Source organism: Empidonax traillii, unplaced genomic scaffold (genome assembly GCF_003031625.1).
Source record: "Empidonax traillii isolate 1590-97213 ecotype Southwest subspecies unplaced genomic scaffold, ASM303162v1 scaffold20:size5563877, whole genome shotgun sequence".
Classification (NCBI taxonomy): Eukaryota; Metazoa; Chordata; class Aves; order Passeriformes; family Tyrannidae; genus Empidonax; species Empidonax traillii.
This window is the reverse complement of record NW_020955213.1, coordinates 4,880,571-5,022,491: the sequence shown is the minus strand read 5'-3', so window position 1 is coordinate 5,022,491 and position 141,921 is coordinate 4,880,571. Positions and strand designations below refer to the sequence as shown.

Sequence of the window (141,921 nt, the reverse complement as noted above, 5' to 3'; positions counted from 1 at the left end):
CCATCCAGCCAGAGCCCTCACCCTTTTAGCATCCTCCAGAAAGATAGAGATTTTATTTAGGCACCAGCTGCCCAAGCAAGGCATCACCAGCACGGAGCATCTTCACGGGGAATGCCGTGTTTCACCTATTATGCCAGAGGCTGATGGAAACCTCACCTGCAAGGAGCAGTGGAAGAGGACAACAGCATTCAACACAGAAGAAGTTCCCCACTTGTTTTCTAAGAAAAGCACTCTCATGATGAATTTAAACTCTGAGAACAAGGGGGAAAACACTTTCTCATGACAAACTCTTGCCCTATTCCTCTCCCCCAGCCCACGAGGAGAGTGTGGGTGGGTGTTGTGCCCATGGGACACAGGACCAGCCCACATCACAGTGCATGTACTCATCACACAGGGGTGCAAAGATAACCAGTGCCAGCTTCTATGCAGCATTAACCTCATTTCTTGTTTCACACTTGACCGTGCATTCTCTAACTACAGTTCCCAGTAGACATTACCCCTACACACCGACACATAGGCAAACATTTTCTCTTCCCACCTCCCACACATCCTTTCACCTGTGCTGTGGGACTGAGGCTGGGCACGCCCCAGGGTGTTACCTGCAGGTACCCACGCTGTGCTTTCCACCCGCTCTATTCAGGTTTGACACCTGCATCTGGGCAGTGATGAGGGCGATCTGGCTCCCTCGGCAAACTTGGCTGGGCCACAGATGTCTTTCTTCCCCCCCTTCCCTCCCCGCACCGCTGGGATGTCTGGGTGCCTCCTATGGAGAGTCTACATTTCACTATAATGCTCCTACCCTCCCTTTGTGGTGCACTAATCCTGAGATACCAGAGCCAGAAACTTGCCTTGCGTGGCCAGAGAAGTGATCTCCCCACCCCCTCAACCCCCCCACTTGCGCTTGAAGTTAATCCAGTTCTGGGCAGGGGCTCCCCGCAGCATCCCCGCTATCAGAGCTGTGAATTTCTGCACAGGCAGCGGGTTTTGATGAAGATTTGACACTAAGGCAGGGCCATCCTCAGGGTGCTGACACCCCAGGACAGCTCCCCTTGGCCATACAAGGAGCCAGGATCAGCCCAAGACCATCACCCACTGAGGAAATAGCTGCTGTGGGCGCATGCACTTCACCGCAGGGATCACAACTGGCTGCATTGCCCCAACTGCCCTGATCCTCTCTCCTGAGGCTCTCCAAAATGCTGTCCCTTGGAGGTCCCATAGACCCCGGCATCACCCTGCAGGCCTCACCTCAGCAGCATCCCAGCAAGATTCAAGGCTCCCACAAGGGTAGGAAAAGCCCAACATCACCCATAGTCCCTCAGATAAGCATCCCAACTCCTCCCTGAACACACTCCACTGTGTACGTCTGCTAAAGAAGTTCTGCAAAGGCAAACTTTGAATAAAAAGTGCTCCAACTCACAAGGAAATAGAGACTGCACATTAGCTCATTGACCCAGCATAGCTCAAAGCTGATATCTTACTCCTCTCCATACCAGTGAGTCATGATGTCCCAGGAGCAGCAGCTCCACCACCTTCCCAATACAAGCTTTCTGCAGAGATGCAAAGAGCTGCTTGCTGTAAAACACCCCTCTCCTTTGAAACTAATCCCAGGTGAAAAGTGAGATCCTGTGGCCACAAAGAGTATCCAAAAGCAACAGACACCTGATGTCCTTAATAAACCTGGGTCATAACTTCCTCCCCCTTAGAGCCTGCCCCTTACTTGGGCATCACTTCACAGACTGAGTGCAGAGGTCCAGTTTTCCAAATATCTCTTCTTTGTGCTCCAAAGAGTGCTAACAGGCACTTGGCAGACAGGCAAACACTCACACACAGGAGAAAAAGCAGCAGCACCATTCACTGTGCCATACACAAACTCACATTCCCTCCTGGAGGAGGTAGCTTTGGACCAGGCAGGCTTGCTCAGGTACTCGCTGTGCAAAAAGACTGTTGATGGAGAGCTCAGCAGTGTGTGCAGGCTGGAGGGAGAGCTACCTGGTCACAGCCCTCATGCTTCAGGCTGGACCGCAGCCTCCAAGGCCATCTCCATCTGGAGAAGTCTGGACCATCAGCAGCAATCTGGGGAAAAACCATCCTTGGAAAACAGTGCCTTTTCTTGTCCCCTGGTAGAAGGGATGAAATCCCTGTGGTCTCAGCATCAGCAAAATTGCCTTTGATGCTCAGACCCACTCTTCATTAGGACTGCAAGCAGAAATTAGAGAGACATGCTTATGGTTAAACACTATTTCCTCTGTTGGTTAAACACTGCCTACTTCTCTCTCCATTAGGAACAACATCTCCAAAGCCCCCGGGTCTAATAATAACCCTGAACGGAGACGTTTTCCTTTGTGCAGTGCTCAGCTATGGAGGGAAACAATTTGCAGTTTAAATTATTTCCTTTCAACAGATTTGAGAAAGCCACGCTGCAGTAATTACACACTCTGAACAGGTCCTGTACCCCCCGGTCACTCCCTGAGCAGCCAGATATTGTTCCAAGGCTTGGATCAGGCCCAGTGCACCAGGACCAATCATTTTGCACAGGGCAGAAAGTCCAAAACTGGGTCCATGGGCACGCATTGACAGCTCAATCGATCGCTGGGCTCCTGCCACCGACAGTCACGTGTGCAGGGGCGGACGGATTCAATGGTCCTTTTTAAACCTGCTCCCGGGGCCCTCGGGCCCTACATGTGTCACCGTGTTAGATGCCATTGATGCTGCAGCAGCCTCTTTGCAGCACATCAAAGCATATTGGAGCGAACCCCTCATGTGTGAAGGGAAAGCCAGCCTTTTGCACCAAGGAATCTCCTCTATTCAGCCCCGGAGAGGTTTGTGTTTGGAGTCAAACCACACAGACATCCATGTGGCCAAGCCCTACAGTGAGAGTGAAACAATGCTGACAGCATGTCACTGACACCTAACCCCATTCCTGTGGGACATGGGGAGCAGAGGATTTGGGGTTTGGCAGCAGGAGAGGCAGGTTTGTCTCCCTGCAAGCATCCCAAGGTGAAGAAGCTCACCAGACTCATGCCAGATGGTTGAAATCAGGCTGTGCCATCCCCCGTGCTGGGACAAGATGCTGGGAGAGCCCAACCTCATTTCTTCTCCAGCCAAAGCAGAGACAGGGAAAGCTTGAGGCAGCTCTGCCACTGCCCTGGCACAGCAGAGATATCTGAGAGCAAAAGTCATCCATCACTACACAATTTCTGATCCCCAAACCAACCCTGGACATTGCCTGATATTAGCAAGACACGGCCCAGGAGCATGTGGATCCATTGCTTTTTTTGGTTGTGTCAGTTTCCCTTAGGGCAGATCTTGTTAAGGAGATCCAAACTAGCCTATTTGCTATGGGTTGATACAATCTTCCCCATCTTGCAAGGTCCAGAAAGGCCTCACACAGTGCAGTTCATCCTTCCCACCGCAGGGCTTTGTGCCAGGAACACAGCTGTGTCCATCACAACTCTGCTGGCAGTGTCCCTTCCCCAGGAGAGTGGCACAGGAGCAATGCTTAGGATGGGGAATCCACTTCCCTGAGCCTTGGAGCCTGCACTGCTCTGAAGGAGGAAGATACACGGTTACTTGGCTGAGAGCATCAGCAAGGCTTGGATGATCTGACACTCAGCCCAGACGGATGGGTTTTCTGCTTGGGAGTGGGATATCTCCCCTGCACAGGAACACAGACACTGACCAGTGCCAGCTGCCATGGGCACAGGAAGGCACTGGACCTCACTGGGGGAAGGGTGCACACATCTCCCTGCCTCTCCAGGTATGCTGCACAGCTTGGGTTGGTGCTGGGAGACCCTTCACTGTCTCCAAGGAGACCTCTCTGCCAGATATGAAACACTGTGGGAAGTCTCACTGTGCTTCAGTTTCTCCTCCTCATTCAGCTGCAGACTCCTAAATGGGCACTAGTCTGATAATCCTTTTTTTCCAAGGCACATCATCTGCCTTTCGTGTTCTCTCTTCGATCTGCAGCTTAGCCTTCCCTCTGGAGGAATCCTCTAAAGGATCTCTCATACTTTTTGCTGCCCAATTTTTGCAGCAGTCAGGGCATAAACTGTTTGATAGACTCTGAAGGGTTGCCTTTGTTTCCCCAAAAAGGTGCTATTTTGTTCACAAACACTCCAAGGAGCTCAGCAGTCTCTTTTCCTTCCTCTCTTTTCATCATTTTAACACAAAAGCTGAAGCTTTTGAAATCCCGTTTTCATGTTGGTGCATTAGCTATCTGAATTCCTCCCACATTTGAAGCCTGAGTCTGAACTCACCCCAAAAATCTCAAGTTTGCAATTTAAGCATTTTCCTTTGATGCATTATTTAAATATAGATTTTAATTATTAATTGAGACAGCTTAGTGCTGTAATTTAATAGCCAAACCCTGCATTGGGCCAGATCCTCACCTGCTGCAAACCCAGGCTGCTCCCATCCCAGAGCCCCAGCCTTCCTCCCCCTGCATTCCTACCAAAGTACTTCATTAAATTATTTCAACAAGATCTTCTAATTCGAGTTCAAAGAACTCAGCTAATGAAGTATTTAAACATTTTTGTACCCAAAATTAATCAATTTACAAAACACCTGTAGAAAACAAACTGATAGTTTTATGGAAGATAATGCTTCACAATGCCTTTCTAGAGGGAATATTGTGCCCTTCCTGTTCAATTTAAGGAGGAAACCATCACTCGTTACTTTTCTTGCCTTCATGAGAAGTGGGAGACCTCTTCTACAGATGTTTTACCCTCTTTGTTCCCATATCTCCCAACCTATTTAGTTGCAGTCACCATTCCCCCGGGAGGGGACTGATGGTTTTCCTGTTCCTACCCCAGGTAAGTCCATCCTTCCTTGGTGCACTGCTGCAATCAAGAGCAGAGCAAAACCTTATCCATGGCTTTTCCAAGTGTGGAGGGAGTCCAAGGCAAGACTGACATTCTTGGTGCCCTCCTGTCTCACTGGGACTAGAGACTGCTTCTCCCCAAATGTCCTTTCATCAAAGTCTGCGATGAAACAACCTGCTCCATCCTGGCCCCAAAGCCAACCCTTGCTTATCTCAGCACAAGAGCAGGAGCCTGGATCAGCCATGCCCATCCCACAGGCACCAGATTAACATGTGTCCCTTTGCATTTCAGGCATCCGTCTGATGAAGATCTCTGCTGTCCACCTGCAAACTGGTAAAAAGGCTGAAGGTGCCCAGCAAGCAGCTCCCTGGCATCTCCCAGGGTATCCACGTTATCCCTCCCTGTGCACACTGATAGCCAGGAGGGGCTGCTGCCTTGCACTGCTGGAAATACAGAGGCTGTGGTAACAGTGGACTTTGCTGCTGCTGGATACGCCCAGAGGAGCCAGTGGCTTGATTTATTACTGCTGTGCTTTAGGTCGAAGTCGTATGCTCTCCAAACCATAATTAACTGCCATGCTAAATAAATAAATAAATAAATTATGCTAAACAAAAACCCACAGGCCACCCCAAAGTGATGCACTTACCCAGCGCAGCACGAGGGCTGGACCTTGTGGGCTGGAGTCACTCATCATGTTCACCAGCACCAGAATCATCCACCCCAAATCTCCTGCCTTCCATTTCAGCTCCCTGAGGTGCCAGTCAAAAAGAGATCCTGGGATGCAGAAGGGTGTGATTTCTCTGGGAGATGGAATAAAATCCCACCCTGGGGAACGCTTCCATTTTGGCTCAGTGGTGCTATAGAGGAGGGTTGCTATTATTGCTGCCTCTTCATCTGCCCTCGGCCCCTGTTGGCCGCCTGTGTCTGGCCCTGATCAGATATGATTTGTTCACCCTACACACACACACATGCCAAAAGTTAAAGCAATTGCAGCAAAGATTTCCTCTCCTTAAGTGGGATGCCAGGAAGCCCACAGCACCTAAGAAACTGGTAAATTAGCTGCATGCAGTAAAACTGAATTTGGTTTCCTTTCCACAAAACCATGAAGATATTTATATATAATTTATCTTTCTAAGTTGTCATGTGGCAAAAGACCTCTCGCTGTGAGGCAAGCTTCTCTTCCTACTTAGAGAGAATTACGTGATTAAATAGAGACCTGAAAAGTTGTGAACAAGCATTGAAGAAGAAAAGGTTTCCTCTTAAAGCCTTAATGAAGTGGGTTCATTCCTCCTCCAACATCAACTTAGCCTTGTGTAGTTTGTTTTCACTCTGGTTAATCACTGACCAAAGCTGTAGTGCGGACCACCAGTTCCCAATAACCCATAAAAGGCAGATCAGAAGCTATTGTTCTTTTCTGTAGGGCTTAGCAGACAACAGCTGAATAAACCTGTTCAAAGTCAGAACAGTCAAGGAGGAACAGAAGCCCAGCCATCGGCTGCAGGGAATCCTGAAAAGGAAATTCATTTATTATGACATAATTGATAGTGCGCACGCAAATACGCCACGCGGACCTGATGCAATCCCGGGTAATTAAATACGGAGCAATTACTGGGTTGCAGTTAGAGAAAGCAACATTGTTGCAAAGGAGGAATTCGTGCCTGCCTGCTGCCCATGGATGCTGACACGTGGTGGGTGCTCCTGGGATCCTGCAACTGGGATTTTGGGGCAAATCCTTTCATGGGGCAGAAGAGGTGAAAAGGGGAAACCTTTTCATGGGTGTTTGGAAAGGACACCATGTAAAACTCTTAGAGCTGGGTGAGAGGTGGGAAGGGCTGGAATGCGCTGGGAAGAGACTTAAATTGGCTGCTCATGGCGAAGGCTTCAGGGAAGTATGAATTCAACCTCCTATGAAAGACACATTTGTTTCATTTGGATTTGCAGCGCTTGTGAACGTGCACATCGGGTGCTTTGGGTGTAAGAGGGGTCTCTCATGCCATGGAAACCCAGCACCTACAACTGCCTACTAAAAAGGAAAGGTTTTGCAACAATATAACTATCTTCTGAAATAAAAGTAAAATATTGAGATAGCGCTATTACTCCAAATTTGCTTCTGCCCCTTCCCAAAACACTGGGGTGAGAGCCTCCCTGATGGCTGTGCCCCCCCAATTCTCAACACCGACTCCATTAGCCCTTTCTGGTCCAAGATACTTCTCATCCAGCCACTTACTGGGCCAGGTGAGTAAACAAGCCTACCACAACAAATTTAAAGCAAAGGCAAACAAACCTCACAACAAGCCTGAACAGCTGTGCTGGCGCTGACATGATGAGCATGGACACGTCCCCTCCAACTCACGGAGCAAGGTCTAGTTCAGCTGCTTCTTCCCCTCCCCAGAATCTCTGAAGCCCCTTACACCTCTGCCCTGGTGCCAGCTCCCAGGTTGAGCTGTCATGCTTTTGTGGCAGGTGGGGATGTTTCTCATTCTTGTGGCTCAGAGGGGACCATCTTCTCCATCCCCTCCCAATGCCAGCAACAGCACCAGGCTCCCTCCATCTGCTCCAGCAGCTCCTTTTTCTTGCTGGGTGTCATTTCTATTCTCCACACTGCTGAGAGAGCCCTATCTGATTGCTGTTCTCTGCTGCACCCGGTGCAGGACATGCCTTCACCACCATGTTCCCTGCAGCCAGGTACCCACCACATGCACACTCATCAACCTGTCTTTCAGCTCAGGTAAAAGGATTTCCAGTATCACAGAGAGCCATCCAAAAATAAATAGCAGGAGACATCCCAGCGAGGCCAGACACCAGGCTCTGCTCTTCCCAGTGGATGATACATGGAGGTTAATGGGAGATTTATGACACTAGTTCACAAAAAACTTGTGTTTGCAGGGAAACAGCAGCCCTGAGGGGAAAAGCAAGCACTGGCAGGGCAGGGTGAAACCCCTGAGGAGTCACTCAGGAATGGTGGAGGCACCACGTTTTGGAGGTGCCTTGGGAGAGACACAGCACCGGCTTTGATCTTGGTGGGGGGAAGGAATAAGTGGAAAGTTTCAGAGAAAACCAGGAGGAGTCAAAGCAGCTGTTCTTCCCTTTTCTTCCCTTAGTTAAAGCAAAATAAATAAGTGAAACGTGTCGGTAAAAATAAAGATTAAAGAATAATAAGTAGAGGCTGATGAAGAGCAACAAAGTCTTTGGTTGAAACAAGGATTTGTTGTTGGTGCTGGGAGCAGGGAGGGAGGGGTGGCAGGGGGAGAGCTGCGATTTGGTGTCAGCACCGCAAACTTTAAGTTTTAGACATCGTTTTCTATTTTTCAGCACTTTATTCCTCTCACCTGCGTGCTCCATGGGGAAATACTGGTTGCTTTAATTCTAGCATTTGGAGTGGAACCCATTCACGAAACTTTCTGGCTGTGTGATTCAAACGAGCCTTCTCTTTCCTCTTTTTGTTCTCACAAGAAAATCAATTCACTTGAAGAGCCTCTTAATCCCATTTTTGCAATCAACAATTGCCACTTGTATATCGCTCTAATAGATTAAGAAGTGGGATGATGCGGTTGTCTGGTCTAATTCAACCCTATTCAGGTAACTGCAGCCCGAGGCACTTTGTAGTGCCAAGTGTAGAGCTCTACAGGAAGACTTTTGCTATCATAATTTCCTGTGGAGCTATGCACTGCCCCCACTGAGTAGCCTGAATTACTTTGAATTAGGCCCGACAACCACAGAGAGCAGAAATCCAACAAGCAACAATAACCAAGTCTTTGAGCATGACTTGCATGGGTTATTTTTTTTTTTATCTTTTTTTTTTTTCCTTTGCATTCGAACAGAAAGAAGGAATTTCAAAACGCGCATCTATTTAAATGACAGTGACCTGCCATAAATCAAGTGGGAAACAAAAGGGGAAAACAGTTTAAGTGAGAGAGAAGTTGAAGTGGAAGAAAAATTAATCAAAACAGTTTTCAAAAAAAACTTCATCGTAAGAGCCTGTGAAAAAAAAAAAAAAATTCGGGCCTACAGCATCTCCATGGCAACAGAGAACAAGCACATGTTGGATACCAAAATCATAAAAGGTTTGTTTTGCAGGGATGAAACAGAAACAGATGGATCTGTGCTTAGTTTTAGTTTAATTTGTTAAAACATTTCAGGAAATTTATCAGCCAGCATGCCCAACTAGTAAAGAAATACCTAGAAAATCACAAAAAAGCTTTAGTGACAGTTCTACAACACGCTCGCCCCAAAAATTAGAAGCACCAGAGTGCATGTAAAGCCATAAATATAAGGCTTAAAACCCAGACCTGACTTGAAAATCAGGCTGACATTGCATCAGGTAAACCAGCCTAACGCTGCTTTTCAAATCATAAAGCCAGCTCTACAAAGGAGAAATTCTGTGTGCAGGGAAAAAAACCAATGCTGGCATATGTTAAATTGTTGTCTGGTTCCAGAGAGTGAATAAATTGGACAACATGGTTAAAAACGCAGCGTCTCAAGGGGTACAAGTAAAAAATGTTCTGGGGGTAGCAAAACTCTGATCTCAGAGGAGTGAAAAGAGGTTTCTTTCCTTTTCCTTTTTTTTTCCCCCTTCTTTTTTTTTTTGTCATCATCCCTTAATTATTACCAACATGGCAAAAAATGAATTAAATCTAAATAAATATCGAAGGTTTCTCTTCTTAAGAGTTTCAATCGCTATTCCTACTCTTTTACCTTTCTGTGTTCAGAAAATAAAGAGAACAAAGCGGGAGCCCTACTGGTTCAAAACTACCAGAACAGACAAACAACAGAGCACAACTGTTCCCTCATGCATGCCTGGGATTAGGATAAAAGCAGAAAAGACTTCTGAGAAAAAGAAAACAACAAAAGAAACAGGAGTGCTGACAAAACTTTTTTTCTTTCTATTGAGGCAAAAGAGAGAGAAAAAAGGAGCCCTGCTAATAAAAAAAAAAAAAAAAAAAAAAGGGGGGGGGGGAAGAAAAGAGAAAGAAAGATAGAAGAAGAAAGATTAACAAACAGAAGGGTTTCACCTCCTGTTTTACTTTTTACTTTTAGCCCAATGTGGTCAGAGAAACAAGGCACAGGAGGAGAGCCGGGTCCTACCCAGGGCACCCTGGAGCAAAGGACCGGGATCGCTGCTGGGTCATTGGCTCCATCCCAGCTCCATCCCAGCTCTCCAGCCCCATTGCCGTGTTGGTTGGGCTCTGCCTGGACTCTCCCCACCAGGAAACAGCTCAGCGTCGTGCTCGGGTGCTCTTACACTCCAAACTCTTGGACTTTCTTAAACCAATTATTAAATTTTAAAAATCCCAAACACACACAACAGAATTGTTTTTCAACTGGCCCCAGGGGTCAAAGCAGCTAACGAGGAAAGAATTTAAGATCTTACGACTGCAAACTTCAGCCAAACGAGTTAGTCTTGGTTAAGTTGGCCCACGCTGCAGTTTGACAGCGGCACCACATCACTGGTAGCTGCAACTCACCCAAGAAGCACCAGAGTGAGACACACAGGATATTTGCATTGGAACAAGAAAGATCAAAGAATTTTCCCCAGAGTTTTTTGGTTTCCACCAAAATTTGCCCACCGCCCTCCCAAAGCGGTTCCTGGTGTCTCAGGGGCATCACAGATGCCCATGGGGCAGCTTGGACCAGCACCAGCCACCACACAAGAGGGGTCAATACCCTTGGGCCACGTGTGCCAGCTCACAAGGGGCTTACCTTGGTCCTAAATTCTCAAAAAAATCAATCCAGGTCTTGCAAATGGCACCTTACTGGCAATCCTTGAGCTGTTCAAACCCATGATACGAAACTGCAGTTCCCTCTGTGCTATAACCACATATTCACATCGGTGTCATCCACTGATTTGAGAGCAGCGATGAGGAGCAGCAGCCTTTGAACTGCCAAATGCGCAGGGGAGAAGCAAAGGCTGCCCTCCCCCATGTGCCTGCCCTGTGGTGGCCCTGGGAAGGGATGCTGCCACCTCCCTGGGAAAGGGACCAAGGCCTGCCCAAAACAGATGGCAGATGTAGAGCAGGAGGACCTTAAGCCCTGCCAGCTCCCTCACGGCCCCAGGCTTCTCTTGGGAGGGGAAGGACTGCAGTGAGATGGTGTGATAGTCACAGCACTGAGTCCTTGGGATGCTGTGAGTGGGATACAGCAGTGCCCAGGTAGAGGGAGGTTGTGGGATTTCTGCTTTTCCCATAATAAAAGTGTTTGGCCAGTGATGGGGTCCTCTGCACACAAAGAGCAGCACAAGCACTTTGGGGTCTAAGTGATTTTTTTGAGGCTAAGAGGAGGGAAAAACAAAGTCTTACATCAGATGCTCAACCATGTACTCTTTGTGCTGCATCTGAGGTCACGTCCATTTGCAGCACACAAGGATGCAATATGGAAGCAAAGGTATTGAAGGAAAAACACAACTCCAAATGTAAAAGAGCACCATCAGAGGCTTAGCCCAAGCCCTTCTCCCACCCGTGCTCTGCCCTATCCAATCATTTACACCAAACATTGTCCTCAAATTGTGTTCCAGCAGCTGAGTACCCAGTACCAGAAATTCAGCCCCAAACTGCTGTGCTAAGGTTTCACCCATTAGCAATTTTGAATCACGACTCTGAAGGCAGAAACATCAAAGACTGCCACTCTCAGAAGCCTCTCTGGTGGGGTATCTCCCACCCCTTGAGCAGAGCTACAGTGTGAGTACAGCCCCTTTGGGAGCCAGAGCCCCAGAACACCCAGCTCTGGTTTGGAGGGATGGCACTTGTCCCAGATTAGCCCAGCTGGCCACTGGTTGTCACTGTTGCACCATTAAAATTGAGCTGTGGCCAGTTGATCCCAGCTGTATCTGGTAATCTTTAACTTGGCAGGAACTCCAAAACATTCCTAGGAACACAGTGGCATTTACACTCTCCAGCTGGGATGCTGGGTTAGGTTTCTGTGTCATGAACTGATCCTGACGTGCAGCACCAGAGACACCAACAAGCCCAGCCTCCATCACAGTGCCCATCTCTCACCATGGCTGTACCTGGTTCCCAAGGTTTCTCCTAACATAAGAGCACCTCATGCACATGCTGGCACCTAAATTTTGCAAGGTACCCCATCCACACAGGCTCCTCTCCTTGCCACCTTAATCTCCCACACCACGGAGAGCACTTTTCCCTCAGTGCCTGCTACTCTATCCTCTTCTCTCCTGTCACCTTGCCCTCACCTCAGTTTATATCTTAAATGCTAACAATCCCTCACCCAGAATAATTCCTCTGAAACCAGTAAGAATGAAATACCAATCACAAAACCATCCATAAGCACCAAATCCAACTCACTCAGCTGTGCATACTCCACTGCTACCTGCAGCATCACCTGTGCTTGTGGTTTCTCACTACTTTATGTCCTGAACTTTTTACATCCCCTCTCCTGCCTGCATCTTTCTGCTGGGGAAAACACACCTGCAGTGCCTGTCACCAAAGAAGGAGCTGTCAGAGGGCCAGCATCACTGTGGGCTGCACTGAGCTGGGCTTCAGCTTTAAGGAGTAGGGGAACAGTGGAATAACTCTCAAGGATTTAAATCAAAATGAAAAAAATTGCTTGCCATTGCCATATTAAGTATGATTCCGTGGAAAGCCTCAGGCTCAGCTCTTGGAAACGTTTCTGCATCACATCCCATATAGGGACATGGTTGTGTTCATACCATTCCACCCCAAAACTAACAGTTAGCAAGTGCCTAAAAAGCAAAATTCAAAGCTAGTGATTATGACCATAACTTGCTATTCCCTCTATATGATCCAAAGTCTCAGTCTCTTTAAAAACGATAGTAATTCCCATTCCAACAGCAGATTATTCTCTATCATACATCACTCCTACACACCGAACACAGGCATGTCTTTACTTTTCCAAAGACTCTCTAGGGGCTGTTTCTCTATCACACCAGATTCCTAACAGACTCTAGGGCACAAGGAGGAATGGAAACTATTCTGGTGTAATTAAAATAAATAAATCAGCACTCAAAATGAGGTTTCAGTGCTTTTTATAGAAAAAAATTATAATTTCTTGCATCACTCTGTTTTGCTGAACTAAACACCCTATGAGCAACCTCCAAAAAGCAGGTGGGAAAACTAGAGCAATCCTACTGACAAGGACCAAATACTGAGTTATCACACCTACCATTATAACTACTTCAAACAAAAATTAGGGAACAAAAAGTCTGATACAAAAAAAATAAATCAGATGTCAAGCACTCCAAATGTGAAATATTTTGTCTTTGAAGTGTTTGAGATCTAGTCTGCCAGATCCTTAATACAGACATATTTACAGACCATTCCATGGCTGGAGATGCTCCAGGTTCCAGTGCCAGGGGAGTCCTGGCTGAGCTGACTCCAGTGGGGGCACCTTCCCACAACACCAACCCCATGGGATGCATCACCCCGGGACTGAGACCACAGCCTGGAGCTCCCCTGGCTGAAAACAGCATGAGATGGGAAGGGGTGAGCAAAGATGTACAAACAACAGTGGTAAAGAGGATGAGGCAGAAGCGGGGCTGGAAGCAAGAGGAGATAAGACACCCCAGCGATGGCCGTGCACAAAAGGGAACATCCCATTAGGTGATGACATGTTTGAAGAACATGTACTGAGACCACAATGCTGGTAATCATTAATGTGTCATTAAAACCATTCCTGTTTATCAAAACTATGAGCATGTGCTGAGCTGCACCAGAGAGTTCTTCCCCAGGGACTGGGGTGCTCGAGCACGCGCTGAATTGCTTTGCTGCCTGTGGCCTCAGTGATGGGTAGCTCTGGTCCAGGATTCCTGCAGGGAAAGGCCTCCATCGGCATCCAAGCAGGACGAAATCCTCCAAACTTACACCAAAGCCCATGAAAATTTTGCTCAGTGGTAAATGCACCTTTCTGCCTGGATCTCCCAAGAAAGCAAATCATCTCAGTGGCTCATCTCCTGGCTTTTTAATCCAGTATTCAAATCACATGCACAAAAAATCATGTATAACTATCAAGATTAATAATGTAATCAAGTCTCATTTGGGCAAGATATCATCTTGCTTGTACTAATATTTGATTTCTATTACAAATTCCTCATGGTACTAAACCTTCCCCTCCAGACTAGTCTGTAACTCTTGCTGCTGAGGATGGATGTAGGGATGGAGAATGGAAAATGCCAAACCCCCACATCGAGGCAAATCTCAGATAATTATTTAGTGCATTTACATAGAGATAGCTCCAGTTTTACAGTAGGCTAAAACACTGGACTATGTGCAGAATTAATCTGACATAATGAAGATATTTTTCTGGGCTTATGTATCATAGATCTCTCATACAGGCAGATGCCAAGGACCAGAAAGGTTTTCAGATGGCAGCACTGCTGCTTGGCTGGCAGCTCATTAGCAACTGAGCACTTGTTTCAGCAATGCTGATGCAGCTACAAGTGTTGTATAAACTCCTGTTAGGTGATGTGGGCTTGATGCCACACGTTTCTTTAATAGCAGTTGTGTTTTTCAGGGCAAACAAATTTTATTCCTTTCATGTTCAAATATGAAACACTTTCATGCCACATAAAATTATGTTAAAACACCCAAACTTACACACTGAAGTTTATTTTCACCAGAGAGGCATCAGACATGTGTAGATAAAGTGGAAGGATATTTCTGAGTTGTATATTATAAATGTTCATTGAAGTCAAACAGAGTGGCTTTCACTGACTTCAGCAGACACTGGATGATATCTTTGAAGATCAAAGGGTACAATTATATCTTACTTGCTGCTGAGAATCTGAGTCTTAAGCAAATTATTCTGTTGGTCTCTTTTTTTTTTTTTTTTTCCCAGAGCATAGCTTGTTCTGAAATAGAAAGGACAGCTTTGGAAGCTTGCAAATATCCAAAAAAGAGAATTGCTATGTTGCCCAAAAGACACCTGAGATACCTGCCAAGCTCCTCTAGGGTGGGAAAACTTATCTGCAGAGCCACATTGCAGCTAAAAAGCCTGGGGGGAAATGAGTTGTGCATGTAAGCACACCCAGCCCCTCTTCATCAGCAAGGACTTGTGTGGCATCCCTGGCACCCACATAGTCTAGGGACACCACAGGTGCCAGCTGAGGGTGCCAACAAGGTACGAGCTGCTCACCAAGGGCAGCAGAGGTTGGAGGCGCAATGAGGCCCATCATCCTCATGTCTGACAGTGGGTGCTCTTGATTTTTAAAGTGAAGGGGTGACCAGCAGGATGGGGCACTTGCCATAGGATGGGACAGGCTACAGTTAAGAGTAGCTGATTTTCCAGAGGACTGGAAGCACCACGTGACATCAATGATCAGAATTACACCAGGGTCAGACTGTGTCCCAAGGAGGCCTCTGCTCTTGCAGCCCACCCGTGGGCAGGGTGGGCCCTCGGCTTCTGCTCATTACCTGAATTACACACTCATTACCCTCACATGAAGGAAAACTGGCAGTGTGCAATTATTTATTTCATCAACTAATCTCTTCCCATCCAAGTTTCCACTTGACTTCACTTATTGTGCAGTTTTCTGATGCACCTTACACAGAGCTGAGCATTTCTCCTTCCAGGGACACTGGGCACCACCGGAGTAAAAACCCAGCTTGTTTTTCCAGTGGTGGGCCGTCTCCTACAGTCTGCAGGCAGTTGGCAGATCTTTTGCAAGATGTAATTACACTGCCAAGGTACACAGGCACAGCAAGCCCTGGGAGAGGTGCAGCCCCTTTGCACCTTGTTCTGTACAGGGCTCTGTATCCACTGTGATCCAACAGAAAAAAAACCAACACACATTCCTATTGCCCAGAGTTTGGATGGTTCTAGATTTGCAGCTGCCTTGGCCAGTTGCCACCTCCAATTTCCACATGAGCATCTCAGGGTGGTTGGTTAGTGCAGCTTCACAAAAATTCCTGCACTCAGAAGTCTGAACCAGCCCAGCTCCCAAGGGACCTCGCTGGATACAGAAAAAGGACCTGAGGTCCCATCCTCCTATTCAAAAACAGGCATTTTTAAACTAGCCACAGTGGTGTCAGTTTGAGTTTCACCTAGCTGGAGCAATTCTAGCATCTGGATAGTTAGCTAAAACTTAGCTGAACCTCCTACACCTCATCCTTCCTCTTCAGCTGCTTCCTCCCATCCCAAATTCAACCTGCTCTCCTAACCCCACAGCCCAGGCACTCCCCTTGCCACTCCTCTGTCCACAGCCACGCATGCCCCAGGGACACAGCTGTCTCCCGACATCCCAGCAGGGCCGGGACGGAGGCACTCGGCGTTTCGCCACCCTCGAGAGCCGCGGTGGGTTTTTACTCAGTCGACACTGTCACCAGCAGAGCTCCGCAAGAACTGCAGCTCCGGCGGCAGCAGCGTCCGCCGTACACAGACACAAAGCCGGAGGCTTTAAGGAGCTTTCAGTGCTCAAACAGAAACTTTCACCCGCCCCAGAAAACAGGGAGCTGTGTGCAGGGACTGTCCCTTCCTTGCTCAAATCGGGAACGCAGTGTGACCTCCAAGCCGGGCACCCTGTAATGTGGTGCCTCTGCTCCACCGGCAGGGCAGGAGCAACCCAGGAATCCCACCTTGGGCAAATACTGGTGACAGAAACCCTATATTGCAATAAACCAGTGTTTTTCACCCAAATAAAGACTGCAATCAGACAATTCCCAGCAACCAGCCCTGACTGCTGCTGGCCCTCACTTTACATATGTGGAAGCAGTGAAGCACTTCTAAATTTGGCTAGTGATGATCAAGGGCAAGTCGGTGACAAACAGGTCAAATTAGGTGGGATTAATTAATTAACATCTGTAGAGAAGTCTGAAAGTGATGAGGACTTGTAGCTATTATGTGTTGGACTCCAGTGGGCCCTCAAGGTCAAAGCCACTGTGCCATCCCCTCTCCCTCCTGCAGGCAGTCCTGCAGATATGACCCACACCAGGGCTGGGAGGGCTCCAGGGGAACAGTGCCATACCTGGGCACATGCCTTTGTCTACCTGTGTCCCCAAGGCTATTTAAACAAGAACAGGGAGAGCAGAGCCCCAGAGGTGCTGATTTTATCCCCTGTGAGGCTCATTCATTCCAACACCCCCACACTGCTCCTGTGTCTGGGAACTGTGATTCACCTGCGCCCCAGCTGACAGCAGACAGTGAATGAAATTTGCATCTATGCATCTCTGCATCACAGCAGAGATTAAAAACCCCTGGTGAAAAGTTCTGTCACCCCTCACAGCCCCCCTCATTCCTCACAGAGCCCTTCCCTTTGGCTTTCCCACTGTCCCACACAGGCTCACCTGCCACCTGCAGCTGGAAACACGTTTAAAGTGCAGCCTTAAAAGTAAAAGTTTTCCTTGCACTTATGATCAAACTCTGTAACTATCAAGCCTTCTGGGAGTAACACGGGTAGCAAGCCTCGTCTAATCAAGGAAGTAAAGTAAATTATTGCCATAGCACACCACCAGTTGCAGTAGAAACCTCCCCAGTTCAGGGGGTTTTGGGTCCAGCCGCCCGTTTGACAGACAGATTTTAAACAGATAACGTGGTGAAGATTAGTATAATTAGCCCTAAAGTAAAGAGTCCCTGTTTAAGTGCATTTTACTGCCATGTGCCTGAACGCCTTTCTAGATGAGCTCGAACCTCTCCTTTCCCCCAGCGGGAACCCCCCAGTTTGTATGTATTCATTAAAATCCTGTCCTAATTGCTCCCTCATCAGCTATGAATCTTAAGAAGCTTAACTGTTAAGTGGTTAAATTGTGTTTACCGACAGAAAATAGAATATTCACTAATGGCGAGATGGTGATGACTCAGGATTATTGCGGGGCCTCACACCTAAGGCTTTGGAGATGAGGCAGTAACGCTTATGCTGGGATTTTTTGTCCTTTAAAGATGAAAGGCTTTGTCCAGACTGTACAATGCAAAACACAACCCTGCGATGCTGCTGGGGTCCCCTCCAGCCAGGGGAAGCTGGAGCTGCAGCCTGCAACCCTAAAACCCATCTTTCCAAGGCACCAACCTGCCCTGCAGGAGCAGGACCTCCAGCAGCCCAGCACAGGGTGCTCCCAGCTCGACACCACCTCTCCCATTTCTGGGTGACCCGTGCATCAGTGAGCTCAGGTTTTTAAGATTTAACCCAAAAGAAAGTCACTGCTGAACACAAATATTAGTTTAATTTTCAAAACTCCCATCCCCTGGCTTTGGCTCGGTGGTGGCTGCTGTGGGGCAGCCCTGAGTCGAGCACTTGATGTATTTATGAAGTCCTAACTTCCAAAAATATTGCCAGCAGCAGCTCATAATTCTCTGACGTGTGACCTATGGTTTTTAAATACTGACCTGAACAGACTGGCTACTGGGAATAGATGTGTTTCTTTCCTTCCCAAGTTCTCCTCTGAGACATATTTACTGAAATACTTTATTACCTCATCACTGAGCATAATTTAAAACTGCAGTTAAGCACTCAGCATTTAAGTAAGAGCATGCATCATTCTGACAGCGTTCGGCTGTGAGGGTATAAAAAATCTCACAAATGCTAGCCCCAAAATTTCTTAAAATCCTCAGCAATTTGCTCTACAAAAATGTTCTGACTTCGGCACGTTCACTGACGTGTCGAAGCTTTAGCTTTAGCCTTCTGTGTTTCAAGGTAACTGTTATGGATTGGCAAAATGTGTGAATTTAATTAGTGTAATCTAAACAAAAGAAGCATTTCAGAATTGCTTTAATCCATATGAGACCAATATGTTGATTTGTCAATGTGAATTTAATTAGTGTCTTCGAGTCTGAACTCCAACTCCCCCTTCTTTTATCTAATTATCACATTTATAAAAAACATTATCACATATTCCTTGGCCTAACTGTTTTGCCACGCAGTCAGACTGAAGTCCCAGAGTCAACATGCACTTCTAATAAGCTCAATATGTTTCAAGAGCACCGGGCTGAGCTCAATAGCATCCCATACATCCACTGCACACTCCCTCTTGAGAGGCCGAGGACAACTCCACCAGTATTGTATCTTTTCCCCGCCTTTGCCACGCAAAGAAAGTGAGATCCTTCTGGTGTAACCATCAGTGAAATGCATCAATTATGCACCATTCTGGGGACGGCCACCACGAGGCATTCACTTATATATGACTAATTGAGCAGAGAACAATTGCTATTCATTTCACAAGTGGTTCCCAAGGGCTGCGAGGGGACTGCAGCAATTCACTCTTCATCAAGTAAACATTCAAGTCATAAGCACGACCCAAATCTCTCCCGGGTGGTTAAAGACGGTTCTCATTTCTCCCTACAGCCCATATTTGTTAAATCCAGGGAGGCAGTTCCCAAGGCCAGTGCTTCAGCTGGAAGTGGGGTGCCAGGCCCTGGGGAGTGGGCAGCTGGAGCCAGGGCAGCAGCTGGACTCGGCTGTGACCCCAGCAAAGCTCCCAGTGCCCAGGGGTCTGCAGAGGAGCCCCAGGGCAAGGTGCTGCACCTCCACTCAGGCCACCTGGGCAGCAGCAGGGAAGCTTTTCCATGCAGAGGGGGGCAACGCAGGGAGTTCCCACCCGGCTGTCCTGACCCTCCAAAAGTGTGGCACCCACACTCAATTCCTCTGCATGTCAACAGCACCAGGCTCCAAAAACTCCATCTCTTGCCAGAAATCCCCAGCCTTTATCTTCAAAGATGAGCTGACAAACTCACATTACAGGGAGCAAAAAACATGTAGCTGGGCAAACTCAACCTGCTGGAGCCATGCAAGGAAAGGCTGGCAGCTACACACCTGCATTGGAGCAACGAATTCATGTACCCCCAGCTACAACAGCACTGCAATGTGCCTTTCCCTAAAGGAAAGAAATCCTTCTGCAGGTTACTTTTCAGGAAGTTCAACAATATTGTTCAAGGAGGCTGTAAGCTGAAAAGAAAAACAGTATATGGCCTTAAAGTTAGGCAGATTTCCCTAAATGCAACCTCTTGAAGTTCATTCAAATGATACATGGTCAGTAATCCCAGATCATTTTGTTCCCTTTCACATCAGAAATAAGTACAGATCCTGAACTTCCCTCTTTTCCCCAGGATAAGCTAAAACCCAGTGGGTCAAGGTCAAAAAGACTGCATTTCAAACGAGCCCTCCTCCCCAGTACAGCAGCACCCCATCCTCCAGGTCATTCTGCTGCCTGTCCTCCTTAAGCAAGGCAGCAAGATATAGCACAGCAACATGCTGAGTTATTTTTCCTCTGCATATAATTATTGTATTTGAAGATAAACTGTCCTCACTTTGTCCAGTTGTGATTATCAGGCAGTTTGGCTAAGAGATACTGTTAAGGAACTTAACCACTGAGCTACTGAAGAAAATCAGAGCTTCACAGGTGCACCGCTCAGAAACAGGCAGACAGCTCTGACAGAAGAGCAAAATTCTTGAAATGCTCTTTACCACACTTTAAAAACTAAAATAGTGCCTGGATTGGTGCCCATCTGAGGTCCTTGGTTACCTCTGCCTGCACTACCAGCAAAGATCCTCCAGTCTGTGCCAGGGATGGAGAGGAGCTGAGCTAGTAGAGGAGAACTGCACACCCACCTCAGAAACCAGGTGTTGGAAGTTAGAGAAGAAAACTTGAGAAAAGAGGCCTGGGAAAACTAATTAGGTCAAAATTCTCTTCAAGTCTTGAACCACAGAGGATTGAGGAGCTGTTGGCCTCTAAAGACCTTGCCTCATGCACACTGAATTTGGTCTCCTTGAAGCCAGCCTGGGTAAAGGGATAGGAGAGAGCAGGGGGTTTTTGGGAGCTCACACAAGTGGTACAAAGAGGAAAAGCCTAGTCTAACTTTATATGAAGAGAGTTAGGGAAGCATCCCAGCAAAGCCAAATTCAACTGATAACAGCCAAATCATTATGAAGCTTTCTGAACAGCAAGAAAACTCCAGGACAAGGCCAGTGGTGCAAGCAGCAGAGCTGTGCAGCTTTGTCCAGCAGCTGAGCCCAAGTAGCCCAATATTGAGCTTCTGGAGCAGGTGCCAGAAATCATAGGAAATGGAGCTAGAAGAGATGCCCCCACTTCAAGATAGACTGTATAAGCCTGCATGGCTGCAAACATAACTCACCATGCTGCTCTCAGATCCCAGAGAGCCCGAGATGCCCTGGGCAATCCCATCCCTGGTGACTCTTTGTATCTAGGAAGGCTTTCAGAGGATGAAGCCTACCCATTCCTGCTTCACCCCAAAGCCCTGACTTCTCCCCTCAGCCCTTACAGATACAGGGAATGAGTTACTTGTGCTTCCTGCAGCAGTTTTGGGTATTTGACTGCCACATGTTCCCCCCTGCATGTGTGTGAGATGGGGTGGCAGGAGATGGGGAATCTCCATCAGCAAGAGCCAATCTTTGTCATGCAAAAAGATGAAATTCTGCTTTTTGGCAAAAGCGAATTTTCATTAATTCCCCCAGCTGGAGGTTCACCATTTTCCAGAGGAATTTGGCCATTTTCCCAGTGTGCAAAGCCTCTGTGGGTTAGCACCAGCAGGGTTTCATTTTCACAAGATCAGACTCCAAGTATGCAATACAGCCTATTGTCTAAATACAGTATGAGCACAGCTCAAGCCACCTGATCAGGGCCTGGTTTCCTGGCATTTACTTTCCCCATCTGTTGGCTTTTAGCATAAATTGAAGCACGAGTGCCTACTAATGCTAGTCTCGCATATGAACGTGCTCACGGAGCCATAATCTAACATGCAGAGCATATTGGACCCAGTTCAGTTTGTGTGAAATGCAAGGCACATCCCCAAGGCAGAACTGGAATTGCTTTGAGGGTGCGTTCCTTGCCCAGACCTCTTTCTGCTGCACATGCTGGGGACCTCTTTTTGAAAAGAGAGAAATGCACGTAAATGGGAGCTTCCCTCAAGCTGACTCTGATCCCGCTTTGTTTCTCATCCGGCCCCCAATCACGTTCCAAATGAGAAATCAAGGCCGTTATGTGAGAGACGCGGAGCCGTGAATGATGATCTCCCAAATTTCCTCGCACGTTAACGGCTTGGATGTGCGAAGAAGTGACGCAGCCCCGCGCAGCAGGACGGCTCCCTGCAAAGCCACACGCCATCCCAAAGCCAGGCTGGCATTTCCAAGCTGCCCATGGCTTTTGCGGCCTCCAAGGATCCCCTCCGCTCAAGGGCTGCAATAAACCTGAGCTTCTGCACCAGGTTAAACAGCCACCCTCCTAAAAATGCAGTGGACGGGTACAGAAACCAAAGCTGATGTTTTCAAAGGACCCTCTCTAAGCATCACAGCTCAGCACTGTCTTGGGAAGTTGAGACTCTGGGGAGTTGGGGTTTGTTATCTGCCCTTGACCATTTCCTTCACTCTCCTGCAGGGCCCCTTGCATGCCACCACACAGCTTCAGGGATTGCCACGCTCATCCCTGACCTGAGTTTCTGAAGGTCAGTTTCCCCACAACCCGGGCAAGGAGGGATCATGCCAATTAAGAAGCTTACCAAAATCAGCACCTAGACCTAACCTACCAGGCTTTTCTGGATTTGTGTGCCTGTAATTTCAATAAAGGAGCTTCTTCCATATGTGCACCTCCTCAGCATCTTGGTTTACCTTTATCTCTTTGATTCATCCTTAAGAACAGCCATAAAGGTTGGCACCACATTTCATCTTCTCTTTCCAAGAATTGACTTCAAATGACGGGGATGTACCAGCTCCCTTCTCAGGGATGGGCAGGGAGTGATTGCGCTGATGGAACATATACATCCCTGTATCTGCACTTGGTGATATATCCCATATTGCTCCAAGGACAGCCTCTGGGCCCTGCCCTTTGAGCATCCAAGCAGCAGCACTGTATTCCTGATGGATCCTGTTCAGGATGTTTTGCTTTACTTTTTCCACTCCCTCAAAACCACACTATTTTCTACTTTATGTTCCTTGGGAATTTCAGACAAGGTTTTAACCGCATCCTTGCGTGTAGACAGCAGACAAAACTCCCCTCTGAGCCCAAATCTCCGTTCATCTCCTTCCTCCACTGCCACATGCACATTTTGTCCTCCCTCAGCGTTGCAAGTACATGAGAAGCCAAGCAGGCACAAAGCCAAACGGGCAACATGGGGCTCAGCAGGAGGGCTGTGAGCAGGTCTGACACAATCTGATGTGGCCCCAGGAGAGCTGCAGCACTCAACAGACAACAGTGACACATGGACACGGTGATGGTTGCATCCATAAGCCAGCTTTGTGGCACTCCCAGGGTTGGGACAGATGAAGGAGCTTGAAGGGAGTGAGAACATCCTCAGATGACAACAAATATCTATCTCAGACCCTTTTCCTCCCTTCCTTGCTCCTGCCCAGGTCTCTGCCCAAACTGCAAGTGTTCAGATGTATTTCTCCAGAAGAACTTTCACACCAAAGGTGGACCCAAAGGAAAAAGGCATAGGTGCCCCACATATCCTGAGTCTCTGGCACAGAGAGCTGCCTGCTCCTGGCATGGGGCCCTCAGGACAGGGTGTCATTCCCCCAGAAAATGGTACTTGCCAGGGAATGTCCTGTTCCTCCAGGATGTGGGTTTGAACAGCAGCACAGACATCTCCCTATATAGCCCTGTGCTGTTCCCATCCACACAGCCCCACCCGCCCTGTGCCCACATGCTGCACCAGGGGCACAGTCAGGGGCTCGCCAGGAGCACACCCAGGGCACCACAGCAAGCTGGGAGGAAGTTCCACAGCATCAGGACTGTCTCCCATGCCCACACAGGGTAATCCCAGCCCTGTTTCCACCGGGAGCTGTGCAAACGCTCACTAAGTGATGCCACACCCGCGTGGGCATTGCCCTGACAAAGGCTGTGCACGGCTCAGCCAAGCATCTCTCCAACACAAAGCAAAGGGCTTTGTGACCCACACGTGCCCAGGGCAGCCCAAGCTGCCCACAGACAGGGTTCTCAGTTCTCCTCGTGGGCACGGACCACACATGGAAACAGTCACTGCTTTGCAGTGCCAGGGGATCCACTCCACCCTGGAGAGGTTTGCAAACTGTGTAAGACCATCCCTGAGGGCACATGCCACTTCTGCCCTCCGCCAAACTCCTTTTCAGAAAAAATAATTTCACCTCTCAAAGCACCAGCAATTGCTTGGCAGTGCATCTAAAAACACCATTAACAGAGCCAAATGGCACAGTCTCCTAAGTGGAAAAGTGAACAGGATATGGCAGAGGGTAGGATTCATCAGCCAAGGTAGGAAGGTAGTGGCATCATGGCTTGGGAAGTACTTGCACTGCAGGGGATTTAGCTGAGTATGCTGCAGTGCTCAGTGTAAGTCATATAAGCCTAATATTTCTAAGTAAATACACTCTCTGCCAAAAGGAAAACATCACTGTAAAACTGGATTTGCCCCCAGCTCTGTCCTTTCCTACTCCAGCAGGCAGCTTTGGTTTTTAATGGGGATCAGGCAAAAACATGTTTCCTAAAGAGGAAACCTCCCTGGCACAAAGTCTAAGTGGAATCCAGTCCAAGCTGGCCACCAGCTCAGGGTGCTGCTCTCTGCCTCCTCTGTACTGCACCTGCAGCATGAGGTGCCTCTTCCTACTCCAAGGTGCCCCAGGCTGTGGCTGTTTCACACCTGGGAGTGACTGCACCACTCATCAGATACGATTCCCATCCCTGTCTACCTCTGAAAGTTCAGAAACAGAGCAAGGGCCATGCCCAGGTGGGGTTCTGGATGCCATGGCTGTCGCCCTGCAGCAGCCCCCTGCAAAACACACCACCAAGTTGTCACCTTTAGAGATCCCAAGCTCTGTCCCAGTCAGATGGGAAAGATGTTCTGAGCTTTGGCACCTGTGTAACCCCACTGTGAACAGTCTCTTCAGACTCCTACATAACATTTCTTTTCAGCAGAGCAGGGCTATGTCCTCCTCCAAGCACAGGTAAATATTACATGCTTTAAAAATACAAAGCACAGCATCCAGCCCTCAGAGTGAAGTTTTTAAAACAGTCAGTGTGATGTGAGCCAATATGTATTATAGATGTGCCCAATGTTCAAGGCTGAGCAATGATTTTTTGGGTTTCTACCCATCAAGGTACAAACCCCTCTCAAATAGCAGTTTTGTGGCAAGAGCATCTTTCCACTATGGCAGGGGAAGAGGCAGCTGGCAGGCACGGGACTGAATACCTGGTGTACTTGAGAAAAATGCCTTTGCACACATAGCGTGCGGAGAACCCGAGCTCCTGGAAAAGCCTGCCTCAGTCAGACAAATCAGGCTTATAAACTCACCCCTTTTGGGGAGGAGGGAGTGCAGGGAGGGGGCTAATGGCTGCTTTATTGCATTAGTCAGTATCTTCATTAAGGCAGAGAAGAGTAACCGAGGGGAATGTGCACGTAGCGTGACTTCTTTGCTAGAACCCCACAAACCACCAACTGGCAGCTCCCTGGCTCCCAGCCACCCAAATCCAAGAGACCATCTGGCAGCTGGTTCAGTTATCCCTCCCCAGTTAACAGATGTACACTAGATGGTGTGGGAACAGCATTTTGCAGAAGCAATTAGTTTAATCCTCAGCTAAAGAGTTTAAATTCCTAGTGATTTGGAGGGAAAAAAAAAAAAAAAGAAAGAAAAAAAAAGGGAAAAGAAAATCCAAAAAACAAACCAAGTTGCTTCCAATTTCAGCAAGAATAACTAATGAAAAGCCAATTTAGCTGGTTTCATCACTGATGTGTGCCCATGGGACTTGTTCTTATTCTCAGCTCCACGTGCTACACACCAGAAATCCACCAGATTTATTCAGAGGCTGCAACTGCATGGCCACCACTTGCATGGCTTTGCAATAGCTGCACCCACTGTCCCATAGACAAAATCCAACTGGGTAGAGGCTGATCTCTGAAACACAGATCTGTCCTGACTTCAGCTCCTTGTCTGGCCTTGGGCAAATCATTTAACCTGGTTAAATCAATTTGCCTGGCACACACACCTCCCTGTCTCCAGAAAATGAGGTAAATTATGTGGTCCTGCTACAGGGAGTAGTAAGGTGGAATCAATTAGGGTTTGTGAAGTACTTGGAGAGTCTTGAATGGGAGAAATCATAGAAATAGAGAACATCCTTTTTAATTACACTAACTGATTAATTATTATTAAATTAGGACAATTTTGTTCTCTTGAGAAGAGAAAGATATGTTTTCCAGCCATTTCTTTTGCTAACATCTTTAAAAGAGTGACTTTACAACTGCAGAAGACTGAATGAGGAGCTTAACCCAAATAAAATAAATTGCCAGTAATTTCTGGTATCCCCTATGCCATTATTGAACAATTTGCATTTGAATTGGGGCTTTTTCCATCACAATCCAGCTTCACCTGATCCTGCTCTATAATCACCATCCCCATTTATGAAATCCCAGCATGTTGCCACAGAAATTATGTCACAAATTCATCATTATGACTTCCCCAGCAGGAGCAATTGGAGCCGAAGATTGGCTGTAAAAGTTGCCTTTTTACCAGTCCTGCTTTAAAGATATTTTAGTGTTTTTTTTTTTTTTTAAGGTACAGAAGTGAGATTAGCAACCATGGGGAATTAGATGAGCATGTCATGAATATCCCAGGGATATAAGATTACACCCGTGAGTCAGAGGAACCATAAAATATGATCAAGGGACTTTATGGAGGATGATCTTTGAAATCAACTCCTAATCTCTGAGCGGTTTACATAAAACCAATGATTTTTTTTTAAATTATTTTTAAGAGTAATTCAAAATTCAAAAGTGAACCAGACTGGTAATAGCAAGTTACAGCTATTCCCGTCAGAAAGGCTTATCTATCAAGCCACTCCAACCACCAGGGCTTACAGGTTTGTACACTCCTTTGATAACATGGTAATTAGTCAGGTACCACAGCAAGAAACATTCAGAGAGTAAACTTTTGAGGTAAATAATTTATATTGAAATATTTTAGGCTCTTCCTGCTAGGCTACACTCCTCTCACTGATGCTTGTCAAAGGCTGGCATGTGTTGCATTTCCTAATGAGAGCCACTGAAGAACTCTGACATGGGAAAACCTCAAAACAAAGAATACTTATGCTGTAAGAAATGCACTTTCCCAGAAATTGTCTTATTATTCCTCCTTTATTATTGAGAACAAACAACACTGGAATAAAAACCTCTCTTTATCGGTGCTAAAACTGTGCAAATAATTCAATGAGAAAACAGTAACACCTTACACAGAGTGCAACACCCAATTTGGGGACCACACACTGATGCATTCGCATGAGCTTGAGTCTTGCCTGGATCCACTCACACTTTTCCCCCTTTCTCCCAGTCACCCACCCCTCCACATGGCTGGAGCCCTCCCACGCCTCTGGGTTTTGGCAGCCAAGCCTGGGTGGTTTGAGATGTGGCTGCTCCTGTGGAAGAGGAGATCAAAGCTACCATGTGCCAGGCCCTCACTGCATCGGCTATTAACTCAAACTGCCATCAATTCTCATTTGAGCTTACACAAACTATGGCAGCTGGAAAATTACCCAGCCATAAATCACCACCGCTTGCTTGTCAACCATCAGTCCTCCCGTTGGATGCACAGATTTCTCCTCTTCTCCCCACCAGCCTTCCACCTTTTCTAAATTAAAAACGAGCAAACTAGCCAGCAGATTTACAAGAAATCTCTTTGCAACGTTGTTGAGCAGTCTGGCAGGTTAGTTAGTTCTTTGAGGTATCCTACACAGCAAGGTATGATTAGTAAGGGAGACACCTTGCTCATTCAGGATGAGCAAGAAACCCCAAGATTTTGCAAAAAATCCCCAACCAATCAGAAAAAAAAAAAGAAAAAAAAAAAAGGAAGACTGTGACACAGGTTCAGGTCTCCCCAAGAAGAGCAGCACTACAAGCAGTGAGTAACCACCAGCCTTCAGGTAAATAACAGGGAGCTATTTAGCTCCAGTAAGCCTGTTACACTACAGTGGAGCCCTTCCACTTCCCAGCTGTGACAAGCAATAATTAATTAGTAGCAAACACTCTAATGGGTGTTTGATCCTTACTCCAGCAATTAGACTCTTTCAGCCAAGACGTCTGTCCCAGCGCAGCACAACTCATTAAGGGAAAGAGCAGGAGGAAACTTGGGAGCCATTCAGAGCAGGAATAAGAGGGCGGTAAAAAGGCAAAGAGGCCAGGTTCCACACACCCTGTGGCAAGATCTCGAGGAGCTGGCTAAGTGGACCAGCACTGACATGTGATTTTTGTACACAGGGAGCTTGTTTCTGAAGCCTGGACACCTCTAGTGAGGTTTGGGGTTGGGTCACAAATTTGGGAGGTAAAAGGCACCTTCCTCCCTACATCATCCCACACAACACCGTCCTACAGGGTCTGCAGGAGTACTCTGTGTCCACAGCCCTTTCACAAAGTCCAGTGTGACAGGAGAGAAGATAAACAGAACACATGCCCTGATAGCCCCTCCTGGGCAATCCCAGCCTGGCACCAAGTGCAACATCCAGCCACCTCTGAGGGGCAAACATTGCAACTGTGGGACAGGTGCCATCCTCCTGGTTTTATACTCAAGGCACCCAAGCAGAAAAACCCAGCTGATGAGGGAAGCTGCTTTAAATTTCCCAATTCGGACACTCTGCCATGACATCATTTGGTCTCTGCTAAGCACAGTACACATTGTTACCCCATTTCAGGGTCCTGCATCACCTTCTGCTGTTTTCCAAACAGCACATATTTGCCAGCTCCTTGGGAGGGACCCAGTCTGTCACAGCTTGCTGTGACAGTGACATCACAGCCTATGGAACACCTAGCTGGGACACAGCACAGCCACTGTCCTGCCCAGAGGCACTCCATGCTGCAAGGAAACCAGCTCCCACCTCCCAGATGACCACAGAGCCCACTTCTGCCCAGAAAACCTCTACCCCAAGGCAATGTCACCACAGTTGCTGCCACAAACACCCCTTTCCCTCCCCACCCCTCAGAGAGGGGAAGTTCAATAACTGTGGTTTGTTTAACTCACACTTTGTTCTTCTGCTTCTTGGGACCGAGGACCAGCAGACGCTCCAGCCAACAGCCCAGCACACACAGCCTTCCCCAACTCCCCTCCCCACCACACCTGAAAGCCCTTACAAATCTAGAAAGTTAACGGGTCTTTGCTGCTTAATTACCCTCATCTGCACAACCACCACCAGTTCCCCCAGTACTCTGCTGTCCCACTCGGAGGCTGGAGCAGCTCCCCCAGCCTGCCCTGCACAAGGCTGTCCACACAGCCCCCCGAGACACGTGCTAGACCATTTTACCTGCTTTTACTCTACCTGTGCTTCAGCCTCCCTATTTCCCACAAGACTTCCCACAGCACAAGCTCACCCTGCAGCACACAGAGGAGGAAGGGCAGCTGTTTCAGATAAAGCATCTACCTTCTTTTCCCCTCCTTCTTAACCAAAGCTTCCCCAGTGATGCAGCCTCCAAAGGAGGTATTTGGAGAGACGGGAGAAAGCTGGAAGCCAGCTGAGGCTGTGTGGAACCTGAGCAGCCACAGTCAGCTGTGTGACCCCACTTCCCATCCGCGCTGCGCCCAGAGGGATGCCTGGCCATTTTACCCTGCTTGAACATCCCAGGAGCCTTGCAATATTAACAGTAGTTCTCCTTCTGCTCACAGACCGCTGCCACTGAGCAACCCAGAGGGTCTCTCCTGCTGCTGCCTACAAGCATCAGAAAACATCTCCTTGCTGCATCTCATATGTTCACAGCAAATAGAAGACAGGCCAAGAAACAGCAGCTCTAGCAGGCAGGATGTAGATCATCCTGACACACCCAGTGCCAGCTGCAGTAAGAAATTTGCTTGAAAAAGAACCCCATGCTAACCTGCAGGGAAAACCACATATTGGCCCTTTCCAATCTGACGGGTTGGCTCTTAATCTGGATTAAGTTTAAGATCGAGTGCACGTCCAGGCTGTACAAAGTGAGCACCTGTGAATCTAAAGGCATGAGCAGCATCTGCTGGATGAGCCGAGCCAAGTGCAGCTGCAGCTTCTGCAGATTTTGGGAAAACTGTTCTCTCACAGCACCTCCAAGGTGACAATGTTTCCCTGCAAACTGTTCTAAAATGCCCAGATATCACTTACATCAGTATTGCAGAAAATCCACGAGGCAGGGCTGTGGCAGTCACAGGGATTTCAGGACAGTGGTGGGAAAAGCTTTCCAGGCAGGGAGAGTGTCTTAATGAGTAAATTTAAGACAGCCAGGACACCCAGGTCTGGGCTATCCTCCCCACCCCCCTTCTGCTGACCAGGCTGTGCCCATGGTGCCCCATCGCTCCCACCTCCTGGGGTCTTTGTGAGCCACCAAGCTCCAGCTTTCCCTGCACAGCCAGTCCTGCTCCCTTCCTAAAAAGTGAGGTTTCTTTACTGTATCTCTTTTTACCTGCAGTTTATCATCCTTTGGGATGAGTGTTTTTGAGGTGCTGACATCTCACTGAGAGCTCCAACGCAGTCCAGGAGCATCAGCTCTCAATCCACTCCCCAGCTGGGCTCCTGGGATTTCCTGTACTGCCCTTCTCTGGGAAAAGTTTCAGCCTCATGAAGAGCTCAGTTGCATATGTTTCTTCTCTATTAATAGAGGGAGATAAGCAACCTCTGAACATAAAAATGTAATTCTCATCCCATGGAGTCCAAAGGACTTTTGCCAGGGCTCCCAGGAGTTCTCATCTACTGCAGAGCTTGTCAAGGAGCAGCACAGGAGGGAAACAAAACCAGGAAATATGGGAGGCACATGTGCATGTCTGATTAACCCGACGTTTTATGATAAACAAAGCAGCTCAAGGGCCCTGTTCTCTCTGTCCCTGTAATAAATCTCCCCGTTTTACTGTTTTATGATGTCAAACATCTAAGAGCTTTCCTGGAGTTGCAAATACAACATAAATTACCTTGGGTAAACTCTGCAGACGCTAATGTTATCTATAAAAGCCCTGGCACTAATAACTTCACAGAAAGTCTGAGGGCTCCCAGTTTGTATGAGCAAAGTTAATTAGTGTGTGCAGCCTGTAACTCAGAGGCGCCGAGATTAGGAGGATGAAGTGCCAAAGGGTGAACTCCTGAACCGTAGCTACTTTGGATGCCAAAATAGATGGTGACCCTGACCCAAAGTTTTGGGTACGGGCTTGCAGCATCTCAACAGAACATGAAAGAAATCCATCCTGATTTATCCCAAAGTCAGACATCCCACCTGGGTGCAAAGACGCCATGCTAAGAAGGATGAACCAAGTCTCCAGGAGAGCTGCATTGCTGCTCATTATCTTAGGGAAAGCCTAGGCTGTTGTTAAGCCCTTTCCCACCCAGTCTTTGCCATAAAACAGTCTGTCCTCCACAACCAAATCACACCGTGGGCAAGTCGTGACTTTGGCCTTTATGAAGAGGCTAAACCAATTTGATTGCCTCTCATGTACACGGTCCCTCAGACACCTGCTGCAAGGGCTGGGTGGGCTCAGTTCCTGCAGCAGTGCACTGGAGAGCTCTGGGAAATGAGGTCAGACCCTCTTTTTCACATTTTGCTGGCAAAGCGGTCCCCCCAGGCATGAAAGAGAGAGGGAAAAGGGAGGCCACAGAACCCACACCACATTTTTTTTTAGAAAACATATTTTCTAAAAATAATGGTTAAGGGTCAGATCATATTTAGTTAAAAAATAGGAATACTGAAATAACTCAGCTCCGTGACATCAGTTTAGCAAACACTGTTTCTAAGATTTAAATCTTAGCTGAATTAAAATTACAGTTGCAGGTGAAGAGCACAGCAGCTTCATCTCTCTGTTCTTAAGCCTGGAAGCAGCGGCAGTTGTTCTGCAGAAGTGCAGTGATTTCAGTCCTGTTTGCAAGTGAAAATGCAAAGTGATATCACCGTCATCAGAGAAACAGCAACACCCCCGTTCTGAACTTTAATGCCATATTCATTGGTTTTGGTGATACAGCTTATGGGAATGGACAGCTGAACATCTGGTGTAAGACTATAGATGACACCACCTGTCCAAGAATCACCCTTTTCTTATGGTTTGTGACCAACATAACTTTTCCCATTCACTTCAGCAGTCATAGGCCTTGGTCCTGAATCTTACAATGCAGAACATTTAACTTTTTATTTTTTTTTAATTAATGTGTGATTTCACTGCTGGATCTTCAGGTGGTGATTGTTTATAAAGATCTCACAGGTCCCAGAAGCAATTCCAGGTCTACGCTACCATTTAACTGCAGGCAAATTTGGTTGAGATTTCCTCTCTCCCCATCCTTTGCAACAGATCTCTGTAAAGTCGAGCTATTGGCATAATTTAATTAGGAGACAGATTTTGAATGTGAACTGGGAATGTGTTACCAAACACAAAAGCACAACTAGTATAAGCAACATCAAGCAAGCCAGTGGAGTTTATTGCTGTTCATCAAACATCGCTCCATCACAACTCGTTGTGAATGTGGCCCATGTTCCCAGCTCCTGCAGAGCAGCACCATTCCCTCCTCACGGAGGTTCACACAGGTGTGGGTGTGGATCCCACACACTGCACCTGACTCCCCTCCTCGCTGTACATCTCCATGTTCTTGGCACTTCCACTCGGGAATGATGATGAGGCTCTATCTGTTCAACACTGATCAAGCAAGTGGAATGAAATGTAAAACATCAGCACAGAAATCCCTCCTGCCTTTGAGGTTCTGTTGTAACTTGTCAAGTTTCACTTAAAATGTGACAAACATGACATTCTACAAAGTCTGCTAGATTTGGGTGGTTATTACCAGAGAGTCTCACAGGGGAGATGTTTTACCTCATCTATTACTGGAAGCATCACAAAAATGCAATGTAGATGTCTGTACACACACTTCAGAAAAGCTGAAACTTAGCCCATTTTTTTCTTTTTTAGAGAGGGAAGGAAGGTTCAAGTATCTGCAACAGGATTGGGAATGCTTTACTAAGCCTGTTCTCACGAGAGTAGATGAATAATGGTTATTTCCATGTGACATCTATTATTCATAAATATAAAACAGATTAGATATCAAGGCACCAGTCACTGATAATCCAATTACTTAGAACATTCATGTCCCCATAATGACCATTTCATCTTCAAAACCCATCACTCTCAACAGAGTGGACAAGACTTTTAACCATAGTTAAAAACCTCCCAAAGGTGCTGAGAATGCTCATCCTGCGCTCAATAAAATTAAAATTAAGAAGTTTTTCTACTCCTTTCTGGCTAGGGCTTATACCACCTTTCAACTGATACATGCTCAGAACCATCTGTATTTAACTTACAGTCTAGGGCCTTTCTCTATTACTACAAAGCTAAAAGGCAGTTAGCAGGTTTTCCTTGGTCAAAAAGATACCAGAAAACAATATTAAACAATGAATTATGCCAGATTTACAGAAAGAGGGCCTATTACACACACACACACACAAAAGTTCTCTCATGGCTTTGGCTCTGGACTACTGGCAAGCTTCAGAAACCTCTTAAACCCACTTTCTACTTTTTAGCTCACTAGCAGTCACAGTAAAAGCACCATAAATACAATTTTACAACCCATTTTACTTTGCCTCTTGTGAAATGCATATTTATTAATCCGGCAAAATATCCTGCTGGGAGTTTATGGCAACTGTAGCTACAATTCTCTCATGAATTCATTTCCCTTTGAACATGAAAAATTAAAAAGCAGCTTCACGCAACAATTTATTTTTTTAAGTATTCAATAAAATCTCCCCAAACTTTAAATGTAAGATTTATAAGGAAGGACCTTTATAAACACAGCAGCACCAATTTCAAGAGCATGAAACCTCTAATAGAGTGAACGGTGCTCTTGAACCCGCTGATAACCAACCGCAAGCCGATTTCTCTACTGGCAACTCTGTTGTTTCCGCCCTCTGGGAGGGAAATGGAGGTTTTGGTGGTAGGAGGGGAAAATAGTTGTGAGGCTGAGTTGCCATCAAGAACATACCTAAACCTCACTGGAAACTACTGTACCAGCTCCTCCTGGCACACCAATGCTTGGTTCTCTTTATTTAATTGCCTAAAGCCTCACGTTTATGCCCCAGGCACTGCTCAAAAGATGTGGCTTGGATCCCAGCTTAGCCAGGTGATCTGTCCCAACGGTTCAGTAAACTGGAAAGAATAACTACACAGAGGTGAGACCTGAAATCCTCATACCAAAGACTACATTTTGGAAAGGATAATTAAACATTTAACTACAATTACCTGGTATTTATATCTCTATGAAGAGATACGGAGTCATTTTGGGTCTTGTTAAATTGTAGGCTTAGATGGTGCAAAGCAGCTTCCAGCGACGAACGTTTCCATATGCCAGTTAATAAGCTTCGAGTATCTCACCCATTAATCCGAGTGAACATCCCCCTACTCATCCCCAACGGCATCCGTGACACAGCCACTGGAATTATGTGTCTGCAGTGACTCTCTGCTCAGCTTCAAGTGCAATTCCAGATTTTGGGGAGCCTCTTTAAAACCCTGACATTCCTGAGAGAAGAATCCCTGCAATTCTAAAGCTGAAGAGGCTATTAAGATACTCCATCTCACGTAATCCAGCACTTAAGCACAAGCTCTGCAGAGCAGGAAAAAGGCTTCACCTTTTTGAAACACCTATTCCCCAAGCCCATTAGATTCACAGCTAAACTTCCCAACAAGCTGCATCAATCTTCTCAAGGAGATGGGTGTTTCAGAGGGCTAAAAGAAGGAAAAAGGGTTTGATGTTTGATAGAAAATAGTGTTTTGTCCAGCAAATAATACTTTGGGGAAAGTAAAGTAACCACAGAGCTGAGAAAGTTCAGAGGCCTCTGCCCATCCTACAGCCATGGATTCAAGTGACCCCCCAGTCCTGCTTGCACTGACCATCTGCAGCCAAAACCACGGTCAAACTGCTTATAAACAATACACAACTCAAAGAGTATCAAGTGTTCAAACTAATGGGATCTGTGTCCAAGCAGTGAAGGCCTGATTAACAAGAAAGGAAACAAGACAGCAAGAGTGGTGCAGTTTTATTTGAACAAAAACCAGTGTCGATATTTTTAATTAAGTCTACCTTACACTAAATGCATGTACATTTGTAAGAAGATACCTAGTTGTAAAGAAGGTGCAGGATAATATGTACAATCATAGTTAAGTTAAAAAAATTCACATTTTATATAGATTTACTTGACAGTCCTATGCTTTAATTGTATATAAATGGTAACCAAAAGAGGTAACAAAAAACCCTCGCCAAATCACAAGAAAATTCAGCTGGAGGACTGCACTCATTTCTCAAACAAACAAGTTCACAGAATTTTTATTTGTCCTAAATCAAGTTCTGGATATAATTTTTGAATTATTAGAATGAAGATGTTCAATGAGTATACTGACATTTTTGTTTTTATCAAAATGGCAATGGTGCCATTTCCTTCCATAAAAATCTGTATTTTATGCTGTAGTCTGGTCTTCAGTTTTTACAAATCAGAATAATTACACAGGATGTTTTTTAATACATGGTAAAAGTTATCAAACAGCAAAAGACATTTTGAAGCTTTTCAGTCCACTTTCACAACACTGTAAATCTTACTTACAAACCAGAAGCAGGCAAAAAATCCAATAGTCCCTAAAATGAGAAAGTGACAAAGGTTAGTTTCTTTTACAGTTTACTATGAGAAATCTAACAAGTACTTCCGAGCAGGACAGAATACAACACTGTAATCCAGCTAACTATCCAGAATAACAGCACTTCTTCAATTTAACGACACACATTTATCCCGCTATTTATTTAGAGCAGAGATGACTTTTAGGACCAGGCTGCTGACGTCCATTTAAACCACTGAACATGATGCCACCACCACCAGCAGACACACAGGCACTGGGTAACACACTGACTTTTACACACACACAAAGTCAGCCCCTACCTGGGTTTTTGAGTCTATGATACTTCCCTGCCACCCGTGAATTTTCACACGTAATAAAGCCTTGGAAAAATTCACCTGGCCCAGTTTTATATTCATCGTGCTCTATTTATACTTAAGAATGGGGAACTTCTTCCTCTGTGTATCCTGTTACCTCCTCTTGCTAAAACAATGCTCTGAGTGCCACAGCAGTTGGGAGCAAGCAGCAAGTGAAACTATCAGGGACAAACCAAAAAACTAATGAACAAGCCTGTGGCTTTCACCTACAGTGAAAACCTACATTATTATGGGATAAGTGCAAGGACATCATCTATCACATTTACTTTTAAATTATTTTAAGAACTTCATATGCAAAGAGACAGAGACCCAGTCAATTTATTTAGTCTTCAGCCCCTAAGGACAGTGATGCACTGTTCCTCCCACCTTCACCCAGGGATGAACTGCCACAGAGATGGAAAGCCTTAAAAGCTAAAAAAAAAAAAGAAGGTCTGACTTCCAGGTGAATTCCCTCCCAAGGACACAGCCTCATGCCAGCCCTGGGATAGCCCTTACCAGCTACACTGCAGGCAATTGCGAGATCATGCACTCAGCTCCTCCAGTTTTACATTCACCCTTTTCTGTCTGCACAGATCACGCTTAACGGCAGCTCCAGGTTTTTCTCGCCATTTAATTGTGACTGCTTCACTAACTAGATGGTTATTTTTTAAGCATCTGTGGTTTTTACATCAGTTACATTTCTTTCAGACCACATCCACACATTTCCCAAGTGAGAGATCCATCTTGAAAAGCTTATTATCTACATGCCAACTCTTACATTCTTCGTGCTACCATGTATATTTGCAGTTAAAGGCTTTCTGATAGCCTACTATTATATGGCACAGATTACCCTTTCCCCCCAAGTTTGCAGTTATCATCCTCTGAAACAGTAAGAGACAGCAGATTTATGGCTGTTGATAGGAGATCAGGCAGCAACCACAGAAGGAATACAATTCCTTTGTAGGCTTGACATCACTAAGGCTTCACAGTTCATGGTCAATTCTCACTCCTTCCTACTGTGTCAAATACTCCAATATCAGCATTGTTACCCTAAGCCTTACTCTCATGATTTTTTCCTAATAATGGTTCTCAGCATCTGCTTTCTAATTGTTTTTATAATATAGCCCACTCAAAGCTTTTTATGGTTTTGAAAGCCGTTTCTTCAAAATGTTGAACAGATAACTAGGATCTTGCTTTTATTGTCTCTTTCAAAACACATTCAAACTGAAACCCAAGTTTTGAAGCACTGTCAACAAGGAGTCACCTCTGCAGCTCACAGCTTCTCTGACAGACATCAATGAACCAACATGACAGAAGACAGATACCCAAAGGTGTTTTTGTTAAAGCTGTTAAAAAATTCAAACACTAAATACTTAAACCTCTCCCCCAACGACAACAAAGACAGCAACAAAAGCCCAAACAAACAAACAATCCCACAAAAAACCAAAAACCTCACAAGCAAATAAATACAAAGACCCCACTGGTTGAAAGAGTTGAGACCTCTAAAATTATTTTCTGCTTGGTCTAAACTCCTTTCCATTGCAAAGTTTTCAGCTTTCAGATGCACATTTCTGTGAAATGACCCAGCACCAAGCCTGACACCAATTCCTCTAATGAGCCTATAAAATCTGTTTGTTTGGTTTAATCCAATATAACAAATTAGTTTCTTGGCTAATGTTTATTTTAACCAATCCCAAGCACTCACCAGTTTAAATCGAATGAAAAAGCACTTGGTGGCCTGCAATGAAGAACTTACTGTTGAGGGGTAGACCTTTATTTTTCCCTAAGTGGGTGACCTGCACATTTTAAAATTCTGCCCTTCCAAATAATCCCTGCCACTCTAGGAAACTGATGCTATCTCAGTGCACAACAGCCTGCTGTACATCACTGATTGTTTTAGATAGGTACTGCTAAAAGATCTTTTGCAGGTGCTATTTAAAATTCAGGAACACAGTTGTGAAGATGTCTCAAGCAGTTGTTCTAGCCAGGACGCCAGATATGACCAAAAATCCATTTACACTTAGTATAAAACACCTCAGCTGTATTTTGTTCTTTTTGTCCTCAGGTTTATAGACTGCTGAATACTCTACAACACACACGATAAAACTTCCTGATACACAGAAAGATGACGTTACACACAGAAAGCCGCCATCTGACGAGGCAAGGGAGAGGCATTGGTAAACGTAGTTTAAATTCAAAATTAAAACCAAGGATTATTGCACAGAATAATGTCAAAATGCATTAAGCAGACTCTTCTGCTCTACTCGTCCCTTCCAGCTTTATTGTTTAATGAAGAAAAAAGAATTCAAAGCACGAGCAGATTGTAAGAAAGCAAACAGAAAAGCACTCTGCACTTCGCTGATACTTCTTATGTACCTTAAAAGCTCTCTGTATCATACTGGTTTCAATCACCACTCAGTGGTGGGTGCTTCAGAATCTCGGATTCTAAACACAATCTACCCAGAAGATCAAAACTCAATTTTGAAAATGGCATTAACTCACAAGTGAAAATGATGTTCAAAAATAGAGGTCACTGTAAAGCAACATGCTTTGACTATGTTCAGCATTTTTTTCGTCTCCTAGAATAAAATGCATGTAATCATGTAGCCATCCACATTCGCCCACACTTATTATTCCTTGAAAGATTAGCTGCACTTTGTACATTGAAACAAAACTGTGTGGTTTGGGTGTGCACACTAATTATCAGATTTCAGCGGTCAGATTGTACTATTGTCATTGTTGCCATACAAGCACTCAGTTCCTATTTACTTATTCACTATGATCTCTTCTGTAATGCCCAGGGTAACACAACACGCTGCCACCGAGCAGGCATTAACACTGCTCTGTATACTTCTGTCACAGTTGCTGAGATTTAACAGGCAAGAAGAGAGAAAATCAAAATACCTAGTGCTAACTTAAGTGGAACAGATGAAGGTCCCGTTTTGGGAACTCTATTAATGCAAACTGTGTGTAAAATTACATTAGCAAACTCCCTCACCTCCAGATACTCATGAGGGACTGAACCCTTATTTCCAAAGCAAGGGCTACTAAGGAATATTTTACAAAACAAAGCAAAATGAGGTGTCTTTTGCTTGCACCATCTGTCTAGAATAACTTGGATTTCAGGCCCAAAAATCTATCAAACTAAATATGGAAAAAAAAATGTATCACAACATTTTACATTATCAAGGGTTTATTACACATTCCATGTCTCTGTTATACCCATTACCTTCCTAGTGACTAGCTGTTCTATTAAATGTTAAAAAAAAAAAGGGGTCCATGTAGTAGCTTTCCTGATGAACTACAAATGCAGCATAGCCAGCACTATTGTGGGTTCACTTCAAAATAAAAGGAAAAGAAGACACTGCAGCACAGTTTATTATTGTACTTCTGGGGCCTCACTGGTCTCCACATCAAGAACTCCAGGATCAGCACATCTGAAGCTTTTAATGCCATTTCAGCTGCTGCCATGACAATTTCAATTATCATTTCATATATAAAAGGGATATTTTTAATTCTATCAATTTGCATCTTGTAAGTGAAATTGGAATTGGCAGGATAGCAACTAACCTATGCTAAAATCCAGACACACATTAACATATTGCTTTAGTTTAAAAGTAATTAAAACATTTTTGACTATAGTTAGAGGGTTGGGTTTTTTTTCTTTTAATATAGATAGATATATATTATAGAAGACATCTGGAGCTTGTCTGTTTCACCAGGATTTAAGCAGGGTTTAAACTGGCAATATGCCAACTTCTATGTTTGCCTTCTAATAATTAAAAAATAGAATAATTAAATCTTCCCCTTGTTTTCCCCCCCACTTCTTTTAAAAACTTTTTCTGGTTTTCTTTTGAAGAGACACATATCTAAATAACAAATAAAAACCTATCAGTAAGTGCCAGTTAATGTTATTAGATACAATTTCTACAGAGTAACTGCTTTGTTCAAACACACAGTAATTTTCTTCAGTGTTTATCATGAACAGGGCTTTTTCTTCCTCATGTCAACCAGTACTGGAAAATATAAAGATGAAAGAGATCCTTCTCACTGCTGCACTGACTTGGGCTGATGCTTAGACTTACCTTCATTACCTGTTTTAGCCACTCTTTTTAACTGCATTTAACTGAGTTAAGTGATGCATTTCATGAAGTGAACACAAAGTGATTACAACAGGTTTCAACAACCAGTCAGAAGAAGTAACAGTATAAACCATCATGACATCCACAGCAAAATCCTCCATCACAAATCTTTGGCTGTTCATAAAACCAGCCTTTGTAGTCACTCCAATCATATATGAACTAGCATTTTCTCTAGTTCTGACATTGCTGGACTTCATGCCAAGCAGTGATACCTGAAAGATCTGACTTCATGTGTTAAACCTACATAAACAACAGCAGCAGTACGATGAACACCAAGATAAAATGCTCCTGGCTATTTTTAAGGGCCAGTACCCTTCAAGAGCTTCTAATTTCCTCTAACACATGGTAAATCTGGCACAGATTTCTCATCAAATCAACCTCGAAATTACAGTTTCAGTCAAGTGATTATGAATGTTAGAGTGAGTAATTCTGTAGAAGACACTTAGTCTGCACGAGTAACAGCAGAGGAGTTGGACAATTAGAACTGGAGAGCCCTATTTCAAATATGTTCATCCAGTTAAGGTGCATTCCTGTCATTAAGAAGTGGTGCTTAGTGAGCAACTGAGGCCACCTCTAACAATACTAAAGCTCTCTCTTTGCAAACTCCACTTCTTCCCCAGCACCAGCCTCCTTCACTTGCTTAGAGTAAAAGCTGAAAACATTATTTATCCCCCATACGTAGAGCGCAATTATCTTTAACTATGCAACTTCTAGACCCAATTATGAAATCCAGAATCAAGTTAACACTCCGTATCAAAGTGAACAAGGATGGCCCTTTGAAAAATATAATGGTTTGAACTCATTGCTAATATAATATTCAATAAAGGAAAATTAATTATGCTATAAATAAATGTAATTTCAAGTTAGGAAAAAACCAAAGAGTACCTTCCTGTGATGTGTGGTGTCACAAACCATAAAAGTAACACCGCCTAAAGAGTCACAGATTGTATCTAATGGTTCAGAGAGTCTAAATTTCACCTAATGCTTCTTATTTCAAAAGCAGACCCGCCCTGCATTCGTTTTAGATTGAACACTGTACTTACCTGTGAAAAGGAAAAAAATCAAGACCATGATCATTGTGTACCCAAAGTATAAAATGGTGCTGGCAGTTCCTGTTATCTGGAGTTTGGAGAAGAAGTAATGAACTGCATAGATAAAGAGATAAACTGCTGTGAAGCTGCTGGTCAAGAACGACCTCCACCACCAGTGATAATCCTGAAAGAAACAATAAACCAGTCATCAAGAGTCACCAAGCAGAAAACAAAATATAAATAAGCTGGTTAAAAAATAACATCTTCTGAAACACATTTGATTCTGCAAAATTTAGCTCAAAAAAAGAAACATTCCAGCATAGCACCTAGGTACTTCTTTTTCCTCCAAGTCAGCTGATTGCTTCCACTGTGAACATGAAATTATTCTAAGGCCAAGCCTGCTTATTTTTGCTTATCTGCTGCCAGTGGTGGATTTTGAAGCAAAAGGCACATCTCAGAGGAGCAGCTAAGACAGGCACATCAAGGCTGATGGCGCAATCCATTCAGTGTCCATCACTTCACAGCATATGTGGATACCTCACCTCTATTTCTAACACCTCCCAGCTACAAGGGGCGTCTACACCAAACCAGTAAGTTTTACCTCTGCACACAGATGGAAGTAGCACAGCAAAACTGTAGCTTCTGAACACGTAATTAGAAGAATTATAAAAACTAGGAACAGGAATCCGAACATGTAATACATCTGATGAGACCTAAAATTAAAAACAAAGGAAAACAAGAGTCTCATTTTTTGGTTGAATTTCTGAGTTAACGGAGTGTCACATTGCCAGATGCTAAGTTTACGAAAACCCCCAAAAAATCCAAACAAGAAACCCAAAAAATCCACACCATTGGAGTAACTTTTTATGAATTTGTAATAAAGTTTTCTTAATCTGAATATACTCTGTAAATACACATTTATTTAAGGTAACACCATATAAAAACCTAGCACCTTCAGGACAATATTTTCCACTGAACAACAGTGTATTGACATTTCATGTTTCACACAGTGAAAGCTGTGAAAGACTGCACTGGTTTAATTTTTCATGCACCTGCTTGATTAGGTTTTGACAAGATTTAGAAGTAGCGTGGATAGTTCCTAGAGAGCAGAGTTTTTGTTTTGCAGAACAGGGAATCCCAAGATCTTGACCCAATTCTGATCTAATAACTGAACCTGCTAGATGGAATCAGTTTCATAAATCATAATGTAGTTATGAGTGGATTAGGCTCTACCTAACCACAACATTATGAAACCACACTTGTGCTGTTTGAACCAGGAAGATAAAACATGGCAACAGGATTCTAACGTCACACTTTGCAGTTGTCATTAAGAAGAATGAATTTCATAAGGTCTAAGCACAGAAGTAAATATATAAATTCCAGAAATTCCCCAAGAAATCTGCACGATGATCAAAAACTTCTCGAACTGGACTATTCCTTATACGAATTGGTTCAGGATGTCCAAACTCACTGTGTGTATTATCAAACCAGAGGAAAAAAAAAAAAACAGTGACACTCACCAAATGCTATTCAGAATGAAAAAAAGCTGAATAAAAATACAGCCAAAGGGCAAGATGCCGCCCATGATGATACCAGGCAGTGGCTTTGTGAAAAAGGACTGCTCCGGGATTTGGCGGGGAATCTGGTTTGTACGCACGGGATGTTCAATAGGCTGCAAAGAGAAACAACATAAATGAAAGATAAATTGTTACACCATAAATAACCTTACTTTCCCCAAATATTAGCATCTAAAGATTTGATAAACATAATTGGATTTTCATTCATAAGCCATCACAGGTTTTAAAATAAAAAAAACCCACAGATTTGATGCCCATCATTAGGAGAAAGCACATGTGCTTTAGACATTCCAACTATTGGCTAGTAAGCAAGTCAGAACATGAAGGAAATAAATCTGTTCAGTCCTTAATTAAAATTTAAAAAATCCAACACCACCACCTTTTTCTTAATTGTCTGGCATTACCTCAAACTACTGAAGTACAAACTGAAGCCCTTCTGAAGTAGTACTTCAGAAAGGAAACTACTGAGGTTATTGCTGAAGCAATAAAAGCAAGCAAGACCTCCAAGAGCACTACGAAATTCTGATTCTACTTAATGGACAGGAAAAAGAAGTTAGTGTGACATTACAAGCATATACTTGCTTTCAAAATCATGACCAAGTGAAACATCATTTTACAATCATAGGGCCATAGATGTCTCAATTTGACCAGTTCTTGTATATTTAGAGATTCAGTGGCTCAGCTACAGAGGACAGGTGTATTTCAGAGCCCTACCTTCTCTTTGAAGCCGAAATAGGCACCAACAAAGGTTAGCGGGACTGAAATTCCAAACCACATAGCCAGGATAGCAACCAAAGTGCCAAAAGGGATGGCAGCTGAGGATCCTTTCACCCACAGAATGAGATTCATAATGAAGAAATCAGCAAAAACAATCCTGAAAGATCAGAAAAGATATTAAAATATTCAGGAAAAGGATATAGGTATCAGTTAGTATTAAAAAACATTAATCAGCTAAAAGTCTGCATAAGAAAAACGTAGCTTCCAGCAATTTTCCAATTCCCAAACAGTCCTAATTCCTTTCACCAACAGTGCAGTTAAAAATGCCTGCACCAACCAATGCTTGTAATACAGGTATCTGTGGCAAAGCCAGTATTTAAATAGACTCTGCACACAAACCCAAAAAGTACTACAAACATTCCACTGCAAAAATCTATTGAAAAATGGAAAAATATAAAATAAATAAAACCCTCTGAACCACCTTTCCCATTATGACCAGACATATTTCCTCTATTTAGATCCTTTGTACTTAGTTAAATCCTTCTGAATAAATACAGTGATATCCAAATCTCTTATTTAGAAAGCCACATGTCACCCTCACAACAAGTGCATGCGCTGCTGCAGGTTGTGTCACAAGCGGAAAGGGGGGATTAAATTCGAAGATGCACCACAGAAAATTGAGCCTCAGGAAGGGCCCCTGCAAAGCACATCATTGTCTGGGTTTTGTAAAAAAAGGTGTTCCTGAGGCAGAATTTAAACTGCCCTGAAGTGAACATGCATCCTCCACTGTAATTTAAAAAGGAAGGAGGGAGGATTAAAGCAATAGACAGCCTCCTTTTTTCCTAGGAAAGGTCTGACACTTGCCAAAACAGTTTGGGGGAACAGACTTGTTCAATAAGCACACCCAAGCGACCCCTGCTGTAAGCATCTTGTTGAACAAAAAACAAAAATCAAATCCATTTTAGAAGTCTTGCTAATCTTTATCATCCAGCCAAGCTCATAGCACAGACCCCACTTACCCCCTCCAAAGTTAGAAAAAAATACTGTAAATAGGAACTTCCATCAGTCTACTGAGACTAAAAAGACCTTGGGCTGTTTATGATATTATGCAAATTCACTGAACTAGCATACTGTAATCAGGACATCTGTTCCTATTCTACCAGCCCCAGTCATTTCAATTCCTCTGTGAAACTCAATTTATTTGGGAGCTTAGATAATCAGCACAATATTTTTTCCATCGATACGTATTTTCTTCTCTCTCCTGATAATATCTAAAGGACAGCAGGAAGATTGAAGCACATGTTGTTTAGAAGTAAGATTTCTCAGAGAAATACTACACTAGGCAGTTACCAAATACATCACCTTTCATTTGATCAAATTCTACTTTACTTGGAACCAAGCCATGTTTTATTCATTCTGGGCTTTTTGGGGGCAAGAAATACCTTAGGAAATTTATAATCTTTGCCTCCACTTTTGCCAAGGACATTTGCCAAGGGATAACTTCACATACCCAAAGCTGAAACCAAGAAACTGGACATTACCTACATTTATGTATGAAGACGACAGCCAGAATTACCTGGAACATGCCAAGTGCTCTGGTACCAGACTGGAATTACCCCACCACTGTGCCTAATGTTCTGGTGCAGTGACTCTCAAAGGCTGTGACACTACCTTGCAAGAGTTGTATCATTCCTCCTACCCCCATAGCTGACTACAAAACAAGATGCTAAGAACCTGTGTTCTAGAGTACCAGGCTCCAGCTCCTCAGTTCTCCTTTCTTCACACTCACACACAGACAGTACACAAAGGGAACAGCAGTTTGGAGAACCATAAACCAAATCACATAAACAAGCTTCATAACAATTCATTTTTTTTTTTCCCCAACTCCTTCCCACCTCAGATTCATTTATACTTTAGAATAAAGGAAAGAATGAGGAGAAACAATACGAACCCAGGGCAAAGCAGAGCTGTAAGCAAGACGTTTGTCTTCCACTTCTCACCTCTGAACGCTGAGGGGAAAAAGTAAAACCAATTTCAAGTTCAAGACTTTTTCTGTTTTACAGAATGGCAGCAAGAAGCAGATTTGCTGTCTGAGAGACCAACTCCCATCTGAGATTTATACCCAGCAATTCTGAATTTAAATATATGTCACATTAAATAAATGCACATACTTACTCTTGTACATTCTGGCAGACACATAACCAGCTGGAGTTCCCAGCAAGACCCACAGTACAACTGCACAGGTCATCAAAGCACCACGGTTGGCAGGGGAAAGAAAACCAAGACAAGCCAGGACTGGAGAGACAAAAAGAATTAATTATTTGTGGACAGGTGTCAAAATACCCCTGTAACAAATCAGTGTGAAGGTTTATCCCTTTCACTAACAGACATTTAAGTGAAGACTTTGTGCATAAGCTCCCATCTCTCCCCATCACGTGACCAGAGCTCTAATGGCACTGTTCCATTCAAAAACATTCTTTCCACCTCATCTCTTAAGAAGAAAATTTCTCAAAGCCAGAAGGCTGAAAAGTGAAATGCCACCATCCACCATGATGGACATTTTACTCAAGAACAGGTGATCCTGAAAATTAGCCTCTTTAATTAAAGAAGGCTGCCTAAGTGTGAACTAACTGTAGAGACCAGCCTACAGATATTTGCAGAAAAGGAGTTTGTCAGTCATCTCCAGTGGAAAGTTGGTTTTAAAGAGAAAAAGGAACTTTCTATGCTACACTGGTTGCACTGGAAACTATCGTAGTTAAGTAAGATAGAGAGATGTGACCAACACTGAAAGACAAGCCTATCACGAAAATTCTACTAATCATACAGCAACACATAATAAATAGAAAAAACGCAGCTGCTCTATGAAAGATCAAAAAAATCTGAATCAAACTTGGAGAGCAAAATTTGAAAGATTCTTCTTGTGTAGTAAGTATCAGGGTAGCTTCTAAATCTATTATATAGTGAGAAAGGGAATGGTCATAAACTTTACAGATAACAGATAATGAAACACAATCTTGTGACAGATGACATCATCACATGCATTTATAGCTATTTGAGGTAGGCTCTCATTATCTCAATGTTGTGTCAGTTTCATTTCATTGGTGTGCACTCTGGCTCTTATTTCTGCATGGCTGCACATTGTCATATCAAACATATTGGACGGAAAGTGTTCCCAGAACATTAAAGCTTTGATTACACGTCTTTGAACTTGCATTACTGGACCCTTGGATAATTTACAACATGACAAATTGTTTCTGTTTTTTTTTAAAGAAACTTGTAAGAAGGAAGTTTGATTTCTGTACTCATGAAGAATCTGAATTAGCCCAGATAGCACAATGTTTTCAATGACAACAGCATTGCTGAAGCTATCCAGACTAGTGTTATAAAACTGCATTAATATTTTATTTTACTAAAGGAAGGACTTAAAGGCTTCTGTCATTTGTTTAATAATATTGCATCTTTCTTATCACTGTTACAGGACAAACACATCACCTCCATGAAGTTACTTACATAAAGTAATAAATGTCATAATGAAAATTTGCGTTCCCTGGCCCAGAAAGACTGAGAGTAACATTCCCTTCCTTGGAGGTCTAAACACATCTCCATGAACCAGCTTCCAGCCAAATTCCTCTTGGGCATCCTCCTGTATAAAATCAACAAAGTCTTTAGCAAAGATACATAATGCAGTAGTGAATTAACACAAACAAGATGCAAAATACATATTTAAAGTTTGATTAACTTCCAGTTAAGATCCAAAGCCAGACTAATTGCATCTGATTCATCATTCATTGATTTTATAACCCCCTAATGGTTCAGTGAAAAAGGCAGGATTTATCAAGAAAATCCTCATTTCTTATAGCAAGCAAAAACCAAATGTAATTAGCCAAGCCACAGAACGTCGTTCTAAATTTAAACTAAAACAAAGCATTCCATTTAATTCAACTTCAATCTAGTTCAAGCATTTATCTTTTTCTGCTTCCATTTCAAAGCACATCAGTCTCAATGACAACACTGGGAAAGAATGAAGCTGTCTCTGTACTACAGAAGAAAGTTTACTCCCTGGAATCTTGAGGGACAAATACCAACACTCTGCCCCACTGCCAGAGGGGAGAAGATGGATGGCACGGGTAGGGGGGATCCTAAGGAACCACTGCTGAAGAACAAGGCTTTTCAATAAAGTCACTCAAAACAGACACTGCCCCTCACACAATAAACCAACCAAAACCAACACACACGACCACAAGACCACCCTCCTCCTCATAAAATTAAAAGCTACAGGTTTCATTCAACCCAGGAACACCGAGTTCAGTTCTAGTGCCTACCACTGGAATTACAGCATGCAAAAATGCAGGGTAAGAAAGAATGCAGATGACATGGCAAATGACACAGACCGTCTTAAATTGCAACAGATTATGTAACATTTATTTTTGCTGGGAGATTGTCTTTGACTTCCCCACGATACCTCTGCTTGCTAGAATTTATCTTGGTTTAAGAAAAATAAAGAGAAACCAAGTTTGGCAGACTGAGACCCCTGTACTGGCCTATGGCCCACACCGTTCATCTCAAAGCCCAATTTTTAATAAAACTCTTTCACTACAGGCCAATTAGTTGTGAGTCAAAGTATTTTTCAGACTTCTGTTTAAAAAATTCAGCAGTTTTTTATACTGCTAACCTTTAATGTTCAAGATAAGGATAAGAATTGCACAGCTAAACCAAGTAGCATGCTACACTTTCAAGTTTCAAAAAATATTTGAGGAAAATTAATCTGAATTTTTTTAGAAGTGTAGTAATCCTCATCTTATCCATTAATTTAGTTTAGTTTTCAAAACATTCTAACAAAGATTTAAGTCCCCTACACTCAAGTATTCATTACCAAAGAAATTTGGAAAAAAACAACTCTCACTGTTGGAAACACATTGACAGGAGTTTTCTTCAGGAATCCTCCCTTAGTCATAAGACCCTCAGAGTAATCTAATGATTTCTAAACACTTCATTACTGTTTGTCTCACTAAATCCACATCACACTAAAAGCCAGCTGGCATCAGCTGAACATTAAATGCACATATTAGGACCACACCCACTGGCTCCTGCATCGATTTCTTTTCAAGTGCAATCATCACCATCCCCTAAGTGTGAGATACTGATTTGCTTCACTGCAGATTCCTCAGCCCAGCTCCTCTTTTGCACAGATATTTCACAACCTTTTAAATAAGTTCCTTGAATTGAAACAGATCCTTAAGTCTCTCACACCTGGCAAGAAAATAAAAAGTGTGGTTTTCTGAAAGTCACACCTATCCCTGTTGTTATCCATAAAAACCAATCAAGCTTCTACAAGCCCTGCTCTTTATTACATTAAAAATTATCAACTAATAAAGACAACACAGCATACGATATTGAATATAATTTAATTGAGAGTCTCCCAGAAACAATCAATTAAAGGATGTGGGAAGATTTTTCAACTTAAATTACTGTCTGGATCTGTATTAACATAAAATATCCGATATCAAGACCACAAAGAAGAAGTATTTTCAGATGTTTTAGTTGTAATATGAAACATTTTTGTGCATTTTGAAGTATTTCTTTAACCAGATAGACAGCAACAACAGTGAAAATTCAAACCTATGTAGCATCTGACATTACTTCTCATGTTTGGGTTGCAGATATCACTTTTACCAACAAAGGGATTTGCATTTCAAATACAAGTTTGTTTATTATCAAAAAGTTTCTGTGAATCCCTCTACGTACTTCCAAAACCTGAAGCCTGTCCTTGCATATTACAAGTTCATCAAGTGATGCTAGAAAAGTAGTATTTTCACATCTGCCCATGTATTCCAGCAGTTAGAAAAGATGAAGTAGCAATACAGCTACTTTTAACCCCCAGAAACATTAGCATGTTTTAAATTCATCATAGTTACACATCTCTCCAGATGTACTCAAAACTAATTGACAGACATCACTATCACCAGAACAACGTGCTCATGTAAAAGCTGTAAATTTTACTCACAGAAGAGTCAATCTGGTTGTATCTTGCAATATCTTTATGAAGAGTCCTCAGGATGATCATAGCCACCATGCCAGATAAGAAGAGAACAATTACGAGGGAATTCATTATACTGTAAATAAAGAAAAAGTCAAACTTTCAATACAGTTATTCAGGTTTCAGGACACACACTCAGTTCACACCAAATGTGCAGCTCAAGTCTCATGAAACATCTTAGATATTCAGTCCTTTTAATGTTTTCCCACCCAGAGAAGAGAAACTGTTCTCAGTTGTGTACCTTTATGATTTCTTAGGAGACAGAAGGGAGAAGAACAGTATTTCATGAAACATTGCTAATTCTCAAAAGAGTTACATATTGCTTTTCTCTACTTTCCTCCTTATAAACCTCAGAAGTAACTTCCCTGGTGAAACAGCTACAGCTCTTAAAACACACTGTCCACGTAGATTTTGTATTTATCAACCAGTAAGATTACAAAATATTAAATGGCATGATGTCAGAGACCAATTTAATCAGATTAGCCTTTTCAGACACTTACACTGCAAAACATTAACACTTCAACACAAATTATGTGCTTACTTTTGCATGGTAAGGAGGGAAATAAAAAGGGCTTTTCACATACATCTTTTACTCATAAAAAAAGACCTGCTTTTTTACTGTAAGCAGCAGCTGAGTACAGACTACACAGACTACACATATGTACCTCTCACTTGTCAGTCAAAGCCAGACAGTGACAATAAGAACACTGCAGAGCAACGACGTCTCCAAAGTTCTCCAGAATGGAGGTGGTAGAGTAAAACCTGGAAGCTGCTTTCCCTTTGGACTTCAATGATGCAATCCTTTCACAAAATGCAACATGACAGTTGCTCCCAAGAGATGGAAACTTACTTCACATATGAAAACAAAGAAGTTTTCTTGCCTAAAAACGTGCAGACTTTGTTCTACCACAGCAGACATTTTATATATATTTAAATCCCTAGAAGCACTACTAAGAAATCTCTGCGCTCCCCAGCAAGACTTCACTCCCAAAAAAACGCAGATCTTACCTGAACCACTGGATGTTTGTATGAGGCATGGACTCCAAAATGTAGTCCCACCTGGAAGCCCACTTAATATTATTCTTTTCCTATAAAGATAGGAAACAGCAATTAATAGGAACATGTACAAGTTCATTGCAGTTTCCAAGAAGGAATAAGCACACCAAATCTTTCCCATAAACCTTCCAGTCAGCATTCATATCTAAGCTTGGTATCAACCCTGGATGTTAGACCTCCCTCTTGCATTAATTCATCTCTTAAGCCTCTAAAAGAGTATCTTGGTTATTGAAATCTCCTATTCACGTCTTCTACCTTCAGCTGAAGCTTCACTCACCTTTCCATGATTCAGGATGTAGCTGCCTGCAGATTCCAAATACAGGCTGAAAAATTATCATGCCATTACTACAAGTTTCTCTCAGTATAGCACACTGATCTTGAAACTTCAACTTTATCAAACATACTCCATAAGCATATTTCTAGTTTTCCCTGAACTCTTCTTTCTCATCGCATTCAATGCATTTAGCACAGGCTTCTTCGCTCTCTGCCATAACGCTGGCTGATACAGATAATTGCACTCTGAGTCATGGGAGACAACTTCCATTTCCAGATAATGCTGTGATGGATTTAAAAAGAGTTTCACCTTCAAAAGATGCTTTCATACTCTTCTGTCCCCCTTCTCTAAAAGCTTCATGTGAAAGCTGCACAAGTGAGAACTCTTTCTGACCCACAAGCCTTGTCCTTCACAGCTGGCCTCATGGGATATAGAGACCTGCTGTCCTGCTGCCAAATTCCATCCCCTGACTGGCATAATATTCTGCTGATTTTTTTTTCATGTATTTAACAGGTAGTAAGTTGGTACAGTTCATACTCAAAATTTAGATTGTATCACCAGTTTAGAATTTTTAAGTTCTGGATCAAGAATGTGACAATGAAGAACTGCACCAACACAACAAGGCGGCCAAAATTGCCCTAAGTTGTTGTTTGTCAGCCCAATCAGCAGGCGATTAGTAGTTCACAGCTACTTGACCCAGGGTTTCAGAAGTGTGGTGCTAAAGTTTGTTACATGTTTACATTTTTGTGCACCTGTGTACTAAACATTAGAGCCACGATGACGTATACTTTACACCTGCACAGAGCTACGTACCTTGCCTATTTCAACTAATTAAAGCAGACACCACAACTGTCTCACCAGAAATCAGCTGCTGAATTGGAAAGGACCACAAAACAGTTACACATTTTACTGCTTTAATGTATTCAGGCTGACTGAAACTAACGTTCTCCTATTTAAAAATACTTCTTGCTGATAAACATGTCCTTTTAAGTTATTCTGATACTACTAATAAAAAGTAAAACATATGAGGTATTATTTCAAATCAAGGCTAAGGGATAACAGAGAGAAAAAGCAGTTTTGAAGAGCCATCTGCTGGAAGCATCTAAACTCACAGCATCTGAGCTCTACCTGCTCCATGCTGGAGAAAGAGGGAGTAGGTACCCAAACACTCAGCACATTGCGTGACTAACCAGACAGAGTTCACATTGAAATTCTAAACTGCAGTTTACCATCAAGATTTAAACACAAATGTTAATGACAGAGCGCTCATTCATGTAGGAAAATTAAGAGAGTCTAAGGAGGATTGGGTGTCTCGAGGGAAAAGTAACAGGATATGGAGTCTTGCACCTCAAGGTCATTGGTTCAAATCAAATTCAATTTGGTAGGATGAAAGCTGTTACCCCGTGATGGCTGCCTGACTGCCTGGACAAAACAAGCTGGTGGTCTCAAGCCAAATCCTCCAAGATTGGCATCTGACATCAGAGAAACAACCACGCTTTCGGGACAGACTGGAACCAAGGGACCAAAGTTTGGAGTACCTTGAATCAAATTACTGTCACCCCCACAGAAGGCTCACTTTCCATGCTGGGGGGTAAACACCCATTTGCCAGAAAGCCTAATTTCCTCCTGTCTAAGTCATTACATGCTGAATAAAGCATTAGACTGTTGGTAATCATCACAGTATTAATTCTAAAAGATAAATGGCTGCCTACTCCAGAAAAACCCTTGTGAACAAAATAAAAGCAACACAAGAAAAAAAAAAAGGCTTTACAATATGTCCCCAAACATATAATACAAACTGTTCTTCAACATGAGACTCTCAGCACCCTGACTAAACTCTGAAAGCAGAGTTCACCTCAAGGAAGATAACACTTGCACTTATTCAATCTACTACCTTTCTATTAGTAATAAAATGGGGGGGGAGTGTGTTTATTTATACATTTCAAGTATCACTTAAACTACAGTGATGGAAAACCTACTGAGAATTTCAGAAAAATACTTCACGAAACCACTCTTATAGAATTTACACTGTTCTAATCCAGTTACAGTTATTATCAAATTATTCAATTCCTTTGATTTCATTCTTTTGGGAAATTATATATTCATGTAACAGACTCGATACTTACTTCAAATGTCACAGAGTAAGTGTAGATCAAATTCAGTTTATTGGTGAATTCTCCAGGAATCTCCATAGGTGGACCTTCACAACTTAAATTGTTTTCATCTGTATGTTTGTAGCTAATGGAGAAAAAAAATAATTTGCATATACCATCCCATGCAATTTGAGGTTATAGGTAAAATTGTTTGCTAAACGTGGGGGATGAGAACCACTGACCTCTCAAGGTCACGAGATGTGGTTCCACCCTATCCCCTTTTCTGCCATGATCAGAATGAATCCCAGTCCTAAGATAAAATGCTGGGCTGCCAAGTCTGGAGATCTTTACCTGGAAAGATGGTTTCAACACAAAATATCCCTTCTCTGCCATCATACCCCCCTTGCACATTTTAACAAGACTGCATTATTGGCAACTCAACCTCAGTGTGTGCTTGTCAGCCAGGAAGGCTGAGAATCTCTCAATCTCCCACAGCTTCTCACCTCTCAAGTTTCACAGGGAGAAGGGGGTTTATTTTATTTTGGTGGATTTGGGTTTAAAGTTCAAAAATGAAACACCTTCTCTGCAGTACCTGAGAAACACTGCAGCTATAGAAGCACAAAGGCTAAGAAACCTTAAGGTTTCCTTGAATTCACTCCTGTAAACCCCCTCTCACTGGAAAACAGCTTCCCTCTCATACCCCCTTGGGCAAGTTGTATTTACCCAATTTAGATTAACAATTCTACCATACCTTGTTATATGTCAACAACTAAGCCAAGCCACAAGATAACTTTCATGCAAGGTTAGGGTCCTTCAACCACAAATATTCTCCCATCAAGAGAACTTCAAGGTTGAAGTAAAGCACCAGGACAGAGAATGACAAAATTAAGGTTTTGTGCAACCTAATTGTGCCCCCTCGTGGTCTGCATTGCCAGGGGAAAGGCAAATGCTCATTTTTTCAAACACTCACAGAATCATAGAATGGTTTGGGTTGGAAAGGACCTCAAAGATCAGCTAGTTTCACCTCCCCATTTAGGATGCAACTGATAAAGCTTAAATAAAAAATGGAGAAGGTTGGTAGACTCTTCTTGCCACCACCTCAGAGCAGATGTAAATGGTCAAGAATAAACTTGTATAGTAATTATAATTCACTAAAAACACACAATACCATCACAATAGAAAAGACAAGTGAATCTGAGTCACACTGTACCACATGTCTGTATGACTGAGAAACTCTGGTAGCATAAGAGTGTACTTAACCTCAGTGGAAAAGAGAGAAGAGCTTAGCTAAAAAAAACCCAACCTACTTTGAAATTTTATAACTGGACTGCAGTTTTCAAATATAGGGAAGTATGAACTGTGCATGAACAGACTGACTGGAAGCCAAAGTAACTGCTTCAGTCTGTTCCTGATCTCTATGTTGTTTCATCTCCTTTCTGGTCAATGCAGAAACCAAGAAACTTCTGTTTAAGAAAATCAGTTAGTCTTCGTAGGAAATTAGTTGTCATCATCTGCTGTTCTGAATACCAGTATAAATTTGGTATTTCACCCATACCTCAGTATCCAAACTTACACAGGAAAAGGTACAACTGTACTGTACATAAAGACTGTACATTCATACAGAGCACATTTGGGAGACACATCACAGACATAACATGGGAAACTCTTATTCAGAGGATGCTTCTCAGTGTATCTGAAAACATGCGCACTCTGATGCAAACCAATCAAAACACGAACAAGACAATTATTTGTGGCGGGTTCTAAAGTCTGTATAAGCAGCTTTTTCATTGGGAGGGTCTTTGGGGAACATTTTAAAAACAAAGTTAAATGGCAGGTACAGTTGTGTGTCCTTGTAACTGCTGTTCCAGATATGAACAAGCATATGGGAGGTTTTACCAGAAGTCAGAATAACGACTTCCTCAGAACTTATTAACACCGAGTATCATCCCTAAGTTTGTAAGTGCTGTCAGGACTCCTGAGTACCAGAACCTGCTGCTTTAATGCACAGTTACCTTTGCGGCCTCAGTCTCGCCATCACCAGTCTTGCACCAGGCCAGTTCTCGTCCTTCCCGCTGTGGTACATGATTGTTATGTCAACGTGGTTGAAGAGGTAGAAAGTGTTCTTCTTGTTAAACTCTGACTACAAAACATTGTCAAGAGATTGAGAAACTTCTCCAACAGGAGAGGGCGCAAGCAGTCAAGAACTTTGAAATGAGACTGATGTCGGATGAGGGAAACACTCCAACATTAATATACCTGTACAAAATATTTGTATTTTTTTCTATATGTGATACTGAGTTATATAAATAAAAGCCCACACAAGAAATTATCACATCTGTGTTATTACTAAAAAAGCTGTCAAAGGTATAAGTAATTCAGATTCACCAACTCTAGACTTTCATTCCAGCTACCAAAGCTTACAAACCATGTTCTGCTTCAAAAAACTACCCTTCACCTTTAGCAGCTTTTCTACTTTGTCATCCCTATGCTTTCAGAATTTGGAAATATGAGATGATACCAGAGTCAATTAAGTTGACTTGGATTTTCTTCTCTCAACTCTGACACTGTTTAAAAAAAAAATTTAATTTGAATTAGGTGATCAGGATGACAGACTGCTAGTTGAGTTTCCAAGTAAAAAAATTCCTATATTTATTGTCTATATCAGCCATTTTCCAATTGACATACAAATTCCATTCTTTGCCCACTACCAGCAAAATATGAAAGTGTCTTGCATTAAACTTATCTGGATTCTCCTTCTTTCACTATGATCAAGATTCTCACTGGGAGAAGACTGGAATGATCCCCATGTCATTCTATAACCCCTCTGTATCCTCCATTTCCAAAGCAGCAGTTGAAGTAATAATGTAGCTCAGCAGCTGCATCACTGCAAGGATGAACTGCAACTGTGCATATTAACAGCCCCTTTCCTGGCCCCATTTTAGAGAGATAATTATGTCTGTGGGAACAGCTATTTGGGTATGCTTGTAAAAGTATAAATCCCAGAGGTGACAGTCATATCCATGGTGCTACCTTCTTATTTGCCCATGGGCCAGCCATCCCTCTGGCACCATGCCATGCAACATTCCCACTGGAATTAGAGTTAACAGACCAAAACTGACACTGGGTACACTGGCAGAGCCCTCCCACACCACTGCCAGCACACACAGTTTGCACAGCACTTCATGGATACCCTTTACAAGCTCCCTAAGCTCTCCCTAGGAAATTCAGTCATTGGTACCAATGTACAAAGGTCTCCCAGTAAAAATTTTAAAAAAAAATAAAATAAAAAAAAAAATCAACTTTTCATCCACGTTGCTGACTTTGCTTTCTGTGTAACAGACAGCTCCCAACACAACATACACCAGTATCAATTTAACATACACCTCACACACAAAATAGTGAAGTTAAACACCAAATTGGAACAGGTTATTCAATCCACAGATCACTTTCAAGAGCCTGGGGAGCCTGAGGAGCAATTGAGTTGGAAGGTGACTGTAGACAGAGTAAACTGAGCATGCACGATAAATGCAACACTTCAAAGAAGCGTCAGACCTGCTGCACTGCACACAAATGAACTGACTGCACTGCACACAAATGAACTGACTGCACTGCACACAAATGAACTGACTGCACTGCACACAAATGAACTGACTGCACTGCACACAAATGAACTGACTGCACTGCACACAAGCAGCAAGACGTGGCAGAGCAGAGTCATAGAGAGCTCCCTCCTCTCTGAGGAGCGTGGTCCCTTACTCCAGGAGAGATAAAACTGTATCACTATCATCTGTAACTGTACTAGTTCACCACAGAACTCCCAGGATGACTGACACATTTCCAATTGTTGTCAATGTAATTTTCCCTGTGGCAGCTGTGTTTATTATCTTCCAGCCATCTGGGAAAACCCTGACACATTTCACTTGTAAACTGTGCTAGATGTAACTTTTGCAACTAGAACACGGTGCTCATTTCTAGGTCTTCACTAGAAAGCTCCTGTCTGAAATTGATTGAAAGAAGGCCTTGCACACTAATATGACATGGACAAAGAATGAATAGGCACAAGGATGGATACACGTGAAATTTCAGAGGAAAACTACAATTTTCTAAGGCTTTTAAACATCCATACCAGTCATAAAACATAAATAGGTCAAAAGACCTAGATAAACATTTTATTTGGACAGTTGTATCAGAGAGACAGCACACAGCAGCAGCACTCAGCACTGTCAATGACCACATTCTGAACATGAACCACGTTTACTAACATACCTGTCCTTTCTCAGGAAAAAAAAAGCTTAAAAATAAAACCACAAATTAAGCCACATCTGCAATACTAACAAGAAAAGTTCCATCACTTACATTTATAACACAAGCATCTTTAACTCTACCATCTGGAGTAACAAAACATCCTATTGGAAATCCTGGATTACAGTATTTTTGTCCATCTTCCACATCATAGCACCACGTTACAGGCATGTTATCGATAATCCTAGACAGAAATCATCAAAGAACACGTCCTGAGAAAGGGATGCACCTGCTCTCACATTGACATTTCACATTCATGTAAGGCACAGTTTTCAGTAGTGCCCACAAGATGCACAGCGGAGGACAAGTATCACACAGAAGGAAGAAAGCAAGCACTTAGAACACAGATAACAATGTCAAAAAGCAGGAAGAAAAAAAAAATAAAATAACCTCAAGGACACATCTCGGCTTACCAGTGATGCTGATAATTCAACTGCATTCCTTTCTTCAAAAAAGCCAGTTTGCTTTTATCAGCACTGTTTCCTGGATCATATGACCTTGTACAAACCTTCTTGCATGTTTCTTGCTTTTTAAAAGTGAACTGTTAAAAAAGCACACAAAAAGAGTCATTCCAGTTTTGCTTCAAAAGTGTTTTAGAGTATTTTTTCAGCTAAAGCTGATTTATTTTTTTTTAGTTACTTCACTTCCTGACTATGAAAGTCACACACAATGCCTTTAACTTCAATGTCAAGATTTACATATATTCAGCAACAGCAATCCCCTTTTACATTGCTAAAAACCTCTTCAATAGCCCAGATAAACTACGTCTGGATAAACCCTGAGGACTGAAAATACAAAAATTAGTAGAAAAAGTATTGCTTATTTTCTTTTACCAGCTTGTTTTATTTTAGTAATTTCATCATCTGCTAAACCAGACTTTCCCTACTTCCTTCTTGAACATTTCATGTTAATTTTAGCTGTTTTTCCCCATGACTAAGTTAGTAGACAAGGCTGCCAAACATGCAAAAAGTTGCACAACATCTAAGCTTCAAGCACAGACACCACCTAACACAAACACGCTCGCATTTGCATCTCAACTTCTAAACCAGTTAGGATTTACCTGCTACCAAGCTAACATACTTCAAACACAACTGGAAATCGTAACGTTATCAAGGCCTAAGTGCTAACAAGGAACAGCATTTCCTAACTGCTGTAGAGTGCAGCCATTTCAAACAAGTAATTGCTATAATACTAATCTATTCTATAGGTATCCAGTCCAAATGATCTATCGTGCTACATATTTAAGATTCTTGTGACCAGCAGCCATAAGACTTAAAATTATATTATCTCAGAGAATCAAAGGAGACTTCTAGGAGCAGTTTACACAAGGGAGGGAGCATCACCTGCTTAGCGGACTGATGAAAAGATGTGACCAGGTCCCTAATGACTGAGCAGCAGCAGACTCAGAAACTGCTGCCTCTTTTTCCTCACAGGGATTTGGAGTATCTAGCAACACAAACACAGCCCAGTTTTCAGCTTCGCTGGCAAATCCCAGTCCCAACTGCACTTGAACAGTACACAGCTTTCAAACATTAAGAGCTGCTCTTTGACCACAGCTCCTCTATCGCTGTCCCAAGTTGATGGGAGAGCTTTTAAGAGATGCTACATTTGATCATTGTTAATGCAGGGCATAAGACAGAAAAATACCACATACTTATTCTACAAAATATTTGCATACATTTATTTTAGAGAAGATTTCAAGTGATATGCATCAATAATGAAAAATTTGATTTTAAGCAACAGATGGTGTGTCCAAGCAGGGAAAAGCTGCAAGTGAGTCCCTTGGCAACTTGGCTTCCCCTTCCTACTCTGGAAGTTGCACAATAGTGCTATCAAGTATACAAAACAGTTCCTGAATCACCACTTTACAGTCTCCAATATTACCATTAATAAACTAATGATTTCAGATCACATAACACACCACAATCCAGCTATTAAATAACTGCCTAAAATACAGTTTCTGGACTTCTCTACCATAGAGCAATAGGAAAGGAGAATGATTACTGGCTCAGTTGCCCAACTTTAATTAACCACCCCAAGATGCCTTTGGGCTGGGAGGAGTTTTGTTTTTATTACATAAACACTACAGAGCTTACATTAAAAATATAAACAAAAATAATCACACAGTCATCAGTCTTGAGATGTGCCTATGGATTACAGCTATCAAATTTAGACAGGATCAACTGCAAGGGATAAAATAACCTTATATGGAGATGATGCTATTCTCTCCCCAAACAGCACTTGTCCAAGATTTTCTGAGGGTCTTTTCTCTTCCTTATCTTGACAGAAGTCAAAACTGGAAAAAAAGCAGCAAAAGTTACTTTTATTTCTAACTGACATATAACTGTAAATATCAGCCTAATGCAAATCTTGAAGTTATGTCCCTAAAATAGCAGTTTTCATGACTGTTTTGATAGTTCATCCACTGGTAGTAAAAATCTGAGTGGCTTTGCAAAGAAATCTAGTACCTGTTTTAAGATCAATTTCAACCAAGAAATTTCATAGCTGAAGTAGCTTTAACAAGATGCATGATGTTCAGTCCACACACCCTTTTCAAATGACAATTTAAACAAACAACAGAGTGTTTCATATTGGTGGAAAAAAAAGAGGCTGTGCTATGGACTATTCATTTCTCTTGCAAAAAAAAAAAAAAGTTTCTGAAAAATGACACCCCTTTCAGAAAGGAGTCTTTACAACTGGTATTTAAAGTGAAACATGTTTCAAAGAAGGGAGATGCCTTCAGTATTGTGTAATTCAGTAATGTCATTCACAAATTCTTTTCAATTACATACAGCCTAAAACTGGTGAATATGGGAGACATATTTTCAGCATTTAAATTATGCCAAACATCTGGATTTCCATTAAACACAGGTAGCAGTAGGTTATGGGGAAACAAGACCAACAAATAAACCCACACTTACCTTTGGTGCATAAATACTTTCTTCAATAAGTGGTGCTAAATTCATAGGCTTTCCCAAAGTTTAATGCAAATAGAGACACTGTGGGCTTTTAAGCTAATCTCTGGTCTTGCACTGCACAGGGTAAGATCTACAACAACCTGCAAGCTTCTCTTTTCTGAGTGCCCAACAGCAAGACTTCAAATCATGTCTATCACTGCTTTGTAGCCCTATAAATATCTGCAAAAGCAGACAACAGTTTTCACAGAAAAGAATCAAAAGAAAAAAACAAACTAAAACAAAAAAACAACAAACCAAGAATTAGCTACAGAGCTTTTGTGTAAAACTGAAAACTAACAGTGGCTAGTCTCTGGGCTTCAGTCACCAGAAACAAAAAGCTCCTTAGATTTGCATAACAGGAAGAACTTTCAAATATATTAAACTGCCAACACTGAATCTTGTACTCAGCTCAAAAAAATGCACCAGTAAGAAGCCCTACAGCCTTGTTTTAACAATACCAGAGGATGGTCAGGTGGCACAGGTGTGGCCTCCGTCCCTCCCAGTCTCTTGTACTTCATTCCTGCCGCTGAGACCTGGATTTACTCTTCCATCCCTACAGCCAAAATATGGACACCTGCACGGTATCAGCAGCCGAGAACAGAAAACAGCCTTTCCAAACGCTCCTGGAAGCCTGTTGTAGTGTACTTACGCATCATACTCGTATGGCAGAACTGATTCAACCGAGTCCAGCCTGTTCACGAAGAGCTCAATTAGCGACTGAAACAGGAAAGGAGGAGAAAAAAGTATGAAAATACAGACTTCCAGAAACAAACGCGTGGCTGATACGAAACGCTTGGCTTAGTGGCAAGTGCTGCTGCTGTCCCACAGCGGAGTTACCCCTGGCTCCTGACAGGCCCCGGCCACGCCAGGAACAAGGAACCAAGGATTCTCCCGGGAAGTTCAGCGGGAGAAAGGGAACCGAGGAAATACGAGCTGGGGATGCCTGGCTTCCCGGAGCAAAGGTTGTCCCTGCGGGAGGACACCCGGGGCCGCAAGCAGCGGGCTGGGGGAACACCAGGCGGTCCCCTCTGGCTGCGGAAACCCCGAGCGGGTGCTGAGGGGGGACCGCCCGCGCCGGGCCCGCCCGGGAGGGCTCTCACCTTGCAGCTCTCGCTCTCCTCGCCCTCCTCGCAGAAGCTGACGGGCGCCAGCCCGGGCAGGTAGAAGGCGGCGCAGAGTGGCGCCACCGTCAAGAGCGCGGCAGCTAAGAGCCTCATCGTGCAGCCTGGAGGGGCCGAGGCACCATGAGGCGGCTGCAGCCCCGGGAAGCGCCAGGCGGAGGCGGCCCCAGACCAGCTGAAGGCGGGAGCGGCCGCGTCACGGCCGGGTCGGGGCCGCGGCGCCTGCGCGGTGAGGGCGAGAAGCGCCGGGCGCCATCTTGGGCAAGGGCAACCCGAGGTTCGGGGAGTGACGGGGCTTCAAACTGAGAGAGCGCTCGGTGAGGGGGATATCGGGGAGAAATTCCTGACAGTGGGAGTGGTGAGGCCCTGGCACAGGTTGCTCAGAGAGGCTGTGGATGTCCTATTCCTGGGAGTGTTCAAGGCCAGGTTGGACGGCACTCTGAGCATCCTGGTCTAGTGGAAGGTGTCCCTGCCTATGGCAGCGGGGTTGGAACAAGATGATCTTTAAAGTCCCATCCAACTCAAACCGTTTTAAGATTCTATGATACCAGAACTTCTTTTTAGGTTTTAGCCCCCATTATGGTATCACAGAATCAATTAGTTTGGAAAAGACCTCTGAGATCAAGTAAAAGCTGTGACCTTGTTGACTAGACCATATTACTAAGTGCCCCGTCCAATCTTTCCTTAAACACCTCCAGGGACGGTGACTCCCCCCCTTCCTGGGCAGCCCATTTCAATGTCAAATCACCCTTTTCTGTGAAGAAATTCTTCCTAATGTCCAACCTGAACATCCTCTGTTGCAGCTTGGGACTGTGTCCTCTCATCCTGTCACTTGTTTCCTGGGGAGAAGAGCCCAACCCCTGGCTACAACCTCCTTTCACGGAATTGTAGAGAATGAGTTAGAAGGACTTAAATTTGATTTTACCAGCTCAGAAATTAGGGGTGGAAATCCAAGATTTTGCGTAGCAACCTTGAGGAACTATATTTGATGATTTTTTGCTGCAGCTTGTGATGTTTGCAGCCACAGTGGGACGGTGCCCCATGGCTCCTTCATGCAGCGCAGCTAGAGCAGTGCCACAAATGTGATGCGAAGCTCCAGGCTCACCTGTTCAGGTGGCATTGGCAGGAGCAGCACTCTGGGGCAGCTGCGAAACCTGTCTGAGAAGCAGAGTAAGTGCAAGCAGTGGCTGCAAGCCCAGCTCCATGCTACCATGGCAAGACAGATACTGCTGTCTGAGACATTGTGGTAAAGGCATTGCTGTCGATACTGGGTAGCAAACACCTCCATCTTCCTCTCTATACTTCCCATTTAGGTGAACTGTTGCCACTCTAGTTTTCAACCTGTGACATTATATTTGTATTAGCCTGCAAAACCTCCATGTCCAACAATTTTAACCCATGTATCAATCAATAGTGAGGTGCCCTTACTGTGGACAGTTCCAGTTTAGAAATGGCTGAGAAAGTCAGTGCCAGAAACAATTATTTTGTGCTGCTCTCATCCACTCTAGTCTGAGTTTTCTCAGTTCTCCAGTTTTGCTGAATTTCTATAAATATCAACTGACAGTGCCTGCAAAATTGCTCCTTGTCACGAAAGTATTAAACTGATCTTTTCAGTTATTAGTTTTTGACTATATATCTCAAGGGAATTACATTTCTTTTTTATTCATTCTGACTGAGTCTTGTGTGATCAGATAATTTTTGTATTCATTAGTCCCCATCCCCCAGCTCTCCTAAACCCTTTATCCATTTTAAACCACAAGTACGGTGAACTTGGTAAAAGGCCAATGTTGGATGAAAATACGCAGCATGGTACAAGGGAGATCCAAAATATTGTCCTCTGCACGAGAAAGTTTGTAGTTTAAAATCAAACACATTGTTAAACATCCTAGGATTCATTTGAGAGAGTGACAATTTAGTCAAAAGCTACCATGAAAATCCAGAAAATGCTACCCTCATGGCTTGTCACCCACCCCTCCCATCTAGAGGGCTCATTTTTAGGGTTACATAAGTAACATACTTAATTGCATTTCTTCTGCTTGGAAAAATATAAGGAAAACCTTCTGAGCTGTGATGATGCATGAGGAGGTATGTCTGTGCTAGTTAGAGAGCAGCTGTCCTCTGTGTCAAGGTTGGTGGAATTTTCCTGGTCTCTGTCTCCCCAGTTGCCCCATCCAAGTCCATTTCCCATTCCGTAGGGGCCAGTATTAGGACCTCATATTAATACCTTAATTTTGTATTAGTAAATTCAAAATTGAGAAATCACTTGGAAAAGAAACTGTCATGGCTCTTCAGCCTTGAACTTCTTATTGAAGAGGGATTAGTTTCCTTTCATACTACAGTTCTCTGATGATTTCTGTAGTTTTTCTACAAAAAAATCAAATTTATGGGAAAAAAAAGAGGAGGAAGGGGAAGAGTTGTAAGAATTAAACAGTTATATATCCTCTAATCCTCTAGGAAAAGATCTGTCTCACTGAATTTGGAGTGAGACTGCGAGACTACACATGCTCTATGCAAGGAGAGACAGTAACATTCAGTTTGTACTGAGGGTGCAACTAGGTTTTGATGAAAATCCTAATGCAGGTATCTCTTAGGACAAAGGACAGAAGAATTAGGCCCTGATACAATTACAGCAGTAATGTTCAAATTCTGTTTCAAACATAATCATGTTCACACTGATCCCACCAAGCTACATGTACAGTACATGTTAACAGAATGTCAATAAAATGAAGCCTGGAGTTACCAAATATTTTACTCTTTTAATCATAGAAAGAAAAAAAGACTTTAGTTTGCACATGCTTATCTTTCCAGTTACTTGTGAGGCAGTCAGCAGATACGCTGTGGGTCACAGAAGCACACAGAGACCATATATACATAGAGACCTTTTTTAGCATGCTTCTTACAGGACTAGCAATTCACTTTAGTTTTCACTATGCATCCCAGGGAGGCTCTGAAGTTTAAATTCTTTTGTATTGAAACTACAATTTGAAGGTTTTTTTCGTATGATAATTGGATGAGAATCTGGCAGTGCCATTCTTAGGCAACTGCATTGATATCACGGGCAGTGCCCGCCCCTTTCGTTCCGAAGGTTGTCTTTCCCTTTTGCCACGCACAGTAACAGCATCCAGAAATTCTGAACATCCACATTGGAAAGGTGATTCATCTTCAAGAATGTACTGGAGTCTAGAGCGGTGTTTGAGAGCTCCCTTCCTTTGTGTTCTCAACACATCTATAAGCGAGATGTTGCTTCCTGCTTTCCCTAACACAAAGAGCTGCTGAGTATCAGTAGCTGACAGGGGAGACTGAAAAACTGAAGATAAGAATATAGTCTGATGTTCTCTTATCAGAATGGAGCAATTATGCAGCTCTGTGACTGTAACAGCACTGGGCAGTGTCTGTGGGATCCACAGGCCCTGTGGCACATCCCAGAAATAAAGGTCTGGAGAACTCAGAAGACTGGAGGGTGATTAGACTGGGTGACCAAGAAAACAGGCCTTGATGACTATTAATATGTGTAGGTAATCTACAAGTTTGTATTATGAAAATTTAGCCAAGTTTTGCATGCAGACATTTCCCCCAAGTTTTCTGCTATCAGGTTTAGCCATCCAAAGAAATTCTCCTGAACTTCAGGTATAAATAATTTAAAACTGGATTTAGTTAAACCAGTGCAAAACTTTGTGCCATCAACAACACATTTTAAACCATGCTTGATTTGGTTTCCTGTAGGTTTCCAAGGAAGGGGTACTGGCATGGACACGTATTGATTGAACTAATTAAAAATGCTTTTCAGTCTGTTTCAGCCAAACTGGGTAAAGCTCCTGCACAGATACTTCTGACAGTACTGCGAGTGATTTTGCTTCCAAAGCAGTGACACATCTGCTCCTTCACAGAATCATTAGGGTTGGAAGGGACCTCTGGAGATCCTGTCAAGGCAGGGTCACCTGGAGCAGGTGACACAGGAACACATCCAGGTGGGTTTGGAGCATCTCCAGAGGGGGACACTCCATGCCCTCCCTGGGCAGCTCTGCCACCCTCAGTGGGAAGTTCTTCCTCATGTTGAGGTGAAACTTCTTGTGTTACAGTTTATGACTCCCCATCCTGCCCCTGGGCACCACTAAAAGGAGTCAGGACCCCCCTTTCGGAGATGTTCATACGCATCGATGAGGTGTCCCCCTCAGTGTCGCCTCTCCTGCCTTCCCGGCCCGCGCGCGCCCCCTGCCGGGCCCGGCGCCGCCGCATCCGGGGCTCGGGCGGGCGGGTGACGTCAGCGCTATAAAGGGCCGCAGCGCCTTTGTTCGTCCCCATTGCGCAGTTGCGGCTCGGCGCGGGCGGAGGTGGGTGCGGGCCGGGGGCCCTGCGGGCGGCACCGCGGAGGGGTGCGGGGACCCGCGGGGAAAGGCGTGATCCGCGCGAAGGGAGCCGTGTGGCACGCCCGTCGCTGCGGGGTGGAGGCGCGGGCGGGCCCGTTTTTCTGCTCCCGCGGCCCCGCGTGGGGCGGCAGGGTCCGCGCGGCTGCGGCGGGAGAGGGGGGTCCCGGCGGCGTGAGGCGCGGCGGCCGCCATTTTAGGTGTGGGGGGTCCCTCCGCATCCCCGGGGAGGGCGAGCGGGGGGCGGCGGGAGCGCGGGGCCGGTGGCTCGGGCCGAGGCCGAGCCGCGCCGGGGGTGAGCGCCGAGGCGGCCGCCGGGCGCGGGGAGGGAGAGGAGCCGCTGCCAGCGGTGGCCGCCATTTTGTGGCGGTGCCCGAGCCCGAGGAGGGTCCGGCGGACCCCGGGCCAGTGTCCCGGAGCGCGGCCCCACATGGACCCCGTGCGGCCCGGCCCCGCCGGCCGCCCGCGCCCGGCAGCGCTATGTCCCCGCTCCCCTTGTGCCTGTGGCGGGCGCTTCCCTCTATCAGCCTGGAGACAAGCGGGCAGCGCTGGTCCACAGGCGCCGGGCGCCCTGCCAGGCTCTGAGAGCTTGGGCTTTGTCTTCGGCTTTTTTTTTTTTTTTTTTTTTTAAGCCCTGCCGCCCCCGCGTTGGTTTAGCCGTGGCATTGCTGTCTAGAACTGCAGTGGTGGTCTGGTGTCTGTTCAGGCTCGCACGTTGTGTAGGCCAGGACTTTGGCTCGAAGTACATGAAATAATACAATGAATGGGCTTCATTTGGAAATACGGACCTAAGATGCCTTTAAAAATTACTAATTAAATATTACTTCGACAGATTAAGTAAATTTTTTGAAAAATCCACGGGGGGTTTTAAAGGGAAGGAGTGGTGGGATTGCCGTCAAGGGTAAAAAGAACAGCACATCTGAAAGAGTTTTCATGTTCACTAGTATTGCTTGATCTTAATAGTGCTTTGTTCCACTTTTCAAAGCTAAGTGAATATTTTTGAAATACACCATATAATGTGAAGAAGTAACTGTAGGCAATACTACTTTCAGTTGCTTCAATTACTAAAAAAAATAAATTTTTTTCATGTACTTTATATGCAGTATCTTAAATAACGTTTATTCAGGAAAATTTGCTTATACTTTTGAGGAAGAAAGTCGCTTATATTCAATGAAGTGGCATGGGAATTTCTGTTGCAGTCCGATATTTTGTTAATAACAGCATTACTCTTTTAATAGGTCACTTACGGCGTCAAAATGGTTGAAGCAGATCGTCCTGGGAAGCTGTTCATTGGGGGCCTGAACACAGAGACTAATGAGAAAGCCCTCGAGGCTGTATTTGGCAAATATGGACGCATTGTGGAAGGTAAAGAGAAATTTTTTTATCAAGATAATAAAAATTAAAATAACACAGCTGTGATGACTTTTTTTGGCGTTGATCATCTGAAATGATGGCGCTTACATGTCCTCTAAGAAGTTCTGAGCTTAAAAGGTTAAATAAAGGTGAAGTGTTCCTGCCTAATTACAGGAAAGGGTAACGTGGTTTTGTTTCTGCAGTTCTTCTGATGAAAGATCGGGAAACCAACAAGTCCAGAGGATTTGCATTCGTCACATTTGAGAGTCCAGCAGATGCAAAAGATGCTGCCAGAGATATGAATGGAAAGGTAGGAATTAAGCCCTTTCACAGTTACATGTTGCTGTTGCCACTGACCAGCAGGATTAACCTCTGGGGTAAATTAACTTGTAATAAAAGTTGGAAAAACAGCGGATTAGAAGATCTTGGAGACGAGTCGAAACATAACATTTGGCAAATTTTTCAGTCTCCATGATGCTGGAATTGCTTTCTCCTGGTCATGGATTTGACAGTAGAAAGTGAAGTCTAGCTGTCAGTTGCACTCTTTTTATTGTTTTTAGTCGGTGATGGAGGGTTTTTTAGTAGTCAGCTCTCCATTTTTGTATGTTTCTAATGTTTGGGGTTTTTTTAAATCATACTTAAATGCAGTACTGTGTAAAATACACTTCATGGAAGTGACTTACCTGAAAACAGTTAATGGTTCCCCTAGCATGGGATGAATGTGACTTCCCTGCTGTGCTGGAGCATTGATGAGCTCTCTGGTACTCTGTGGATAACCCACTGCATTTGTGAGTTGCATCATCAGTCTGCTTGGCACACGTGAGGGGCATCTTTCCAGTTAAAGTGAAATAGCTTTGCAGTTAGCTGGCAACTTGTTTGTTTACACCCTAAAATGCAATGGTATGACTTCAAAAGGAAGTAAAAATGAAATGTACGTGTAATGTTTTTAAAAATATAGGAATTTGGAGCAAAAGTTCTGTGATCAATACCAGGATAGTTTGTCAAAGAATTATAGGCTGCTATGATCTGTGTCTCTAGTGGCTTGTGCTTGAAAAGGTTGTTCTAAGTTGGCAGCTGAAGGTCATCAGCTGCTGATCTTCATAGAGGTGCTGTCTCTTCAGGCAGTAAAAGGCATCTTAGTTCATTTGAATTTCAGACTCTGGTCCTCCATGCATAATCTGAATGGTTGTGTTGAGGTCCGACTGCATTGGCCTTCTAAGCAGTGTCTCTTGAGATGACATTCATGTAAGGTGAAGCAACCTCGACTGATTGTGGTTAAATAACTCTTGGGATTTGGATATCATCTGTTTGTCTGGTTAGCATAAGACATTGAAGTAAAAGATGTCAGTTACTGAAGTCAGAAAGTAAAGCAACTTTTAGAATAAGAAAATGAGTTTGTAGTGTTCATGGTGAACACAAATAGTAAAACTTTGATTTGTGTTACAGCAGGCTTTGTGCTCCATGTGCTGTTGTTTCTGGGTGCTTTAGGACAACTTCATGGTAGTGTTATTTTCTTTGAAGACTTGCTTCTTTTTTAAACAAGTTACTAGTTTTTGTCAAGGCAGAGAGTGACAAATTCAGATAATGTCCTTTCTAAATATCTGTAAAGGTGCTCCTTTTATTGAATTTATTTCTCCACTATATAGTTTGCTGCAGTTCTGAAGACTTGTTTACTGCTGTGTTCAGACACCTAATTTCCTCTGAAATAGTCATTACCCTGAGCCCTCACATAAGGTAACTTTAAGCACCAATAGGTAATTTTCAGACTGAAAGGAATTGAGTCACTAATCCTAAGTGTTTGTGGAGTGCAACTCGCAAATGAAAATCCCTTTGAAAATAATCACCAACTGTTCTACATCTTGAATGTTGGGCCATGTGTTTGGTCACGTTGGAAACTTTCGGGAAAGTTATGCTTAGCAAAGTAGCTAAATGAGACAATGTTTGTGGCTGAGGTAATGTCTGCTTGTTCTGGAATGCACCATCTGCATCACTGTCAAGAAATGCTACAAAGGACTGCCTTGTGGATCACTCTTCTCATGGTTTTGTTTTCAACACTATAAATTTAGAAGTATCTTCATCTGCATGAAATTACAAATAGCAAATAGTGTATGAGAAAAACATTCTCAGTTGGCATTTGGCCTAGAATGTCCATTGGTCCAGCTTGCTTTGGCCACGGACATGAAAGATATTCATGAGGTGGTTTCTCACACCCATCTTCAGAAAGCTTTCTGGACAACGGGTACTGCTTGTAGTCTAAAAAGACTCTGCATTCAAGGTTTGAGGAGGACTGATGTTTGAGACCTGCTGTATGAAGAGGTCACTGCCATACATCAAAATATGAAGTTCTCTCCATTTGGAAAGGATGGATTGGAGCAGTCTTGAGGATTTCAGGCACTTAAGAAGCAGCAGCAGAAGCACAGTGCAGACTGCAGTTCAAGCAGTCTGTAAGGAATTAGAGGACCTGTCCAGCCAGGGGAAGGAGTTCTGCATGCTCAGTCTGTCATCCCAAACGAATTCAGAGTTGTAGCCAATAGAAGAGACTGACTCCAATAGATTCTGCAGGAGTGAATTGGCATTTGATTTTTTTTTTTTTTACTTTGCAAGTGTTCGTGAAAATTGTATATCCAGCATTTTGCACCTAATCTGGGTGGGGGGAAGGAAGGAGATTAATTGTGTTTCATTCTAAATTGGGACAAGCATAGGCTAGTCAGAGCTTGCTTGTTGAGGATTCATTTCAGTCCTGCAGAAAGAGATCAGCAGAATTATTTTGGAGGTGTAATGGAGATTTTTCACTTCAGCTACTTTGTTCTGCAGAATTGGATCAATCTTAGCATGTCTGAGCAACACAGAAGAAATCTACAAGTACTTTGTCACAGCAGATTATCTGCCTTTTTTAAGAAGAAGCTTAATTCTTGGCAGTCAAGTGTGCATCCTGATGTCACGAAATGCATGTGCTTACCTGGACACAAGTGTGCTGGATACTCCCAAATCACTGGATGCAGTAGGCTGTTCCTCAGAGTCTTCTGATTTTAAATCCTTAGGATGAAATGGATAACTAAAGAGAGGATATGACCTTAGAGCAAAGCTCCAGGACAAGCCAAACATTTAATTCCAGTGCAGACCTGCCAAGCCAGCTGGTCTGTGTTAAGAGGATGGAAGCAAATGCTGCAGTCCAAACAGTGTAAACTGTACTCAGCACTACAGAAGGTTGTCTTCCTCTAATTGGACAATTTCCTTTTCCTCTGGAGAAGAAGTGATATACTGTGTAGAAGCTTGAGAGACGATCTTCAGTTCTTGAATATATGTGGTGAAAGGAACCCACTCTCTGCCATCAAGGAACATGCAGAAATGATGGAGTCACTGCAGCATCAACAATGAAATGATCCGTTGGAGAGGAAAGCCCTGTATGGTGTTAGGTGCAGTTTCATGCAAATTGCTGGAAATACTTTGATTTCTGCCCCACTCCCAAAATTTTACAAATTTTATTCATCATTTCTGTTGGAACAGTTTGCAGGACAATTCTCTAATTGTGTTTGGTTAAGGTTCCCTGGCTCACCTTACGAAGAGCTACAGATTGTTCATGCCACGTATAGGAGACTTTGATTGCCAATCTATTATTGTCCTTAAATGATTTGTATCTTAAATTATTTTTTATGCTTTTTAGCACCAAGGTGACTTCACTTTCTGGTGCTCATATCAAACTGAAAATGCTACTGTACACTCTGAATCAAGGTTATAAACAGCAATTAATGACTGTTCATGTTGACAGCTGTTGCTTTAGCTCATTGAAAAAAATCCGTTATTTTGGGATGGACTGTATGTTTTATCTGTTTTGTGAGATAAGACCTTTCACCTTTGAGCTAAGAGCCTGTAAAATATTGTCCCCTCTGCTTTAAAAGGATGAACTTTGACAACATCTGGTTAACAAAAAAATTATTTTTGGACCTACTAGACCTAAGGCATGCCTTTTAAAGACTGCTTATGTAAAGCAGTCTGCAAAGAAACCTATTTTTTGCCTAAGTCAGATGCATAAGTGCAAGGCAGAAGGAAATAGGAGGAGAAATAAGGAAAACTGTACCTCCTACATAAAAAAAAAAAAAAAAAAAAGAACTTGAACCTAGCATGCAGGTTTTCAGAACCCATGCTAGCAGAAGGGGATGGTGTTTGCTTTTTAACCTTTGCACAAGCTGTCAAGAATATGCCATGACATTGAGGGCAGCAGTGGACATGATGACAAAGCTTAAGGCTTCAAGCCCACTGTTCCTGTCTCATGATGAACGATGAGACGTCTGTCAGTATGAATTATGATGGCAAAACAATATGATACAAACTGAGAAGTTCTAGGGATTAGAGGTACTAATGCTGCTGGAATGTTTCAGTTTGTCATGCCAAAAGGCTTTCTGAGGAACCTTCCATAAGTAAAATCTTTTCATTAAGTCAAAGACTAGACCAATATGAATTTGCTAGTATTCATTCTTTTTTTTCCCCCTCAAATGGATCAAGTTAGACCTATGTATGTATTCACAAGTTTTTCAAACAGTAGCTGTGACTACATGTGGTGGCAAAATACATAAGCTACTCAAGTGGATGGTTTCAGAGAGGGCTAAATTTTAGTGGAGAATAAAAAAAGATTTTTTACTTCAGTAAAACACTATTAGCATTAGTGTTTGTGTTCACTTACGGCAGCAAAGGAGTGCAATAAATAAAACTTCCTGCCTGATAATTAATTAGTTTTTAAGGCAGAATTAACTATTTAACTGCTCAAAAGGGCAAATAAACCATGTTTGCCAGGATAGGTGTGCAGTAACCTAATTTCAGCAGAGCTTATGATCTTGCTTCTGCAATAATTGCCAAACATGGTGCCTGAAAGATTATACAGAAATTTGACTAATTAGGTTGAGTTACTCAATATGTGTTACCACCTGCTCGTGTTTGAGGAATAATGGTAGGCTGCAGAGGTCCTGTTATTGAAGATCTGTATTCTAGAAAAAGCTCCCATTTTTGTCCTACTAAAAAGCCCTCCAACCACACAGCAACCCACAAACAAAAATACTCCAACCACAAAGCACCTCCACTGTGGAAAAGCAAGTAATAGAGTAAATTGTGGCAGTCACCTTGTTTGAAAACCCAACTTGAAACACTAGAAAAAAAGGGTGAATTGTCATACTCAGTCTGCTATGTAGATGCTGAAATTACTTCTAAATGCGTCAGTGATCACCGTGTTATCAGGACATCAAGAAAATGTACTAAACGGCCTCCCCATTGCCAGAAATCCCAACTGAAGCTAAATTATCTTCAGCTTAATCCTGTAACTACTGATGCAGTCCTAGTTTGGTACAAAAGTACGTGGCAATTGAAAGTAAATTGTAGATCATATATCATGTTTCATTTAGAGAATAAATGACGTGGGGCTGCCGTAATCATTGGACACTTGTGTTTTCACTGAAAGTCCTTTCTGATGCTGCTCTGTATTTTTTTTCGTCAATACAACAAGAATGAAGTACTGTAGAAATTGAAATTAGGCCCAACATGCTGCTGAGTACTAATACTGAAGACTGAAATCAGTTCTAGAGTTGCTCTAACTTATAAAATGGAAGCCCTGTAATAGTGAAGCAAGAGGGGCTTGATTTAAGAAGTACAAACCTGACTGAGCAGTAAGTAAAGCAGCTTCTTCTTTAGTCATTAGATGGGAAAGCAATTAAAGTGGAACAAGCAACCAAGCCATCCTTTGAGAGTGGTGGTAGGCGTGGGCCGCCACCCCCTCCCCGAAGCAGAGGTCCTCCCAGGGGCCTTAGAGGTGCAAGAGGCGGAAGTGGCGCGAGAGGACCACCTTCAAGAGGGAGTCACTTGGGTATGTATTGACCTCTCTCATTATATACTTGGACAACATACAAGACAATCCCATTGGAAGATGACAATAATCCTACTGGAAAAAAAAAATCAAACAGCCAAATAGTGCACTCCTTGTTCTTTATTAAAATGATGAAATACGATCTCGGCAGTTTAGTCAAAATTTTGATTAGGCAAGTACACCTTAAGAAAAGGCTTTCAAATATGAAGATTCCTTTCTACAACTAACACTCCACTTGACTTTTGCCTATGAAAGAAAAACAAAACTCCTGCCTTGCACGTGAGAAAGGAAGCTTTCTGGTATTCAAGTTGAAAAAGTGATTCTCTTCCACCAGGGAAAGGGAACTGCCTTTCGTTCTTACTAGCAAGAGGACTGAACTTTAAAAATTCTAGGGCTGATCATTCTAGATCATATTGGGAGTTAGGGCAGCTAAGCCTTGTTTGTTGTTACCAAATAGTGTGTTGAGTTAAAGCTTTCTGAAGTGGAACAGTAGTACATTACTTGATACTGGATATTCCTTAAGATACAGCTATTGATTCAGACTTTTCAGTATCAAAACAAAACTCTCTAAGAACAAGCAAGTAGCACCTGACGTATAAGAGTTAAAGCTGTAATGCAGAAAAAACCCCTGGAAATAGTGAAACTTCTCTCTTGCAGAGTCTGTGTAGTAGGTTCTACAGACTCCGTTCCTTCTCTGTAGGCTCTTACCTAGTACATCTTCCCAGGTGGCTCTTGTCTTCTGAGAACAATAACTTGTTGAGCATTTAAGCTGTGACTGATTACAGATATCAGCTGTCTTTTTCCCCTTCTGTCACACCCTGTGACTTTTGGATAAGTTCTAGAAGACAGTTCTTGACAGGAATTTAGGCTGCGGAAAGTTTGGCTCTCAATTCTGCCAGTAGCATTTAGTAGTCTGCTAGAAGACAAGGCTTTGAGATCTAATTTTAGCTGTTTACTGTTGATCACATAGTAGTAATAATGGCACTTAGGTTACTGTAGTTCAGGCTTTAGGGTCATGCTGGTGAATATCACAGAAATAACAAGTTGGTTCATGGCTTATTCCACTAGGGTCTTCCCGAGGGCCACTTCCCATGAAGAGAGGTCCACCTCCCCGAAGCGGAGGCCCTCCACCTAAAAGATCGGCACCTTCGGGACCAGTGCGTAGCAGCAGCATGGGAGGAAGAGGTAAGGACTTTGACTTAATTAGTTGCTTGGTCATCTGTAGCACCAGTTTTCCTTCAGGAGCTGATTCAAATCACTGATTTGTATTTCAATCTACAGTGAGATTGGTATATTTTTCTAATTTTTAATTCCTTTCACACCAATAAAATTTTGTAGCTGTCAGGATCCACTTGGTGTGATTTGAGTATGCTCCTTTTAGTGCTGCTTTCAAACTGTACAAGCAGAAATGTAAAGTGCTGTCATCTGGGCTACAGAGATACTTTTAAATTACTCTAAACAGTCTATTAATACTTTGCCTCGGGTCTCCTCTACGACTAAATGCTAATTAAGTTTAAAGATCTGGACTGCTTCTCTTCAGCTCCTGTGTCACGTGGAAGGGATGGTTATGGTGGTCCTCCACGCAGGGAACCAATGCCGTCACGGAGAGATGTCTACATGTCTCCGAGAGATGATGGCTATAGCACTAAAGACGGGTAAAGTCTTTTTTACTATTTTTGATGGGGTGGTGGGGTGGATTCTTTTATCCCGAGAAGAATGTTGATTCCTGGCCTTTTTCGGTGTGACATGGCTAATGTGTCAGTTCTGTTGTTCGTAGTTATTCAAGCAGAGATTACCCCAGTTCCAGGGATACGCGGGACTATGCACCACCTCCACGAGACTACGCCTATCGTGACTATGGTCATTCCAGTTCACGTGACGAATACCCCTCCAGGGGATATAGGTACCTACTGTTGGATTTTTCTCCCTGTCACTTCATTCTTGCTGTTACGGTACTGATTTGTACTAACTCTTAGTAGTCTTTCCTCCTATAGCGATCGTGATGGATACGGTGGTGGACGTGACAGAGACTACTCAGATCATCCAAGTGGAGGCTCCTACAGAGATTCATATGAGAGTTATGGTAAGAATCTGTTTTGAGGATCATGTAAATTGTACAGGTATCATAAAATCTGATTTTTACTGGGTTGCTTGCTTTAGGGGGAAGTGGCACACTTTTTTCCCCTCTACAGTGAAAGTGCAGTTGTTGGTTATCATTTGATCATCTTGTTAAATAAGCTATAAACTAAAGAAGCAAAGTCTACAGTTCAGAATTACAACTGTCTCTGGAAAATATGGCTGAGTTTCTTCTCTAAAATAACAAGCTGTTCTGGAAATCCCAGTAAAGAGCCTGCCTGAATAAACAAACACCGTCTTCATTCCTTCAGAGTCTTTAAATCCACTCACTGTCTGATACGCAGTCCCCACTTTAAGTACCATTAATGTGGCAGATTCTATTAAGAACATCTCAATACATACAAAAGAGTAGCAGTAAACATTTAAATACAGAAGTTCTGTAAATTCAGATTGAAATTGTTCTATATAACTCATGGTGTTGCCGTATTACCTGACCATTGACCCTGCAGGTAACTCACGTAGTGCTCCACCTGCACGAGGGCCCCCGCCATCATATGGTGGAAGCAGTCGGTATGATGATTACGGCAGCACACGAGATGGATATGGAAGCCGAGAAAGTTACTCAAGCAGCAGAAGTGATGTCTACTCAAGTGGCCGTGATCGTGTCGGAAGACAAGACAGGGGTCTTCCCCCATCCATGGAAAGGGGCTACCCACCTCCTCGGGATTCTTACAGTAGTTCAAGCCGCGGAGCACCCAGAGGTGGTGGCCGTGGTGGAAGCAGATCCGATAGAGGTGGAGGCAGAAGCAGATACTAAAAACACTCTTAAACTTTTGGACCAAGACAGATTACTTCTCAAACGTGGAAGTTGTTCTATCTTTACTACCAGAGGACTACTAAAAAGAAAAGTTGTTTTTAACCTTTTTTTATTGTTGCCTGTTAAGTTTTCCCCTCCATGACTTTATGCTTTTGTGAGGAAAAGTTCAAACAATGTTTAATTTCATTTCAGAATTGTTAACATTTCTTTCAGAAAGCAGATGTTAAATGTATAAACTTGAGCTGTGTACTAGTGTTGTAATTTTCAAAGTAAAGTTTCCCTGAAATGCCACACTTCCCATCTGATTTTCGTCATGAATGGAAAAAGCAGTTCTTAAGATCTTCCACACAACATCCAACCATCTAACATGGAGATGGATTGTTCTACATGTTCAGCATCTCATTCTGGAAGTAGTGCTTGTGATTTGGAGGGTGGTGGGGATCATTCCACACAAAGCTCAGTTGTGCCTAGAATTTGAAGTCGCAGTGTTCCCAGTACTAAATGCCTTCAGATTCTTGTGTAAAGAAAAAGAGGATTTCATTCACTTAATCTAAAAAAAACAAGTGGATAATACTAATTTCTGCTTTCCTTCTGTTTTCTGGGGAGTTTAAAAAGATCTCCCAAATAAGTCATGTACATGTAAGTCAGCTAAGCCCACAAACCATAGACCAATTCCATCAAAGAAGCTGCTTACTCATACTGTTTCAAATTTTTGCAACTCTGTAGTGTTTCACTTTTAAAGGAACATCTTTGATTCCAAAGGAGAAAATAAGATAAGCAAAGAAGTCTTTCTCTCCAACTTCTCAAAGGCTTATGGCTTCCTAAAAACAAGTGAATCTTTCAGCATTCCACAGCTGATTTAAAGCATCAAATGCCTGTGAAACAGCAAAGATGGTAAGCAAAGCAAACTAGTTTTTCAGTCTAAGTCAAAATTAAACGAATTTACCTTCTCTAGTACAGTAAGACAAGCTGCATGTCATGGCAATGGAAGTGCTGTCTAGATTTAAAAAAAAAAAAAAAACAAACCTCCAATACGTTAGAAATTCTCCAACATTTCTTCTTGGATAAAAGCATTTGTGGCACCAGTTTTGAAACTAAAGATGCAGTGCAGCTCACTGTAGAAAGAATATTGCCACGTAGGGTTGGGAGGGGGTATCTTGTATGTTTCAGTGAAGATGCCTAAAGTGGCTGCATATACAGTATTCTAGCAAAATTAAAGCCTTGTGAAATCAGAAATTGGTTTAGATTGACAACCAACTTGACTAGTGGGAGTTTGAATGAAGCCATTGCAAACTTGACGTTTAGTTGGATGCCTGACTCTGTTTAGTTTGACACCGCGTTGCAGGGATACCCAGTACATGTGGCAGAACCTGTGGCAAGTTGTTATGACTCTGGTAAAACCATGAAGTTCAAAAGATGTTCTTGACTGTAGTAAACATGAAGACCTCCAACTAAAAAAAAAAAAAAAAAAAAAAAAAAAAAAAAAAAAAAAAAAAAAAAAAAAAACACAACAAACCAAAACACCAAACCACAAACCCAAAACCTTTGTACTACTGTTTGGTCCTCAGTAAATTTTGTCATTCATCTTATGGATTTAACATGGCAGTGCACCATTGAAAAGGAGCGAGAATCCATAAGCCATGCAACTTATCTCTAAGCCATCCCAGTCCATTCCAAGCCAGTGAATCTTCCACCACTTAAAGAAGTAGTAAAACTTGCAACAGACTAATCTGCAAACCCAAGCTTGTGTCATCTTTTTGAAATGGGGGGAAGCATTACATGTTGACGTGTGCTGTAAAATGTATTTTTCTCAGTTTATTGTATCTTCTCTTAGATGCAGGGTGATAGCTTCCAGAAGACACCTCTGGAGTAACGCTGGTTCATCTGCGATGATGGCAGAGATGAGTGGTGCCTGTGCCAGTGCATAAGGTAAATATTATAGCAGTGTAGTAACTGGAAGAAAGATGGTGTTTGTAGGTTTGAATGGGCCTTCTTCATGTTTAGGCAGTATTTTTGACTTCTGTGTGAAGTTTGTAGGGGGAGGTTTAAGAAGGCTTTATAAACTGAAACCTGCCCTATTAAAATTGTATTTTGAGTAGATACATAAACAAGTGTCTTAAGATTTTCGATGGAAGAGTTGATAACTTTTCTCTTTCTGTGAAAACTCAAGGGAAAAGAAAAAGTAGTGGCTGTCATTCTAATGCAGCTTTTCAGAAAATACAGATTTTCTACTAAACAATTGTTAGTAATAAAAATGACTTCTAAGGGGTGCAAAATCTTACAAAATGTAGTACAGATGTTTACTTTTTAATGTCAGTTTTTAATTAATATTAGAACATATTTTGCTATTAGTTTCAAATTCTACTTCTAAGAACCTGATTTCAGGGAATTGCCATCTTGTGGGAAGGACAGGTTCTGTTGTATATTGTGTGACTTTTGTAGCCTCAGTTGGCTTACAATTTATTCTTTTTATAGAGTCTCAGCAACAGCAGCTAAATAAATACATAGTGCCTTTGTCGGAGTATGCCAGTTATGTTTATAAATACTCTTGATAAATTGCTGTTGTTACCTTGATAATGAAGGAAAAATGTGCTTTGTTTCAGAGTATTTCAGATTAAATTCAGAATCATCACAAGTATTTTCCGTATTGAGTTGACCAAAGCAAAAGCTGCTGCCTCACCAGCTTTTTATATTTCTGTCACTTGATAAAATTTCAACAAACAAATGCTGTCCTTGTTTTTGTGTTTGTCTTAAATGTGATTATTGAAATACTTAAGTTGTAAATCCTACTGAAAGGACACCCATTTGAACTATAAATGTTTCTTTAAAGATGAAAAAAAACTAAGGTTTTTCACTCAAAGGTAACTGATGTCACTAGGGTGGCACTAAAGTGGATTAAGGAAATCTGTCTAACAAAGTAGCATTTCTCCTTAGCTCCTTCACCAACCTGCAAAAAACTAGCAGGAGTCAGTTCTTACATTTGTAGTTTAAAGGCAGATCTGGGTCATGAATTCTCTAATAAAGAGATGGGATACTGTCTTTAATACACAGCATCCTAGGAGACTCTAAAAGATGTTGCCAAATCATTGTGTAAGGTTGTGTCACAATGTTTTCAACTTCTGTTATATGTGTATGTGCCTCCATTCTCTCAGCTGGGAAGGTGAAGCTTAATTGCTCTTGACAAGTGAAAAGCCTTCTCTTGGAAAAATTAAGTGCTCTTGCTCAATTTAGTAAATCTGTTTTGGTCATGTTGTAGTTGATAAAGGTATCAAAGACAAAAGCACATTCTTGTCAACCTTTCCTGCAGCTGATTTCCAGATTCTTAACAGGCATGCTCCCCATGTTTAGGGAGCAGTAAGTGACTTACATCAAGAAAGGTAATAATAACCTCATGAAAAATTAGGATGTAATTGTACTAGTTCAGCCAGCTGTTTACCTTACCTTGGTAATTTGTAGCACATTATTACTTACAGATTAGTACCAAGGTATTACAGGACTCCTGAGTATCATGCTGAGATTATCAAGAGCTGGTGGGATTTTGTGGTGGGCAGAGTTTGAAGGGGGAATACACACAGGAGTTGCAGAGGCTTAACTTAGTACTTGCCCTGGAGACAGTGTTCTATAAGAATGGTGCATTAGTACAAATATTCCTCAGGGCACTTTGATTACTGTAGTTGGCTGTTAATGTACTTTCACATTCTTGGGACAGATGGAATACAATCCAAATGTATTCATTGTGTATATAAAAATACTTGAGAGGGAGCCCCCGGTGGTCCAGGGGAAAATTCACTGCACTGTCACTGCAGAGACCCGGGTTCGATTCCCGGTCGGGGCCACTCCCCGGGCAGATGGAGCTCGTTAGCCCCTAAGGCAATCCATCTACGTCCTGAGGACCTCGCTGCCACCGTCCAAGTGTGCTTGGCCCCGGCAGATTAACCTCAGGATTAAAGGGTGGGCTCAGTTCCGCGCACACTGTGTCTCACCTAAAAAAAATCCAATGCGCAGGCTGGAAGGTGGAAAGACCTTCCCCGGTTCTTCGTTCGCGAAGAGACTGGCCATTAAAAATACTTGAAAATTGGTTTAGTTTTTTTGTCTCCTGACCTCCCAAGAGGAGACTAACTTGTGTTTCCTTTTTCCAGTTACAGTGACTAGAAGGTGGCAGTGCAGCAGTGGATATGCATTGGAAAATGGAAGGATAACAAAATACCAACTGCTACAGCCTGACTTTGGAGTGTGGTGTTGCCCACCATTTGTTCTAGAGGGTTGTGTTAGCATTCAGGAGTTGCCTTTGAAAGTAGCACTACTAATCTCTTGGATATACAGAAACATTCTGGTGGGAGCCAAGTGCTGTGTGCTGTGGCTGACATCGCCCACAGGGCAGAGGGAACCCCCGGGTTGGGCAGCACACACGGCAGTACATTCTGCAGCAGAGCAGTACTCGGGTTGCCCTTCACTCGTGTGCTTGCCATTTAATGCTGAAAAAAGAGCAAGTTGTACAGAAATTAGTCTTGATCCTTACAAATTCTTCTTCACCAAGAAACCATTAAAAGTTCTACATTCTTACATTAACAGTTCTGTCCAGGCCTTCGGGATGAGAGGAAGGAAGTGTTGGTGTACTGAGAAAATGATAGTGATAAATCCCCAGAATAATTAGTGCTGTGTATACTCCAGACAGCACTGCATCCCTTGCAGATAGCTGCTTTCTTCAAAACTTTGCCTAGGTTTTGATGCAGATTTATCTTGGATACATGTTGATGTGCCAGTGTATGTGAGAAAAATGATCAGGCACTGGTATTTATGTAGAAAACTCTTCAGATTGACTAAAGTAAAAAATCATTGATAATAAACTTTATACTGACTTTTGTGATAGACATAAAGCGATCTCATTTAAAAAATACTCAGTTCATAATGAGTAGCTAAAGAAGAAAAAGCATGCATACGTTGTCTTTGGGGATGAGGATTTCACACTTCAGTTATGGGCTGCAGATTCTAGGAATAAGTATGCAAGTACGTAGCAGATGGGTAGAGTTGCAGTACTTGCCAGGGCTAATAAATTTACTGTTTAAAAAAAAAAAACCAGCATCACTTTTGCTTTTTTTACTAGAGTAAAAAATAATACGTCTTACTCAGAGACTCTTAGGGTGGAAAGATTCTGAGTGTTCCATCTTAGAGGATTATTGCTACAAAGTAGTCTCTGTGTCTTTTCTTCAAGAAAGAATAACATGCTGTACTCCTGTTTCAGCAGTAGCTTGTAGTCTGGATGCTGCTGTTTATGCTGAGGTGGATCATCCTACCTAAATGCCAACATGGCAGCTATCATAAAAAAAATACCTGCTTAAAATGCTAAGTAATGAGAATGTGCCCCTGATTTAAAATAGTGTGGTGCACGTCAGACTTCATCATTGAAAGCCACAAGTTGAAATGTGTCAGATTCTGCTGCACACAAATAACTCCAGTGATGATCTTTGTGTGCTGGGTGTTTTCTCTCCATGCTGGGAAAAAGGGGGAAATGACATAAACATGAGTGACTTTGAGGAGAACCACTCCCAAGTGGTTTTTGAACATGTGACTGCTTTTCTTGCTCTTGTTGCTGTGCTGTTCTGATGTGTATGCTGTCAGAGTTGCTTGGTAATTGGCTATAGGACACAACCCCCCTTTTATTTTTACCTTTCAAATAACACTGTGCTATTTAGTCATCACTGGTGTAAATCTTCAAATTACATAACTGACTGTGCAAGAGATGATTGACAATTCAGTTAATTGTCCTGTCAGCAAATAACCAAAGTTGAAGCCTTCCCAAAGACCAGACCAGACTATTACTTCCCGAGTCACTTTACCTTCATACCCTGGGTTTGCCACAGAATTAATTGCAATGGGAAGTGGGTGAACAATGGAAAGTATTTAGAAGAGTCCTTTTTAGCAGATGGAAGGTTGGTCTTCAAGTGGCTAAACACTTCATAAATTTTTGGGCTTTCTGAATGTGCCTGTGTGCAGGTCTTCTAAGCAATTGGTAAGTGTTCAAGATGTGGGAATTATTTTCATTTAATTGTGGTTGCAACCACTATAAACATCTGCAGCAGCTGATTGTGAAGTAGTCTTGAGACTAAACCTGCCCATTGACACAAAAGGTTTGCTTTCAAGAAGGTGAGGTACTTTGGTGTTCAGGTATGAAGCAGGTATGCAATTTTCCCGGTGTTTGGAAGTATCTCTTGCTCTTTTACATAAGAAACTGCTGTGTTCTGATGTGACTGAAGTGTCTTCTATGTCCAAATGCTCATCCCCAGCTGATCAGTGAGCATTGGCAGTTATCTTGCCTACTGTGGATTTGGGAAAAGAAACTATAAGAGCGGAGACTGTGTGTCTCCACTTTGCAAAACACTTTAGAAAACCCAAATATTCATAACAGTAGTGCTCATCAGAACTGGAAAAAGAAAAAACAACCAAAGTTGTAATTAGTCATAATTTTGAAATGTTTTGCACACAGTGATAGTTGTAGATGTGCCTCATGAGAGAGCAGCGAGTTGTGACTGAGCCACAGCCATTGTTCATGTCCATGCTGTGCTGGCTGCAGCCTTGTGTTAACAAGTATTTCAACACAATGGAGAATGGGAATTCATCTACAAGTCCTAGAAAAGGTCAGAGATGTGTCTAACCCTGAAAGGGCAGTTCTGATTTACTGGTGGCTGCTTAAAATGGCCCTTGGGTAGGTCCCAGTACCAGTCATAACACCTGGAGAGCAGAGATAGAAATCCAAGCACATTCATGGTGTACAGTTTATCCTTTTGCTCTTCTGTTTCTCCCTCCCCATTAAATCACAAGCCTGAACAGTTTGGGAACACTGATGCCTAGAAAACAGTTCATTCAAGTAACAGGGTGAGGAATTGGCTCAGAACATTGTCACCAAGAAATTCTGGTCTCCAGGATATTGTGTTCCTGTTGGATTGCTTCAATCCATGATGTTCCAACTTCTTTGGCATCTTCAACAGAATTGCTTCATTTTCCATCTGTTGTGGTGAAAGGACAGTTAAGATGACTGGACTGTTCTGAATTGGTGTGATAAGTGGTGATGGTTAGTGCTGCCCTGAGCAGGGCGGAAAACTGATGATACTGCCTGCAATGGATCCTGAAGAGCTGGTGGAAAGGGACATCCTAATAGGACAAGTAAAATAGTTGGGAGTTTCATTCTCAGCTTTGGGTGACTTAAATTTCTGATCTTTTTGACATTGTCCAGATGTGTTTTTTTGAGAGGTTATCATCCACAAAAAACCATTTTGAATTATCTGTGCACTTGTACACAATAGTTGAAAAAAACATTATTTGTGTATAAAGTGCATTACCAGAATTTAAAAACCAGACAGTAGGAAACTACTGTAAAAGGCAATTTTAATAACTAGGGCTGTCACATAAAATTGAAAAGGTTTATTTAAAATTAGTGTGACATACCTTCAATCATCAGTGTGAATTCAGTTTTAACACTGAATACCTCATTATTTACAGTGTTGACAAAATTACTTCGGGTAATAACCCCAAGTTCAGACGCAAGTTTACCAGGTGAAAGATGCCAGCTGCCACGTCCCTGGACGAGATAATTAAGGTGCAGTAAGTATTCACACGAAATACTTCTCAATAATGTTGAGAATGTAGCTAAAAATCTACTTGCTCTGTCTCTAACAGAGCGCAAAGAACTATTTTATTTTGAAAATAGTTTCTTACCTTAGAGGAACTACTGGTTCCTAAGATTTGGTGAGTTTCTGTGCCGAGCCAAAAAAAAAAAAAAAAAAAAAAAAAAAAAAAAAAAAAAGTAGTTTCACACTTGAACTGTGCAAGCAGCAGCAGAGGCAGGAAGATGCAATCACGGATGTGGGTTCCAGCGCTCTGCTGCACAGGACGGCGCCAGCAGCACAACTCTCTGCCATGAATCCAGAAGAACAAACTGTAACGTGGCTTATTTCATTGGGAGTCTTAAATTCCCCCAAGAAAATAGTAGATGATCCGGAGGAGTTCCTGAAAACTTCTCTGAAGGATGGAACGGTGCTTTGTAAACTCATTAATCGGCTTCTTCCGGGATCTGCAGAAAAGGTAATGCTTTCCCATGTGTTTCACTGCCCTGAGACAGAGCCCTGCTCGGTGAAACACTGCCCTGGGCGCTTCAGGTCTGGTTTCCTTTGGCGAGAGGAGCTTCAGGGGGATAAATGTTTTACATTTAAGTTTCTAACAGAGCAAAGTGCAATTGTAGCTTTCAGTTCTTTGATTTTGTCTCTACGTCCAGAAAAAAAAAAAAACCCGCAAGTTTGCACTTGGCCGGGTTACACGTGTTCGTTCAGTGGCAGGAAATACTGGACCTACCAGAGATCAGAATATCTTGGCTTTGAATAGAAGGATATGCAGTTTGTCTGTATTTACGTAAATATTGTTAATTATGACTGTAAATATATTCAGTCTTTCAGAAGTCTTACTGCAAAATGCTTTGTAAGTCAGGAAATACACTGGAGAAGCAGATTAGGGCAGGAATAAACAATAACCCTTGCATCCGGGCTGTTTGATCTGTCCCAAGGCCAGCAAATCCATTGGTTCTGAGGCCATGTGAGGGCCTCCTGTTACAGTTTCATAAGGTGTGTATTTGCAGTCCAAAAACATGATAAGAAACTGCAGGAGGAAAAAAGGGAAGGAGTCCAATGGCAGATAGGAACTGGCAACACAGAAGAGAAACTGTTTAATTAAAAAAAAGCAACACTACAACAGGTTCTCCACCCTATCAAACAGGAACCTTTATTAAATTAAGCAAAGATCAGTTTTGCCAGCTCCTTATCTTTTGCTTACATGTGATGGTTCGGGGCAGTGTGGTGGTAAAGGTCATCAATTTCCCACTGTCACTTTAGGGCACTGTCATATGTTGAGATTTAAAACAAGATGCCGACCATTTCGATGTATTCATCACTTCCTCCAGTGGCTTTCTTCCTGCTTCGACAGCTTGCCTGCCACCCCCTCCCGCCCCCTGAAGAAGCTTCCCTAATTCAGTATAAAACGCACATGTCAATATTCATGCAGGCCCTCTCCACAGAGGCAACACGGGAGGTAATGCAATGAGCTCAGTGGGTTTTCTTTCTTTAGTATTGCCTGGAGCCTAAAAATGAAGCAGATTGCATCAGTAATATTCAAGAGTTCTTGAAAGGCTGTGCACTCCTGAAAGTGGAGGTAAGTCAGCTTGGGTCCTTTCTTTTATTGTCTTAACTTGACTGTTTAATCAGCCTTGGGAAAGGAAGTCAGATATCAGAGAGACTAAGTCAGTGTCCATTCCTCATCTTTTGTACTAATTATGTAAATCAAAGCATGGGTAGTTTAATATTCTGTTTGGAGAATTGTTTATTGACTGTGATCTTAACAGATTCCTTCTTGTCTTTTGAGACAATCTAAATGCTCAAGCAGACACACGAGCAGCAATAACAGGAGGTCTAACTAAACAGACTTAAATCTGAACCTGTTTACATGGTTTTTTTTTCATTATTAACAGGGAAGGAATTAGAGGTTTCAGCCTTGATTTAGTAGAAGGGTGAAATACCCTTAATACTGCAGTATTTTTTTCATCCCCTTGCAACTGTTGTGTGAGATTCTGCCAAACACATATTAAATTGTTCCTTACATGTAAAAACAATCCTAATGAAATCAAAAGACACTTTTTCAATGGATATTCCTTATCCTATCTATGCTGATTTTTATGCTTAAGCATAGCTCGTGTTTGCAAGATCAGTCTCACTGAATCACTTCTGAGTTCAGCTAATTTTGCCACCAAATTTTTTACTATTAACCTATGGACTTGAAATTTAAATACTTTTGTATCACACTTGAATTCCTACAGTAAAAAAGAAACCTGTAACTAAGAATCATCACTGTCTTGTTTGAAATATGCTCAAGGTTGTGGGAAAAAGTATATTCTGAGACAAATTCTGCCAGAAGCAGGGACAGCATCCTTGGGCATTACACAGAATATTCATGCACCACTGTGAGAAAAGTCCAACCCATAGTAGCTCTGTTCCTGCACTTTTTCCTTTGAAGGTCTAAATAAGCAAAGAGCCTTTCTCCTCTTCAGAGCTTTGACCAGCATGGCAATGTGCTCATTCCAGAACTGTCTCCCTAGCCTGTTGTTTCCCAGTAATGAATTTCTCGAGCCTGCTGCAGCAGCCCAGTTTTAAGAGCAGATATATATAGAATCCCTGAAGGCCTATTGCATCCAAAATCAGTTGTTGCCAGTCCTCTGGTACTGACCATGTGATTTCCTCCATTTTTCTGAGTTTAGTTTTCTATTTGCAAACGAATCATAAAATGGCTGTGGTGGGAAATATTTTAAAATAGAGAATTTTAAAGAGCTAAAACACAGGACAAGGGAACAGTCCTCAACTGTTGTGCTGTAACGTCTCGTAGTTTTGAGAGTCCATTCTGCAGTATTGCACTTACACTCCACAATTTTCAGATAGTCAGAACTAGCAACATTGCGTGTCCAACTCCGGGTGTTGCTCTGATCCTCCACATGCCTTTTTTCCTTGGCTTTAACATATTAAAGGTTTCTGACTTCTTTTTTCTTCTGATTTATAACCTACCTAATCTTTGAAATATTCTGAGCCTTAGTAAGTTTTTCCTTCACACTCATATAGTTACCCCTGTCTTGTTTGCCGTCAGAGGAGACCTCAAAAGCTGAAAAAAAGCTCAAATCTCTCGAGCTCAAGTTTAAATTTTGCAGTGAAATGAAAACAATTTCTTCTTATTTTTTTTCCAAAATATTGTCATATTAGAATGCCAAGTGAAGACAGGAATTTTGCTTCTTCCTGGCTCCTCTCTGCAGCCTCAGGCAGAGGAAGGCTCAAGCTAGGACAGCTGAGGTAGTGGGCAAGACATGGCACAGGAAGAATGCTTATGCTTCCTTCTGACTCTTCTCCCATGTTGCCAGCTTTTCTGAGTCCTCTGAAGGCAAAGCTGGAGGAGACAGGAAAACCCTCTGCCATCTGTTCCTTCTAAAAGCTGCCCTGTTTGGACCCCCTTGGCAAGGAGCCTCTAAGCAGCATACCTACGGATGGTCCTCCCGCATGCCTGAGCCCTAATTTGCCTTGGGAAGGGCCACTGCCCTTCAGAGGGGGGTTTTCTGCAGCACATTTACTCTGGAAGCAAGTCTGGAGTATCAGAACAGGCAGGAAACCTTCCACTTCCAAGATCTATCAGCACGGAAGTTGCAGAGATTGGGTACTGCGTTTAAGGATGATGAGCACAGGATAGGGAATCTTTCCTGCTCCAGCAACCTAAACCGAGAAAAGAGTATCATCAGGAAAGGTCTTGGCTTAATTCATATGAATTCCCTGACATCCATCCTGCTCTTTACCCAAACCTTGGATTTGACAGTAAAACCCTGATGATTTTCTCCAATTCTGCCCTTCTCCAAATGCCACAGGGAACTCTCACTCCTCAAATATGAAGAAGTAGCCTGGGACTGGACCTGAGCCACTTCTCTTGTCTTGAGACTGACAAGTGCATGTTAAGGTCAAAGGTTCTGTTCCTGTTACAGATGTGAGCAAAAGAGGATGTTCTGAGAAAATTGAGAGCTCACAACTTCTCCCCTGGATGCTGACTTATCCAGAACGGCCTCATCCTGGGGAATCTCAAACACGGTATTAGCATCCCATCCTAGCATCCCATGGCTTTATTGTACTTTGCCAAAGCAGTGGCCACTTTCATACTCTGCCTTCAATTTGTTTGTTGTAGTAGATGTTTGTGCAGCTGCTGTTTGCAGCTGAACACACACCCCTTCACTGGGCATTGCTGGCATGCAGGGAAGGTGGTCAGTGTGGAGAGTAAGGTTTCCAGCAGTTTTTAGCTGAAACACAAGTTGCACCTTCCACTGAACAGACATTGCTTGCCAATCTCTTCCAGTAGGAGGGAATGCAAAGAGGTACACATATGCACTTCCCTCCTACCCTTCTTTGTTGTCCTAGTAACTCAATCTTAGGAAGTGGAAGAAAGAGTGAGGTAAATAGCAACTTCTCCTGTTTCATGGGAGCAGTGAAACATTTGGACATAGTGGACACTTGGACACAGGGGAAGAAGGGCACTGTGTGACCTTCCTGTTTTGAGTAGGCTCCATTAAGTTGAAGGAGTTCTACAGGCTGGTGGTGGGAGCTGGAAGAAACCATCTCATGGCAGGGTGTAAATAATCACAGTCTTCTTTAGCTTCAGTCCAGCCCAAGCCTGCAAACATTTTCTGCTTCACTTGTGTTAGTTTAGTTAGTCTTAAAAGAGAAGGCAAGCATGGCAATCATCACTTCCTTCTAACCAGGCAGGTGCTGTAATGAGGTGAAACAATGAAATTGTGTCCAAAATTTTCCAACTGCTTTTCAGTGCTAGAATTTAAGTTATGAGAATATCTGTTAATCCAGCTCTGCTGAGCCAGAAGACTAGGCAAAGGACATGGGCACCTCTTTAGAGTTTAAATGTCCTTAGAGGATTCTTCCATTTCCTCAGTTTGGACTGAGGAACAGTGCAGATAACCTGTGCTTAATTTACATGTGTCTTCAACATCTGAGCTGTGTATCTGACTCAAGAGCTGGTCCAGTGAGTACTGCTGAGGCAGTGCCAGCTGGATGCAACTGGGTTGAGGTGAAAAGTGGAAGGTAAAAGGTTCTCTCCTGGTGACCGCATGGAGTCTAGTGTAGAAGACAGGGAAAAGATCATGAGGAAAGAGAAAAATCATAGAAAGCTCCTGGCCTAGCGTTTTCTTGAGGACACAAAAGAGAACTGTTTGCTTTTGCTCTTGACATCAGCAGCTCAATAGCAAAGCATCATTTGCTGCTGAGGAAGCACAAGATCTTCATTCAGCAGCAGCATTTTATTGCTAACACAACCACAAAACTTCTGGCAAGGTGCTGAATTTTGTGAGCTGAGAACGGTATCTGCCTGATAAATCAATAGCTGGATTAAACCTGGCTGCCCAAACGATCATAGAGCATGCAGTGGGTTGTTGCCTTTGTGTGCAGCACAGAGGGTATTTCTGCTCTTGGAGGTGCTTGTAAACTTCACCAAACTGTATGTACTCGGACTGAGGGTGTGGGAGAGCAGATGAAAAATCATCACCCTCTTGGCTCCCTATCCACACCTCTCCCAAAATCTGCTGTCCTTTGGCTTCACTAAGTGTCATTACCTTTCCTAGGTGGATAACATCAGAAGCGAGAGCTCCTGCCCACCAGCGACCAGCACAAGCAGCAGGAAATGGGCCTTTCTGAACTCAGAGTGACTCAGTGTCGCAGAGAGCCCCAGGCCCAGGAGTGGGGTGTGTCTCTGACACCCGTGTCCCTGCGTGGGGTTGGGATCTACAGCTAGGCTTCACCAGGGATGTCAGTGCAGTGCTCCAGTCCCTGTTCATGCTGCAGCCTGCTGGTGTGCTGAGGCGTCTGGGGATTTTCATGTTCCTTGTAGGAGACTGTTTCCCGAACAGATGGGCACAGGCAGCAGAGGCGCCGTACTCGCCGCGGCGAGGACATGCCGTCTCCGAGCATTCACTGCCTCAAACTGAACTGTGCTTCATCCTGCCCTTCTGCAGCTTTCCTCAGTGCTGCAAACCTGCTGCAATTACTGTGTCAATAGCCTGGATATTCTTTCCTTGTCCAATCCTTTTCCCCTCATTTTCCCTGTTCTTTTTAATTTTCGTTTTCCTTTCCTTTTTTCCTGTTTTCCCTTTCTCCCCCCCTCTTTCTGCTTTTCCCCTTTTCCTTTCCTTTTTCCTTTTCTGTCTTCCCTTTCTGCTTTCCCCCCTTTCCTTTCCTTTTTTCCTTTCTGTCTTCCCTTTCTTTCCCCCCTTTCTGCTTTTCCCTTTTTCCTTTCTTTTTTTTTTTCCTTTCCCCTTTCCGTTTTCTTTTTTCCTCTCTCTCTCCTCTGATTTACTTTTACCCTTTCCCTTTTCCCTTTCTCCGGCCTTTCCCCTTTGCCTTCCTCTTCCCCCTCTCCCGCCCGCGGCCGGCGGAGGGAGCTGCGGCCGCACGGCCCGCCCGGGTCCCGCATCGCCCGGCGGAGCGGGGCGGAGCGGGGCGGCGGCACCGCCTGTCACTTCCCCTTCCCTTCTCTTCTCTTCCCTTCCCTTCCCCGCGCCGCGATCCGGCTCCGGGTCAGAGCCGCAGCGGCCGCCCCGCAGCAGAGCCCGGCGCCGCCGCCATGCCCCGGGGCTGCGCGCCCGCCCGCCCGCCGTGAGTACCGAGCGCGTCCCAGCCCGGCCGCGCCCGCGGGGGTCCCGGCCGGGGGGTCTGCGGGCAGCTCCCACGGGTGTTACCCCCGCGGGTGTCCGCGCTGAAGGGGGTGAGGGCAGCGCGGTGCCGGCGCGGGGGCTCCGCTCCGGGCGCTCGGCGGGGGCAGCGGCGCTGCCGTGCCCGGTTTCGCGGGGCCGGTGCCGGCGGAGCTCCGGGGGCGCGGGACGCGCGGGCAGGTCCGGCGGGAGCAGCCGCGGGCAGCGGGAGCCCTGAGCGCCGCATCGCCGGCGGGCGGGGGACGGGCGGCTCCGGCTCCTTCCCCGGGGCTGGGGCATCGCGCCGGGCTCCGGGCTTGGCATCAGCCGGGGGTTTTGTCGGACTGTGGGCGGCTGGGGCTCGAAACACAGCCCGGCTTCCCCGAACTTTTTTGCACCTCCCATGCCGGGACCGGGATTTTGGGTGCTCGCGGGTTTGGTTTCTCGCCCTTCCCGAATAGCCGGGTGCTCTTCTGGTCGCGGAGCACCGGCCCCCGGGCCGCTGCCTTTGGCGGAGAGCTGGCGGTGCAGCAGTGCAGGGTTTCCCTCTCCCGGTGTGATGCCTGACGGAGCAGCCGGAGCGTTTCACCGAGGGGAGCTGCGGTCTGGGATTCTGGAAGTCAGGAACGCCTTTTAATGGAGATCTTCAGATGACAGCTTTAGATTTAAACGCGGTTTTACTTGCATTCACCAGATCTTCCATGAGTCAAAAGCGAAAAAAAAGGCTTTTCCCACTTTATTTGTCTTCTAGCTTGTCTTTTAGTTAGGAATGGAATTATGGATGGATTGTGCTGGGAAAAGTAATTTTTAGCTCGTAAATGAGGACTTTTCTGTACGCTGAATTTATTTGTGAGCAAGCTGCAGAATATATTTACATTACAGTAGCTGATCCAGAAGAGTTTTCCACATTGTCTTTGTTGCACAGTAGCTGTTCCAGACAGTTTCTCCATGAAGTCCTAAACATTATTGCTTGCTTTTGTGCTCGAATTTTTTGCATATCCTTCTCCCCACCGTTTCTCTCGGGACTTTGTCAGCCTGATGACTCTGAATTTACAGCATTATTCTGTGCAGTGAAGGATTCAGGATGTATTTTACTACTTTGGTCCTTAGAAAAAAAAAAGCCATTCACTCAAGGCAGGACTTGTTTTTCTGGAATTACTGAAGTGGAGGAAAAAGGGTATGACTGAGAAAATGACACACCAGAGAGATGCACAACATCCCACCCGGGCTGTTTACTTTCCTCCTGTGCAACTGTAACATCACATCCTCCAGCAGCTGCCAGCCGGGTCAGTGCACGCCGGGGCTCTCCATTACCGTCTCCCTTTCCACGGCGACACAAACGTTTGTCGCTGCTCAGGGCTGGAGGCGATGCTCAGATAGCACTGCCTGCAACTGCAGGGCGGCAAAACCAGTTCACGCACCAGCTGGCAGAGGGGATGGGGTCTGCGTGGTCCAAAGGAGCAAACCCAAGCAAGTGCAGGGGATAGATCAGCCCGAAAACAGCCCAAGGTAGGTGGGGGTGTCCCCAAAATGTGCAGAGCGGTGGACATGATGAAAGCTGTGGAGCTACTGGTTTTAATGTTTGTGATGACAGAAGATAGTTCCCCCTCTGAGCGTGGAATTAAATTTCTTCAGGGTAAAGGCTTCCTCCTGGTGTTGAGTGGCTGACTCAGTTTTAGAATATATTCTCCAGAAAGAGCAGTTTGTGCTGCCTGTGTTGGACTATGGTGCTGCACTGGTGTGTCTGTCAAGAGAGGGAGATGCTGCGAGGACCCGGGGCTGTGGAAGAGGCCAGCCCCCTTCCTATTTGAAATATGCCAAGTGTACTCAAAGAGCTATATGTGAAAAGCAAGAAAGGGCCGTTAAGTAAGGGTAATTAAGACTTGTGTCCTTATTTAGCAGGATACACTCTTTAGTGCATTTGGAAATGTTTGTAATTAGATGGTGTCTGCCAGGAGAGCTTTAAAATCATCTTTCGTGTTCGTCGGATTTGTGTATCTGTGGTCTCCATCTGCAAGACAACGTGTATTTGGGGATTAGCAGATGGTGCTGTGGTGGTACCATTAACGGGGACTTTTTGTCTCTCTCATGTTTGCTTCCTTAGTGGTAGAATTTGTACAGTCTGTGTGAAGTTGAGAGCATTTCTCAGGTGTTAGAGGGGGTTGCAGTGTTTTGGAAACTCAGGATGCCCCTCGTTGTGCTGGTGGTGATTTCTGAAGTACAAGGTCCAGGTTATCAGTCATGGAAAATAAGCCCTTGCTAACTCTGTATTTCTGTTTTGCTGTTGATGCTTAGCAACACCAAATTCTTTAGGGTGGAATTTTTGTGTATAAAATAACTGGTTTTGGCTTCCTGTAAAAAAGTGTAAATTTTCTATATATGCCATATTGCAATAGCAGAAAATTGTCTCTGTGTTAATTCTACTGTGGAAAATATGTGTGTGTTTATACATAGATCTGTATGTACAGCCTCAGTCTCTTCAGCTTTCGATAACAAAAATAGCAACAAAATCTTTCCTTCCCCCAAGGCCAGCAATAACCTTCTCGGTGATTTTCAGAGGAGTCCCTGCTCTGCAGACAGCACCGATTCCTTCCTTCCCTGTCCCCAGTGTTGTACTCCAAATGCTGATGGGTCCCCCCTGTCCTTCCCACGTAGCGGTGCCCCAGGAATTCTCTGGCTGTAAAGGAAATGGGACTTGTCAGCCCTGAATAAACACCCTTCCCCTGCAGAGACGCACAGGCTGCCTAATCCTCACTGTCACCCTCCAGCAGCGTGGGTGGCTCAGGCAGACAGAGTGAGATGTTTTGGACTCGACTGACCAAGTTCCTCTTTCACAGGTGTTTGATCCACATGACTTGTACACCGGAGACCAGTTCTCCAAGGTCCTGAGCACATTAACAGCTGTAAATAAAGCTACTGAAGGTAAGAGAAAAAGGGATTTTTTTCTGTCATCCTCTCAAATTCTTTCTTGCGTGTGTGCAGGACTGGTTTTTGTTTTTTTTTGCTAATTCCTAGTTTATGATGATTTCTTGGCAAATTGTTCTGCCAGCACTGATGCTTGATGGTGGATGGTGGGATTGGCATTTCATGCTTCTACCCCAACTCTGGGTTTAGATGTGGTGTTTCGCAGGTGCTGTGTGCACTCTGCAGAGCTCGATTACCGCTTTGCACTGAGGGACCTCTGCTCAGTTTTGATAGTATTGAGGGACTTCAAAGTAGGTCATTGTAAGGGAGCCTCAATGTAAATGAGCACGCACCTCCCAAAATGCAAATATCAGATTTTAAATAGTGTGTTTTAAAGCCGAAGAGAAAAACAGCTCCATCTGCATAATATCTTTACTGAATGTCAAAACAAACATTGTTGCCAGTTGCTCAGTCAATTGTATTGATGTTTTTCTCCTCTCCTGGGTTCCATAGAGTAGGCTCCTGGATCTGGAAATCAAGCTGGTAGCTTGTCCTGCATCCCTGGGAGCAGGAGCAGGCTGCTGAAGCAAAACAAATCAGCTGATCTTGTTTCCATCCCAGATATGTAGCTGTTCCTTACAGGCTGCTTTGAACTGATGCTCAGTCACACAGGCTGTGAAAGGAGAAGTTCAATGGGGAGGACAATGGCAGTGCTGCTCTGGGGAAGGGGTGAAAAGACCTTCATTCTGAGGGGATGAGGAACAGGCCTGCATGAAGTGGAAAGCATTTATAGCCCCCTATCATACAGGTGGATTGGGACAGAGTCCTGTGCACCCACCAAAGTCCAGCCCCAGGAGAAGAGTTCGGTTTCCCTGTTGCAGGTCACATTTTAGGTGATTTAAAGGAGGAGAATTCAAAATCATTATTTTTCTCTCATTGGAAGATTTTCCTCTTTGCTTACTGCATTTTGCCTGCTTTTGGTTTGTGGTGGTGCTCTCTGTTGTTTTACTTCTCTTTCAACTGAGTTTTTGCTTTTGATTCTCTTTTGCTAGTACAGAAACTGCTCAGGTGTTCAGTGAAACAAACTCTTAGTTGGGAGTAGACCCTCTCCTGCTTTTTTCCTGTTTTCTGTTCTCATGCAAGGCTTTATAAAATCATGTATATAAAAATATGCACTATATTTATACATTATATATACTATTGTATAAGCTGTCATGCATATATTGTACATCAACACGGGTAATATCTGTGTATAGTAATAATACATAATGTATAATAATAGTAGTATTTATATGTACACACACACATACTATTTGTACACACACATATGTCTGTGTAATGCTGCTCTGAAGAAATTCATGTTCTTAGGCTGCCATTCTGCAGCCAGCCCTCGGCTTTGCCCACAGCTCATTACCTAGAAGTCTGGGAATGGTAATCTGGCCTCATCACATCATCTCCTCCCAGCCTCAGCACCTCTCACAGCCTCTCACTGCTCCATTACCCACACACCCTGTGACCCCGTGTGGAAGCTCTTGCATTTCAGTGTGATGGGGATATAAAATGTAGGTTACCTCGACCGGGAGCAACCTTTGCAAGGGCTGCTGTTGTGATCGACAGTTGCTTCATTATTCTGAAAGCAAAAAGAGTGAGAAGCTTTCCTGCCTCTGTGCTTGCCTGTTGCTGGACCAGAGGGGTGTGATGGGCGTGTGCTGATGGGATGGCGAGGCCACTGTGCCATTCTCAGAAAGTCCCCTTTTTTACAGCCCCAACTGCATTCCTGCAGCCACCCATGTCCCAGCTCCGCCTGGGACAGGGCTTCTGGGAAGTAGTTCCAGTCATACATTACTGACAGGGCTATAGGGAAGCTGTGATCCTCCTGGTTTCATGGCAAACATCTGTTTGAACATATGCTTTCTCTGTTTAAATGTTAAAAAGCGCAATGCCTGCGATATAATTAGCTGCTCAGGCAGAGAGCACCCTTGGGAAAAGTACAGGGTAAAATAAATACATGTCTAAAACATTTGCTTTTTAGTGGCTTGGCCGAGTTCCTGGGGAGCAGGAGCCTGTGTCCTACAAACCGCCACTGCAGATGGTCCGGTTTGCCCGTCTCGTCAGAGGCCAAGGGCTGAATGGAGCATCAGGGCAAGCCTGGTGCTGGCTACTGCAGTTCCTGCCATGGCCAAGGCTCTGGCAGGCCTGTGCATCCCAGCACTTGCAGTGCTGCTGCATCCCAACACCCTCGTCAGAGGCAGAGGGGAGTAGGTGTCAGCTAAGGAAACGCTGTGGGAATGTGTTTCAGAGCATCCATTTGAAGTCCAAATCCTTGTGTGTTCGTGGATCTTGTTATGCAAATAACTGGAGGCATCATTTGTAGCGGATAAACTTGTAGTTCACCAGCTGTCCATCAAAACACAGCAATACAGAGCTCAATGCTTTTATCTGCGAGAGGGCAGGGGAGGAAAACCAGCTGTGCTGGATCAGACGAGGCTCATCTGCCAAAAATAGTGTAGGAATGTGAGCAGAAAACCCAGCTATTTTAACCATAGTTTAAGCAACATATGGCAGCAGTGTTCCATGCTGGACCAGGCATAAAATAGGACACTGTCATGATGCAATATAAATGATACACTTCCCTGCCAAACTGTCAAAGTCAGTTTTACATTTGTTTCTAGGTTGCTGCAGATATTTATAAAAGCTTTGGAAGATTGGGAGGGGCAGGGAGAAGCATAAAATCTACAGTAACCGAGTCATTTCCTTGGGACTGTGGCTGATGACTTGAACAAGCGAAGTCTGGACTTGTGGTTTACGCCCTCCCTTTCCAGAAGGAATCAGGGGAAGAACATCTCACACTGGCAGCCAGCCACCCCTCTGGCCTGTGAGTCGCCAGGAGCAGCCAAAACCACTCCTGCTCAAATCCCGGGATGCTTCAGAGAGAAAAACCCACTCTGTTGGCAGAGTGGGTTTTCCATGCAGAGGGGTTTTGCTGTTGCTGCAGCCCAGGGAGTTGGGAATTCACCATGTGGTCGTAAGGCAGTTGTGTAACGAGCAGGGTGAAAGAGAAAACTGACTCACTGACAGCACACAGGACTTATCATGGATGTTGTCCATTGCTAGAGCACGGACTGGGCAGACTGGTGTGTGGGTATGGCATGGCTGGGGGTTTGTAAGGCAGCAGCACCTGGAAGTCATAGTCATGGACCTGGTCCCCATTGTGCAAGGGGTTGGAGAGAGACAAAACAAGTCCTTTCCCCAGGAGCTCATAGTTTGTGTTGCTCCAGGTCTAGTCTAAGGATGAGGTGTTTTCCTATTGAAGCAAAAACCCTCTGGGGAGAATAAAAGCCCAGCTGAGTTCCTGTAACTCCCACCAGACTTCCCCTTTGGAATGAGTTTTCCATGTTGACGTTCAGACAGGAGGAGAATGGGGGAGCAGCAGCCTTAGAGTTTATGTTTTCTTATTCCTGTGCACACTTGGCTGGATCACCCTCTCCTCTTGCAACATTTTCAAGGAAGAGCTCCAAATGTCACCCAGGGACTTGCACACCCAGCACAGTGAGTCCTGCAGATTGCTTTTGTCCATCCTGCTTTTGAGGTCTGTGGACATGATAGGTCCACACTGCAGGTGGAAACCAGCAGCTCTGGAGTGCAGAAATGTTCTAAAATCTGAAGCAAAGCTATAAGGCAAATCTTAAAAGTCCTTCACAGTTTACTGGGATGATAATATCTGCTGTTGCATTTTTTGACCACTATGGCGCATAAAAAGGTGATCTGAGTCGTGTCCCACAGCGTGGTGTGGGGTACAGTAGCTGAGAAGAAGTGGAAATTACGAGGTGGCTTGAATCCCATGGTTTTACCCCTCTGCAGCATCAAGCAGGAGTCTGGGGTTGAGCACTGCCAGGTCCTGCAGGAGCTGGGACTTCTCTTAGTGACAAAGGACACTGACTCAGCCTCTGCATAGTTGTGACCAGGAAATTTTTTACCCTCTGGTGACATTTCCTGTATTAATATAGAAGCAAATAACTAATCATAAAAACAGATGTGTCAGAGCAGCAGCGTTGCCTCCAGCATCAGGCAGGTGGGGGCAGGAACAAGCCTGGGGACTGGTTTGCAAAGCAGGGAGCTTTGAGTATGTGAAGGAGGCAACTCCAAGAGCTGCTGGGACAATCTGAGCCTTTCTGTGGGCTGTCCATCTCCTGGGGATGACACTCCTGTCCTTCCTCAGCATGGCTTGAATCCCTCTCTCACATGGCTAATGGCAGCAGTCCATGAACAGTAATCAAAATAGTGCCTAGGCTGTTTCAGCTGGATAATGAACCCAGAAGGGCTCCTCTGAATAGAGAAGCAATTGTGTTGACCAGCTGTTCAGCATTCTTCCCCACTCGGTGGGACAGCCCACGCTGCAGCTGTGGAGGTGACCTAAGAGCACTGGAGAGCTAAACTCTGACACACCTTCAACAGTGCTTACTTGGATCCCATTCATTCATTCCAGCATTCCCAGTTGGGCATCACTGGGCTGAGTATCATTCTACTTTTCTACAGTTTTAAGGGCGATTTAAAAAAAAATACTGCAGTTAGATGTGTGGCTGGCACCACCTAGGAGCGCCTCAGGATGGAATTCAACCTCTTCCATGATGGAAGGGTTATCCCAGCCCAGAAAAACATCCTCGCTGTTGACTGGCAATACCCACACTGGAGATGCTGTCTCGCTCTTTCAGCTGCTGTGGCCTGTTGTTTTCTTTACAGGCTTTACTCTTTGCTTTGCTGTGATGTGGAGGGGTGTTGGACAGCTGGGTAAAACTCAGATGTTGTTTTGTTTCACCAGATCAGCCACCCAAAGGGCCATGTCCACATCTGTCATCTCGTAGCTCTGCGGCTGGAGACCCCCAGACTGAGTCCAACGGCACAACTTCACAGTCAGCGAGGGTGTTACGGAGGCAATCCAAGCTTGTGGTATCCCTTATTTAACATCTGATTATGGGTTTGATGTCTGTGGGAGCAGAGGGGTGTGAGTGGTACCTCTGGGTCAAGAACAGCAGAGGGGCTTGTTCTCCCCTGATCTCCATCGCGGCTTTGCTGCCTCGGTTGGAGGGAGTCTCGCAGCTTCTCCAAACCACAGCGCTCCTCTGTGTGGGGAGAACGATTCTTATCTGCCATCCATTGCACTGGGAAACTAAATTAATGCTTGGGAGGGAGGGACCTTGGGGTCCTCTGGAGGGAGTATTTACACAACAGCAAGACATTATTGCTTGTTATACAGAGCAGTACTGAAAAAACAGCTGTCACAACAAAGAAGAACAATGGCTTGTCCTAGTGGTTTCTGCCTTTTTGGAGGACTTACTGAGTTTTTTCTATGTTTCTTTCCTTAGGAGATGACCGAGAATGGCAATCATCAGCTGGTGGTAAAGGCCAGGTTCAATTTTAAGCAGACCAATGAGGATGAACTCTCCGTTAACAAAGGAGACATTATTTATGTCACCCGGGTTGAAGAAGGGGGCTGGTGGGAAGGGACCTTGAATGGAAAAACAGGCTGGTTCCCAAGCAACTACGTCAGAGAAATCAAATCCACCGGTAAGCAAATTGCTTTCAAGGGCTGATTGAATGACAGCAGTATAATGCAGTGAGGACCCTTTTGCCTTTGGGAAATTGCTGCTATTTATTAAGAACCATTTGTGTGCTTAAAGCAGCCGGGCTAATGGAAGGCTGAACGAGGCCGGAAGGGTAAAGCCTTTTGGATGAGTCGTTTGAGAGCTGCTTCACCCTCTTCCCAGTGCTCCCCCAAGCCCCATCAGCACGGAAGCAGGGATGTTGCCAGAGGATGAGGCTGGGAACAGTTGCTTGGTTCCCCTTTGTTCTGTGGAGCTGTCAGGTCGTTCCAGTGTCTGAGCACAGAATTAGCTTTTTTGTTAGAGACCTCGGTCAGGCCATGTGTTTGTGTTTGATCCTGCCATTTCTGGCAGCACTGGAAGGGATGCTCACCGTTGTGGTGTGCAATCCAACAAAAACTGCGTGGCCACAGGGAGCGGTGCCTGGCTTTGTCCGTAGTGATGGCTGATTCCTCAGGGTACATTTTCCCCCGATGCCTCTTCTGCTGGGATGCTGAGAAAGGAAGAGAGAGGGTACAATCCATCTGATGACATCTGCCTTTACTGAGCTTTGTCTTGAGTGTCCTTAACATTTTCTGGGATGTGATCATCCCAGGCATGGTGGGTGATGACATGAAGACCCTGGCCAACTGCCCTGTGGTGTTACACATCCATTCAAGTAGCTCAGCCTGTTCATCAGAGGCCATTGCGTGACAGTAAACTGTTTTTCTACAAAAGGCAACTTAACTCCTTAATGTGCCTTGAGGACTTACCCTGGACAGAGACCAGTTGTGTGCTTGGTGCTGGTTTTATGGCTCAGGGTCTGCCCTGGCCTCAAACACTGAGATGCCAGCAGTGATCTGCAAAGAACTGCAAAATGTGCAGCCCCCATTAGACATCCTTGCTCCCACACTTGCAAAAAAAAAAAAAAAAAAAAAAAAACAAAGGAGGGAAGAAAAAAATTAATGATTGAGTGCTCAGAACTAGGTCAGTTTTTGTTTAATTCTAAATGAAAAAATCATTGTTAGAATATCTCATCTCCCACTGTTTCCCTCTGGGAAATGATGTCTGAGCTAGAGCAGGACTTTGTAGCAGGGATTGAAGGCTTGTCTGGCACAACCCAGGAATCACTAATTAACTCAGTGAAGGGAGAAGAGAGATGTTTTAAACACAGGAGAGCAAACTTCAGTCCTATGGGGAAAATCAGATGGGAGGTGTATGAAATAACAGCACCTCGCTGAAGGGAGAGTCTCCCATAGATCCTGATGTGAGAGCCCATCAGATTTTTACATCTACAGAGCTTTTCTCTCCATATCCTCTCTCCAGCATCCATTTCACATGGAAGGAGGGTTCATTCCCCTGGTGCCTGCATGCTCAGGAGATGTGGCCATATTCCAAGTGATATATGCAGAGACTATCAGTGAACCCTCCCCAGGAGCGCTGCTGGGGGGGGAGCGCTTTCCTCACCTTCACAGTGTGAGACTTATCACTCTAAATGGAGTTACTTGTTTTTCAACAGTATCTGTACCTCCACTGTGTCCTAAATGTGCCCTTTGGGTGGAAATAAGTATCTGTGTGGAGGAAAGCTCCTCTGAGTCTTTAGATGAGGCACAGAGCTCCTGGCTGGAAGTGACAGGAAGCACTACAAGAGCAATAATTAGACAGTACATCAAGCTGCAGCTTCCAGCGGCTAAATTTATCAATATCAGGCTTCTTCCCTGCTATCGGTGTGAAAGTAATTGCCTTCTGTGAGTGATTGCAGGGAGACAGGAGAGCCTGGCTGCTCTGCAGGGCTCTGAGGTGTTTCAGTACGAGGTGTGCAGTGTGGCCAGGGCTGGGCAGCCTTGCACTGCCCGCCTGTCCCAGTCCAGAGAGAGTAACAGTGCTATGTGGTGCTGGGAGAGCTGGGAAAGCTGTGCTGCTGGCAGGGAATGAGCTTCTCTAGTGAAGGAAAAGCAGAGCAGGGGCTTGTGTGTGTGTGTGTCTGTGTGTGTGCACACATATCATGCTGGAGGCATCCGCAGGGATTTAGCAAATGCCAAGTGAGAACTGACTTCCAGGTTTGTGGGAGCTTTTCATTGAAATCTGCCTTCATTCAGAGAAGGATTTTGCATCAGCAGTGACTTCAGGGATCATGGTTCAACGTATTGATCAGGGTTGGCTTCAAGTGCCTTGTGAATCACCTGGAACAAAACATGGCAACTGTCGTTTCTTACAGACACACAGTTTTAAAACCCAAATTTTGTGGGCCAGGTGAAGTCACACTGTAGCTCCAAACAGTGCCAGACACGGGGCTGCTGCCAGGGAGCAGACCTGTAAGTTGGTTGGCAGAGGCTGCGCAGAGCTGCTGGTGTGACTCGCTTGGCCACCATCAGTATCATGCACACCTCTGGTTTGATCCTAGCTTTTATGAAGCAGGGAAACAAACTCTGCAATTGAAGTTTTGTGTTCACAGGGATGAAGTTATGTCTGCTGGACATGATGTGGCAGTGTCTTTTCCTCCTGGAATAATGAGAGCTGTGCACTGTTATTTATTGATGTATTTTTTTTGTACAGATAAACCACTCTCTCCCAAAGCATTAAAAGGACTCGAAAGCACTCAGCTGACAAAGAATTATTACCCTGTGGTAAGTTTTAAAGTGCTGATCATACATTTTAATAAGTAGCATGTTATTAATCTTCTGAACTGGCTCCTTCCCTTAAAAATCATTGAAGCAATTCGTAACAATCGGGGATGTGACTCTGTGTTTAAATGCAGCTGTTTCCATTCCCTTGATTCAAGACTGTCAAGGCAATAAACCACAAATGGAAGTTGCTGCAAATGTCAAAAGGAGAGACTTGAAGTAGGCAACTGAGATAGTTCAGCAGAGGTGGCAGCTTTGAGATCAGTGTGGGGGAACAAGGCACAATGTCTTTGGTCCAGTCCTTACCGTGGACTGGGACTATCTCCCCTTGATAAAGATGGGGAGATAGTGCCAGATTAGGGCTCTGGTCCCTTTCTTGGGTTTGGCTGGAGATGTTACACCCTGAGCTCCCTGCCCTGTGCCTCTGCCAGCAGCTGCAGCCCTCTGCAGCTCACAGCCTGGCTTGGTAACTAGGCTCAGCTTTGAGCAGGTTCACAGCCTGCCAGGCCATGAACTGGGACTATAGAAGGGGTGTGGAAACATCACCTCCTCTGCATCTTGCTGCCAGAGTGACGAGGTCTAGCAAAGATGGGGCAGGTATCTTCCCCCTGTGTCCAGGCTGGAGTGAACCCTCTGGTGTAAGAGAACAAAGATTCCTGCATGTGAGCATCCCTGGCTCTCAGTGCTGGAGCTAAATCATGCTCTTCAGCCTGTCTAAATATATTTCAAGCGAAGCAAAGCAGTCACAGTATGTCCAGAGAACTGGGAACCACCTCCACTATCTCTAAAGCTCATCCACACTGAGAAACTTGAGTGCTGACTGGGAGGGTGCAGGCACTGGGTTTTCCTGTAATGAGGCTGGGGATGAATTGGCTGCAGAGATGGATTAGCAGGAGCAAACCTAACTCTTCATATCCCTGAAGTGGCAAGTGAGCTGTGTCCTGGCTTGAGCTGCTACAGGAGCCATCTTTAGTGCAGCCACTGCTGCATTTAAATTGTGCTGCCTTGGTGCAAACAGTGCTCCCAGGGTGCATGCACAAGTTGTTTGTTTGCACACCTTGGCAGCCAGTTGTGCATGCAGGGTCAGGGCACGAGCCTCTCAGGGGTCAGATAGTAAACTCAGGTTGGACCTGACATTGTCTTCATGCTTTGCCAGAGAAGAAGGAGCAGCCTTTAACACCTACTCTCCAGGTCTCATCGAGTTTGCAAAGTAAAATCCCAAAATTAGCCCACCAGGACTTTGCTGAGCATTCTGGGTTCTGCATTAACAAGTGTAATTTCTGGACTTAAAATACACTTCCCTGCACTTCCACATTTGGAAGCTGATGTCATGTTCCTTTGACTAGTCGCTAGTACAAAGATCTACTCAGTGCTCTGTCTCTCACTCTAGGTGTTGCAAAATATTCTGGAAACAGAACGAGATTATGCGAAGGAACTACAGTCACTTCTGGGAACTTACTTAAGACCCCTCCAGTCTTATGATAAGTAAGATATAAGGGCATCTGAGGTGGAGAGAACCCTGTAAAATCCATCATAGTTCATTACTTTCCTGCTTTTGAATGCTCAGGGACTGTTACTGCTGCTCTTGTAAAGCCTCACAGTTCTCTGTGAACCAGAAAACCAGCCCACGCTGTGCAGGTTTCTGCTCTTTCCTATTCCTCAGTGGTCACGCAGGCACTGGGCTGTGTTAGAAATGGGCATTTCCATCCGGGAGAGGGCTGGCTGTTCCCACCCATCTGCAAGCTCATGTGTGCCTGTCCCAGCATGTGTGTTCCCTGGCAGCGTGCCTTGCATGGCTTCTCCCCTTGTCATTTGCCTTGTTTTGACTTCTCAGCCCCATCGTCTCTTCATTTCATGCGTGACGACAGGTTATCCTCTGTGATAGGATGGCCTCTCGTGGAATCCAGCCAGAAGTGGCTCCCCTGTGTCCCTGTCTGTCCAGGCACCAAGTACCTCTGTACTTGAGAAGAACACGCTGCCATCTCTTGTGGCCTGAGCAACACTGGGCTGACTGGGGGGTTTTCCAGGCCTACCTGCAGAAATAAGGCCACATGTTTCCCATCCGTGCTGGGCAGGGTGATGCAGAGGCAGCCACGGGCAGCACACTGCTGCCTGTCAGCAGGTCTCTGTCGATAGTTTGACCCTGCATAGAAGACCCAGTGCAATTGACTTCACCTCCCGTTCCTTGCTTCAGCTTTACAGTTGTCTGTTCCCAGAGGTGCCGTCTCGGTGACCCTGTCCATGAGCTGGGGTCCCTCCAGCCGAGTGCGCTGCGGGAGGACTGGGCAGCCTTGGGGCGTCACGAGTGGAGAGCTGATGTTTAGACATCATCCAGTCTGGAGAGATGAGAGACTGGTGTCCTAAGGCCTCTGTGTTTGAATCGTTTCTCCCTCCCCCAAGTCTTCATGTGGGAAAATTTCTCATGCTCACAGCCTTGTGGGCAGCAAATGGCCTGAATGAGGGTGTTATGAGGATGAATATGAGGATGGCTCTGAGGATGACAGAAGCAGACACGTTAGCTTTGCCTAGGAAGAATCCAACCTCACTCAAGGAACAAAGCAGTCCTTACCTGAGGTGCCTCTGTGTAGGACTGTTGTCCCATAGGGAAACCACAGAATGAATCCCTGAAGACAAAGCTGTCTCTGTGTCTGTGCACACACCGCCCTCCCCACCCCTGGCTGAAATCCCATCTGTCTGTGCCTCTTAGATAGCTAAGCATCTGAGAAGATTAGTGTGATTAAGTGATTAAAATCCAATTAAGATAATCCTTGGCAGCAGACATCTTCTCCAGGAGTCTGTGGTCTGTAGCTCATAGATCATGAATTTCATGTTTCCCCATGTCCGATGGTGTGTCTGGGAAATGAGAAATTCTTGGGTCTTTTTGGAAGGACCGCTTACAAATATGAAGGGGATGCTCCTGAGAACAACATCTCTGATGCTGTCTGGTGATTTGAATCTCACAGGCTCAGCACTGTGGACATTGCAGCATTGCTGGGAAACATGGAAGAAGTCTCTGCATTCCAGCAAACACTGAACCAAGCCTTGGAAGAAGTTGCAAAGTAAGTCCCTGCCATAGCACTAAGGTTGTTAAGCTGCAGCTAAAAATAATAGACATGTTCATTAATCTTCCTCCTGGGTGCTGTCTTAGACTTCTTAAATATAGAAGAAAATAACAGGATTGAAGAAAGGTGGCAGGTAGTGCTTTGGCAGGAGGGAAGGTAGAAGGAACTCTGACATTTTTAGTGCTAAGGCATCTGCTGAATGAGAGTGTCACTAGACCTGACAAAAGATGCAGGCACATGCAGGGTGGGAGATCTGGCAGGCATGAAGACGGGAACTGCCAGGAAGCAAAGAGCAAATTATTAGAGGTGCTAATTTCCTGCAGGGAGGCTGACAGACATGTTTAGCCTTAGCCCAGCCTGTCTTTTGGAAGGGCTGAAAAGAGAGAGAAAAGACTGAATACTAGAAATATATTCAAGCTGTGGCTTCTCTTTCTCTCTCCATCTCTCTCATATTCACGGGCAGCCCAGAGAGTGGGACCACCCCTGCATTGCCCCCAGTTCTTTCCAGCACATCCTCATCAGACACAATGGGCCGCAGCATCCCAGTTGCAGCTCTGCTGGTGTCACAGGTCAGGCTGGGCCACACCTTGCCCCAGGCTGATACTGAGTTGTGATGCTCACTGTCTGTGCCACAGAAACCCAGACCCATCTGAGGATCTCCTTCCTCCTCCTCCCCAGGTGGCAGGTGTGGGTGTTTTGCTGGGTTCTGCGGTGCCCCGGGAACGTCCCCATGCAGCGGGTGGTTCCTGGGCAGGTCCCTGAGGTTGCCGTAGCTGCAGGGTGCAGATCAGGGGGCTCAGTGTGGCACTGTGTTGGTGTTTGTAGGCTCCCCGAGAACCAGCAGCGTGTGGGAGGCTGTTTCATGAACCTGATGCCCCAGTTCCGCTCCCTGTACCTGACGTACTGTGCAAACCACCCATCAGCCGTCAACGTGCTCACACAGCACAGGTGAGTGAGGGAGGAGGAGCTTCAGACTGAAATCCCTCCTTTAAAATGTTTCTTTTCTTATTGATACTTGGCCTGCCACGGCTGTTGAGATGTGTTTTGCCAGTAGGACAAGGGGATAACGTGGGATCCTGCCGTTGGGAAGACTGCTGGGGCTTCAGGCTCTTCAGCAAAGCCTTTCAGTTCTAGCGTGGAGACAACTCATTGCTGCTTGTGTTCAGGGCTGATCCTGCCTGCACATACAGGATCCTACCTTGGGTAAAATAGGCAACCCCAGCCCGGGCAGTAGCATCTCCTCTAATTGTTATTTGCTGAAGGACCCAGATGCTGTTTCAGATCTGCTCCTCCAGATGCTGTTTACTCCCACCTGCTCACACACCTGCAGGTGGAAGGGTGCTCCTCTGTGGCACCACAGTGAGGGGCACATCGCTGCAGAAGGAAGGTGGTCGTTGAGTCACCCAGAGTTACCCAGTTTATTAATTGCTGTTAAACCAAATGGTTGATTTGCAGGATCACTGGTAGATCATTTTAACAGCATCTTTCTCCCACTTGAGTAAACACTCAAATTCATGTGATGTTGTACTCAGGGGTGTGCCAAGCCAAAAGGCTACCACTGTGTCATCCCTGGTGCAGTTTAGCTGTCCTCCCTGCAGCAGTGGGAATGCCAGGATCCCATCCATACTTTTTAAGTCTTCCCATTCTGTAACAGGAACTTACCTGGTGAAATCCAGCTTTAATTCAGCGTAACGAAAAGCCTGGCTCCAGCAAATGACTCATTTATGTGGTTCTTCAGTCTGACCCCATTTCTTAAATCAGTCAAAGAATCAGCTTTAGCAAATGTGCTGACACACACAAGCCATGTTTTCTGGAGTGATGGACGTGCTAACACCTGCGTCACGGCTCCCAGCAGGGTCCCAACATGTTGCTGCACCAGCCTCTGCAGTCCACACTGTCCACCAGACACCTGGCCCTGTGCCATCTCTCTGTGCCCAGGGACCAGCTGCTGGCACTGATGCATCCCAGGGGCTGTGCATTCCAACACCTGCAGCCACACAGCATCCTCCCCTGCATCCCTGGGGAGCTTGGCTGGAAGCTCACAGCTCCCTGCCTGCCCTGCTGGGTTGATGGGGGGTGCTCGAAGGGGAGTCTGGGCTGCCCTTAAGAAGGCACAGCTCAGAGCAGAGCCCTGACCATCGGGAGAGAGCGTGGGAGGCAGCAAACACAGCCCTCAGTGGTGCGAGCCCTCCTTGTTTTGTTGTTGTTGTCGTCTCTATTTATAGTGATGAGCTGGAGAAGTTCATGGAGAGCCAGGGCGCGGCCAACCCAGGAATTCTCATCCTAACCACGAGCCTCAGCAAACCCTTCCTGAGGCTGGACAAATACGTGACACTGCTGCAGGAGCTGGAGCGGCACATGGAGGTAGGTGGGATGCAGACTCTGCCCCTTGGTGCTGCCAGAGCTGCCCTCTGAGCTGCAAGAGGCACCTTTGGTATGTAAGCACCATGTGGTTAAAAGTACTTACCACCTCTCCAAGGAGATGTCCCACTTCCCCAGGACATTATCCACCTTTCAGGTTAAAAGTGGGAAAGCAGTGGAGGAGTCAGGGGGGTGTTGTGGGAAGGCATTGCCTGCTCTTCACCTCAGCCCTTCCTCAAAGATGGGCCATTTCCAGCACAAGTAAAAGCAGAGTTCAGGGTCAGGCTACAGCTGGTATTTGTTTGCACAGCGGGTAATAAATCAGAGTTTTTATTATCGTTTGATGAGATTCCTAAGCCTGGCCACTCGTTCCTGCGGCTCAAAGGCGCATTCCTACCCCTCGCCTCAGGCTTGTGCTCCTGAGTGGAGGCAGAGCTGCACAGGCAGACGTACATCTGGCAGCCAGCACAGACACGGGGGCGGAGGAGCGAGTCCTGGGAGCAGGGAGAGCAGCCGAGGGGCACAGAGACTTTCTTGGCAAGTGGCAGGTTGGCTTCAGGACATTCCTTCCCTCAGGGAATGTAGAGATCTCTGCTGCTGGAGCTCTCCAAATCTCGGGGGTGGTGCAAGGGGGTGAAGAAAACAGAAGTAACAGTCTATTTTTAACCAGGTTTGCTTTTCCCCCCCTTCCTGTTTTAATTACCAGTTAATTACTCAGCACACTTATCCGTGACCATTCAAATCCACAACCCAACCAAAGGATTAAAACCTCTGTGCTTGAGCCAGGGGTATTTCTGCATAGGAGAGAGCATGAGAGTCTGCAGGGTAGGCACACACAGACCTACCTGTCCCACTCTCACCTGGCTTAGCTGAGCTGCAGCCCCCATGCCCATGAAGGGACAGCGTGCTCTTTGCAGGATGCTGTAAGCAGTGGATTTGAGGACACACACATCACCTGTTTCTCTTAGTTTCTAAGATGAGTGTGGGAGTTTTGTTGCATGAATCAGTAGGGCTGAGGTTTAAGCTGTGATGCCGTGGGAAGAGCATGGATGAATGCAGTATAGATGGATGCAGTGTGGATGTATTGTACCATAGCATTCCCTGCACTGCTGCTCAGCTGGTGATGGGGCAGATACACCCAGGGCAGCCCTCATCCCACATTCCAGGCTGAGCATCATTAAATTGGTATCACTGAATTGAGTAGCTGCTTTCAGCCATGCCACGTTGAGGTGGATGGTGGGGAAGGTACCTGGGGGACTGTGGCCCCCTCCTGCAGCCTGTGCTGCCTGAACCTTCAGCCCCACAGCTCTGGTGTACTGGGACAGTGGTGCTGCTCAGGATGGGTGATGCTCAGGGTGGGTGATGCTCAGGTTGGGTCCTGCTGCTGCTGCTGGCTGAGGTATTTTCTCTCCTTTCACTAGGAGGCGCATCCAGATCATGAAGAGGTTTTGAAAGCCATCACATCCTTCAAGTCCCTTGTGGTAGGTGGCAATTCTTAAAATAGAGCGCTCCATTTCAGGGCTGCATTTCACTAAGAGTGAGTCAAGCCTGACATTTGTCTCCTCATTAGAAAGAAAGGTCTTTTGGAATGGAAAAGACGGGTTATAAAGAATACTAATTTCAACTTTCAAGCCTAGAGCTGCTCCTCTGGGTGTGTGTTTTGGCAATTGCACTCTGGCTCTGTGGTCCCAGAGCAGAGATGGCAAATCTCTGACTTTCTTCTCCACTGCTGAAAACCACGTGCGGGCAGTGGTGGCAGCGGGGTCCCTTTCATCTCCTTTTGCCTCCATTCCCTAATCATTTGCCACCTGAAACTAGAGCACCCCTTGCTCGTTGAGGTGAGCTGGGAAAGGTTAACACGGCCGTGACTGACTCAACTGCTGGTGCAGCAAGAAATTCCCCTCTGAGCCCATTGAGTAACTCTTGGTTTTGCTGAGGTTTGCTCATGGACACTGGGGTACTTTGACCACATTGCAGGTAACTTGTGGCTCGGAATGGGAACAGAGCACAGGGATGAGTCAGAGATAGCAAACCTATTTCTGTGAGCTGTGTTACCTGCACCCCTCAAAGTCCTGCTGCACTGACATGAAACAGAGGGGGGAAAGCCATCCATGTGCACAAAGGTTTTACCCGGAAAAGCTTTTTTCGGTTATTAAAAAGGCCTTAGTCTCTCTTGCTTTGTAGCCACTACCTTTCACTATAACCACTCCAGTTGTGGTCCAACTTCCTTCCTTAGCACAACAGATGCCAGTTTTCGGTGTTTAGCAGTGCAGATGAAAGATGGGGAGGAGAAAGTTCATAGAAAACAGGAAAGGGCGATCATGTTGCGTTTACTTAGAAAAACTCATCTCCCTTTTATTCTGGTAGCTGACAGGGGAATAACTCAGTTAAATTACGAGGTGTCATTAATCTTTAGGAAATCTCGTAAGCGATGAACGGGTTTACTTGAAATGTGTACTTGGGTGATGAGTAATTTAATGTCATTATGACACAACTGAAGAGGTTCAGTGTGGATTTGAGGTTACACAGGCAGAGATGCCCCTTGCCATGGACGTGTAGTCCTGTTACAGGACCAGGGAGGCTCCCAAGCATGGGCAGAGAGGGACCACAGAGCCACTGTAATTCACAGTGGTGCCCCTGTGTAGACTGCAACAAACTGCTGTGGCTTTTATTTGGATTTTCATCCTGGGGACATTGGTTTGGGACACTTGGGACGCCGTCAAAACATGCAACAGTTGTAAGACCAGAGGAAGCCCCCACAATTTGGTTCAAATGCGTGTGTTTCCAGAACAGACCAAATGCAGCCTCTCTCTTCGAAGACCTGGATAGTCAAAGAGTTTGTATGAAACTAAGGTGTAAAGGAGGAAAATCTCGGTCAGGAAAAGGGGTTTGGAAGAAAACAAGGAGCTGGTGAAAACTGAGCCTGGTTTTAGCTTTGCAGCAATTTTCCCCATTGGCAGAGTGGTCAGTTAAAGGAAGTTTTGCTTGGATTTGCAGGACTGTCTTTGCTCAGTCAGCATTGTCCTCTGCTTGCTGAGAGCTGCTCAGGGACTGGCTACTCCGTGGAGCTCCTCCAGTCCCCAGCTGCTGAGCATTGGTGTAGTCTTTTCAATTACAGCACTTTCAGTAGATTATTTTTGTGCCACTCTGCAGCACCACCGAGTCCCGCTTTTGGGCTTGCAGATTTTGGTTAGAAAATATCCACCCATCTGATTCTTGGGGACTCTGCAAATACAACTCTGCCGTTTGGACAAAATGGGCAAAATCTCTCCAAGCAGTAGCAAAACTAGAGAAATTTAACTCTGCAGCTGTCTTGGTTTGGAAAATGTGACCCTGTACTCTCAGAGGTAGGGCTGGCTTGGAAAGAAAAGTTTACTCAGTGCAGTTTGCAATTTCTTTGACATTTGAACATAGTCATTACTTCATAAATCACTAGAGTGTGATTTTTTTAACAAACTTCGTGTAATAGAGCCGAAACAGGCTTTCCTGATCCCTGACATGACCAGCCCTGAGCCCGCAGGGCTGTGGGAGTGTTGCTGGTGAAACTTGGGTGGTTTGGGTTTGTGCCTGCCCTTCAGCTAATGAAGCTCTGCTGTGATTCCCAGTCGCAATGCCAGGAGCTGAGGAAGAGGAAACAGCTCGAGCTGCAGATCCTTTCTGAATCCATCCAGCGCTGGGAAGGGGAGGACATAAAAACAATGGGAAACATCATCTACATGTCCCAGGTTATGGTGCAGTGTGGGGGAAGTGAGGTGAGTGAAGTCAGGTCCTTCTGCTGACTAAAGGCATTGTGTCCAAATACCCCCTTGCTTTCAGTATCAGTGATGTAGGGCAGCAGCTCCTCTCACTCCAGGCCAGGAAACTGAAGACAAATAGTGCTGATAAATAATTTTATCTGGGGAAGAGCTGTGCAATGGGACTGTGCACATCTTCGGAGTGAGTCAGACGCCCTGGGAGCTTGGCTTCAGGCATTTGGTGTTGCATTTTTGAAGCAAAAAAAGTATCTCAGTGTCATAAAGCACATTAATTTCCCTCTTTCTTCCCTGTGACTTACTCTGAGAAAGGAGAGTGACTTGAAAAAGTCCTGTGCCTAGCACGGTGGCTGCTGTGACGTCCCAGTCCAGAGTTGAATGTGCTTTGGACGTAACTGTGCTCCTGGACATAATGCGTTGCACCAGTGCTTGCCACCACCTTCCCCAGTGGTGTTAAAGCAGTGCATGCTGCAGTGTGGTGTGGGAAGGTGCCTGTTATCACCAAATTTCTTGATGTAGAAACTTTTCCCTGAGAAGACCTGTAATGCAGGTCTGGGATGTGAGATGCTGGGAGGCAAAACGTCTTCTGAGATGCTCCGCAGTGATAGGAAGGGGATTAGCAGGATGCAGGCTAAAATCTTATGCAGGAAAAACTAGTACAGAAATAAGATGCTGAAAATTAAAAAAGCCCAAATAATCTGTTTGGGGGTGATCTGACAGGCTGTGATTCCAGCTGCAACAGGTTTGGTTTGCTGGAGGCAGGTGCTTGTGATGCATTGCAGACTGGACTAACCTAAATTCTTATCCCTGCAGGAGAAAGAAGAGCGGTATTTCTTGTTGTTTTCCAACGTTTTGCTGATGCTGTCTGCAAGCCCACGGATGAGTGGGTTCATCTATCAGGTAGGCATGCTTAATTTGAAGTTGCAAGGCATTTGGTGTAAAAAAGGAAATCAGATAGCTCTTATCAAACTCAAATCCTCTGCGTCCTTCAAACTCTCTGTTGTGATGCAAATACCCCAGCCTGGGAAACCAGGGCTTGGTTTTACCATGGGTGCCAGGACTTTCAGTACCTTTGTCCTGCCAAGTGGTTAAGCAGCATTTAGTGAGTGAATGCTGTGAAATTAGGAAAAAACAACCCTCATGTTGTCCTATGTGCTGTTGTGTATGTGAGGTGTCCTGATCCAGCTGTCCACACAACCAGCCATCTGACTCTCAGTGAATATTTCACTACTATAAAGCCCACTGTAAAGAGCCCAAAGTTTCCACTCCATGGGCTACCCCAAAACTGCATTTCTCATGTTTCACCATTTGAATGGCTGGCATCAGGCTGTTGGGAGCTTGGCTTTTCTCCAGCTGTCTGAAACCATCAATACTGTCAGGAAAAGGCTGCTCTTGTGTTGATGTGTCATTTGTCACAGAAAGGGAGATGGGAAAGATTTGGGAAGGGTTCCGCTGGGTTTTCTGACTTGACCCACTAGTAGGAGTAAGATTAGCAGGCAGTTCAGCATGCAAATCAGAGGGACAGGGAAGGCTTTCAGAAAAAACAGGGGAAGTTGATCCTTTTGACTTAACTGTAAAAAGGGTTTGCTTTGAGTGAAGGGAAAGGGCGGCAGATGAGCCGGGATGACTCAGTTGTCATGGGAGCCGCATCTCCGGGGTTTGACCTAGTTGTGCGGGGAAATCTAGATCCATACATTAAAGGAGACTCTTCCTGCAGTCTGAGGCTTCACAAATTAGTTTTAAATGGCCATTCCCATAGAGAAGGGAAACAGCAGGAACAAGCAGAACAACACCTGCTGGGAGGCACTGACTCCTCTTCAATTCTTCCAGGGAAAGCTGCCTCTGACGGGAATGACGCTGACAAAGCTGGAAGATGCTGAAGGGAATGAGCACATGTTTGAAATCGCAGGTCAGTAGGGCCCCTGCCTGGAGCCGTCCTCCCAGTCCAAACAACAGTTGCCACTGGAAGTACTGGTCCTCCTTCCTGCGTCGTGCTCTTCTTCTTGCTCTTTTACCATGTGTTGCCTGAGTTTCTGAGCAACCTCCTACCAGTGCCCTTGAGCTCTGATTCTGGCTGCTTTTGGAGGCTGGAGTGTTTCGTATGGGACAAATTCCCCACCCCAGTAGCACTGCTCTGGGCTGTGTGCCCCATCTGTGTCCATCATTCGTCCTGTGCAGCTCTGAGCACCTCATTTATTGACAGATTAGCAGCTCTGGTCATCAGGGAGCTTTCCTAGTGTTCCTCTCATTTTTACCCTTCACTGTATCTCATTACTATACACAGACATTCATGCTCAGTGCCTGGGCTGCAGCGCAGCTGTCTGCGCTGGTGGCATTTGGTGTCAGGGTTCTGTTAATCAGGAAAATGTCATGTTTGCTTGCTTTCAACATTAAGTAATCCTCAAACATTCATCCCACTAGTTCCCTTAGCCTTTCTGTGCAGTTCTCATTCTGGCTGTCAGTGGTTGCCTGGAGCAGGACGGGCAGTCACATCATCAGTGTAGATGTGGTGCTTAGAGGCACAATGTAGTAGTGGACCTGGCAGTGCTGGGTTAATGGTTGGACTCAATGATCTTAGGGGTCTTTTCCAACCTTAATACTTCTATGATTCTATGTTTCTATCTTTGCCCTGGCCTTTTTGCAGCCACTGGGCTGTGCAAACTGAGGAGCCGCTTGCTGCTGCACTGAGCTGATCTCACCCCGTGTTTCCTCCTGGGTCTCTACCGTTTGAAAAAGTCAGTTATTTAACCCTCTGCCACAGGGAACATGACAGAGCGGATCACTGTGTCCTGCAGCACCAGCCAGGACTTGCACGAATGGCTTGACCACTTGCAGAGGCTGACCAAAGGGACGTGCAGCACCGTCTCCAAGACGCAGTCCTGGAGCCCTCACTCGGTAAGCGTCACCTCTCTGCTGCCCGGGCTCCTCGGTGCAGGCTGAGCTCTCTGTTTCAGCAATGCACCCTGGCACTGAGGTAACATCACCACTGTAAGGCACATCCTGCAGTTTTGTTTGTAACCATGTCACACTTGTACCATTTTACATGTATCCTGCTCTATTTCTGTTGCAACTTTGACATCTCAGAGTTCACAGTGAACGCTTGTCCATCCTGCTCTGCTTCTCTATGTTGTTTTGTGGTTAACAGTCTTTGTTTGCTTCTCATCTATTTTCTCAGACATTTAGTTCAGCTGGGCAGATCCGTGGACCTCTGGAACCCCCCAAGATCCTCAAGCCCTGGAGCTTGAGCTGCCTCCGTCCTGCTCCTCCACTCAGACCATCGGCAGCGCTGAGTTACAAAGAGGTAATCATCCCACCTGCCTGTGCAGGACCCTGATTTCACACAATCCCTAGAGCCTGTGTCCAGTTTTCTTATGCCATAGCGAGGGCACAGAGGTGTGGGTTCTTGAGGATGTTGGGAGAAATGACTCTGCCGGGTTTGGCCCCAGACCTGCAGTGGATGCTGGTTGCTGCGCCGGGCTTTGTGCTGCAAGGGATTCACGAGCACATGTGTTTGAAGGTCGGATGTTTGCTGTTGGCTGCTGTAGCCAGTGTCCTCGGCTGCTGGATGTCACCAGTCCCGCAGCAGGGCGTCCCATCAAACGCTGTCCTTTGGCAGTGCCATGGTGGAGCTGTCTCCTCTCCTCCTCCTGCCTTGGTCTGAGCTGTGGGTTGGGAGCTGACTCCCTGCCGGGATGTGTTCCAGCTCCAGCCGTAGCAGTGGCTCAGCGTTGCAGGATTGAGAAGCAATGCTGCACCCAGAGGAAGAGGCAAAAGGCCTGCTCATGCTTCTTACGTCTTTCACCCTGTTTTGGTGGCTAGAACAGGGCTCTCTGCAGCAGCCATGGGCCTTGACCGTCCTTCGCCGCCCAGCCCAGTGTTTTACACAGCGATGCCCTGCTGGGAGGCAGCAGCCCAAGGGACCGATTACCCTGCAGGAACCCCAAGCCTCAGAGCTCGGAGGAGGTGTGGGGAAACCCAAAATACAGCCCAGCTCTGATTCTCACCCCACACCACAAATGTGGTGCTCTTCTTCCCTACCTCATGTTAAACTTTTGGGATTACTCACCAGTAACTTGGGTAACGTTCCCCTTCCTGAGTGAGCACTCTGGATCTGAGTCAGATGCCTTTCTTGGTACAGCAGCCCTGGGAGTGTCACTGCCCGTGCTCCCAGTGGGGATGGGCATGGGGAGGGGGTCTTGGGCCCCCTCACTCCACCAGCAATCAGGGATGGAAAGCCAGGGGGCTGTGGGTCCACTGATTCAGGTAGAGATTTTAGGTAGGCTCATCATATTTTGTTGCATTTTATTTCTTAAAATTTGTAACAGAACGCATTTCAGTTTGAGAATTAAATTGTTCAAATACCAGCTGAGCATGCTGAAAATGACCTGTAATCTTTGCATGGTCCAAGTCCATAACAGAGGCTAAACCGTTTCTTGCTCGTGTGGTGAATTAAAATATAGGAAGAGGCTTGAGGTAGAGGAGAAATTTTTCTGTATGAAAAACCACAGATTGAGTGATATGATTAATACTACAGTCCTTTACAGTTTCTTGTCCCCTGCCACACATAGCAGGAGTTAAACTCTGTGTCACAACTAGGGGAGAGGTTTTTGCCATAGAGGCCGAGCAGGCGAGGAGCCCCGAGGGGCGGAACGCTGGATGGTATCCTGTGAGCTGTCAAAGGACCAAAAATGTTGTTTTCGTGGGAACAGGCTGTGCTGTCCACTTGGTGGAAAACCAAAGGCCAACATGTCCAGCAGATCTGGGCAGGCACAGCCTGGTACCCAGTCTGAGGCCCCCTCTCAGGGGAGGGACTCAGGGACATGAACCTGCAATGACAAATGGGAAGTAAGTTGTGTTGTCCCAAGCAAATCCTCATCTGCCTCATCCCTCCCTCTGGGGTGCTCAGTCACTAAAGGGGAACCCCTATTCCACTGTATTTTTTTTTTTTTTTATTTTAATGTAGGGCACAAAATAAACTGTACAAACAGCTCCATGCAAGTCACCTTCCTATAATGAAGATAAAATAAAGGAATACAAACTTAAAGATTATTTACAGGGAAGCGAGTGGCAGAGTTTGATTAAAAGATTAGAGATTTTCAGACATCCATGTTACTTTAATTGGCTTCTGATAGTGTAGGACGGGATGGCACAGTCTCGTGCATTTCCTCATACCTTGCTGTGCTCAGGAAACCCCAGACCCTGCTTGCGTACTGCACCTCACTCTTGTTATTTCCATCGAAATTGGGTAATTTTTCCTGTTCTGTTTCCAGTAATCATTTGAAGTAACAGAACAGGTAAGTTCTGTGGGTAAAACAGTGTGTTTGGATTCAGGTTAGCAAAGGAAAAAAGATTTACCCATCATTTCTTCTACCGCTTTTTTTTTTTTTTTTAACTGGCTGATTTGCATTAAGTGAAAGATTTATAACATCAGGATTCAAGATTTTGCTGGTTAGACCTGCAGGAGAGCTGTGTGGCTCCCTGGACAGAACATCCCAGGGAGGGAACCCTCCGCAGGGTGTGTAGGGAGCTCCCCATCCTGCCAGCAGAGCAGGGAGATGCTGCAGTGCCGATGCCTGATGTATTCAGTTCTCCAGCAAGGCTGGCAAGTCTCCTTGGAGAAGATGCAGTCCTGGGAGGCTGTCACAAGGGTGGGAAGAGCATCCTGCCGTCCTGGCTGGGGTTGAGGCCAGCAGGACTGGTGCTGAGCATGGGGCCAGACCCTGAGCTGCTCTCCAGGGCTTGGATGGAGCCAGACACACGGGGGCCCTGCATTTGTAAGCATCATTTTAGGCAACCAACATCCACAGACACCTACTACTAACAGGAGGCATGTTCTTTATGTGTTTAGAGTGTATTAATGCCCACTTGCCATGCGTTTCACATGTAATTTTTTTCAGTTTTGCATGACACCGTGCTCCTTTGCATGTTGATAGTGCTCTGAAACCAGTACGGAGGGTTTGCCACATTAATCGCAAGACTAACATTTAAATGTGTTTTAGAATTGTGGATTTAATGGACTTGGTCAATAAAATCATCAGTCTCTCACACTCATCTTCTCTTTCTTTGCATATTCATTGTAGAGGATGTCTTATATCTTAAAGGTAAGGGTAGATACATCTCTTTGGCTTATCGTGGCAAAGAATGCTTGTTCCTGTTCATGCTTCTCATGCTTGCATGATCCTAATTTTGCCTGACTGGATCAGTATTGTGAGAGTCAGTAGCAACTGGCAAATATATTTTGAGATAGCTCTCAAGAAGGATTTAGTGTTATGGTACTTAAACTTCCTGACATGCCTCTTCTCCTGCTTTAAATCCCTATTGCATGTAACCTACTAATACACTAATTCTTTCCAAATCAGCAAGACTTGTAACTGAGTGAAGGAGATAAAAGCTTGTGTTTCTTACTCATGGAGTCATAGCAAACACTAACTTTGTGTGTGTTTGTTTGTTCTCTGTGTATGTGTGGGGGGGATTTATACTCTCAAACAAATTGTGGGCATTTAGAAGCAGTGTTATTTGCCAACTCTTATATTAGAAATCAAGCCAATGGAATAAACAACATTTTAGGGTTTTCTAACACAGACCACAGAGCTGGTTAGCAGACTAAAAGTGCTATGAATGCAACTGAGTTCTTTGGCTAAAGGATTTTAGGCATGGGTTGAATTTGGTAGAGGAGCCTATCCTGGCCCAGCCCTGTGGGTGCAATTCCCACCGCTGTTGCAGGGAGCAGTGGGTCACAACTGGCACATGGAGAAGGCAAACCCCATCACTTTCCCCAACTTTATCGTTGTCTGCTTTGTAGTTCTGTAACGTGTTGTGTGTAACACAGATCACTGCACTGGCTGCGCTGCTCCCCTGTCAGAGCTGCCTGTGGGTCTGGGTAAACACAAGAGTCTGTTTCTCTGTAGGATTCCAGCAAAAGCCCAAAAACAATGAAGAAGTTTCTCCCAAAAAGGAAAACTGAAAGAAAACCATCTGATGAAGAGTTTGTTATTCGAAAAAGTAAGTGTTGCCCAGAGAGGCTGTGGTTGCCCCATCCCTGGCAGCGTTCAAGGCCAGGTTGGACGGGGCTTGGAGCAACCTGGTCTAGTGGAAGGTGACCCTGCCCATGGCAGGGGTTGAGACTGAATGATCTTTAAGGTCCCTTCCAACCCAAACCATTCTATGATTCTATTTTTCTTTTATTTCTGGAGGTTTCTGTGTTCTCAGTGATCTCCATGGGACTTTGAGAACACCCTTTCTTTATAGGCAGGGTGCTCTCATTGTGATGGGCCCACAGGCTGCTGAGCAGGGCAGGCTTCTGGAGGCACACTGGTCCTCAGCCTCTGACAGATCCGCTCCTCCCCTCCCAGTTACGACTGCCACACGTGCCACCACCCTCCACAAGGTCACAGGTTGTGAGTGGTCTTGTTCTGGGTATGAAGCCAGGGAACTACTTATAAGTAGTTAAAAACTGCAGTAAAACTGCACATCAGGAGCCGCCAAAATATGTCTGATAGCTGGGACAAACTCTTACCTGGCCATGCCAGCAAGTCCTAGAATAGTTTACATGGGGAATCAGGGAAAAGAAAAAGCCCAAATCCTGCCAGGGTGTTCACCTGCAAAGAGGGATGTCCTGACAGCTCCCTAAAGCCCACCTGGGACGTTCCTCTGGGCTTTTACATGAAAGGCCATGGTCACCCAGGCCGTGGCGAAGCTGTAGCGTGCAGCTCTCCCTCAAAAAGACAGCATTGAGAGGAGGCTGGAAATTAAGGCTTCATGTTTCCAAACCCTGCTCTGGTGCTGCTGTACCAGAGCCCCCATACCAGGGCTGCTTTGCCTGCCCATCTCCCAGCGCTGCCTGCACCCAAAGTCAGGCATCATCCCCTGCGTTTTTCTGAAATGAACAACCAGAAGTGCATTTTCATACCAGTTAGATGTGGTGCTCAATTCCACGAAGGCCCAAAAATGCAAAGGGCCTTAAAAGAGAATTGAACAAAGTTCCAGATAGAGTGTCAGCCAAAGAAACAACACAATCTTCTCTTAAGGGGCTTGGGAGCCAAGGCTGGGAGAGATGAGGCCAGAGCACCTTGGTTTTTGTGCCAGCTGTTGTTTGCAATGTTTTACAGGTACTGCTGCGCTGGAGGAAGATGCTCAGATCCTGAAGGTGATCGAGGCATACTGTACTGGGGCAGGCTTCCAGCAAGCTCTCAGCTCAGGTGGGCACACAACCAGATTATTTAGTTCATACTCTGCCCACAACACTGATAACCCCTCTGGGAAAAAACAGATGTTGCATCATACAGCAACAAGACTCATGCTAGGAAACTGTGTGGTGCTCAGTCTTGGAGATAAGGGAGCTTTATCTGCCTGGTGGTTTAGTTGCCATTGTTTTTCTTCTAAATACAGAGAAGAAGCAGGTAGGAGGGCAGATGAGATACTGCTATTTCACCAGTGATTACCTGATGGTAATCTCAGGTTGCTTATAGCTTTAGAAAGGAAGCATGAATATTATCTCTCAATCAGCTGCATGTTTAAGAACAAGCAGCTTCATAGGAACCTATCTTAACATCTTCAACTCTGGAAATATAACTATTTATCATTGCTGCTGAGATGTCAAATTAAATCACCAAACTGTCAAATAATGGTACATTTAAAAAAGGGAGGCCACGGTTCTTCTGGGAGCTCTTGCCCCTATGGAATGGTTTCATTTATAAGTCATGATGTAACTTTAGATGCCATGAGCACTCCTGAAAACTTTCCACTTGCTGCTGTAGCTCCAGGGTGTACAAGCCTGTACTTAGCCATGGCAAGGGAGCTGATGTCTCCAGCCTGCCCCAGGCTCACAGCAGAGCAGGGAGAACGAGGGCTCCTGTCTCCAGAGCAGGGTGGGCACCAGGGAAATTTCCCCTTTTTTCTTCCTGATGAACAATTCTTGTTCACAGGCTCCCGTAAAGACTCCATCCCCCAAGTCCTTCTTCCTGAGGAAGAGAAAATCATCATAGAGGAAACACGAAGCAATGGCCAGACAGTCACGGAGGAAAAGTAAGTGTGGCTGCCCTCCACCTGCAGATCCCCATCTGACTTTTTGGAAAGGCATTAAAAACCAATACCCTCTCCTTCTGTGTCCCCACAGAGGAGCAGGGCTGGTGTCACTGCTCTCTTAGCTCTGGCAAAGAACCACTGGGCCATTTCAGTTGCTGTTTTGTCCCTTTTAAGGGCAAAGCTGCCTTCCCAACTGCCCTGACGTGGCTGTGTCCCTCTGGACACTCCCTCTGGGAGTCTGGATCCCCAGTTTATGGCTTATCCAGATGTAGCTAATGGGGTCAGGGAGGACAGAACCAAACAAGTGACTTTAACTGCTGACATGCTGGGCTGCTGCTGCCCCACGGGAGCCTGCCTGGCACTTTGCCTGTGAGTGCTCCCAGCCTGTTCCAGAGCTTCTGCATCTGGGTGACTGTGTTGATCTGCTCCCTTTCCAACCCAGATGGTGCATTCCTTTCATGTTTGGTTTTTTGCAGCATAACCTCAAGGAATCAAGGCTGCTTTACAGAAGATTCTCAGGCATTTCCATGTTTAAAGACATTGTTATTTATTGCTGTAGCATAAACAAAGAAGCCAAAGCCACAGACCATTGTTGATAAAGACAGCAGAACAGGATATTGAAGTTTGAGAAAAGAGCTCTGAGTTTTGGACCAGTGGCCTATAAATGGTCTTGTTTCCAGAGTCCCTTTACAGGCAGCAGCCTGATGCTTGTGAAGCAGAAGCTGGAAGTGCCTTCCCAGGCAGCGCCTGGGTCATGACAGTTCCTGTGCTGTCACTGCTTCCCTGCACACCAACTCTTCTTTTTTTTTTCAGGAGCCTTGTTGACACAGTTTATGCACTGAAAGATGAAGTCAAAGAGCTAAAGCAGGTAATTTGAGTGAGATTGTTTGTGTTGGGAGTTGAGGTAAAAAAGCCAGTCAGACTGTGCTGGGTCATCTTTGACTGGTCGGTGCCCAGGAAATGTCCTGCTGATGCTGGTCCCACCCTACAGCTCCCTGAAGGAACGTTAGTTTTCTTCTGGTTTAGCTCCTTCAATCACAGAATCATAGAATCTTCGAGGCTTTAAAACACCTTGAAGACATTGAGTGCAACTGCCAACACAGCACCGCCACCACGTTCACCACTAAACCATGTTCACAAGTGCCACATCCACAGATTCTATGAACAATTCCAGGAATGGTGTCTCCGCCACTTCCCTGTTCCAGTGCTTGACAGCCCTTTCTGTGGAGAAATTTTTCCTAATATCCAATCTAAACCTCCCCTGGCACAACTGGAGGCCGTTTCCTCTCATCCTCCATGCAATTACTTGAGCACCAAAAACAGCAGGAGGGAAGGGGTAGCTGGTCTTTTGTAAACATGAAACTTTCCCCTATTCAAAAATCTATTTCAACTTGACTGTCCAGTTATAGGGGGTTGGTGGATACCAGTTCATGTAGACTCAGAGAAAATACGTCCTCCTCCCTCCAGCCCCAAGCCTGGAGGTGGGAGAAACCACTCCAGGAGAAGAGGGTTGAACAACCCAGGCTACAATTACATATCCAGGAGGATGTTCCTTTCTGCCTAAAGTCTGGGGACTTTTGTGCAGGTCTGTGAGGTAGTAAGGATCTGTTTGGGTTCATTGTGGTCCAATCCACTTATATTCTCATCCTCAGAAGCTCCTATCAAATGTCCCTGATATTTCATCACCTCTGAGGCAGCAGGCACGTGGAAGTACCTCATTGCATGAAGTGCAAAAAAACTGCATCTTTATTCCTTTATTTCTCACCTTGCAGGAGAACAAAAGGATGAAACAGTGTTTGGAGGAAGAGCTAAAATCCAGGAAGGACTTGGAGAAGCTGGTTAAAAGGCTGCTGAAGCAGACAGACGAGTGTGGCAGGGAGGACACGGGGCGCAAGTCGTCCCTGATCGCCTGAATTTGGGGAGAAGCTGCTGGCAGTGGTGTGTGACCTCAGGTGTTTTTTGGGAAGCGGAACTGGATCCTTTGCCTCTTCTTGCTCCTTATTTTGTTGGTTTGGGGAATTTTGTTACCAAAAAAAAAAAAAAAGAGGAAAAAAAAAAAGAATCATAGAGAGAAAAATTAGTTTTTCTTCCATCCAATAAGGAAATAAAGCAGAAACAATCAATCACAAGTAAACCAGTAAGCAAGCGGTCCATGATTCACAATTCATCTGCAGCAACTAATACCTCATCGTACCTGCTACTGGGAGCAAATACAAACTCTGCTGATGATTGCTGCTCACAAAGGCTTGGGCAGCAGTTTCCTAGAGGAAGCTTAGGCACTTTTTAATGCTTTCATTCTTTTCAAAAGCACCGGTACCTATTTATTGAATGAAAACATTATTGAGGTGGCATTGAGCAGAAACCAAAAAGCACCATGCTCCTCTTTTCAGATAATCACAACTGGGGAAGCTTTTCCCATCCACCGTCTTTTTCCCCATTAGTTGACTGTAGCGAACTAGAGCCCAGCAATACTGTGGTTCCTGTGTGGCCTTGATACTGATTAAAATGTGCAATTAACATGAAGACATTTGAACTCCTTGGGGAAGTCAGATGTGGAGCACCTGTCAGAGCGCATCGGAAGGTGTGTTGCACAGTGCTGCCTTCTTACAGCTCGTGATTAGCACAACAGGTAACTGCTGTTCTGCCCCCTATCCCTTTTCTTATGCATGACCTAAAACTCCTACCCCCCCTCCCCGCTTTGTTTTCACATTGAGTGTCCAGGTATCCTAGGAGATTATAGTTTTGCTGCGCTTCCCCTTGCAGGATGTGCTTTTCTCTGTATGAAATGTAAACACTGCTTAACAACAACAACAAAAAAAAAAACCCAAATGTGCTGGTTCCTGCTCCCTCCTGCCCACGTTAGGCTCTCCATCACTCCTTCCCAAAGGCTGGGAGTGTCGCCAACGGCCACTTCTCCCCCCATCGCCCCAAAGGGGCTTTCTGCTAGAGAAAAGGAACTTTCTCTTGAAATAGGAAAGGTATTTATGCTTTGACAAGAGCTGGAATGCTTTCTGGGAAAAGGATGTGCAACACCCTTCCAGATCCCTGCACAGCTCCTCGAACACAGCACACAGGCAACATGCATATGTATCAGCTATCTTCATCTTATTTGGTGTTATACCCTAGTTTAGAACTGATGTTTTCCTTCCTTCCTTAACAGCATTATAAAAATAACCTTCTGTTAAAGTTAATGATAAGTCTTATTTATCTCGCAGGGCAGCATGGTCCCAGGGTGTGCAAAGGCACCACAGATCATTTCAGTCACACCGTTATGTTGCTCATGAAGGACATAACAGAGGCAATAATTACAACTCTCTCCTTGCCATTAAAATTCAGCCAGGACATAGCAAATGGTGTTTAGGGAGAAATAGGCTCAAAAAGATCATGAGGAGTGTAATAAGAAACCCTCTTTAAGCTGTTTCTAGGACAAAACAGAGGTCTGGCTACATTTGCCATGCCCAGAGCATCCCAGCTGGATGGCAGCTCCACACATCCCCACCCAGGCACACAGTTGAGTGGTTTGGTCAGCAGTTGAGCCCTAGTGTTCCTGTTAAATCGTTTTCCAGGAAAAGGTCCTTTGCTGCACACTCTGCTGCTCTGGGATGCCCAAGCCCAGACACCTCAGCACAGTCTGGTCCTGCTGCCTGCCCAAAGCTGGGAACTGGGCTTGCATCATGCAGCCAGTGCAAGGAAGCAAACCAAGGGCCCTTTACACTCCGAGGAGAGGGTAGAAATGTGTCCTCGCTGCCCCCAGGTTTAGTTGAAACCCGTGCTGTGTACATATGCATGTTTGTGAGATGTAATGTGATGGAGGGCACACTGGGACTTTTTGGATCAAGCGTTTGTCAAGAGCTAGAAGCCAAAAAAAGACAAGAAAATAAAATAAAAAGGAAAAGAAGCCATGCCGGATGGACAGCAATGTTTCCATATTTACTTTGTTTACAGTGCTTTGTAAATAGGTTCCAGCGAGTCTGTCTTTAGATAGATGTTGTGCCAGCTGCCTTCCAGTTTATCTTTGTCATGTAGGTTTATTTACTGTAACTACTTATGCAAGTTCAACTTTTCTAACATGTTTTTATTTTGAACAGTTTTTTAATTGACATTTTCAACAAATAAAGAAGGATGAAAGTCGCTTCTTAGCCCTCGGTGCTGCTTCCTTTGTTTCCACCGTGAAAACAAAGCCAGCCTTGCTCTGGACGTCACTGGGTGCTGGTGGGGATACAGGAGCAAAGGGTGATGCTGGCACTGGGGCTGTTATTCCCACCATCACCCAGACCTGCAGCAGGGAAAGGTTCCTGCTTCCAGGGGAAGAGGATACACTTCCATCCCTCAGGCCCCGCATGTACTCTGCTCACAAGGATGCTTTATGGAGAACAGGCTGCTCTCTGTTGCACCAGCCAGTTGCTGTAGATAAGTGACTTCCTGCCTGTTTGAGTTGATTTTTTTTTTTTTTTAAGTTTAGTGTGTTTTTTTCTGGAGATTAGGTGTGGTGACAGGATTTCCTTTGGTCTACCACTTGGACAAGACTCTCCTGCACACAAAGAGTTTTTTTTAACTCTTTGGTAGAGACATGCCACACTCTCAGCCTGCAGCCAAAGCACAAGAATTGAGAACAGGAGGATTGGACTCTCCTCTCCCTCCCTAAACAGCACTCAGAGTGGAAAAAAGAACATGGAAAAAAAGAAATACTGGCCTTGGGTGCATCATGGAAAAACAGTCAAGTCCAAACCTGACAGAGGGCAGGTTTAGATGGGATACTGGGAAGAAATTCTTTACTGTGAGGGTGGTGAGGCACAGGTTGCCCAGAGAAGCTGTGGATGTCCCATCCCTGGAAGTGTTCAAGACCAGGTTGGATGAAGCTTGGGGTAACATGGTCTAGTGAAAGGTGTCCCTGCCCATGCAAGGGGGTTGGAAGTAGATGATCCTTAAGATCCTTTCCAGCCCAAACCGTTTTAGGATTCTGCAAGACAGTCCACTTGAACCCAAGTGGCACTTTGGAGAATTGTTGCAGAGGCAGAGCAGGGCCATATCCAGACCCAAGAGCACTGGGCAGCCATCCTCCAGTTCCTGCTGCCTGGCAGCTCTGAGCTCAGTGGCCCAAGTTGGAGAGACCCTGCTTGGAAACTGACATCCAAATCTTTTTTGAAGAAAGAAAACCCAAAATCTCACTTCCTGTAAAAACCTAAATATATGTATATGTATTTCCCAGCAATTTCAGTGTGTCTTCAACCATGCCAGCACCTCTTTCAGCAGATGACCATGCTGCTGCTTACTCCTGCCACTGATGTGTCCCATATAATCGTCATCCTCTCTTCCCCTTCTTTACTCAGAGAGAAGAACAAAAATCAGTTTTGAAATCGTAAAATCCACAGCCCAAGGACTGACATAGAGGCCCGACGTCAAGGGAAAAATCAGTGTATTGACAACCTTCAAACTTTCCATGGGGAGAGGAAACCTGTGCCTGCTACAGCACCAGGCAGGGCAGTGGAGGAGAACAAACCACCTGGGAGAAGAGCACAGCTGGATGGCAGCAATTGAATCTCCTCCCCTCCCACACACTACCTCACGTCTGAATCCCACAGGCTATTTTTGGCAAGCAAAGAAACAAAAGAGGCAAGAAACAAAAGCCCTGAGAAAAGCAGCGGCATGGGCAGGGGCCAGGGTCAGGCAGGCAGCCCGTGGGCAGGGGAGGTGGCAGTTGGCATCTGCTGCCCTTGCTGCAGAATTTATGGACCTGTTTTATGCCTGTAACCCCAGGAGGTGCCCCTGGCCACTGAGTCTGGGGGCTGCAGGGGCCCCAAGGCTGTGCACTGATCACAGTTTCCCCTGGCTCATAATGAACGGTTTTTCCGCTCCTGAAGGTTTTTTGGCCGCACACACGCTCCTCGTGGCTCTCCCCACCTGCTCACTCCCAGCTTTTTCCCCTGTCTCAGAGCATGCCAGTTTGCACCGTCTTTGGTTTCTCCTGTGGCTCCCACCCACACTCCCACCGTGACCAAGCAACTCCACCTCCTCTGTGGAAGTCTGGGACTCTCAAGCCATGCCAGCACTGCCTGGCTGTGTTTCAGCAGCAGCAGGGATGTGGTTGGACCCGTGCCACCACAGGAGGCTGTGGGAGGCAGCAGCTGCCCAGCTCCACACACAGCAGCCACAGGATCCCAGCTTGTGCAGCATCCATCCTCTGCTCTGAAGTGGAGACATCTGTGCAGGCTCCATGACCTTAGGACAGGCGGGAATAGTCCTCTTCCAGTCAGGTGTCCTAAATTCCCTTAAACTGTTCCCCCACCTCTCTGCTCCACAGCTGTGCTGGGTGCTCCACCTCCAGTGCCCTGCTGGCTTCCCAGGGCAGGGGCTCCCTGCTTCCTCCTCTACTCAAAATGTCCCCAATGGTGCCTGGCCCTGGCACCCCAAGGAGCACGGTGAGATGGCTGCCCCTGCAGGCTTTTGGGACTGACTGTCCCCAGTGTGCCCCCCCCCCCAGTGCCACCCCACTGCATTCTTGGTCCCCAGACTCCAAGAAGGACCCCAGGAAATCCCAGGAAAGCCTGGGACTGGGAAGGCTGAGCAGCATTTGAAACATTCAAAGCCACCTATCTCTTAATTAATAAATTGTATTAACTGGGTGATCAGTGGACGAAACCCAACACCGGGGAAGGGGAAACTGTGAACATTGAAATATGCTGCAACATAGTCCCCTGGCACGCAGTCTCTCCTTGGTTACAAATATAAGACCGTTTTAGTTAAATAAATATTCCTTATACATGGCGTCAGAAAAGAGTCTGACATCAGGTCCATTCCCTGATGAAGTTAGGCAGTTTTAGAGAACAGCCAAAAAATACATATTAAATTATAGTGAAACCAGACTGTCTCTGAGCACTGTTGATTTCGGGAGGGGTCTGAGCTGGGCACTCAGCACTGCAACGAGCTGTGCAAAGACTGCCCTGTCCATCCCATCAGTGATGGCACTCAGGCACCGTATGAGGACTAGACCTGCAGCCTCCAGCCAAGCAAAGCTCAAGGACTGCCAAAAGCTGGAAGCTCTTCCTGTTTTTTTCCAGGACTATCTCCAAATTTTGTGACTCTGACAAGTGCCACCAGTATAACAAAATGCCTCCTGTGTCATCTTCAAATACTTTTTAAAAGTGCTGCATCAGCATCCCTGTGCCCTGATCACCTTCCCTGCATGCCAAGCTGCAGAATAGGGTTGGGAAGACCCCAGTGTGCAGTGTTCACCAGGTACCCCACCCCCTGCCAAAGACAGGGTCCTACTCTTCTGGAGCTCAGGAAAAGTGCCACTGTTGGCACATCCTCGGTGAGGACAGCCAGAGGAAGCTCTGCACATGCCCCTTGGAGGGCTTGGTCCTGCCATCCCTGTGCTTTTCTGGTCCTCCTCTTAGGGTAGTAGGGGGTCTCAGGAGAAGATGCAGGTCCAGTTTTGGGGTGGTGCCCAATGCCCCTTCCACAGAGGAGTGAAACAGTCCACAGGCAGAGAGTTTTCTACCTGCAGAGGCAGGAGGAAGGACACTCTGATGAGCAGATTCAGGTCACTAAGAGCAGAGCACCGCTGGTGCCTTACTCTCACTCTACCTTGAAATCAGCAGTCCCACCTCAGCCACCAGTCATTCCTCTGACGTGGAGCAATTGTCACCAAGTATGAACCCGGCCAAGGCAGTGACACACTGAGAAGACTGGTTGAGTTTCACAGATACGCATGGATGGAAAAAAAAGGGGTTCTCAAAATACAGCAGACAGGGCGGCAACGATGCATCACCAGCAGCTAGAACATAAGGACAGCGCTGGGCTGACTGATTCCTTTAGAGGAGACGTTCCTAAGCCTTTTTATGTTTTTCCATTGATGTTTGGTAAGCAGATTGGTAGGGGAGACACATACTAACACAGCTTGGTTGAAGTGCCCCAAGCCATCCTACAGTTGCTAGGAAAGAAACATTGATGGTAGTTTGCTAAACAAAGCTCTTGTGACATAACGGGGACAGTGACCCTGCCAGGAATGTGGGGTGTGTGGACCCAGACACACAGCACCAGCGTGTACCGAATCATCGGCAGTGGCAGAAGAAAGCTAAGAGAAAATAACAACAACTTCAAACTTTGTTCCATTTGTGTTCTCAGGGCCTCCTGGCCCTCATTAATAAATAACAAAATATACAAATTAAGAAACAAGAAAAACTAAGAGGCAGAGGAACATAAATAAGGGAAACAGGGAAAGGCACGTTGCTCAACAAAATTATGCTGGAACCCCAGCTCAGGATGACCCCTTCGTCACTACAGCTTGAAGATGCCAAAGTAGTTGTTGCCATGGCTGATGATCAGTTTTGTGGAGTCTGTCACATTGACAAAGACCATGTCATCTTCCCGGAGCTTGAAGACACCTCCCACCCGGATGGACTTGAGTTCGCAGTCCTTCCGGGTGCCCTGTGTCTGTTGTCCCTTCAGCAAGAGCCGGTCCTCCTCCTTGGGGAGATGCAAGTAAACATAGAGGGTGAAGGGTGCTGAAGATGCTTCCTTGGTGCAGAAGCTGACTTGGGAGTAGATGTAGTAGAGCCCTGCTTCCTTCACCTTCAGTTTCCCCTTCTGATTGGATATCAAGATGTTTGCGGGGCCATACATGGTCTCCTGCAACTGTAGCCCTGTAGAGAGAGCACGGCAGGTGAGTTGGGAGAAGGAGATATCCAGTTTTTGGGGGGCCCCCCCACAGACATGTGGCCTCACAGCCGCTGTCTGTCTGTGGGGTGTGGGGGTGGGTCCTTCCCACCCCAGGATACCAACTCCCGCCCATGGGAGCAGGTCCCTTTCCCCAAGGCCAGGGCAGGTTTAACCCACGTTGCTGGTCACTGGCCTTGACACCCTTGAATCGATATGCAAGGGGAGGAGCATTTTGCTTCCTTCATCTGGCCAGGTGGAAATGCTTAGGGAGGAGGACTGCACATGGTTACCACCACAGCCCAAACACACTCCCGTGTCCACTCCTGTAGGGTTACTATCTCCATGGATTTCAGTGTTACAACCTCCAAGCCCTCAGAGCATTTCCAAATCATACTGCAACATCAGTATTCAGAACCTGCCATCCCAGGGCACACAACCTTTCCTCCCAAGTCCCTCCTCCACTTGGCCTCTGGAGATGGTAAGACTTTACCAAGGAAGCACAAAGCTAAACACCTCATAGTTCTGATCCCTGCCTGGGTGCAGAGCTGGAAGGGTTCAGTGAGTGCCGCTTCCAACCACCAGGACCACGGCTCACACTGACCAGCTGCTGCCATGGCTTTTGGGACACTACTGGTGTCATCATGGTACCTCACAGAGTTGGTGCAAGAGCAGCCAGGATGAGCAACCTGGCTCCAGGGGAAATAATAGGTTCAACTGCCCCATCCCAGAGTCCCAGTCCCTGTGGCAGGGTGGCATGGGTGATCCTGGTGGGGCCACGCAGCCCATAGTCCAAGACTGAGCATCCCACAGGAACATTTGCCCACACAGAGCTGAGCACCAGGCAGCTGCTGCTCTCTGGGCCATTTCAACCTGCTTTATGGGCTCAGCAACTGCTTGAGCAAGGAGTTTTAAAATGCAGCAAGTTTCTCACTTCTTTGATCTTATCTAACACTAAGTTTTCCACAGATAGACTGTGCTCTGGGTAAAATGCTGCGTCAGAGATGGAAAGAGCGGTTGCTGATTGCTGTCAGTTACTCCATAATTAAATCAGAAGTGCTCGGATTGTGAAATCCTTGCCAGATGGAGAGACTGCCCTTGCAAGCTCATACTCACTTTGGTAATCCTTGCTCTTGAGGGATGTCCCTTAGCTAAGGCTATGCTGGAGAGCCCCCATGGTCAATACAGAGGGACATACAAATGCAGATGGACTCAGGTAGATCTCTCAAACCTAGCATGGCCATGGCTGTGAATAAGTGCAGCTTGCCTAAATCAGTTTGGATCTATCTATGTTGTGACTGTAATGTCCTCAGCCAGCCCACATTGCTACCAAGACCACCATGGGTGAGAAGAGGATTAAATCAGCAGATTTATGCCAGCAGAACCCTCTTACAGCAGCCATCCCAACTAGGTGTGGCCAGGAGAACAAAAGACCTCAATTTGAAGAACAAAACAAAAGTGGGAGTTTTTTTCTGTTAAATATGATGAGAAAAATTTTTCCACTTGTAAAAATTAAGCTATTGTGGTGCATTTCTAGGAAGGCACATACATACGGCTACTAAGGACAGTTAGCATGGGATGTGTGAGCCCCATGTGGCACAGGAGCATGTGGTGACATGCACTGGGAGGTTTGCTGTGCTTTGAGGACACATCTTTGTGCTGGAGTTGCTTTATCCCTGTCCCTACCTCTAGAGAGCAATGGGGCAGCATTGGGGATGCACCCTGACGTGTCCCACTGGCTCCCTGGCCAAGGTCGGACTGAGCGGGTCTGTCTTACCTGAGGCTGTACTGTTGCTCCTCTGAACTGCCAGGTGGACTGCAATTGGCTGCCTCTTCTCTGCTGCAATTCCAAAAGGCCAGTGTTACTGATGCCGTGGCACCCCCTCCCCGCCCCCGGGCATCACAGCTCCTCTATAGGGACTGCAGTACCTCCCACTATTATGTTTCTTTCTCTACAGGCCAATTAAAGCTCTGAGGCACTGTCTCCAGATTCCAACCACAGCTCTGGGTAAAGCAGGATCTGGCCTCTACTCAGCAAAGACACGCAGTTATCTCTGAGGCACAAAGCCCATGGAGGAGACAATGCTCCCTTTCCCACTGCTGAGACAGGACCTGGCTGTACCCACACCTCACCTGCCACAGACGTCTCATTCTTGTGTGTCAAATGGGAGTGTTCATGGTGCTCATGACCTGCAATGCAAAAAGACCATGGATTTAGTTTTGGGTTCAATTTCATCAACTTCAGCCACTGTGTCACCCAGAACCACCTGCCCTGGTGAGACATCCATGCCCAGTGCCCTCCTCTACCAGCCCCAGGCTGTGCACAGTCCTACCCCCATGGGGATGCATCAAACCCTGCTCTGTCCCCTGCCTCCATGTCATACCCTGAGCTGCTGCAGGGTGAAGGAAATCCCTTTCCAGACCAAGCTATGGGTGCACTGGTGACACCAAGAAACTCACCTCTCTGCATTTCAAATTTGGGCTGCTCCTTGATGGCTCCATCCTGTAACAACAGCAAAAACATATATATTTTTTTTTAAGATGTACAAATAAATGATTTTGAAAGATTCTGTATGGTCACTGCTCGAGTTGGTGCTGTTTGGCCCTGACACCTCCTAGCAGAGGTGTCCAAAATGACAGAGCCCCTCCAGTACCTCCCTTAGCATCACTGTTTGCAGCAGGGAGTTTGTTTATGATCTTAGTTTTCATGCAACTAAAATTATGTGAAGAGAAAGTCTATTTGAAAAAAAAAAAAAAAAGAAAGAAGCAAACAAACATCTCCTTTTCATTTGAAAACATGTCAGAGAGCCATGCTTTAAGTGCTGCCAGGCACATCCCTGCCCCTGCAGCAGGAGGTTTCAGGGCTGCTGAGCAGGGCCCACCTCAGACACAATTTTTCGTAGTCAGTCGGGCACTGACACAAACTTGAAGGTTTAGCTGAGGTGCTGCCTGCTGTCATCAGGCAGTGACAATGAGGAAGAAATGTCCCTTTCCTGCCTGTTTTGTCCAGCACAGCCACTCCTAAACAGCGGCCCCTTCTTTATTCCCAGAGCAGCACGTACCTTGTACTGGACATTCCGGAAACCCTTTAAAATCTGTTCACAGTCCAGTAATGTCGACTTCTGACCTTCTGCTGTCTGACATTTCTGTACTTTCTTCAGGAAGATGTAATCTTCATTTAAACTCAACACCTCTTCCATCTGCCAACAGGGGAGAGGAGAGAAGAGAAAGTGAATGGAATGTTAGTGGGAAACCTGCAACAACTGCCAGCAGAGCTCAGGGTCAGATGTTCAGCGTTGGGATGAGCTGGGCAGACAAACTGTGGGTACCAAGAACTCCCACCAGCCACCCAGCAGTGCACCTCCTCTGGGAATTGCACCCACAGAGCTCACACTGATCTGCAATGCTAAGTGAGAGGAGGATTGCTCAGGATCTATTTTTCTATCACCTTCATAATGAATCTAAATGTCTCTCTCTGCCTTTTCCAGAGGGTGCAGAAATCTCAGGAGGCGGCCCAGGGAATGAGGGTTTGCAGCTGCTTCCCCAGTGGCCCCAGCGGGCAGCTGGGCTGCTTGCTCAGCCCCTTGTTTCCCTGCCCACACGGGGGGCTTGGCATTTTTTACACTCACTTATTGATTAAAAGAGCTGCCAAGAAAACAAAACGACTTGTGAGTTGGGACTGAATTGTGCCAAGAGCTTCAGATTGAAAAAAAAATCAGAAAGCCAATAAATTAATAAATAAATGAACCAAAACACTGATTTATACCCATTTTCATTCTTTTTTTTTTTTCCCTAAACCTAGCAGTCAGCTAAATGGCAAAGAGAAAGTGCAGCTGGACATGAAGACACACAGCCGGGCAGAGCACGCAGCACAAGCAGCGCTAGGATGTGGAGGCTTGGGTTTGAAGTCCTGCCACAAGCTCTGAAGGCAGCTGAAATCCTCCTGCCACCCATGACTGCATTTCAGGTGCCTCTCATCCTCTGTGGCGGCCCTGTGCAGTCACACTGCACTTTGCTGAAGACCCTCTACTCACTCCTTTGCCCCAGGCTTCAAACTCTGTGCAGCAAAGTTCCCTTCCACCCCCCTGGCCTTTCAGACCCTCTAGCTCAGGATTGCTCTCCATCCTTGAATATCAGAAATTACCCACTTAAATTTCAATTTAAGTTGAAACAATACATTTAAATATCAGTAATGACGACCTTATTGGTGCATCTGGCAAGAAAAAGTTGGTCTGGGTTTTAGGCACATATTTCTTTAGCTGGCAGTCTTTTCTGGTTTGGAGGAAAGTAGCTTTAGATTGGCGATTTTAAGCATCATGCAGTGTGGCTGCAATCATGGCAAATTCAAAATAGCTTTTCAGACTCTAACTTTTTGGTAAATGTTGTCCCAAGTATGGGACATGATCACCAACACTGTAGCTCTTCAAAAAATGACAAAGTACTAAGGTCCAGTCTTCTCTTCCCTGAATTGAAAGACAGTATCTGAAGTAAGACATTGGTAAAATTCATACATGAAACTCTAAAAAAATTTTCATTTCTGGACCTTTCCCCTTCACAATTAGTGTCACAGTGCGTGCCCAGTGCTACAAAACCAGACAAACTACCACCAAGCCTAAAATAGCCACTTGCACGCCTAAACCACACTCTCCTGTCCCTGAGCTGGCCATGGGCTGCCAGTTTTGCTCTTAACAGCTCTTCTTGAGTGATCCATTCTGTTTTTGTTAACGAAGGGAACAGATCTCTTCCCCAGGGTACACCTTCATGTCAAACTAAAGCCGAAATGAGAACACGGGTGTGATAAATGCTACTGCTGCATCCCTCCGGTGGTCAGCATCGTCTTCCACCGTGTTCATCCTTCTGCATGAAGTCACCACAGCTGAAGTCAAACCGTGCCAGCAATCCAGCAGAGACAGGCAACCCTCTTTCTCCACTTACCTTATCCATCTTCATGTGAAGATATAAACAGAAGAGTACGGTCCCGATCATCTGTGCAACAATAAATACGGTGAGGAAGACCATGAACATCTTCATGGTGCCGGGCGAGGTGCTGCTGATGGGTCGGGGTGTCTCAGGGCTGTAGGGTTCATTCATCCTCCTTGCACTTGGCTGGGGCTCCTTCAAATGAGCTGCTTGCAAGTAGCATGAGAACTGTTGTGCGAGCACCCACTGCTCAAGGGATACAGGTTGCAGCAACCTACACTTCCTGGAAAAACCTCTTCGTAGTGGGTAGGTTTGTTCACTGTTGTCTCCCACAACAACAACAAAAAAGGTTGCTTAGACTTTCTTCTCTCTGTTGCACTTCCATGCCTTTTTCCTACTGTTCTACAAGAAACAGAGACAGGTTCTTATTCTGTATATTCATACTTGCCCTTGAATCACTCCAAACTATTTGCTGGTGGTTTTTATTCCTGTTGGTGATGGAAGTTTTGTAGCAAATTGTCTTCAAAGAAATGAAGCCTATGAATACAGGTAGAGAGCTGCTGAGCAGCACTGTGGGCTTCCAGGGGCTAGGATGCACTTGGAAAGTTGGTTGTTTCTCAAAAGGGGAAAAAAGGCTTTTTGCTGTTCATTTGCTTCAAGAGAAGTATGATTTTTGGCAGTGAAGTCTCTGCCTGGGGAGGCTGGATGATCTGGAAGAAGGGATCATCTCTATGGGCACCCTAGTGACCCTAGTGTGGGCACAGCTTTCACACTCCTTGACAGACAGCAGGACTTTGAAGCCCAAAGTTTGAAGCCCCCTCTCCAAATCAATTTGGAGAGACAAATTTTAAGCAGCTTTCTTGGTATCTTTGGGAGGTGCTGACCTTGCACCCAAAGGCACCAGCCATTACAGACCCTGCCTCTACTTATCCATGTTGCCTATATCTATACATGGGGGCATGAAAAGTGCTGCTGGAGATGACAGGCACTCCTGTCAGCTGCTGACCTTCCAGTGTCACCACCAACTTTGGGCAATGCTTGTCACCTCTGTGCCCTGACCCCTCTCAGACTGACAGTAGGGAGGTAAGGTCCTGCCCCCAAGCTTTTCAGGCATCCAACATTCTTGTGTACATGCAGCTAAAATAATTCAGGGTAAATACAGAAGTGTCCTCACTGCTTTCAACAGGGGACAGACCTCTTTTTCTCCATATAAAGAGAATAAATCTGATGGGGCTGTTGAGGTGCAGAGGAGGAGGGCTGAGAGGCTGTATTGTGAGGAGACTTGGGGTGCTGATTTGAAGGCATCATCAAGCCATCGTGTAGAGCTGTTTTAAAAGTGTAAAAGGGATGCTGGAGGCAATGCTCTTATCAGATGTGCACACAGCAAATAAGGGGTTGGATCCTGCTGAGGAAGTGGGTGCTGAGCAGGTGCTGCTCACCAGCAGTCCCCAGAGAGGAGGGTACACAGTGCCTTTCAGACCTGCTCAGAGCACTGCAGGATTGAGTCCAGCATTGCTTTTGCACTCTGCCCCCTCTCCTGCATCCTGCCCTGTGTGGTTAGGGCACTGTGAAACGCAAATGCAAAATCTGGTGACAGAGCACAAACATCTCTGCAACTGAATCAGTTTGACTTCAGCAGGTCACCATCCTCCTAAACATAACATCCAAATCACAAGGGTGGGATGGCTCCGGGGTCTTTATGAGCAGCAACTGAGTAACTGGGCAGAGAACAGCTCAGGGCTGAGCCCCTGGCTGGTGCTTGGGGTCACGTAACCCTTCACTGTGCCAGGAGTGTCACACCTCTGGAATGAGGGGAGCTTTGAGATGGGGCTGCCAGCTCTGAGGTCAGCGCCCCAGTGTCACTTTTGCCTTCTAGAGGACAGAGTGGCTCCTGGAGTCCTTGCCCTGGGGACCCATACCCTGAGGGCTGCCCACACACGCTGACTATCCAAGTGCTGCCTTGCTGTTCAGCTCAGCAGGGCTTCCCATCCCCCCTCAAAACGTCCTCCTGTCAGAGGCAAGGTGACCCAAACAGTGCTGGGGATGCACTATGTTGTGTTGCCAAATGGGGTCTCCTCAGCATTGCCAGGTTTTGGACCTGGTCCCTTGGGCTTGCAGCCCTGCTGCAAAGGACCAAGCCCACACACAGCCTGGGACCACTGCCAAGAGCCTGCTTTTATTCCTTTTTATCTTAAAATTGGCATCGCCTTTGGAAAGACCAGCCCTGGTCTCCTCACAGGAGTCTGTTCTGACATCAAGCTCCTGCACACCACCCCTGCCATGGCAAGCTTGCCACGGGCAGAAAGACACTTGGATATTCCCAAGAACACCCCAGACAGTTGAGGGCCATGAGGCTGTGGTGGGGAGAAGCACCCGCTCCTCAGAGTCCTCACCCCATGCCTTAGCCCCATCACACTCACCAGCATTTTCCAAGGCTCTTCAGAGTTTCCTCTCAATTTAACACATTTGGGGGAAGTTGGTACATGAGAAACAAAATGACATGGGAAGCCATCACTTAATACTGTTCGTGAAAGTGCTGGGACAGAGGCAGCCAATAACATGCGAAACCACAGCACTGAGTGTTGCAGAGAGGTTTTGCTCAGCTATTCCTCAGCCCTGGCTGTCCCCAGCAGACAAAACCTCTTCAAAGCCATTTCTGGAGAGCCACCTGTCACTGCTTCACTGAAAGGAGAAGAACCTGTAGGTAATGCCGGAGAGCCCAAGCACGTCACTGGCCCCGCTGCAGGAACCTTGCTGGGGAGGCTGGAGCCGGCAGCATCCTTGGAGGGGCTGACAGGTTTGGTGAGGAGGACGGAGAAAGACTCTAGTTTTGGGTGCCCGGCACAAAACATCACCAGAGGGTTGGCCAGCTTGTGATGCAAACCAGGAAACTGAGTCTCTAGTCACCGGCACCCTGATGGGAGAGACCAGGTGGAAAATGTGACGGTGGGGATCACAGCAGAGGTTCGTCAGCGGCAGCTCCTCTTCAGGAAGCCATTGCTCCACGTCAATGATCCAGCCCCTTGCTGCCCTGGCTGGGGGGGAGCAGGCCCTCAGGAGCCACCCACCCTGCACCATCTGGTCCTTCAAGCCAGACTACTGTGACTACTGTGCCAGTGCCAGGGCGACCAGGGGGTGCCAACCAAGCTCTGTGGGAGGCAGAGCCCCAGCGGGCTTTTCTGTCACTGTTTCTGTTCAGAACCAGGCAGCCCAGGAGGAAAAGGCTGTTGCAGAGTGTGCAGGGGTGTTGGGCCTTGGGGACATGCTCTGTTGCCATCTCACTTCCTCACATGGATAGTAGGGATGGGGGCAAAGACTCAAAATCCTCAAAGCCCATGTTACCTCAGTGCCAGGGCCAGGCAGCATCTTGGTTGCACATCCCTGACTGTTTACCTGCTGTAGGAAGCATATCAGAGGGAGAACACAGCTTTGGAGAAAGAGGGGCATGGTCCAGGGGAACAATGAGCAATGGAGAGAGGACACATTACCAGAAGGCAGAGTCTGCCTGCATGGGATAATCCCAGGGAAGATGAAGTCACACCTTCACTTGGTGACAAGCTTGCCACTCAGAAACCAACTGGGTTTTCTTTTCCCACCCCAAACCCTCTGAACACAACCGTGCCCACCTGCTCCTGAACCCAGACTGGCACAGTTCCTCCAGCCAGCTAATCCTTGGGTGTGACAATGGGAAAATGTGATCCATCACTTGCATTCCTACTGACCTAGTTGTGGTATTTCCGCTGATCAGCAAATTGTCTCCACTTGTACTCGGCGCTCTGAGTTTTGTTTACTGAGAAAATATCCGGTTGCCTGCCCCTGTGATCTGTCAAAGGCTGGGAGCATCTCTGAAGGCAGCAAGGTGAAAGCTGATAAGAGAGTGATTTTTTTCTTTTGGTGTGCCTGCTGCGGTTTTGTGACTAGCTTTTTAAAATGTGCTGCTTGCCCCACACACTCTTTACAATTAACAAAATCTGGGTGGTGTGCTGTGCTAAGAACAATACAACGAAAAAGAAGATTTTATTCTGAGTCAGAAAAGGAGTTTGCCTGTGATGCTGTGGGAGGGATGCAAAAGGGAATCTATGAGAGAAACCTAAATAAAGTCCCTTCAGCACAGGGCCATGGGCAAAAGGGAAATTTGAGCTTTTCCATCATTTGCTTTGTCACTTCTTTCGATTTTTCACTCTCCTGTATCCTCTGAGCTCTCATGTCTTCAGGATACATGTCATCAGAGAGGAAGGGGGAACAGACATAGCCAGAACACCACAGAAAACATCACCAGCATCCGGAGAAGGAAAGGTTGCGCCGCAGTTTCCGTTCATTTTCTACCTTGGTATGAATAAAAGAAAGTTCTTGGAGTCCAGAGCAGCCAGAAGCAGCCTCAGAGAGAGGCGAACGTGTCAACACCTGTGACAGTCACGTCTCTGTGGGAGAACAGAGCGGAAGATGGTGGTTGTAGCCACTAAGGTGGCAAGGGCAGGCTGCAGCCCCATCGCTCTCCAGGGCCCTCAGCCTTGGAGACACTCATGTGCAGGTCACCAAAAGTTCAGAATTCCATCAGATGTGAACACAGGTGGTCCCAGTGGGTAGATCAGACCAGGGTGTACAGAGTGCCATCTCCACTGCATTTTTCTTGCAGATATGAGGGGTCGTCTGCCCCTTCTCTGACACCCTCTAGAGCAGCAAAGAGCAATGGAGAATGACAGGGGATGGCACTGGGGTGCTGCTGTCCCTCTGAGCCTCCCTGCTCCGAGGGTCATTGTCATCACTCCCTGCCCTTCCCTGTGACCCACGGGGACACCCTGAGCCAGCCCTTCCCTGGGGGATTGAGGTGGCTGGAGAGCAGGGAACAGCAGAAACACAAGCACCAGTGACTCCACAGAGGATGGAGAGCCTCGAAGGGCACGTGGCTTTCGTGCCACATCTGGGTGGCAGTGCCAGCCTTGCTGTGCTGAGCCGCAGAGAGCACCTGGCCTCCAAACTGCTGATGCTGAGCCCTACCCGAGCTGCAAAACCACAAATGGCACTAGAAACTTCTCGCTGTGAAGGTTGCACCTACTTCTCCCGACTTCCTAAAAATAGAGTTCGGTGTGGAGGCCCCCACGGCCCCGGCCCTGCCAAACAAGCCCCTGCTGCCTGAGTCACGGCGGAAGGGAGCAGAGCATCCCGAGCGTCCCCCCGCACTCGGCCAACAGCCGAAAGCTGCTTTCCCCGGCACGGAGAGCGGGGGCCTGCGCCCATCAAAGCCTCAGAGAAACGCCCCGGCGAGGCTCTGCCTTTTCATGTTGCGAAAGGAGAGGGTAGGAGTGGGGAGAAGCAAAACCCGCGGGAGGCTGCAGGGCTGCCGGTGCCAGCGGCCGCCTCCCACGGCGCGGTGCGATGGGTGGGTGGGGAGGGTCCCAGCATCGATTTTGCATCGCCCTTTCCTCCCCGCCCGCCCCGTCAGGACCAAAAGGCAGGCAGGACCACGTCTTCCGCATCCGTGTGGGACACACAAACAAAACAAAAGGCTTGGAAGGAGACGGGGGATGCTGACACTCCTCCCTGCACGGAGCTGAGTCCCTGGCAGCCGCACCTGCAGCTGGCTCCGGGCACTCGCTGGGCTCCACGAGGACAAACCCAACCTTGCCCCAGCAGAGCCACCCAGCCCTCGGCTGCCACTACCCAGCGGGTGGGACCTGCCCATAGATCTGGGCATTGTGCCCCATGGAGGGTTTCACAGCTCCTGGCCAAAGTCCACGTGCAGCACTGGGATGGATGGGATATCAAGGATTTTGTGTGGGTTCTGTCGTGGGAGGTGGGTGAGACACAACCTGAATCAGCTGCAATCCTGCTCAGCTTTTCCCTCCCTCTGTAGCTGGAGGTTTGCAGTGAGCCCTTGCACTGGCTGAGCACTGGGCTGGCTATGCCTGGTTATTCCACTGGGCACTGGCACATCTTGCAGCAAATCATCTGGATCCTGATTGGAAATTATCAGGAGATGGGCAATCTCCCAAGGCAGATTTGGCAGCCGCTAATTCAATCTTCTCCATTTCTCTCCTTCATTACACCACAATCCCCCTGCCAAGGCAATATTAATGCAAATTATTAGTCTTTTCCAAAACCTTTCGCACTTCTTGCTCCATAAGGCTCTCATCACAGGGCTTTCTTCACCACTACAAGAATCACCTCTGTGGCTCTTCAGTCACATGGTTTCAACCTTTGCTGTCATTCCCCTTTCCCCATTGATCTCTGAATCCCCTGGGAGGTTGTGCTCGTCCCTCGTGATCGCTAGGATCCCACTGGGGTCACACACAGCCCCAAGGTGAGCAAGAGAGAGTGACACTGCTGTCAGTGGCAGGAGATGAGCCAGCCAGGGTGAGCAGCCAAAGGGGCAAAGGGCAGACAAGGAACACTTCTCTGACCTGAGGGCTTTGGAGAGGAAATCCTCATCCCCTAGCTGGGAATACCTCTCCCCATGGAGAGGAAAGGAGGAAGCTGTGCTCAGGTGGAAATTCACATGCAGCCACACTCGTGGGAGCCCAACCAAGGCAGTGCACACAGGGTCAGAGGCAGCAAACCCAGTCTTGAATCTGTTGGGAAGCGATGCAAAGGTAGATCAGAGTCACCTTCCCTGGAGTGTGACAGACACTGCAGTGGTATCCCACAGCCCCTTCCCCTTGGCATGATGCTCTGAGCAGGGCATGTTGGTATCATGAGGAGCCCCATGCCTGCAGTCCTGCTGCTGCTGCAGCAGCACACTCGTGGGAATGCTTGCCCCGACCCCAGCCCCAGCTTACTCCTGGGCCACACTACAATAGACCCAATTTTGGGGAGTCATCTTGATATAAATCCATCATAAATTCCCTGTGAACCTGTGGGAGGCACAGTAGAGAGCAAACGCTAAACCAACTCTGCCATCTACTGACTCCTCGGGCTCCCCTTCCTGCTCTGTCCATCCTTCCATCCCTGCCTCACACAGACACCTGGAAAGTTGTTAAAAATGAAGGGTCTCCATGCTGGGGCATGATGACACAGGAGATGCCAGAGGAGCCCCGCAGCCAAGCACATGTCCTGCCTCGCCTGCCCTGTGCTCCAGAGATGTGGGCACAGCTCAGTCTGAGCTGAGCTCTGACCTCACTCACCGGTTTTTGCTGATGGCCACTTGGGCAGAGACAACCCCCAGGCAGGCAGGGATGTCACCCCTTTTGAAGGAACTCCTGTCTGTGGGCTGAGCACAGAAACCTGAGCAGCATGATCAGCTCAGTGTTGCCCCGTTAGTGAAATAAAAAGGAAACGAGACATTCAGAAGTGGAAATAGAACAACCTCCTTGATGTTATGGAAACCGTCCTGCCAGTGTGGGAAGGTGCCTCCTGGATTAAATCCTGGCCACTGGGGCAGCTCCCTGCTTCCAGCACTGCAAAGCAAAGTTTTGGCTGCAGAAATCTGGAAAGACTCCCAGATAAGGACAAGGACATCACTGACACCCCAGTCTCAGTTCGTGCCTAAGCAGTGCAGAGGCAGCTGTGTGTGATAAGTGGGAGTATTGAAACACCAGAAATTCATTTTCTCTTTTGCTTTCCTCCACAGCAGCGTCCCAGAGCGTGGGGGTGCAGGAGCTCCAAGGCTGGAGCAGCCAGTGGGCCAAGGCACCACACTGCTGAGAAAGCACCACGGCCTCAGCTTAAAAATCCCACCTCCACACCAAAGGTCCCAGCAGCTCATGGGACTTCTGCAGAGGAAAATGGTGGCAGCAGGATGGCAAATGTCAAGCTTGTATCTCCAGGTCTGGGGTCAGAATCTCCCGCAGCACTCCGGGTATGCACCAGCTAGAGGATGGAGATTCCCCGTGGCAGTGCTGCAGTTGGATAGTGTGACCAGAAGGACTGACATGAGGAGACCTTTAAGATGTTTCTCTTTCTAAACAATGAGAAAGTTAAAGCCATGGTAATTGTGTAAATGAGATGTCCTACCAATACTTTCTCTTCCCAAGGGAGATATTTCCTTTTTAGCAACACAGACCCACTTTGAATTTTTTTGTGGTCACTGCCCAAAGAGATGCAGGTCTGCAAACACCCTCTGAGCTGTTTGTGCTGATTATCCTGCCTGCAAAGAGTGCTACACACTTAAAAATGCGCATGAGGTCAGTAGAGGTGTCCACGCTTAGTACCTGGTGATGGCATGGCATTGGATATGCTGGTTCAGCATTCCCCTCTCCCTCTTTTAGCCTGGAGGAGTGGCATTTCCAAGAAGTGCCTCCAGCCTGGATGAATCACAGCCCAACACAGAAGCAGGACATGTCCCATCCTTCCAGGAATGTGACAGCAGAAGATGCTGCAGCCCTGGTTCCTCTTCCTGCTGACGCTGGGAGTGAGTCCACTGCAGTTTCTGGGTACAAGTCACTCTTACCAGCAGACAAACGGTGCTTCTCAGAGCTTGCAGACTGTTTACAGAGGCTGAGAGGCCTCAGTTCATCTCACATTAACCACAGGGGCCAGGGACGCACCCAGGCAGCTCCTGCAGAGTCACTGCCCTGCTGGGAGCCCCACACCCAGCCCTGGCCCCTCTCCCACCATGCTCAGGCTGTGATGGGCTGAAACCCCCCTGGGAAGCACACTGAGCGTGTCAGCTGCTTCCTCCTTCCCAGAGGTTTCCCATAAGCTGTGGAGAAAATGCTGTAGAGCTACAGAAAACATGGCTTGTTCAAGCACTCAGTTTTAAGGGATGATGGGGCTGAAAAACAAAAATTAAGATGATTTTCCAGATGCAGGTCCCCCAGGATCAAATCACACCAGAGGAACAAGTTTATCATGGAGAAAATTCATCCAAACTTATCTCTTGTATAATAAATCAGACACAGAGCTATGTGCCTCATGGGTGAGTGCTAGTCTGAGGGACACATCACCACATTAAATTGCAGAACATGAGATTTCAGCTTCCTTGCTGGTGCCCAGGCTCATCCAGAGTACCATCCAGCACATCTCCACATACCATTGGAACCCATCACACCATCACCTAGGCTGATGAGAGCTGGCCTGGGGACAGAGAGATGCTGTCCAGGGCACACTTTTTCTTTCCAGAGCAGCTCCTCATAAGCCCAGTCTGCTGGACACATTTCTCCTCACTCAATTGAGTGAGTGACCAAACGCCAGAGGTTGTAATTCCCTTTTAGCAGAAAAGCAACCTTTACTTTAAAGTGGAAAATCTTTGGCCTAAAACCCCCCTGCACACCTGGAGGGAAGTATTACACGGATGTGATGCAGCCAGACAGGTTTGCATGCTGGAATGGCCACTTGCTGCAAAACACAGCGAAAGGGAAACCCCAAACACACTGTTCAGGGAAAACACCCTACTGGCACTAACTCTAAGGACAGAAAAAAGGACCATTTCCCCACAGTATTCAGTGTGGGGAAGATG

General features: G+C 45.5%; 4 protein-coding genes, 2 long non-coding RNA genes and 1 other non-coding gene across 13 annotated transcripts in view; 4 read left to right on the top strand and 3 right to left on the bottom strand.

The window, feature by feature from the left end:
- The window catches only part of LOC114065707, a 29,700-nt gene extending 1,236 nt beyond the window's left edge, over positions 1-28,464 (bottom strand). The window contains exon 1 of the long non-coding RNA XR_003573035.1: positions 28,366-28,464. This is a non-coding gene — a long non-coding RNA (uncharacterized LOC114065707). The remainder of the gene's footprint in view (positions 1-28,365) is intronic.
- A 331-nt stretch (positions 28,465-28,795) lies between these two features.
- On the top strand, positions 28,796-30,530 carry LOC114065712. The gene is made up of 3 exons (XR_003573036.1): positions 28,796-29,219; positions 29,341-29,756; positions 30,300-30,530. It is a non-coding gene; the product is annotated as an uncharacterized LOC114065712 (long non-coding RNA).
- Positions 30,531-34,684: 4,154 nt separating this feature from the next.
- On the bottom strand, positions 34,685-61,111 carry LOC114065687 (transmembrane 9 superfamily member 2-like). The gene is made up of 17 exons (XM_027899768.1): positions 60,908-61,111; positions 60,457-60,524; positions 59,053-59,146; positions 57,264-57,391; positions 56,905-57,034; positions 54,561-54,688; positions 52,582-52,693; positions 50,134-50,213; positions 49,093-49,201; positions 46,599-46,731; positions 45,264-45,383; positions 45,040-45,097; positions 43,086-43,245; positions 42,315-42,466; positions 41,396-41,507; positions 40,807-40,978; positions 34,685-35,290 (listed from the first exon to the last, which is right to left on the bottom strand). The coding sequence occupies exons 1-17, from the start codon at positions 61,022-61,024 to the stop codon at positions 35,223-35,225; spliced, it is 1,941 nt and encodes a 646-aa protein (XP_027755569.1). The 5' UTR covers positions 61,025-61,111; the 3' UTR covers positions 34,685-35,222.
- A 4,050-nt stretch (positions 61,112-65,161) lies between these two features.
- Positions 65,162-75,691, top strand: RBMX (RNA binding motif protein X-linked). 4 transcript variants are annotated; one of them, XM_027899806.1, is made up of 9 exons: positions 65,162-65,259; positions 66,531-66,657; positions 66,849-66,955; positions 72,325-72,496; positions 73,565-73,681; positions 74,037-74,151; positions 74,274-74,399; positions 74,491-74,579; positions 75,082-75,691. In XM_027899806.1, the coding sequence occupies exons 2-9, from the start codon at positions 66,549-66,551 to the stop codon at positions 75,387-75,389; spliced, it is 1,143 nt and encodes a 380-aa protein (XP_027755607.1). In that variant the 5' UTR covers positions 65,162-65,259; positions 66,531-66,548; the 3' UTR covers positions 75,390-75,691. The 4 variants fall into 4 exon arrangements, with proteins under 4 accessions (XP_027755607.1, XP_027755592.1, XP_027755598.1 ...); XM_027899791.1 differs by having other exon boundaries at positions 74,016-74,151; XM_027899797.1 differs by having other exon boundaries at positions 65,163-65,259; positions 74,476-74,579.
- Positions 66,705-66,778, top strand: LOC114065854. Its single transcript, XR_003573061.1, has one exon. It is a non-coding gene; the product is annotated as a small nucleolar RNA SNORD61 (small nucleolar RNA).
- A 7,575-nt stretch (positions 75,692-83,266) lies between the features above and the next one.
- Positions 83,267-123,084, top strand: ARHGEF6 (Rac/Cdc42 guanine nucleotide exchange factor 6). 4 transcript variants are annotated; one of them, XM_027899730.1, is made up of 22 exons: positions 83,267-83,468; positions 84,501-84,584; positions 92,481-92,565; positions 97,367-97,494; positions 97,911-98,112; positions 100,683-100,753; positions 102,141-102,235; positions 103,714-103,809; positions 104,638-104,760; positions 106,038-106,176; positions 107,595-107,654; positions 109,779-109,925; positions 110,739-110,825; positions 111,756-111,834; positions 112,687-112,820; positions 113,101-113,226; positions 116,006-116,026; positions 116,834-116,927; positions 118,034-118,123; positions 118,850-118,949; positions 119,763-119,817; positions 120,722-123,084. In XM_027899730.1, exons 1-22 carry the CDS (start codon positions 83,304-83,306, stop codon positions 120,860-120,862), a joined length of 2,322 nt encoding a protein of 773 aa, XP_027755531.1. In that variant the 5' UTR covers positions 83,267-83,303; the 3' UTR covers positions 120,863-123,084. The 4 variants fall into 4 exon arrangements, with proteins under 4 accessions (XP_027755531.1, XP_027755540.1, XP_027755557.1 ...); XM_027899739.1 differs by lacking the exon at positions 116,006-116,026 and having other exon boundaries at positions 83,268-83,468; XM_027899756.1 differs by lacking the exons at positions 83,267-83,468; positions 84,501-84,584 and adding an exon at positions 89,590-89,608.
- Positions 123,085-127,007: 3,923 nt separating this feature from the next.
- On the bottom strand, positions 127,008-132,752 carry CD40LG (CD40 ligand). The gene is made up of 6 exons (XM_027900004.1): positions 132,543-132,752; positions 130,670-130,807; positions 130,068-130,110; positions 129,741-129,797; positions 129,385-129,447; positions 127,008-127,594 (listed from the first exon to the last, which is right to left on the bottom strand). Exons 1-6 carry the CDS (start codon positions 132,696-132,698, stop codon positions 127,230-127,232), a joined length of 822 nt encoding a protein of 273 aa, XP_027755805.1. The 5' UTR covers positions 132,699-132,752; the 3' UTR covers positions 127,008-127,229.
- Between the last annotated feature and the right edge of the window lie 9,169 nt (positions 132,753-141,921).

Bases quoted from the DNA above. Each gene is read 5' to 3' on its own strand.
- LOC114065687 (XM_027899768.1), bottom strand. From the start codon at position 61,024: ATGAGGCTCTTAGCTGCCGCGCTCTTGACGGTGGCGCCACTCTGCGCC. The intron at 54,689-56,904 runs GTAAGTGATGGA...AATGTTTTGTAG, and splicing joins AAGATGCTTGTGTTATAAAT to TCAGAGTTTAACAAGAAGAA. The intron at 43,246-45,039 runs GTTCGTATTGTT...CTGATCTTTCAG, and splicing joins ACAGCTCTGCTTTGCCCTGG to GATTGTTTTTGCTGATTTCT.
- RBMX (XM_027899783.1), top strand. From the start codon at position 66,549: ATGGTTGAAGCAGATCGTCCTGGGAAGCTGTTCATTGGGGGCCTGAAC. The intron at 66,956-72,324 runs GTAGGAATTAAG...CTTCTTCTTTAG, and splicing joins CCAGAGATATGAATGGAAAG to TCATTAGATGGGAAAGCAAT. The intron at 72,497-73,564 runs GTATGTATTGAC...TTATTCCACTAG, and splicing joins TTCAAGAGGGAGTCACTTGG to GGTCTTCCCGAGGGCCACTT.
- ARHGEF6 (XM_027899730.1), top strand. From the start codon at position 83,304: ATGAATCCAGAAGAACAAACTGTAACGTGGCTTATTTCATTGGGAGTC. The intron at 104,761-106,037 runs GTGAGTGAGGGA...CTCTATTTATAG, and splicing joins AACGTGCTCACACAGCACAG to TGATGAGCTGGAGAAGTTCA. The intron at 116,027-116,833 runs GTAAGGGTAGAT...GTTTCTCTGTAG, and splicing joins GGATGTCTTATATCTTAAAG to GATTCCAGCAAAAGCCCAAA.
- CD40LG (XM_027900004.1), bottom strand. From the start codon at position 132,698: ATGAATGAACCCTACAGCCCTGAGACACCCCGACCCATCAGCAGCACC. The intron at 130,808-132,542 runs GTAAGTGGAGAA...CCCTGTTGGCAG, and splicing joins TTCACATGAAGATGGATAAG to ATGGAAGAGGTGTTGAGTTT. The intron at 127,595-129,384 runs GTAAGACAGACC...CTCTCTCTACAG, and splicing joins GAGCAACAGTACAGCCTCAG to GGCTACAGTTGCAGGAGACC.